This window comes from Talpa occidentalis, unplaced genomic scaffold (assembly GCF_014898055.3).
Source record: "Talpa occidentalis isolate TD23 unplaced genomic scaffold, MPIMG_talOcc4v2.1 talOcc4.9, whole genome shotgun sequence".
In the NCBI taxonomy this organism is placed as follows: domain Eukaryota; kingdom Metazoa; phylum Chordata; class Mammalia; order Eulipotyphla; family Talpidae; genus Talpa; species Talpa occidentalis.
In genome coordinates, this window is record NW_023605305.1 from 15,619,321 (window position 1) to 15,746,101 (window position 126,781).

Consider the following 126,781-nt stretch of genomic DNA (forward strand, 5'->3'; position numbering starts at 1 on the left):
TTCCCAGTCTGCTCACTGGTGGCCTCTCCCCAGAGACAGGTGTGGTCACGAGTGGCACTGTGAGGCCCTGAGGGGTGGGCACTTTTGCACTGCCCAGCAGGTGTCACCAGATCCCCTCCAGGAGCCTGGACAGCCCCCGCCAGGGGTTGCTGGTTCTCTATAGTTGGCACCAGGGCCAGCACATACCTTGGTTGGCCAAGTTTGGGGGGCGGGAATGTGCTTCCCTAAGGGCAGCAGCCTCATCTGGGTCTGTGATGAGTGGGCCTGAACACCCACTCATGGGGCCCTTCCCACCTGTACCCCCCTCTCCTCTCTGTCAGCATCGGGGCCTTCGTGAAGACCTGGCTGCCGTTCGTCCTCCTCCTGGGTGTCATCCTAACCGTCAGCCTGGTCTTTAACCTGCGGTGATGGCAGCCCCAGCCCCAAACTCACCAGCCTCCTGAGGAGGCAGCTGCCACCACTTTGGTTCCAGAATTTTTCTTCTCATCGCAAAGGCAGGGATGGACCCGCTGGCTTTGACGCAGAGGCTGTGGCTCAGTGGGTTAGCGTGAGAACTGAAGCTGAGGACGAGCGGGGGGCGGGGTGTTTCCTCGCTGTGTCTCCCAGTTACTCAGAACTCCTCGTCTCCCCCTGCCCCAGGCTCGTGACCCCGCCTTTGAGTCACCCTCTTTGTTCATTTGTTCATCTTTTGGGAAAGCCTTGGCTTCCCTCTGCAGAGCTGCTGCTGCCACCGCCTCCTGCCGCGGCCCAGGGCCCAGTGCGGGAGAGGCCGTTTTTAGATCCAGCGAGGGCCCTCGCTGGATTTGGAGCCCGCCTCCTGCTGCGGGCTGCGGCCCGGTGCGTGGGGACAGGGGGCGTCTCCATAACCCCAACTGCCCTGGGCTTCCTCACTCGCCTCTCAAAGGGTCCACTGGGGCTGGAGGCCCCCCCTTCAGAGGTTTTCCGGGAGCCGCGCTGGGGTAGTTGGTGCCCCGTCTCCTTGGTGTCCAGCCCAGGCATCCCCTCTTCCCACTCTTCCGGGGCCCATGGCCCACCTGCACTTGGGGGCCTGGGCGCCCCGCGCCAGGCTGGAGAGATGAGGGGTGCTGATGTGTCCAGAGTGGCCCCCTGTCTGCCAGAGCGTGTGGGGCCTTGCCCTGGGGATGGCACCCTTGGGCTCAGGATGTGGGGACTTCAGCTGGCACCACCAAACAGCCAGAGGGAGCTGCTTCCTCCCACCTCTCACACCCCCTTTCTCCAGGTTGTGGAAGGCTGGCTGCCCTCCCCACTGTCCCACATTCCTCTGCGCAGGGCGTCCAGGGCAGGACAATAAAGAGTTTTGACATCAGACCGTGCCTGGTCCTTCTTTTCTCCCTTCCACACCCCCTTGCCCTTCGGCTCGTATCTTCTGACGTCCCGGAGTATCTCTACCTCCTGGGCCCCTGGTGAAAGGCCTGGTTGCTGGCAGGAGTTGGATCCTCCTCTGGGATGGAAGCTGATAGGGACGCCAGCGCCCCTCAAATAAATCCTGCCCTGGCCCAGGCTGTGGGAGTTCCTCATCTGCCACCCTCCCCAGGCAGGTGTGTATCGAAACCCTCCCGCATGCCATCGGGAAGAACTTTGCAGTAGGATTGGGAGTTGCGCCTAGGCCTCCGGGAGCCCTGGACCTGTCCCCTCCACCAGGGTAGCAGCTTCCCCATATACGGGGATCACCCCCGTCCCTGGCCCCTGTCAGATCCGAAGTCATGTGGCCAAGTTTCTCAAGCTGACATCCCCCCGCCCCCCACACCTACGCTGGCTTCCCGCCTGTTGGAATCGCAGCCTGCCTTCCCCAAGCCCAGCTTAGAAGTCATTCCTAGGGGCTCCCTGGTGGCACAAGGCGTTAAGCATAACACTATGAAGCTGTCCACAGCCTCTGCAGCATGAGTTCGATCCCCCAGCCAGGCAGGGAGCTGCCCACATGGTGCAGCAGACCTCTCCTGTCTCACCCGCTGCTCCCCTCAGCAGTGGATTTCAGTAGATCCGCTGGTTCTGTTCCTCACTCTGTCTCTGGTGAATCCTCTCACCCCATTCCCCCATACCTCTGGCCTGTACCCCAGTTCTTGTATGCATAAATCTTTAAAAATAAAAAAATAGGGCCTCCCTGGTGGTGCAGGGGTTAAAGTCAGTGCTATCAAGCTATTGCCAGCCACTACAGCACAAGTTCGATCCCCACCCAGGGAGCAGCACACATGGCGCAGCAGAACCCTCCTGACTCACCTGCTGCTCCCCTCAGCAGTGTATTTCAGTCAATCCGCCTTTCTGTTCCCCGCTCTGTCTCTGGTGAATCCTCTAACCCCCGCACCTCTGGCTACACCCCAGCTCTTGTGTGCATAAATAAATAAATCTTAAAAAAAAGAAGAAAAAAATAAAAGCGAGTCCAGAAAAGTAGCTGTTCTAAGTACAGGAGACACGCGGAGGAGACTTGCGAGTTGGAAGCATAGACAGAGGAGTTTGATGCCTTCCAGGAGGAGGCTGCCGAGAGCCCCAGGGCTGAGAAACAGCCCTGGGAGGAGCCAGGGCAGGACGGTGGGAGGGGGTGAGGATGCCGCTGCAGGCTACTCGACAGGAGGTGGCACCACAGTGATCCCCCCCCCCCCACACACACACACACACACGTGCTCGGTAGACACTGCTTGGGCAGATGCACACGCTTGTTCAGTCAGCGCCTCCGGGGGTCTCACCCAATGGTAGTGAAACCACCTGTGAGGGATGTTTACGCCCATTTAGCAGATGCGGAAACAGAACCTCAGAAAATCAGATTCACGTGTAAAAAATAAACGGGGGCACTGGCCCTTGGGCTGGGGGAGGGGCTTCAGGTGGGCGAAGGGAGTTAGTGTTCATTCAGGAAGCAGTTTAGACAGGGAGGGGGTGGGCTTTCCTTGCCCACCTCCTCTCCTGGGGGGCTACAAGCTATGGCTGCAGGTGGGTGTAGGGTAAGGTAAAAGGTATCAGGCTTTTCTGCCCTCCGGCCATCAGGAGAGATGATGGATCCTTGTCCTGAATGCATGCCTGACCGCGGACACCTGGAGGAGGGTGTGGGCGGAGGTAGATGGGATTCACCTGGGCTGAGACTGGGCTTTTAAGGCGGCGTCACGGGGACGCCAGCAGCAGCAGAAGCCGAGAGAGAAGCCGAGAAGCAGCAGAAGCAGAGAAGGCCAGAGAGCCCAGAGAGAGTGAAGACTTGCTGGGGGCTGGGAGGCCTGCCAGCCTCCCAGCCCCCCAGCACCCCTGCCTGCTGTGTACTGGGTTAATCCCAATAAAAAGACCTGCAAAGAGCTACTAAGGACTCTGATTCCTCCTTTACCCAGTCTGCATGAGATCAGAAAACCTGCTCAGTGTTCTTTCCTGACCCCTTACAGTGGGTCAGGACGGTCAGTTGAATGAAGCAGACCTGGGGGGGCTCCAGAGCCTTGGGGTGGCCTCATTCATGGTGCCCAAGCACGTGTAATCTAAACATAGGGCCCAAACCCCTCAGGGCAGCGCAGAATCTGGGAGCAAAGGGGGCACCAAGGCCTCCCTGTGGGCAGAGGAAAAGCACCGGAGCCTCACTTTGTCCCTGGAAGAGTCTAGGCTTCCTCAAACACCTGGGGGTCCCCCAGGTGGCAGAGGAGACAGACAGCAGCTCTGCTGTGACCTGCACTTTCCAGGGGAGGCGGTGGGCGTGCAAATGGACTGTGCTGGAGAAGGGACAGTCAGTTACTGCTCTGTGCCAGCCTGTGCCAGGCCCCGTGTCCCTTACATTGTCCGCTGCTGCTGCTATCTGTGCACAGTCTGCACAGGGGGAAACTGCAGCTCCGGGAGGCTAGACCCACCAGAGGCCATACAGGGCGGAGCAGGACCCCCTCTGGCGGTTTGCCCTCAGCAGGCACCCTTTCCGGTCGGTCCCAGCACTCATAGAAAGGTGTCTGACTTTGTTTTCAGAGCAGGTTCCTATCAGCTCCTCGCCAGGCTGGGTGGGGCTGCCACCCCCCCTACAGATGAGGCAGCCAAGACCCTGAGGTGCGCCCCTCTGTTACAGAGCATCCGGTAAGTCTGCAGAGGAGCCTGGGCCACGCCCCCACATCGCCCACCTGCGGCATCTACTTGGGGTCTTGGGAAGGTCAAGGCAGGGGCGAGGCTCTCCGGAGCCGGGAGTCCAGGCCCGGTTTTGCATCAGGCCCTGCTGAGAAGGTGTTTCCTCCTCCTCCTCCTCCTCCCCCCGACCCGGCTGCTGCTCCCTCTGGGGCGCTGGTTGAGTGAGCCTCGCCCCTTCACTGCTCTCCTGGTTCCTGAACCTTGGCTGCCTGGAAGCGGGGACCGCCCTGTGAAGGTGTTCCCTCCATACTGGACCCCTACAGGTAACACGCTGGGGCGACGGTCCCACGCCCGGGTCCCCGGGGCCAACACTGCCACCTGGTATCTTGGGACTTTGGGGTGGAGGACACGGGAGTGTGTCCAGGACCAGAACAGCCAGACAGATGGACAGGCCCTTAGATTGACCAGCCGGTCGGCCCACAGCACTGAAACAGCGGCAAGAACCAGCACTAGATTCTGTCTCCGGAAAGACAGGGGCCTGGCCTTAGGGAGGGGGTTCGGTGGGAACCCCGGGCTCAGATGGCCACAGCTCTGCCCAGGCAGACCTGTAGGGCCAGGGCAGGGTCTGCTATGCAGAAGCCCCCCCACCCCACTCACACACACATCTGGTGGCCCAGGCACCAGCGCAGACGCCACAGCGTACAGCCCAGCCACACACCGCCCGGGAGGAAACACACAGGGCATGACGCTGTCACCCAGAAAGTCACCGAACACACAGTCCCCGGGAGCATAGCACTGCCATGACGCATGCACACAAGCAGTGACATTGCATTGACACCCACAAAACACCCAGGCCGGGGTCCCACACAAACACGGTGCAAACCCAGCCTCACTCTCCGGCTCCGTCAAGGCCGGCTACACCCGCCGGCAGAGCCCAGACTGTTCACAACACCCAGCACCCTGAACGCGGTAGATGTTCAGGAAATACTGTTGAGTCAACCACACAGGCATTCACATGTGGGTCCCTGATTCCGACGTGCAGGAACCCCACCCCCACCCTGGCTCTGGGGTGAGGGGGCAGCTGGGGGACAGGGTTCACTGAGGCCTGGACACTGACTCAGCTGGGAGGGCACCACACAGGCGGCGGGACAAGCCAGGGCCTGCCCGCCAAGCCCTCTTCCCATCCTGGCCACCTGATGCCCTGGATGGGGTAGGGAGAGGCTGCCTAGCAGGCTTAGGCCCTGCCTGCTCTGCCCAAGGCCCGCTGGGGCCCCCTGCCACGTCTACACGCCCCTCAAGCCAGGAAAATGTTTTCCTTCTGGCGTCACCTGTGGTACCTGAGCTGCGTTGCAGCACTTGGCCAGCTGGCACCTGGGGCTGGGAAGGAGGACCCCTTCACTGGAGCACAGGGGCCCAGGGGCTCTGGGAAGAGGGCAGGGCTGGCAGCAGGGGCATCCCTGGGCTGGAGGCCTCAGTGGGAGTGAATGTAGTGGTTACTTGGGGGGGGGGTGTGTGGGAGGAAGTTGGGGTGTGGGCTGAGGAGGAGGTTGCCTCAGACAGGAAGACCAAATGGGCCAGGGCAGGGTGAAGGTGAAGGGTGGAGGGAGGGGAGCAGGTTGGGAGGTTCCTGGGAGGGGGAGTGAGCAGATGCCTGTGTGCGCCTGCACTGTGTGTGTGTGTGTGCGTGCATGCATTCACCGTGTGTGTGCACATGCACGCCTGCATTCAGTTGTTCAAACTTTTACCAACCATCTGTTGTGTGCAAAGTACTCCCGCCCTCAGGTGCTACCATCAGGCGGGAGGCAGACACTGTGCGTGTGTGGATGTCTGATGGCGTGTGTCTCAGATCATGTCTCTGTCCTGACACTTACCCTTGAACAGGTGAACCCCACCTGTGCAGGTAACTCTCGGCATGCACGTGCCTGTGTGCAGGCTTAAGGCTCTGTTAGGTCTGGGCCAGGGCCGGGGTCTGTGACTACACAGGCTGGCTCTTCGCGGGGGAGGGGATGTGCGTGGGCCTGTCTCTACCACTCTCCACGTGCGTGTGTGGCTGGTGCCCGTCTTTCTGGGGGTAGGTGTGTCCGTGTGTGTCAGTGCATGTGGGGTGTCTGCACACGTCTCAAGGATGTCCTTGGTGTGTTTGCAGGCCAGGCATGCATATGTCCGTGGATGCATATGTCCTCCACCTTGACCTCAGCCCTCCTGAGGAGGTGCCGCCCCTCACCCCATTTTGAGCAGAAAATGGCAGTCAGCCAGGATGTGCCCTGTACTTGGGCAGGACTTGACCTGACCCTTATCTGCCTCCAGGGAGCCACGTGTGCCCAGCCGGGGCACTGCCCCAGCTGATGCCCCAGAGGTGCCACATATCTCAAGAGGGGCTCTGTGCCCTGCCCTGCCTCCTCATGGCACATGAGTCAGAGCCTGAGGCCGATGGGCTGTTGGACCTCAGCTTCCTGACAGAGGAGGAGCAGGAGGCCATTGCTGAAGTCTTGATGCGAGATGCCCACCTGCGCCAGCTGGAGGAGGGGCGGGTCAGGTGAGGCAGGGCAGGGGAGCCCAGGAAGAAGGGGTCTCAGCACTGGGAGGCTTGGCTGGTTTCCACATTGCCAAAGTGTGGCCTGCCAGGTGTCTGGGCAGCTATTAACTTCGCCCGTTGGTCCCCTCTGCCCTTGGTCAGCTCGCCCATCTCTTCCAGGGTGGCTGCACCAGCTCCCTTGCCAGCCTCCCTGCCTCCAGGCTTGCCCCATCCAGCCTACCTGGTGGCACATTTGAGGCCCCCTAGATCTGGCTTTCATACCCCCTGCTGAGACCTCCTGTTCAGCACCTCGCCTCAGGCACAGCACTCCTGTCTCCTCTTCCAGCAGTAACCCCCGACACACACATGCACAGAGTGCCCGCCACAGCCCCGGGGGCTCGGGTCCCCGAGCACACCCTTCACTTCTGTGCTGTTCCTCTCCCTGGAAAAACACAGTGGCAGAGGAGCATGGCAGAGGACTCACAAGTGTGTTTGGAAACAGATGTGTCCCAGCTATGGAAGCTCAGGGGACTCCCCTGCCCTCCCTGGCACCCCTCTCATCTGTAAAGTGGGGCTACAGAGCACCACCTCGTAAAATGAGGGAGAATGGGCAGAAATCATTTAATGAATAATTGTCCTTCTCTCCCCGGAGAACCCCAGTTCATCCTTTAAGAAGCAATACAAATGTCACCTTCCCTGGGTGATCCTCCTGGATTCCCACTGGCAAAGCTGGCGCTTCTCACTTCTGTGGTGTCTCCTACCTCACTGTAACGTGCACATCTATTCTGGACTCAGTCTCCCCACCAAACTGAGCTCCTCCTGAGCAGGGATCAAGTATGATTTGCAGTTGTGTCCCTGCTCCCAGGTACAGGGCCAGGCACAGAATGGGTGGCAGGAATGTTGGCGGGGTGAGTGGTGACAGCCACACCATCCCCCATCCTCCAGCAAGCTCCGGGCCTCGCTGGCAGACCCTGGACAGCTGAAGATCCTGACGGGGGACTGGTTCCAGGAAGCCCGCTCCCAGAGGCACCACCCTGCCCACCTTGGCTCTGACCTTGTCCGAGCCTCCATCCGCAGGAAGAAGACTTTCCGGGGTGAGAGGAGATCCCCAGGGAGGGGCAGGCCTTGCGCAGCGAAGGGCACAGGGTCAGGGCTCTATGGAAAGACATCCAGCTGTGCCCAGTACTGGGCGTCTGGCTGGTCACCAGCCCTCTGTGAGCTACAGGAGCTCGGCAGTCATCTCCAAGAAAGGAGAACAGGGGTTCACAGAACTTCTCACCTGGGCAGGTCAGGTTCTGGGCGGTGACAGGAAAGCTGAGGCTCCAGGGAAGAGGGATGAAGAGGAGGAGCTGGGGCCCAGGTAAGAGGTGTGGCAGGGAGGGGGGATGCCTACCAGCTCCTGGGGCCCATCCCCTGCATCACCTCTTCCTTCTCTAGACTCCGCATCAACCAGGCACCCCAAGAGAGGCTCCGCAAGGCTGAGGTGAGTTGTGAGTGACTGAGTGAGGTGATGAAGGCCATGGTGCCCCTGGAGTAGAGGTGAGGTGGACTGAGGAGAAAGCCCCCACTGGAGATCAGGAGGCCCTGGTCTGCGTCTCTGTTACCCTCTTCTGTGAGAGAGGGATCTGGACCAGCCTCGAGGGAATCTCTGAATCCTCTCTTAGGAGTGGAGGCCGACGCGGGTACTGCAGAGCCCCACTGGTGGGAGTCGGGGGAAGCATGAAGGGGTGTGAAGTACAGGCCCAACTGGTCCTGCAACTGGCCGCAGGCCAGTCCCTAGGGCTGTGCTCAGTCTGAAGCTGGGCTAGCTGGAGTCCTGACCTCTGGCCTTGTCCTGACCTTTCCCTTCTTCCTCGCTAGTCCCCACTGTGCAGCTACCCCCTGCTTCTTTCAGGGACTGGATTCCCCTTCACCCTATGTCCCGCCAAAGGCTTCAGGTCATGAGGAGGAATCCCAGGCCTGGGAAGGTGAGAGGAAGGGTGTGTGTTGGGGGGCAGGAAAGGTTGTGGGGGTCAGAGACAGCTCTGAGTGACTCCAGCTCCCCAGGTGCAACCACTTTCTCTCTCTTGCGGTGGGGGGAGGTGTGGTGAGGTTGGGGGTGGCCTCCGCGGGCGACCGGGGCCTGAACTTGCAGGTCACAGCGGTTGCCGGCTCGTTCCTCCCAACTGGCCCACGGCCGGGCCGGAGAGGGGCTCGCTCAGCCGCTGTGCCCTGTCCCAGCCCCCAGCCCTGGGCGCGCGCCGGTCAGTGCGGCCGCCGCGGAGGAGGCGGACCCGGAGCCGGAGCCGCCGTCCCGGGGACTGAAGGAACCGCGGCCCGCGCCGGCCCAGGTGGGTGGCGGCGGCCCGTGGCTGCTCTCAAGACCCGGAGCGGATCTGCAGCGCGGAGCGTCCCGGCGCCAGGCTGTGAGCCGTCGGGACCCCGCGCCGTCGGGCGCCCCGGCGCTCCGCCCTCCCCAGACCCAGACGGAGCCCAAGATGCTGGAGAACGGGGAGCAGGCCCCGGAGCCCAGCCCCTCGCTCGACCGCATGCTCAGCAGCAGCTCCTCGCTGTCCAGCCTCAACTCCTCCACGGTGAGGGGCTGGGGGCAGGGGGAGAGGTGGACGCGCCTCCTCCCGGTACCCCAACGCGTTGCCCCGCCGATGCCCCCCTCGCCCCAGAACCCGACACTCAAGTCCCCGGGCCAGCCACCTCGCTGGGACGGCCGTCAGCCCTTCACCTCGCGTCACCCCCGCTCTCCGCCCCGAGCCCGCCGCGCTCCCCCGGCCCCGACGTGAGCCCGGCGCGCGCGCCCTGACCTCCCGCCCCCCGCCCCCGCCCGCAGCTGAGCGGCAGCCAGACGAGCCTGGCGGAGGCGGGCGCCCTGCAGGTGCGCGGCTCGGTGCTGTTCGCGCTGCACTACGAGGCGCGCACCACGGAGCTGCGCGTGCACGTGATCCAGTGCTGGGGCCTGGCGGCCGCGCGGCGCCACCGCTCCAACCCGTGAGTGCGCCCGGGCCCGCAGGGGGCGCGCAGCGGGGCCGCCGCTCCCGTCTCGGGGCCCGCGCCGCGGCCCTCGGCACGCGCGGGGCCGGGCGAGCTGCCTGCGGGCGCGGGGCCGGCCCGGAAGCGCTTCGGCGCGGCGGCTGGGGAAGCCCCTGCGCCGGGCCCCGCTCACCTCCGGTTCTCGCCCCAGATACGTCAAGATCTACCTCCTCCCGGACAAGCTGAGCAAGCGCAAGACGGCCGTGAGGAGACGCGACCTGTACCCGGTCTTCAACGAGACTATCCGGGTGAGGCGGCGACGTCGGGGCGGCCCCCTTCCCGCGCCCCCTGCGGCCCCGGCGCCGCCCTCCGTGCCGCGGGGCCCTCCCGTGACCGCGAGCCCCAGTGTGTTTTGTGGCGGGCAGGGCGCCAGTCCGGAGCCCCGGGAATGCCCTTCGGGGCTCCCCAGGGTTGCGTCCCGCGAGGAGCATGGAAGGGAGAAGCCCATGTCGTGACTCCCGCAGCGCAGCAGCGGGGCCGCCGGCCCCGCCCCACTAAGGCGCCCCACTAAGGCGCCCCTCCTGTCCCCAGTACTACGTGCCGCAGGCCGAGCTGCAGGACCGCGTCCTGAGCCTGTCCGTGTGGCACCGTGAGAGCCTGGGCCGCAACGTCTTTCTGGGCGAAGTCGAGGTGCCCCTGGACACCTGGGACTGGGACTCGCCGGAGGCCTGTCTCCCCCTGCAGCCCCGGGTGAGGCCGAGCGCCCGCGCGGGACCCGCCGCTGCCCCGGGGGCTCCCCCAGCCTCCCTCACGCCCCGCCTCCCGCGGCCCCCCACCTGCGGCCCTAGGCGAAGCCTATGGCGGGGGCGCGCAGATCCCACCACCACCGGCGCCCACTTTCTTTTGGGGCCCCGCCCCCCGCTAGCCACGCCCCCTCGGTGTCTGGAGACTCCCCTGACGCGCGGCTCTCGCAGGTGCCGCCTGCTCCCGACGACCTTCCCAGCCGCGGGCTGCTGTCTCTGTCCCTCAAGTACGTCCCTGCCGGCTCTGAGGGTGAGTGACCGGCCCTAAGACGCCAAACTGGACCGGCCCGGGAGGTGGTTTAGCGGGAGGGGTGTGTGTGTGTATTGGGGGGCGGGGCGGGGGGGGCGGGGGGAGAGGTTTCGCCCGGCCGGAGATGCTGAGCGGAGCCTCCTCGCAGGCGCAGGTCAGCCGGAGAGCGGGGAGCTGCACTTCTGGGTGAAGGAAGCTCAGGACCTCGTGCCGCTGCACTCGGGAACCATGGATGCCTTCATACAGTGGTGAGGCCTGCGGTGGCGCTCCCCGCCTCCCACAGACCTCTTCTAACCAGATACTCTGGGCCCCAGAGCAGGGGGGAGGGGACGTCTTGACCACAGGGCTGGAGTCAGGAAAGTTGTGGACCCCCTTACAGAGCGGCGTTTCACACTGGCGTCACGGGACTTGCTGGGGAGCTGAGGCTTTGACCTCAGAGGTGGCAGGGGACCTTCCATGAGGACCTGGAAAGCCTGGCTGTGGGGCTTGGCCCTGAGCTTGCAGTTCAGTGGTTTTCAAAGTGAGCCTCCAGGCTCCCCACCCTCAGAGTGATGTGGAAGTAGGCAAGTCAGGTTCTGAGTTTGCAATCTTGATTCAACCAGAGACACTATTTCTTTTAGGTCTTGTGCCTTGCAGAGAGGGGTCTGAGGCATTAAGAAGTTTGGAAACTATTCAGGAAGGCAACAGAGAGCCAGGGTAGATCACTGAGCAGACTGCACTTCAGAGACATTACTCTGGGATCCTGTGACTAGGAGCTGAGACCTTGCAAGGCAGGAGGCCTGAGAGGAGGCAGGAGCAGAGGTCCCAGGGTAGCCAGGCTTTGAGGCCAGGACTCAGGCAGCAGGACCTGGGCCAGTGAGGGAGGGTGGATGGGGCTGTGAGATTGGTTGGTTGTGGGAAGTGTGAGGAGGTGATCTCTTGATGCCAGCCCCACCCCTGCCCCCCAGCTCGGTGCTCCCTGATGACAGCCGGGCCAGCCGCCAACGGACAAGAGTGGTGCGACGCAGCCTCAACCCCATGTTCAACCACACCATGGTTTACGATGGCTTAGGGCCCACTGATCTGCGCCAGGCCTGTGCCGAGCTCTCCCTCTGGGACCAGGGGCCCCTGGCCAGCCGCCAGCTGGGGGGCACACGCCTCAGCCTGGGCACTGGTGAGTGGGGCAGAGGTGAGGGGGAGCCACTGCTGGGAAGCAGGGGTTCAGTGTGCGACCTTGGGTACTGCTCTGGCATTTCCTGATCTATAGCATCCACTGAGAACTGGGGATTACAGTGCAGAATCTGGGGTATCCAGTGTCATTATGCCCTCAACCCCTGTCCCCCACATCCAGGCAGCAGCTATGGGCTCCAGGTGCCCTGGATGGATTCCACGCCTGAAGAGAAGCAGCTGTGGCAGACACTCCTGGAGCGACCATGTGAGTGGGTGGATGGCCTTCTGCCTCTCAGAACCAACCTGGTCCCCAGGACATAGCTGCCCTACAAGCCCTTCTGAACGCCTCTCTCCAGACCCCCATCTCAGGGCCTGCCCTTGGCTAAAGTCAATAAAATCTATTTTAAGGGCAATAGGGGCTGATGTCTGCTGGGGTGGGGGCTGGGGGCAGGAGGCAGCAAGGACATAAAGCAGGCCAGGTGAAGGAACTTTAGACTCAGTCATAAAGACCCTAGAGGGCTATTCCAGCATCCCCAAGAAGTGTACAAGGCCCAAGTGTACAAAAAAATGTTCTGTTTAGTAGTCTATGCCTGGGGCATCTCTGTGGTTGGTTCCCCCCACTGGGGCTAGGCCTGGGCTCTACCCTTCCCCCACCCGCCTCAAGTTGCCCTGGGTCAGCTGTGTCAGAAGCTGTTCGTGTGTTCTCCACTCCTCCATCCGTGGGTTGCCTTCATTCGGCCTCTTGGAAGCTAGGCGTCACTGGCATGGATCCTGCTCGCTGTGTCAAGATGGCTCTCCAGATGCGGCACACCATCCCACCCCTGGGGGTAGCAGGCTCAGTGTAGCTTAGCCAGAAGGTGGTGCTGGGCTCTCTCCAGTACCCACGGTATGCCTGATGCCCCCCTCTGTACCCCAAGGGGCACTGGTCTCCCTAGTTTCCAGAGAGGAACCTAGGCTGGCTTGTAACTGGGGGTGTGGGTGGGGGTCACAGTCTGGCAGTCATGAGACCATTGGCCTAGCTATTCCCTGGAAGGCTCTGGACATACCTGATGCGGGTATAGATGAGGTCGTCTCGAGAGGCACAGGTCAGTAGGATTTTCAGGGTGAAACGATGATTCAGCAGCTGATGGAGGACAAAAAGCCATGGGCAGAAACAGGGAGAGAGAAAATAAGAGAAAGATGAGGTACCAGCTCTGTTCTACCAACATGCCAGAGCAGATCACCCCTTTTCTGTGCCTGTTTTCTGCACAATGGGAGGGGCACAATATGTGCTTTCCAGTACTGAGATGCTCTGCCTCAGTAGGAACAAGAAGAGCTGAAAGACAGGCAGAGATGGGGCCTTTGGTTGGTGGGGGTCACAGAAGGCCAGTACTCGCCCCCTCACCGTCTGGATGGTGCCTGGGTCCACATTCAGTTCCTGTAGCCACCGCACCAGGTCCTGGTCCCCTTCCAGAGCAGCTGTCAAGGAGAGGTCAGGTGGTGAATGCAGGGGTGCTTCCTGTAGGAAGCCGCCTCACAGCCAACTATGTTCTCCAGCCAGCTCAGGCTCACCTGGGGACTCTGAAGCCAGGGCCCAGGGCCTGGCCTCCCCGGCCACCCGCTGCAGAGCTTGCTGCAACAGGGCCTGGCACTCTCGTTCCTTCTGCGCCAGGACTTCCCGAAGCCTGTTGGGGTAGGAGTGAAGTGGGTGGGGAGTAGGAGTCAAGTTCTTGGGGAGCTATGGGCAAGTCCCAGAGGCTTTACCTATCAGTCTCCGCTCTTAAGAGTCCCAGCTGCACCATCAGAGGTGGGGGGCCCTGCTCTGTTCCCCCAAGGAGCGTGTTCAGCAGGACCGAGGCCTCCTGTTGCTTGGGCTGGGACTCCGCTTCTCCACTTGACTCCTCTGACCTCGGTGGGCCTGCCTCCTTCACCTCTGCCGATCCGAGTGGGGCCAAGTCAAGCAGGGCGATTAGGCCCATTTGGGAACCCCAGAGGCAGGCCTGGGGGTGGTCCTTGGGGGTGGGCCTCAGACCGGTGGGGCAGGTCAGGTCTGGTCACACCCCCTCCAGCCCCGCCCCACACTGGTAGCTCTGCTTCCACCGACCACGCCCTCTGCCCGTTCGCCACGCCCCCAAGAGTTACACCCTGGCCGGCAGGTGGGCTCTCCTGGCCTACCTGGACCCAGCACCGCCAGGGCTGCGCGCACCGCTCGGCTGAGCAACGAGTCCAGCACAAACATCCAGTGTGGGCGGATCTGGCGCCTGCGGAGGATTTGCTTCACCTGGAGAGGGAGGCAGGAGGCTGCTGAGTCTCTAATAGAGGTGGGGCTGAGCAGGAGAGGCCTAGAAAGTCTTGTGCCAGAGGCGAGTAGGCTGGACGGGCCTGGGGGACAAGGGAGGCGCTGGGAAATTAGCGCTGAGGAGATGGTCCTTCCCTGGTGGCTCCAGTGTCACGGGCAAGACATGGAATCTTGCAACCTCAAGCCTTTGCACATTCCCAGGCACCGGGAGCTTCCTGCCTCTCCCTGGGCAGCCCCAGCTGCGAGCAGGCCTCCTCACCGCATTCGGGAACGCGAAGAGCGGGGCCTGCAGGAGCTCGGGCCCAAGGCCCTGGCTCTGCAGTTGCCCTTGCAGCCCTCGCAGCTCCTGGGCCAGCTGCCGGCGGTTGGGAGAGTGGATGTGCGCCCCGAGGCAGCGCAGTAGCTGTTCCACATGATTCCGGCTCAAACAGGGACCCTGAGAAGCAAGAGACGGCTTGTCGGCGGGCGTCCGCACCGGAGTCCGGAGGGATGCGGGATGCTCGCGGAGGGGGTAGGGGACCGGCCGGCCCTTGGCAGGCGTCCTGCTCGAGCTCGGCCACCAGGGGGCGCTGGGGCGGGCCGCCCACCTGTTCCTGCTCCCGGCGCAGATTCTCCGCCAGCGCGCGCAGCTCCTGCTCCAGCACCGCCGCCAGCATGGCCCGGCGCTTGCTCTCTTGGTGCAGCAGGCTCAGCCCCGAAGTCTCCTCGGGAGAAGTGGGCTCCTCAGCCCCGGGCTCCTCAGGGACCCTGGTGGGGTGGGGCGCAGATGATGGAGAGTGGGCAGCAGCACCTCGCCCCAGGGTTTGCACCCCGCTCCTTTACTTTATGCCTGTCTAAAGCGATAAAAGGGGTGACCCTGCGCGAAGAAGGCACAGCAAGTACGAGCAGCGGGGGCAGGCACCAAGTGCTTCCTTGCAAGTGGGCGACGTGCCCAGGCCCTCAAGGAGGGCTTTTTCTAGAGGAAGTAAAATGGCAAAGCGAGAGGAAGCAAACCCACCCCAGGACCCGGGGCTCTCACCGGAGCTGGCTGGCGCCTCCATAACTGAGGCAGCGCTTCGGGGGACTGGGTGGGTGCTGAGAGGGTGCCTGAGGGCGTGGGAATGTCTGGGACTGGGTGGTTGAGTCAGCTGAAGGAGTGGGGCTGGCTGAAGGGGCATCTGAAGGAGGGACAAGACTGTCAGCCTGGGCCCCTCAGTCCTCTCACCTCCACAGCTCCACACCCCCGCGGGCTCCCTTCTCCCAAGTGGTACCTGAGGGTCTTGGAACATGTCGAGGGGAGCTGGGGCTGCAGCTCCTCTTCCCAGGCTGCAGGAAGGGGTCCCCCAGCAGTGCTTGAGCACTGGCTCGGAGGTGGGGCTCTGGCTCAAAAGTTCGGAGGAGGAAAGCTTGGGCCTCTGCTGACAGAGAACTGGGCACTGGAGGGTGCACCTTGTACATGCCCACCTGTGACAGGGGCCGAGGAAGGTAAAGAAGGGTGAGGTTTAGTGTTCAGGGCCCGGTATGTGCCCCCCACAGTTCATGGGCCCCAGAGGGGTCTCACCTGAAACATGGCAGCCTGCGGATTCCCGAGCTCGTGGAAGGGCGGGCGGCCTGTGGCCATCTCGATGACAGTGCAGCCCAAGGACCAGATGTCAGCCGCCTTCCCATACCCCCTTGGTCCCTGGTCAATGATTTCTGGGGCCATATACTGTAGGGTTCCTAGGACAGCAACAGTAGCAATAACGCTTTGTCACTGTGTGGGTGGGGAGCACCCTCCTCTCTGGCCACCTGCACCCGCCCTGAACTCCATCCTCCAAAAAAGATTTTATCATCATCCTGGTCGTTAAACATCTCTCCTGAGATTCCTCACTCATCACCCACACCCTGGCATCACCGCCCACAGCACTGCTGTGTCATCACTCTGATCTCAGGTACCCGCTGTGGCCCACATCAACACCCCTGTGCTCCGTTTCAGGCACTAAATTCAACTTCATCAGCCATCCTAGCTCCATTCTAGATTCCATCACTCTCCCCGGCTCAGTCACTTGCCCTGGACACCATTCCCAGGAAGGTGCCAAGAGTTCTGCTCCCTGTCAGCCGGCCCACTCACCTCCCCCAAATCCTATTACCTGTGAAGGTTTCGGTGCAGGGGGTGATGCCTGCCAGCCGCTTGGAGGTGCCAAAATCCGAAATCTTGAGCAGCCCACTGAAGGTGTTGATCAGCACGTTGTCCCCCTGAGTGGACATTGTGCTCAGTGGACACCAGGCCAGGAACCGCTCCACGGACTACCCTTGCTTAGGAAGGGTGACCACATCTCGAACCTTCGAGCCAGCTGTCTTGGGAATCCTGGCCTGACCGTGCCTCTAACACCTTCCTCCCCCTACCATCCCATTATGCCCTTTTAGGAGCTGGTATCTAGCTTGGCTTCAGATCTGAACTTCTCTCGGGAATCTTCCTGAGAATCTCCCCACCCTTCGCGAGGGGTCTGCCCACTTAGTCTAAACTGCCAGCCTGCACCTGGGCCGAGTCTCCTCCTGCCGCCCCCAGCAGGCTTACCTTGATGTCCCGGTGAACGATGCGGTTTTCATGCAGATAGCTGAGTCCCTGCAGAATCTGGCGGGTGTAGAAGCTGATGGTGCTCTCGTTGTCCTGCAGGGGGCCCCACACTGACCGCAGCAAGGAGGACAGACTCCCTGGGCAGACGGGGCAGCGTTCGTTATTGGCACCCTCTTACTCGTCACAGCTCTCCCATCAAGGCCCAGACACACCCATGGCCTAGACACCTTCATCCAGCACTGTCTCAGCTAAATCTGGCCTACACCACCCACACAAACACTAGGCTTCATTTCCCCCCAGGGTGCCCCACCCCTCCCTGGCCGTTCCCACGCCACCAGGGACAGGTACCTCCAGGCACTTCCTCCATGAAGATCTTGAGGTAGCCGTCCTGACTGGCCGAGCCCAGGTAGCGCACGATGTTCTTGTGGCGCAGGCGTTTGTGCAGGGCGATCTCTTCGTGCAGGGGCTGAGAGACCCTGGGGACGCGTCGGGGGAGGAGCTGGTCAGATTTGGGCGGAGAGGTTTCCCCAAGTCCTGCACCAGCGCCCCCGGGATTGGCCCCACTCCCAGCCCCTCCGCGACCTCATTACCCGCCCTCAGGCCCCTGGGCAGCGCCGCCTGCCCGACCGGTCCCTGCGGTTCTGCGCACAGGCCTGGGTTCACTGGGGTCGAACCCCCCAGTCTGCAAGCTGCCAGCTCAGGGCCGAGGCTCCTACCCACGACCCCCTCCCAGGGCTCAGTCGCGGCCCCGCCCACCTGAGCCCCGGCCCCGCACCTGCTGTCGCGCTCCGGGATCTCCTTGATGGCGATGCGCACCCGCGTGTGCCGGTCGCGGCCCGCGTAGACCACGCCGTACGTGCCCTTGCCCAGCACCAGCCTCTCACCCGTCTCCGTGTACTCGTAATCAAACTGCAGGGGCCAGGGGAGGGGGTTCAGCGGAGCCCTCGGCCCCGCCCCTTCCCGGGGCTCTCGGCCCCACCTGCTCACCTCCAGCACCTCCCGCACGCCCTCTGCCTCCTCGGCCGGCACCGCGGAATCGGGGTTCGTCACCAAGGCCTGGATCAGGCCGCAGAACCTGAGGGTAGGCGAGGTCAGTCGGAGGGACAGGCACCTGGGGGGAAACTGTCCCCTCCCACGCCCGGAGGGAGCCCTGGGAGCACCCCACCGAGGGCGCCCTCACCACTGGCAGTGAGCCACGCTGGGGAAGCACAGCTGGACGTCCTGGGCCGGGGGCAGCGCGTAGAGGAAGCAGCAGCGCTCGTCCAGCTTGGAGGCGCTGGGGAGGCATGAAAAACCTAAATGACTGTCAGACAAGTAGGGCCCCCCGCCCCCAGGTCTCCCTCTCACCTGACCCCGCAGATGGAGGTAACTGGTAAGGTCCAGCTGGAGGGAACATCCTGTGAGAAGAAAGAGGGTCTGGGTGGGGCGTGGGGGCTGGGAGAGAGAGTTCTGGGCTCCAGGGACTTGACAGAAGCGCACAGCTGTGAGCTGGAGAACCCAGCAGCCCCTCACCTGGCTCTCAGGCTCCATCAGGCTTAGAGTCACTGCTCTCACCAGCTCTGGACCCTGAACCTCAAGTCTGGCGGGCAGCAGCATCTTGTTCATCTCCAGGACCAGCACCTGCAGAAGCCAGGGGAGAGGACGGGTCAGAAGAGGCCTGCCACCTTCCAGGTCGCCCACCCCCACGGGCCTCACCAAGCACTGGTCCCCTTGGGGACAGGATGTCTTGAGTGGCTGGCAGGACTGTAGCAAGAAGTGGAGCCAGAAGAAGGCACGGCGTGTGGGCCCCTCAGGGGGCTCGGGGGTGGGCCTGAAGTGCTGATAGAGCAGGAAGGTTTCCATCACTGATACCAGGTACCTGCAGGCACAGCCTTGTCCTCAACTCAGCCCAGGCGCCAGCTGGCATGTGGGGTGGTGTGGGCGTAGCCCGCACAGGGCGTTGGGGGCCACGGGCACTGGCCTGGAAGGGGCCAAGTCAGTGGCTCAGGGCTTGGGCTAGAGTGCCCGTGAACACAGGTGTGGGGGCTGTCAGCCCTGGCCAGGTCAGACTGCGGAGGGGCCACCTACCATATGGGGGCATTGAGCTTATACAGTTGCTCGGCAGCCAGTGCCACCTGGGCCAGGTCATTGGCGAGGATTTGAGCTCCCAGGTAGAAGCCTACATCCCAGTAATACTGCATCTTCTCCACACAGCCTTTCCGGGCCAGCAAGCAGCCCAGCTTCATGCCTGCGGGAGAGGGCGTGGCCCCAGTGAGCGTGGGTGCGGGCTGGGCAAAACCTTCATGTGCGCAGGAACACAGATGCGGGCATAACCCTAGCTGGGGCAGGATCCCAGGTAGGAGTAGGAACCTGGGCACAGGTGAGGGTTTGGAACAAGCGTATCTGGAATTCAGTGTGTGAGGAACACAGGTCGTGTCAGCTTGGGCCCAGGAGAGGTGTGAGGACCAGGTGGGGGTTCAGGCACAGCAGGTCCAAAAGAGGGTGAGGCCAGTCCCAGCTCTAGTCCGGCGTTCTCTCTCTGCCTCTCCCACCGGCCACTGAGTCCCTACTGGTGGGGGTCAGGGGCGCAGGATGGGGACCCACCTATGAGCCGGAGCTCCTCAGAGTCCTCAAAGCGCTGGCCTGCGGCGAGGAGCAGCACAGCTGCGTTGATGCCCGAGTGCAGGCTGGGCTCGACGTCAAAAGCTTTGCGATACCTGCAGTGGGGTATCTTGCGATACCTGCCCCATTCTCTGTCCACTAACTCAGCCCACCGCCCACTCGCTCATGCCTCTCACCAGTGATAGGCCTGCTCCCGGTGCCCGGTGTCCTGGAAGCCGGAGCTGAAGAACATGTCCTTGTAGACCCGGCCACACATGCAGTAGAGGTCGGGCGCCACCACGCCCTCCAGCTGCACCAGCGGCAGCAGCACCGCCAGGGCCTTCTCCCGGTCCCCAGGCTGGTTCCTCCTAGGGGAAGGGGAACATGGGCTGGGGGGCCGCAGGGCCCTGGCCCACTCTTCAGAACAGTCGAGACCCTTCCCAGGACTGACAGCGATGAACCCCAAATAGCAGGGACATTAGTCAGCCCTGACCTCTCTTGAGGCAGTGAACCCAGATGGAAGTGATTCCTCGCCGCTGTGACTGACCTTGACAGCTGTGGCCACTCCAGGGCCAGCGCCCACCCCACCCCCCAGTCAGCAATAACAGGACGGGGCCCTCTGACATCAGAGTGGCCAGCAAACCCCCAGACAGCAGCCACTGTAGAGAGCAACGACCTCACATCGCAGAGACCCACGCCCCCCTGGGGCTGTCACCCACCGGTTGAGGGCGAAGGTGTAGTGGAAGCAGACGTTGTGCTGCTCCGCCACATCGTAGGTAGGCAGGGCCTGCAGCGTCTCCACCAGCTCGATGATGGCCGAGTAGTCCTGCATAAGGGAACGTCAGGCCCTGGGTCCCATCAGCTCCCCCAGACCCTGAGCAAAACCTTCCCTGGGATCCCCTCCCACCCCAACACCCCACCTTCCCCATCCTCACATGGAGAGCCCCCTGTGCCCCAGCCTCCCTCCTGTCCTGGGAGACAGTGACACCACCGTCCTCTGCTACAAACGAGGGCATTGAGGTTCCAAGTGGCAGGTAATTTGCTCAGAGCGGCCCCGAAGGAGTGACGCGGGGATCTGCCGCCGGCTCCTCACACCTGCACGTCTCGGTAGGACAGCAGCAGGTTCATGATGATGTCGGGGCTCAGCAGCTCCACACTGTCCAGTCTCCGCTGCAGACGAGCCAGTTCCTGCCGCAGCTGCTGCCCGCTGAACCGCTCTCGCGCCTGCCGGATGTTCTGCCGAATGGTCTCCCGGAAGTAGCCACTGAGGCCCGCCGCCGAGAAGGGAGGGAGAGAGATTGGTGGGGCCTATTCCTCAGCCCCAGCCCTCTGCCCCCTCACCAACCTCCTGTGCTCCCTCTCTGCGGCCCCTATTACCAAGAGTCCGTGGGCGTGGCCTCCAGCAGGCGCACCAGCCGGCCCACCAGGGGCGTGAGCAGGGCCTCGGTGCCCACCCCGGCCTGCACTAGCCCGTCAGCCAGGCCACGCAGGAGGCCCACATCACCACACAGCACCCGACCAGTGGCTGTCACCACATAGGGGATCAGCGTGTAGCTGCCAATGCAATCCTGGTGGGAGGGAGGCAAGAATCAGTAGAGGTCAGAGGTCAGCATCAGGTTAGAGGGGGATGGTGAGAGGGTCAGAGGTCAGCATCAGTGGGGACTGGAGTCAAAGGGGAGCATGAAGGGAGACAATAGGGAACAGAAGGTCACAGGCTGTCAGGAGGCATTAGGGAGGTCAGAGGTGACTGAGAAGCCAGAAAAGGGACTGGAGGTCAGAGGTCACAGTGGAGGGTGAAGGGCACATTGGAGTGAGGGATAGATTCAGCTCACCGAGTTCTTCTGGAAAACATCCTCCTGCAGGGGACAGACAGTCAGATACTCCATCCCACCAGCCCACTTCAGCCCACTCCAGCCATGTGCGTGCCCCACCAGGCCCCCCGGCCACCTACCCGCAGGGCCTGCAGGTCAGGCAGGTCAGCCTGGGAGCAGAGGAGCACGTTGTTGGTCATGCTGAAGCTCTCACGCACGCCCAAGTGGTAGAACAGGGAGGGCTGGGCCAGGGAGTTGCTCACCTCCAGCACCACCACATCTGCGGGCACATGTGTGGGACTGAGCCCCGAAGCCCAGCTCTCAGCCGGAGGGCCCGGGACCCATCCTGCACTCCCTGCCTTCCTGGGGGACTCCCGCAGGGTCCAATTTTGTTCTGGACCTCAGTTTCCTCCTTTTAGGGTCCCTCTGACGCTCAGAGGTACTGCTGCCTGCGGTGCTGCGGGAGGAGTTGAGCCACAGGCTGGGACACTCACCCCACTGTTCAGAGCCGGGGTGCTCTGGGTAAGGGGTGGCTGTGCGCCAGCCCAGAGCCATGCCAGGCCACCTGAGGGGCAGGAGTTGTGCAAACACAGACGTCCCCTTCCCTGGGCTGCGCACCAGCACTTTGTGTGTGTGTGTGTGTGTGTGTGTGTGTGTGTAAAGTTTACCGTGTCTGACTGCATCTGTGTGTGTGTGTCCCCCAGGGCCCGCGTGAGTCAACACGTGAGCCTGCCTTGCTGCGTGTGCTCGTCAGGGCAGCCTTCATTTTCAGGCCGCTCTTTTCCCTACCACTGGCAAGTTCGGTTCCTGGACTCAGAAGAACGAATTAGTGTCGGGGGCGGGGCGTCCGGGGAGGCGACTGGGAGTTTGGGCCCCGCCCCGACGACCCTGCCGCGCCCCCAGCCCCGCCCACCCGCTCGGAACTACGGGGCCTCGTTTCCCTAAATTCCCTCGCCCCGAATCCAGTGCCGTTGCTTCCCCTTCTGCCTCGCCAGCCCGGTCTCGGAGGTGGTCAGCAGAGCCCCTGGACCTCAGTCCCCCAGGAGCGCCCTCCTGGCACCGCGCGAGATCATCCAGAGACCGAGCTCCCCAGCCCCTCTCCAGAGACCTGCCGGCCGCGCCCCAATCCCAGCCGAGCGCCCCGCAGCCCCGAGCCCCGGGGCGGGACCTAGAGCCGCTCAATCCCAGCCCGAGCCCGGCGGCACCGGACCCCCCAAATTCCACTTTCATCACGGCCTCGCCTCCAGCGCCTCAGCTTTACTTTCCCTCCCGCCCCCACCCGCGCACTTCTGGGGTCTCCCCGCGCCGCCCCGCCCCGCCGGCCGGCTCACCCGCGTTGTAGAAGGAGTCCAGCGCCGCCGTGTCCCCCAGCGCCAGGGTGCCGAAGGGCAGGCTGCGCAGCTGCGGCCGCGCTCGCGGCCCGGAGAGCTGCGCGCAGGCCTCGCGCAGGCAGCGCAGGGGCAGCGGCTCCGCCTCGGCCCCCGCCTCGGGGTCCAGCCCGGGCGGCGGCTCGCGGGTCAGCACGTAGACCACCCTGAGCGGCCGGCCCCGCGCGCAGCCCCGGCCCGGGGGCGCCGCGTGCGCCCGGCCCCGACTCAGCGCTTCCGCCAGCGGGTCCTGCCAGCAGCTCCCCGCGCACTGCGGGGCTCCGGACCGCGGGCACGGCCCGGCCATGCGGGGGCGCTCGGGCCTCAGGCGCCCGCTCCCGGGCACCCGGGGCGGGGCGGGAGCCAGGGATCTCGGAGGCGGGGGTCGGTGGGGCTCGGGCGTCTCCTGGGGATGCGGAGCTCTGGAGTCCGGACGCAGGTCCCGTTCCGGGGATCTGGAGTCCAGGGCGAAGTCAGAACCCCGAATATCGGAAATCGGGGATGGGGTCCCGCGTTTCTGGAGCATCCATGACCCGCGGTTCAGTCACGTGAGGGATCCGGGATTCGGCCCCACGGCTCCCCGGAGTCCGCAGGAGGCCGCCCCGTCGCAGGCTCCTGTCTGCACTTGTAAGCCGCGCCCAGCCTTTCCCGGCTGGCTGGGAAAGCTCCACCCTCGGCCCTGGGCAGCACCACTCCCCAGCGGCCCGGGGCGCGCCCTCTGCCCTCCCTCCTCTGCGCCAGAACCTCCGAGCCCGGCGGCTTCCGGAACAGCCTGTGCCCCTGGGCAGGCAACCACCGTGGGCTGCTCTGAGCGGGCGCCGCTGAGGTGCGTGCCCAGGCCTGGGCCGGGGGAGACGTGCGAAGCGCAGGCCCTGTCCCGCGGGGGTCTGTGGAATGAATGAAGGAAGAGGGCTTGCTCCCCAGGGGCGTCCTGGGCACAGAAGGGCAGGAATGGGGGGCCTGCCCTCTGCCTGCCAGGAGCTGCCAACTCGCTCGCGGGGGAGTTGGGGCGCCTGCCCTTCTGTCAGAGGGCCTACCTTCCCAGCATCCAATCTACTGTGGAGCCCTGCTTACCCTTGACCTCCACCACAGCTTCCCGGCTCCAAATCCCCAAGAATCCTTGACCTTTGAGTGTGATGAACGAGGCAGCAAGCTAGTGTAACCTCAGTCGACTCTGAAATCAGGAACTGGGGGCTTAGATAGACTGAGTAACTTCAAGATCGCTCAGCTACATGACAGAGCAGGATGCAAACCCAGAACTACCTGTCAGACTGCAGGTGTCAGACTCTTAACTATTTATTGCTCTTGCATCTTTCTAAAATGAGACTCCGGCAAATTAACTGCTTGGTTAAAGCGAGCTCAGTAGCAGCCCTTTCACAGCCCTGTTGCCCCATGGAAGAAGATGTACCTCCCCTGCTTTGACCCTGAGTTCAAACAGCTGGGAAGGGGAGAGGCAAGAAGCAGCAGAGACTGAGACCTTGCTCACAAGCAGAGCCCGGGGAGGCAATCGCACAATTTAGGCACCGCGACAGAGAGAGTGAGAAAGCTGTGCAACTCTCATCAAAAAGCCATCCACTTGGGCCTCCCTGGTGGTGCAAGGGGTTAAGACGCAACCTATGAAGCTATCCACAGCCACTGCAGCATGAGTTCGATCCCTGGCCAGGGAGCTACCCACATGGCACAGCAGACCCCATCTGGCTTGCCCGCTGCTCCCCTCAGCAGTGTATTTCGGTCAGTCTGCCTGTTCTGTTCCCCACTCTGTCTTGGTGAATCCTCTCACCTCCACACCTCTGGCCTGTACCCCAGCTCTTGTATGCATAAATAAATCTTAAAAAAAAAAAACCAACCAAAAAACAAAAACACCATCCACTCACAGAACCAGAGGACCTTGTCAGAGGATGCGTGGCTCCCCTTCCAAGTCCTCTACTAAGTGCTCCTCTGGCCTTGCCTGCATACCTCAGAGGCGGAAACCTCACTGCCTCATGAGGCCCCCCCTTTCCATCTTCAGGACTAGAGACAGGTCTTCCTGGACTGGAGCTGGTCTTGGTCTGCCCTCTTGAGCTTCTCCCAGTAATTACCTTGCAAGCCAGGTAAGGGTTAAAACGACTTTTTCTTTGTGTGTGTGTTTAACTTTTTTGTCTTGTTTTTAAAATTTTCTTTTTAAATGTGGAGTGAGCAGAGACAACAATGGGGAAGGGTAACTGGGGGGTTCAGAAGCTTGCCCAGAAGAGATAAGGGTGCTTATCAGAGGGTGCCCGAGGGAAGCATCCTGAGAACCCTGCAGTAAGTGTGGCCCCGGCTGCGGCCTGAGGCCCCGTCGATGCCATGCTTGCAGGCAGCAGCCCCGACTCCACATCGAGCCTGTTGAGATTGGACTGATAACAGGCCTTGTGCCACCAGCTGCGCAGCGGCTGTAGCTCATATCATGGGCAGTGTCTTTGGTGGCAAAGGGGTTCTCCCATTGTGGAAGCGCAGAATCCCCTGGCAAGGAAAGGATGGGGGGCACCCTGGTGGCGGGTGCCATGCCCAGCAGCCTTGAAGAGATGAGCTCATAGGGGCCTGAGAGCAACTGTGAGGTGCATGTTACCAGGCCCCATGAGAAACAGCATGGCAGGGCCAGGGGATTTGGCCACAGTCCCCTTGACTAAGGTCCCCTAGTCACAATGGTGACTCCAAAGCCACTTGTCTTTCTCCTGCCTTGTCCCCTCCCAGAAGCCCCAGCTTGCCTCTACTCCTCTGCCTCCTCCCAGATCCATCAGCAGCTTCAGCAGTTCTGCCAGTGAGGGCTGGGGAGGACGTCCCGATGCCCGGGCAGGAAGGGGGTTGCCTGAGGCACCTTCTCATAACCACTTCCCTCTTTCAGGTCTCTCCTCAACAGTCATTATTTCTCTGAGAAAAAGAAAACCCTTGCCTGGTTCCTCCTCTGGAGCAGATCATGCTCACATCATCAGGCCCCTCCTAGCCTCTTGCCCATTTACAGGGGAGGAAACTGAGGCTCTGACATGGAAGGGACCTGCCCAAGGTCACAGAGTAAATGACAGATCTGGATTTTTTTTTTTAAGATTTATTTATGCACAAGAACTGGGGTACAGGCCAGAGTTAGGGGGGGGGGTGAGAGGATTCACCAGAGACAGAGTGGGCAACAGAACAGGTGGACTGACTGAAATACACTGCTGAGGGGAGCAGCATGCTAGACAGGAGAGGTCTGCTGCACCATGTGGGTAGCTCCCTGGCTGGGGATCAAAATCCTGCTGTAGTGACTGTGGCTAGGCTAGCTTCATAGGTTGCGTCTTAACCCCTTGTGCCACCAGGGAGGACCCAGAGCAGGATTTAAACTCAGGATTCTTGGGCCTTCCTGGTGGTGCAGGGGTTAAGACACAACCTATGAAGCAATCTGCAGCCACTGCAGCATGAGTTTGATTCCCTGCCAGCCAGGGAGCTACCCACATGGCACAGCAGACCTCTCCTGACTCGCCCACTTCTCCCCTCAGCAGTATATTTCGTCAGTCTGCCTGTTCTGTTCCCCGCTTTGTCTCTGGTGAATCCTCTCACCCACAATTCTGGCCTGTACCCCAGCTCTTATATGCATAAATAAATAAAATTTTTTAAAGATTTATTTATTTATTTATACATGCACTGGGTACAGTCAGAAGCGCGGGAGGGTGAGAGAATTCACCAGAGCCAGAGAAGGGAACAGAACAGGTAGAGTGACGAAAGTCACTGCTGAGGGGAGCAGTGGGTGCGGCAGGAAAGGTCTGTCGCGCCATGTGGGACCCTCGCCGGTGGCCGGGGATCGAACCAGCGCTGCAGAGGCTGCGGGCAGCTTCGCAGCCCAGCGCTCAACCACTGCGCCACCAGGGGAGGCCCATAAATAAATAAATCTTAAAAAAAAAAAAAAAAAAAAAAAAACCTCAGGATTCTTTGCCTCCAGAGCCCAAATTCTTCATTCCTGAGCCACCGTGTCTCAAGATTGCTATTTCGCAGATGAGGAAACTGAGGCCCACAGAAGGGAATGACGTGCCCTGTCATTCATGGAGGCCACAGAGTGCTGGAAAAGGAGCCAGGGAGGTGGCTCCCTACTCCAGGACCCACCTCAGGCTCACTCACCTGCAGTGCCCCCTAAGAATTTGGCTAGCACCAGCTGGGAGCAATCTGCCTCCCCAAGGAGGTGGACGGTCTCATAGTGGGCAAAGGTGCGGTTGCCACTGAAGTCCACCAGCTCCACCCACAGCTGCCAGGTACCTGGGTGGGGGGAGAGGAAGGACCAACCCTCAGAGTCCCCAGCGGGGACACAGCATGCCAGGGGACTGCCCCTCAGGTTCCCTGGAGGTTGCAAGAACTTACCCTGGAGAGAAGCTGGTGCAAATTTTCATCCCCCAGCCAGAATTCTGTCTCCTGTCTCCCAAAACCTGCCTTGTAGGAGGACCACAAGTGGAAGAAATCTATGGAGCCACCCTGTCGCCTCTGGAAGACCTAGGGAGGCAGATAAGGCCAGCCAACCTGCCCCTGTTCCAGGCTGGGTGTGGGGCTAGGAGAAGCAGGGGGTGGTGGCAGCTGAGAGTGGGTGCATTGTGAGGGATGGGGGTCCCCCCTCTTTGCCTTGAGAGCCTGATGGTAACTATGAACGCAAGTGAGATTTGCCTGTGATATGTCACTGAACTACATTCCCTTATTAAGTTTCACTGACATTCAACTTCACACCAAAACCTTGCAATCCCGGGGAGACTGAAATTACAGAAACGTCGTCCCCATCCTGGGATTCACATTCAAAATAAATTGCTTTGATTTATTATGATAAGAACTGAGATATCAGAACAGAGAGGTCAGCTCCACAGGCCCAAGCTGGACTCTCAGACACACCCTGATGTCACCCGGACCCCCTACTTCCTCCTTCAGCCAAGTAATCCCCAGCCCCTGTAGAACTTCTCCCCTAAATATCTTTCAGTCTAAGTGCCTCTACTCTATTGCCCACTGCCTTCTCCTGCCCCTGCTGTCCTCCTGTGTCCGTAATGGCCCCCATCCCCACTGCAATGCGCTTCCACAGGGGAGCTTGCGTCTTCTTTTGAACACACAGTCTTATCCCTCCTCTGCCTAAAACTCTTCCTTGGCTCCCAGTCACCCACCATGTTCCCGTCAGTCATTCAGCGCCCTTTGTAGACATCCTAATCCAGGTTTGACCCACACCAGTGGACCTCAGGACCACATACCTGCTCTCAGCTCATTCCCATTGACACCCCCTCCCACAGTCCCTCTTGTACTCCCCGCCTCCATGCCTTGGTCTTTCTGTACCTTTTCTGTCTAGAGACCTTCTACACAGCCTTCAAGGCCTTTGCAAGTAGCACCTCCTCTGTGAAGCCTGCTGGCGCTTCTTCAGGCCCTCTGGGAGCGCAGCCAATGCTGGTGAGCGATTATGCTAAGGAATGCTTCTTGGCTCCAGAAGGCCCTGGCTCCCCCTAAGGGCCAAGGGGAAGAAGTAGGCCTGGCCTGCAAGTCCCTTCCTGACACTCAGTAGTCTGCTGCCTCCAACCCCCCCCCCCCCCCCCCCCCCCCCCCCGTGGTTTCCATGTCACAAAAGACTGGGAGGACCCTGACCTGGGGTAGGCACAAGTGGTTTCAGAGGCTCAAGGTAGCACCCTGGCTCAGCAGCTCCTGGCAGCGCCTGGGGACTGGGAGGTAAACTGAGGTGGGCCCTAAATTACTCCTCAACCCAGTGTGGAACCCCAGGAGACCTCAGCTCCTCTGGGCCCCTCAAGAGGGCTGGGCCATGCCAGGTGATTCACCGCCTGATTCCAAGTTCCACCTGATTCCAAGTTCCAGCTCCTGCGGAAGCTGCCTCACCCTCCTGGCACTGGAGCCTGGTCCCTGGGTCTCCAGCCCAGGGAAAGATGGAGTGTTGGCGCTAAGATCTGCATATCCCCAGAGCAAGGTCCATGAACCACCTGAAGGGAGGGTGTCCAGGTCTCCCACTAAACCCTCCCCACTCCTTCCAGCCTCCAGCCCACTATGGGGAGGCCACAGTAGCTGACAGCAAGCAGATCCCCCTCCCACCCAGAAGCAAATGCCAGGGAAGGAACGGAGCCTCTAATGCTACACACTCACCAGGATCTCCCTTGGGGCCCATCTTGCTGGGTGGCCCAAGGGGCCCTGAAATCTCAGAGGCAGAGATGCCCGAGTCCCCACCCAAGCCCACTGCCAAAAAGCACAGAGGGATTTGGAACCAGAAGTGAAATCCCAGAGTACCCTTTCCTGGCTTTTCGGCCATGGGCAGATGACTAGACTCTCTGAGTCTCACATTCCCCCTCAGCAAAATGGGAGGGACAGGGGCCTCCCTGATACACAGGGGTTAAGACGCAGCACTAAGAAGCTATCTGGAGCCACTGCAGCATGAGTTCAATCCCCGGCCAGGGAGCTACCCACATGGCACAGCAGACCCTGTCTGGCTTGCCCGCTGCTCCCCTCAGCAGTGTATTACAGTCTGCCTGTTGTGTTCCCCACTCTGTCTCTGGTAAATGCTCTCACCCCCTGCACATCTGGCCAGTACCCCAGTTCTCGTATGCATAAATAAAATCTAAAAAAAAAAATGGGAGGGATGCCACCAACCCTGGCCTCCCAGCATCCAGGTCTGCCCTGCGTCGGGCGGGGCTGCCCGTGTGACTGGCTGTATCAGCAGCTGTTTCCTGGGCCTGCCAGGGGCCCGTTGAGGGATCTGAGGTCGGGCGTGAAGTCATTTTGCTAAGGGTGCTGAGGGTCCAGCCCGGAACCTGCATAGTAGGCATCTTACCCCTTTGTCATGGCCCCTCAGCTCAGACAGTAACTGCAGCATCCCCAGGCTCCCCGGCTCCTCTCGCCTTGAGGAGCTGGAGCTCCCTTCTCCCCAGGACTTCCTGGGCTCCAGGACAACTGGGAAGGAGGACAACTTTGCTGGCTTCCAGTTCCCTGGGTTCTGCGGGGAGTCACTGGGCCAGGTGGGCACAGGGTGGGCATGGAAGACTGGGCATATCTCTCGCAGAGGCCTCTGCAATCCTCTCTCCATCTCCCAGAGTCTAGCTTGCCTCTGGGGCTGGCAAGGTTTGGTGCCGTCATTTGCATGTATTTGCATACATTTACAGCCGAGCCCAGATGATCAGGCCTGCCCCCTGCTCCCAGAGGCTAGTGAGCCTGGGTGGGAGAAGAACACCCGGGGAGGGGCTGGAGAGGGGGGTCAGTAGAGAGGACACCCTAGACCACTACCTGGGCAGCTGGGTTACTCCGGGGTCCACAGGCAGTTAGGCGCCCCCGGCAAGAGGAGCAGGAGGGAGCGTGCAGTCCACAGTTGGTCCATCTTGCTGGCACCCCCGAGGGAGGATGCCAGTTTGTAAAGGGGCCAGGCTGGAAGGACAAGGAACAAGTCTTCCTCCTATTGTCCCTTCCCAAGCACACCTCACCCAGTCTGCAGCCAGCAAGAGGTGGGAGCATTTCCTCCCTCAACCCCCAACAAAATGGGCATTATCTTTGCCCTGCCCAACCAATATGGAGTCAATCTCTGATTCTGGCCCTCAGGCTCCCCCGCCATCTGCATTCACATAGGGTCTTTCTGCCTTTGAACCTTGGCTCATTCTGTGCCTTCCATCTGGAATGTCCTCTTCCTCGCTACCTTGACCTCCACCTGTCCACAAAGGTCTGGCCCTAATGCCATCACTAGGAATCCTTCCCTGCATGAAGTCAACAGCATGAAGTGATCACTACCACCACCTGCACCCAGGTCATGTGGCTGCGGCTTGGATATTGCTTCCCCTCCTCACACAGGCCTGCTCACAGTTACTAATGGACCTGGGTTACAAACCCGCAGCAAAGCAAGTACTTCCATATGGCTTGAAAGGATGAACAGACAAGGAGAAACTGAGGCCCAGACGAGACATGACATATGCATTCTTGACACCATGAATAGAAACAGAGATTTTGCCAAAGTCCTATGCCCCCTGCCAGGAAGAAGCACTCTTAGCAAAGTGCTTCACGCCCAACCTCAAATTCCTCAGTGAGCCCCCAGCAGAGCCCAGGATAGAGCTGCCAGTCACACGGGCAACCAGGCAGACCTGGAAGCTGGGAGGCCAGCGAGGGGGCAGCAGCCATGGTCCAGATGTGAGGTCTAAACTGGAGAGGGACTTCAGTGATAGGGGAGGAAGTGGGGGGCTCATTCACTTGTTTGTTGTGTCATTCATTCATTCATTCACTCACTCAGTCAGACCCTCCTGTGGAGCTCTTCTGTGCCAGGTCCAGCGCTTGTGGGGTTGGGGAGTACTGGGCACGAGAGGGTACCGGGGAAGGTAGAGACGAGTTTGCCAAACAGATCTGTGAGATGGGCAGTTCCAGTTTAGGAAATGTCCTCCCCAAGCTCTCCCACAAGAGATCAGCAGATAAACCTGTTTATCATGACACTGTTATGACAATTAACACCAAAAAGACCTAAGTGTGGGGGCCTCTGTAGTGGCGCAGGGGGTTAGATGCAGCCTATGAAGCTGCCCACAGCCACTGCAGCACAAGATCGATCTCCTGGCTGGGAGCTACCCACATGGTGCAGCAGACCTCTCCTGTCTCACCCGCTGCTCCCCTCAGCAGTGGATTTCAGGAGATCTGCCTGTTCTGCTCTCCACTCTGTCTCTGGTGAATCCTCTCGCCCCTGACACCTTTGGCCTGCACCCCAGTTCTTGTATGCATAAATAAATCTTTCAAAAAAAAGGTCTAAGTGGACATTGACAGGATTCAGCAAATAAATCCTTACCATCGGGACAAGCCATGGGGCAAATCTGATCTGTAACGAAAGGGACCAAGTTGCAGAACTCTACACAGATATGTGGAGATAGATCATGCTCCCATTCTATATTCTACAAAACTAAGTGTGTATGTGTGTGTTGTAAATTCCCAGAAAAAGGTCTGAATCATAGTGTTCACCCAAGTCATTTCTGGGCCAGAAATAGGTCCAGAGGGAAGAGTGACTCCTCTCTTTACAAAGACTTTTGCACAGTCCTTTTTTTTCTTACACTCACTGCTTTTGAAAAAAAAAATAATCCCATAAAGAAATTTCCTTAACGGAGTGGAAAGCCAGCAGGAGGTGGGGGCATTTCCTCCCTTGGCCCCAGAGGGAACAGGCATTATTCCTGCCAGCACTTAAGTGCCAGTTGGAGGAGCCAGGAGAGGTGGTCCAGGCCGGAGAAACTGCAGTATAAAGGCTTGAAGAAGAGAGAGGCAGGCTGGGTGACAAGATTAGATCCAAATAGCTGGGAGGGTATTCTAGGGGGAGGAAACCATCTGAGAGGATGGGGTGCTTTGATGAAAGTGAGTGTGGACAGGGAGGGTGCCTTGCGTAGGAGGTGAGCCCCTGTGAGGTCGAGTGGCTGGAGCTCCCTGTGGACCACAAGGCCCTTCAGAGCCCTTGCAGCTGGAGCAGAGAGCCTGCAGGGAGGCGGGGGCTGGGGAGGAAGAGGCGCAGATGGCAGGATGCACAGCTGGAAGGGTGGACAGGGTACTGGGGAAGGAAGCAGAGGGCACCTGCACTTGAACTGTCCTCCCACAACCCACTGATATGGATCTAGCTGTTACCAATCCCCCCACCCCCACCCACCTTACAGGACACTGGGGCCCATGGCTGTGCGATGACTTGCTCCAGTTGATGGAGCAGCTGGGCTCCAGCAACTGACTCTCAGCCACCTCCATTCCCCGCCAGCTTCCTAGCCCTTCAGGTCACGGGACTAAACATGGACTCTCAGTCACATGCCTGTTTTCCAGCAAGTGCCCCAGCAATGGGTAGAAGATGTTATTAGTCGGGAAGACGTCTGTGCCAGGGATGGGGTGTGGGTGTGAGGTGGGTGTGGGTGGGCCTTCCTGAGGGCCCGGGGGTGGGGAGGGGGTTGGAGGAAGGCCAGAAACAGTGTTTGAGGGTCCAAGAGGCCTCTCCATCTTGGCTCTGGGGCCAAGAGCCAACTTTAGGAGCCAAGTGGCCTGCAGATGCCTCTGCAGGGCAGTTCTGAGTCAGAAAAGCTTGGATTCTAATCCCAGCCCTGCCGGGTCCCACCACATGACCTGACCAAGGGCGATGACCTTTCTGAGTCTGCGTCCCTTGGCCCTCCTCAGGAAAGAGGTGGAGGGGGGTCGGCCATTTCAAAGCAAAGTTCAAGGCTGAAGTCCCCTGAAGAAGAGGACAGTAGCCGCCCCGCCCCACACTCAACCCCACCCCACAAAGCCCAAGACAAGGGACATAAAGCGCAGTGCTGGAAAGAGCTCCTTTATTTGGGGGGAGTGCCCAGGCCAGTGGGTGGGAAGAGCGGGAACAGCGCCCAGTGCTGCAGGGAGTCCTGCAGGGATGGTGGGGAGCCTAGAGGTGGTTGAGGGATGTGCTCAGCTGCGGGTACCAGGCCCAGGACGGGAGGGGATGTCAGGCACGGGGTGCTGAAACTGCTAGGTGCCCACGGGGGCCAAAAATTGGTGGCCAAAGGTTTTCCCACCTCCCATGCCCACAAGGGAGCCAAGAGGGCAGCCTCTTCATCCTCCTTCCCCTCAGTGTGGAATCCAGGCCCAAGGGGGGTCAGATTCTGCAGAGGCCAGACAAAGAGGGTACTCAGGGTAGCGGCCCCACTCAGGCAGGCCAAGAACCCCAGAGAGCAGGTGCAGCTGGAAGAGCAAACACTTAACAGAGGCTGTGGCGACCCTCCCCACAGCACACACAGCACACGGGGGCTCAGAGCAGCTCCCCTTCCCAGAGGAAAACCAAGTTGCACACGTGGCCCAGGCTCCTGCCCATGGCCCACAGCAGCAGGCCAGAGGCTTGCCTGGGCTGTCACCTACTGGGTCTCCTCCCTGCCGGCAGCATGAGGAGACAAAGACAGGTGGGCTCAGTGGGGTTCCCAGACACCATGCCCAGCCTGAGTCCTGGCCCCAGCCCACACCTAGCAGAGAATCCCGTAACGACAGCAGGGAGAAGGGGTGTGGTCACATGTGGGGTACCGGGTGAGAGTCACTGCCCCTTGGGAAGACAAGGCCCTGCACTAGTGGGGACCCACAGGGCTGGGGGAGGAAAGCGGGGCCGCTGGCGGGCCAGGTACTCACAGTGTCTGGTAGGTGCTGTCCTTGGCCTTGAGGAAGCGCAGCATAAAGAAGGCCACTGCCTGCAGGCTCAGCACCAGCACCACACCCCCAATGAAGCTGGCCCCATCAAAACCAGGGCTGTGGGCTTCAGGAACTAGGGGGCCCCCTGCAGGGGAGAGGTAGGGAAAGGTCAGAGCAGCAGTCGCTGAGGGCCCCTGTCCCCAGCCTCACTCCAAGGACCAGCACAAGTCAACCTGCTCCCCCAGTTCTCACTGTAGGAGCCTCGAACAGTGGGTCCAGGTCAGCGCCAAACTTATGGGCACTTGGGAAGTGCCTGGTGCAGAGACTAGAAGGGGCCTTGGCTCCTGAGTTGCTCTGGGACTTAAGGCCTCTCAAACCCTCTTCTCTGGGCCTCCTGACCACGCGGACCAGTTGATGATTGAGCTCCCTCCCAGCCCCCCGGTCCCACACTGGCCCAATAGGTTGAGGAGAGACCCAGACTCAGGCATCATACCCCCTTAGCTCAGTGTCCCTTTCAGCCTTGGGTGATATGTGTCAGAAGGGTAAACTGGGCCCTGAGGGCACCAGACTGTCCAAAGTCAGCTTACAGAACAGAGCCAGGCTCACAGTGCCCCATCCCCTGCCCAGCCTCAGGACCCACAATTACTAGGCTGTGCCTGGTGGCTCCCAGCTGAGCCAAGTTAGCCATCAACTCCCACCAGGGATTCAATTTCAGGTCCTGGGCCAGGTGCCCAGGGTGAGCAGGGCTGCCGGTGCACGATCTTTCTGGGGCAGAGGACAGGGGCCCAGCCGGGTGCTGGCTCCATGGCCCAGAAGGTGCAGGTTGTGTAAGGGGGTCTGAATACATGAGGGCAAAGGTGATCCCAGCTGCCGCTCAGGGAGTCCCAGAGATCACTGGGGAAGAGAAGCAGACAGGGGAAGAATGAGCCGCACAAGCCTGATCTGGGCTGAGCCGGGGAGCTGAGCCATCAATAATTCAGCCCTCGAGATCACGTTTCTGGCTTTAATTAACCAAGAGCCTCTTCAGCCATCCCTGCCAAGCCTGTGACCTCCAGTCCTGAGGGGCAGTGGGAGCCAGGGGGCAGGGTTCCTGCCTCTGCTCTGCTGGGAACCAGTTCTGTGACACCCCCCCCCCACCCCCGGGCCTGGAGGCTGCAGCAGGTCTTCACTGAGGACGGTTCATTGGCAACCTGAGCCACACGCCCTCAAGCACCCAAGGTGGGCCCTGAGGGTCACCCTGAGTTTCTAGAACTGGTGTTGGCGAGAAGGGATGGGGACTCTTTCTTGAGAGCCTTCTATGCGTCAGGCACCAGACTAAACACTGTAGACGCACTTGTAAAACCCTCACAGCAACTCCGTCTGGTGTGCTCTGTCCCATCTTGTGGATGTGGAAACAACCAGATGAGACTGTGTGCTCAGAGGGAGAAGTCACAGGGCTGAGGTCACAGAACATGCCAGTGCCTGAGCCCAAATCTGCCTTCCCTGCACCTTGGGTGCTCCCACCTATTCCTCTAGGGTACACTTACCAGTTGTGACTGTCTTGGGTTCATGTGTGGGGTGGTGGTGGGCAGCTGAAAAGAAAGAAAGAGAATCTATAACAGTTCTCCTACCCCCGACTCCCACTGAGACCCAGCCCAGGCCAACAGTGGGACTTCTGGGGTCCAGGTCAGGTCAGGCCCCCATCCAAGGTCATCCGACATTCTCTTAAGCCTTAGTTCACACTGTTCCTTCCATCAAATGTGCCCTCTCAACATCTACCTTCAGAGTTATTGCTGGTACCACCTCCTCCAGGAAGCCCTCCCCTCATTCCCTTCAGAACTTAAAAGCCTCACTACACTTCATTTATTTATTTATTTTTTAAGATTTATTTATTTATTTATACAAGCACTGGGTACAGCCAGAAGCGCGGGAGGGTGAGAGAATTCACCAGAGCCAGAGCGGGGAGCAGAGCAGGCAGAAGGACCGAGGTACACTGCTGAGGGGAGCAGCAGGCGGCAGGAGAGGTCTGCGTGCCATGTGGGACCCTCCTCCGGTGGCCGGGGAGCAGCTGGGGATTGAACCAGCGCTGCAGAGGCTGCGGGCAGCTTCGCAACCCAGCGCTCAACTGCTGCGCCACCGGGGAGGCCCTACACTTTATTTTTTTAAAGATCTATTTATTTATGCATATAAGAGCGAGGGTACAGGCCAGAGGGGAGCAGCAGGCAACTCAGGAGAGGTCTGCCTCACCCTGGGGGTTCCTCCCTGGCTGCCGGGGGATCGAACTCATGCTGCAGAGTCTGTGGACTGCTTCATAGTGTAGTGCTTAACCCCTTGCGCCACCAGGGAGACCCCCCCGCACTACACTTTAAATGAAAAGAGCTAAATCCCCTATCTGCATCCACGGCCAGTCTCGGAGCCCCAGGCTGTAACAATTTACAGTTGAGGAAACCAGCCGGCGAGGGGAAGGGAGTTCTCACTGAGCTAAAGGCAGAACTGAAACTGGACGCTGGTGTTTGCGGGCAGTCTGCTGTCTGAGAAAGGCTGGTTCCTTCGTTGGGGCCAGGCTCTGCCTGGGGACACCACAGACCCCTCCCTTTGACTTGGCATAGGCCAATTGGAGCCCCCTTACCTGGACAGGACTCTGAGTGGTTGTAGACAGAGCAACCTTCCTTGGCCACCTCAGCCTGGGTCACACAGTGTCCTGGTGGGAGAAGGTGCAGAAGAGAGGTTTGGAGAAGAGGGGCAAAGGCCCTGGGGTTCAGAACAGGAGGCCCTCAACTTGGGGAGGGCTCAACCCCATACCTGGTTCATCTGGCTGACATTGCTCCCACACACAGCCAGTGAGATTGCGTGCTCTGTCCCCCTCCACACAATGCTCACAGAGTTTCAGATGTTTGCAGGCCCCTTGGACAGCTGGCCAGATGTTCATGCGGAGCAGGGCTCCCCGCCCAAAGCCTCGGGCTCCTTTACCTGGGAGTGGGGAGGGAGGAACTCCTTAAATTTGAGCTGCAGCCCCCTTCCCACTACTGTAGCTCTCAACTCTCTGCACACATACTCACCTGCACACCCTAAGCCCCGCTTCGTACCTGGAGTTCCCCACAGTTACATGCACCCGGCAACCCCCACATTCACCCAGAGCCCCCTCCCTTTGCACACACCGGGAGTTTCCAGAAACATCTGAAGCCGCCTCCACTGACACACCTGAAGCCCCCTAATGTCCCCCACCTGGAGCCTCTCTACCTACAAAGAGCTCCACACACAGCGAGAGCGCCCTTCCACCCAGCCCGGGAGCCCTGGAGCCCTGGAGCCCTGGAGCCCGGCACACGTCTGGGAAGTCCCCTCGCGCCCCGCAAGCCCGGGCTGCTCCCGGCGGGGGCCGCGTGAAGGGCCGGCTCCCCCAGCCCGCGCCCGCGCCCCGGACCGAACCCCGGCGCCGCGTTACCAGCCGCCGCGAGCTGGGCGCACAGGAGGAGGCAACAGCAGCCGCCGCAGAGCGCAGCCCACAGGGCGCGGGGTCCCGGCGCGGCCATGGGCGCGGGGGTCCGCGGGGAGCGGCGCGGCGCGTCCCTCCAGGACTCGGCTACGACCCGGTGTGGGGAGCGGGACCGGGGCAACCCGGGCGGGGCCTATTGGGCGTGGCCATCTCGGGGTGGGGCCAGTGGGCGGGGCCAGTGGGCGCGGCCAGGTGGGGACTGAGTTCGACAGTCTGGGGCGGGGCTGGGACAAAAAAGGGTGGGGTCGGGGCTGGCCCCACGCTAGTCCCTCGATGCTCCCACCGCAGCTTCACAGCCAGCCGTGCTGAGTGGCGGGCTGTGACCTGCGTCTCAGGTGAGGAGACAGGCCCAGGAGAGGTGAGCGACTAGTCGGAGGTCTAGAGTTAGCGGCAACATCTGGATTTGCAGCGAGGTCACTTTCCTGCTCACACAGGTGGGGCCTTGGCGAGCGCAGGTCTGCAGGGACGGCTCCAGCTGGCCCCTCGATGCTGAATTCCCGACCCAGCTTCAGCGTTCCCTCTGCACCTCTCCTTCCACCTTGCCCCTCTTTTACCCCCTCAGCCCACCGGTCTGACGCGGCACACCCTCTGGCCACGTGACCAGCCTCGCTGTTCTAGGAAGCCTTTCTGCTGCCTTCCCCTAGGTCCACGCCAGCCCAGCCACAGACTCCTGGTTCTTCTCCTTCCTCTGCAGCCACCTCTCGGGTTCCTTAAGGGACACCCCCTCTTCCTCTTTTCCCTCCCCTGTGCCTCCTGTACCCTCTTCTTACCCCCTCTTCATCAGTGGTGGCCCAATTCAGTCCTGAGTCCTATTTCTCGCTCTACTGGGTCATCTCGGCCATTCCTCTGCCCTCAGTTCCCATTTGAAAGCCAGTAAGTCTCCAATCTCCATCTCCAGCCTAGTGCGCCCTTCCCAACTGCCACACCTGTACCTAATAATACATAGTCAACAACCACAGGCTCCTGACTAGTAGCAGAATGTTCATTCTACTAAGAATTTTTATTTACAGCTACTCACCCAATAATGCTCACAACTGCCCTGCAGGTGTGAGTTTTATTATTTCCAATTTGGATGCTTCAGAAGTAAAATCGGGCCTACCTGGTGGAGCAGGGGTTAAAGACAGCGCTATTAGGTTATCACCAGCCACTGCAGCATGAGTTCCATGCCCAGCCGGCCAGGAAGCTGCCCACATGGGGCAGCAGACCGCTCCAGTCTCGCCTGCCGCTCCCCTCAGCAGTGTATTTCAGTAGATCCACCTGTTCTGCTCCCCACTCTGTCTCACCCCACACACCTCTGGCCTGCACCCCAGTTCTTGCATGCATAAATAAATTTTTAAAATCTTATTTAAAAAGTTATAATGCAATGTTACTTCAATAAAAAGTGAAGTCTCACCTGGAAGTGAGTGCTCACGGCCATCTGGTGGCCACCCGGGGGAACTGCAAGTATTTTTAGCTGGGGTCACACTTCCATTCTCTTCTGGGGAAGGGTGACATCTAGTCATGGATGGAAGCCACCCTGGACCTGGTACAGCTAGACCGTCTTCACATCCCGGCTCTACCATTTACTGTGTGATTTGGACAAGCTCTTCAGCTTCTCTGGGATTTACTTGTGAAAAGGCATGCAAGGTGGTTGTAAATGCTGAGCTCTGATGTGCCCCTGGCAGGTGGGAAGACCTGAAGAGAGGCCGGGTAGGGTAGAATTGCACAAGGAGGTGGGGACAGGGGCATGAGGTGGACAGGTGAGGAAGGGCTGCCCCTTTCTCTACACAAAAAGTCTCTAGGGAAGAGACCTGGCTGGCAGTGATGACCTCAACTGCCCCGCTGGGAAGGGGCAGCTTGGGAGCATAAGAAAGAGTGCCACGTGAAAACCCAAGCCTCATTTGAGTTTCCTGGGTCTTTGGGGTTTCTTAGGGTTAAAAACACCATCGTGTTCTTCTCCTCCCTGGTTCCCGGCAGGCAGACCTCCACCAGGAACAACACAGTGACTGTGGCTCGGGAAGTTCTGGCCAACGAACCCCCTCAGCAGAGACAGTGTCTGTCAGGAAAGGAAATAGTACCAAGAGAAATTTGGAGAAAGCTAGTCAAAATGTACAAGTCCACCTCAGATAGCGCCCCTTATACTTGGATTCAGAACCTGGTTTGGTGGTAGCAGGACAACTGCCTTGGGCATGATCCATGATTCCTTGCAAGAGACGACCTGCATGAGAAGAAAAAGATCTCAAGAAAACAGTGAATGGAATGCAAAGGATGAAGACAGTTCCAGGGATGGCAAAGGCTGACATTGGTGCAGTAAAGAGAGGGAGGAGAGATGAGGCAGTGATGAGGGGATTAACAAGCTATGAAGGAAAAGCTAACCCTGCTGCTCTCCACCACAGAAGACAGTCCATACATCCTTTCCACGCCTGACTCAGCAGCCTCAGCCCTTTCTGAGACCAGCGAGACATTTGCTGGCACACAACTCTGATGAGGGAGACCGTGGACACCTGAGTCCTGGGGGCTGGTGCCCCATATCCTCTCTCTGACACCCCCACCTTCCTTGACTCACACTGATCACCGCTCCCTGCTTCCCTTCTCTCTCTAGATGCTGCTTTTTAGTCATCCAATCAACAAATATTTGTAGAACACCTGCTACATGTCAGGTGCTGTTCTCCCGCAAGGAGTGGGCAGTTGGTACACCACGGTGTTCTAGTAGGGTTGACATGGAGTAAAACACCCTACTGATGTTCTAGTAGGATTGACATAGAGTAAAATAACTATATATATGATTTCAGGAGTGCTAAGTGCTCTGAAAGCTAATCAATCAAGGGAATGGGGGAGACAGTGGTGGGCAGACGAGAGCTCATCTGGGATGGAGGTTGGGGAGATCTGCTTTGGAAGAAGTGATGTGGGTACTGAGACCTGAACTAAATGAAAGATTTCAGGTAGAGGGAACAGTCAGTGCAGTATGGGATTCCCTGGGGCTCCTCCTCACCCTCTGCTCCCACCCCTAAGTAACAGCACCTGCCCTAGAACCTCAGTTACCACCTGCACACCTACCCTCCCACGTGGCCTCCTCCTGCCACATACACTATTGGCACCAACACAACCAGTGCTTCCTACTGTGCTGAGCCCCCCAAGAATCCTATGAAGATATAATAATATATCCTTATAGATGAGAAAACAGGTATAAAGAACTTTAAAAACTCACCCAAAGTCACACTGCTAAGAAATGGAATTTGGATTTGAATCCAGTTTACCCTTCTGACCACCTCCACCCACCAGGCACCCCAAAGTCACCACAGCCAACCTGAAGTACATCATCTTCCCTAGCCCCACCCCTCTCCTCTTCCCATGTACCCTGCCGCTGGCTGTCACCTCATCCCCCTGCCCCACACTGATGGGGAGCTGTGTGGTGGAGAGAAGTCAAGTTGGTAGGGTCCAGGACCTGGACCCCTCTGGTTTCCTCAACTCCTAATCTAATCCTCCACATTCCCCCCCATCCCACAGGCCTGGACAATTCCAGTAAGGATCTAAGTTAGAATCAGAAGGAGCAGCAGCCATATCCCTCCCCCAGGGCCTGCCATATCGGTCACTTTTGGAGATGCAGGCAAGGGCTTGGGGGCTGGGGGTTTCCCCGACTAAGGGTAAGCAGGGTTGGGAAGGAGGGAGCTCTTTCTTCATGCCCTGGCTTGCCAGCATGCCTGAGATGGGAGGTTGAGAGGGGCCTGCCTTGGGGACTCAGCTGCCAGGTTCTCTGCCTCCAAGTCCTTCCCGGCTCCCCATCTCCTGCTGCTTCGGGGAAGTGCCCCCCCACAGCACTCTGCTGGCTTTCCAGATCCTTGAATAAATAATTCAGATTTTGAAATCTTGCCAGGTCCACCCCTCCTGCGCTGTGAGGGCGCTATTGGGCCGACACGAGTGACGTCACCAGGCTCCTTATCCCAGCCCCATTATCACGAGCACCTGCCCTGGCAGCATCTTACCTGCCTGGTCACTGCCGGTCCGACCTTCCACCCTGTCCCACTCACTTTGGGACCCACTTGCCACAGTCATGTGGTGCCTTCATTCGAACACCCCGCAGGCCTCAGCACTATGCACTTAGCCTTGTCACCTCAGTACTTCACTCAGCCCTGCGACAGGGTGACCTGAAGTGCCATCACCTAGGCATCCCAGCTTCCCTTGCCACCGTGGGGCTCCTGAACCCCACCACACCACAGAGTCCCCCTGACATCGCTAGGGTTGCGGTGGTGGCGTCCCTCTCTACTTCAGTGTCCCGCAGCCATCAACCCCCAAGATCCTGTCACTGTGCTCACACCGTCACTGCCGCCCACCTCCCTTCTCCCTCGCGCTCCTGTTACCGTCACCCCAGGGCCCCGTCACGCTCACCAGGGACCCCTATTCAGCCCCGCCGCTAGGTCTCCATCACCTGGATTCCACTAGCCTGGCGGCCACCCAAGAGTCCCGGCCCCGCAGCCTGTCGGCTCCCCTTTCCGCTCCCCCCTCCTCCACAGCGTCCCCGAGATTTCAAGGCTCTCCCACCGGCGCCCCGGAAACCCCCCTCGCCCCCCCACCCCGCCTTCAGAGGGCGCCGCGTCAAGGACAGCGCCGGAGGCCGGGAGGGGCGGGGCCACCGCCACGGCCGCTTTTTATGAATGGGGGAGCGGGCGGCGCGAGGCCTCATTACACGCCGCGCAGCGCGCGGTGCGCCCCAGCGCGGCGCGCCCATTGGCCGACGGGCCGCTGACGTCACTGAACCGGGGCCGGGGGCGGGGCGGGGCGGGGTGACTCACGCCGCTGCTCCCGCGGCCGCGGGGGCTTCTCGGGGTCCGCGCACACGCTGCGCCGTCCGGACCCGAGCGGAGCCTCCCCGCGGCCCGGCCGCGCCCCGTCCCGAGAGGTGAGTAACGGGGCTCGCGGCGGCCGCCGGTGCCCGCAAGGACACGCAGGATGCTGGGGCCCCGGGCCCGCGGGGAAGCTCCCGGCCGCTGGCCGAGGTCGGAGGTCGAGACCCCGAGCCCAGTTCGGACGAGCAGACGGGACCCAAGTGTCCGGGTGCCGCCGCGGGTGCCGGGCAGGGGAAGCGCTCCCGAGGGCCGCGGCCCTGGGGGCGCTGACTGCGGGCCTCCGAGGGTGGGCCGGCAGGAGGCGCCCCGGGCAGCGCCCCGGGCGTCCGAGCAGGTGTCTGCCCAGCCCGGGACTTCCGGGCAGAGGCGGAGTCAGGCCCAGGAGCCAGGTGTCCCGGCAGAAGGGGGAGTCTGACTCAGGGGTCCAGCGGCGTCTGTGCCAGAGACCCAGATGTCCAGGCGGAAAGCGGGGTCTGTCGGGGGACAGAAGTCTGGGCGGTGTGTGCTGGCTGGGGAGGGTGTCGCGGGGAAGAGCCGAATGCCCAGGTGTGGTTAGGAGGGCGGGTGGGGGCCGGCGCAAGCCTCACGCGCTTGCCTTGGGGGCGGAGCCTGGGGCTGGCAAGCTGAGAGTCGTGAGGGGTCTGGGAAGCCTTAGAAACTGAGCGTCATCCTCCCCGATGAGGGAGGGAGCAGAGCTGCCCGTAGCCTTGAGATGTTTCCCTCCCCCAGTCCAGGGCCTCTCCCGGCATCTCCTGGGTCCTGTGGGCCCTCATCCCCTCGTCGTTGTCCTTCATCTGGCCCTCCTCTGTCACTCAGGGGAGAAAGGAGCCTGCAGACCCATGGAGTTGGAAGGAAGAGTGACACACTCAGGAAATGGGTCCCCAGAAAAGACCCTATTGGTCTGGGGGCATGAGAGAGAACAAAGGTCTCCTGGAAGGGCCCTGGGACATGAATGGCAGGGACAAGGCTTTGGGACCCATCCAGGTGTCCTGAGAAGAGACTCCCACCTTGTATCCTGAGGGGCACCTCACCCCCACTCCAGACCCCTCTCCCCAGCACCCGGCCCCATCAGCTTCTCACAGGGCCTTTCTCCTACAGGTACCATGACGTGGGGTGCAGGCAGTCCCCTGGCCTGGCTCTCGGCTGGCCCAGGCAACGTGAACGTGAGCAGCGTGGGCTCAGCGGAGGGGCCCACAGGCCCGGCCGAACCACTGCCCTCACCCAGGGCCTGGGACGTGGTGCTGTGCATCTCAGGCACCCTCGTGTCCTGTGAGAATGCGCTGGTGGTAGCCATCATCGTGGGCACTCCTGCCTTCCGTGCCCCCATGTTCCTGCTGGTGGGCAGCCTGGCTGTTGCAGACCTGCTGGCAGGCCTGGGCCTGGTCCTACACTTTGCTGCTGTCTTCTGCATTGGCTCGGCTGAGATGAGCTTGGTGCTGGTTGGTGTGCTGGCAACGGCCTTCACTGCCAGCATCGGCAGCCTGCTGGCCATCACTGTCGATCGCTACCTTTCTCTGTACAATGCCCTCACCTACTACTCAGAGACGACAGTGACACGGACCTATGTGATGCTGGCCCTAGTTTGGGGGGGCGCGCTGGGCCTGGGGCTGCTGCCCGTGCTGGCCTGGAACTGCCTGGATGCCCCAGCCATGTGTGGCGTGGTTTATCCACTCTCCAAGAACCATCTGGTGGTCCTGGCCATTGCCTTCTTCATGGTGTTTGGCATCATGCTGCAGCTCTATGCCCAGATCTGCCGCATCGTCTGCCGCCATGCCCAGCAGATTGCCCTCCAGCGGCACCTGCTGCCTGCCTCCCACTACGTGGCCACCCGCAAGGGCATCGCCACACTGGCCGTGGTGCTTGGCGCCTTTGCCGCCTGCTGGCTTCCCTTCACTGTCTACTGCCTGCTGGGTGATGCCCACTCCCCGCCCCTCTATACCTATCTCACCCTGCTCCCTGCCACCTACAACTCCATGATCAATCCCGTCATCTACGCCTTCCGCAACCAGGACGTGCAGAAGGTGCTGTGGGCTGTCTGCTGCTGCTGTTCCTCTTCCAAGATCCACTTCCGATCCCGTTCCCCCAGTGATGTCTAGTTACATCTTGACCTTTCAGCCCTGATCCTATGGAATTCCAGAATGTTAGGTTCTCCAGGGCTTTGTTCCAACCCTCCAGCTCCACACCCCAAGACCCAGCTGGCTCTGGAGTTCTAGGACATTGGGTGTTTCACAGGATACTGTTCAGATCCCTGCAGGGCCCAGCTGGCTCTGTGGTTCTAGAATGTTCAGGTGGTCAGGGTTCCACTCAGAAATGCCCCACAGCCCAGCTGGCCCGGAGTTCCAGAAAGCTGCTGGGCGTTCCACAGTGCCATTCCAAGTCCCTGACCTTCCCTCCCCCTTGACCTTGACCATGTCACTTTACTTTTATGTTTCAAATCTAATGAATCAGAAAGGTTAGTCACTTAGTTGCCTCGATAGGAGAAAGATTGGTCTGTTTATATGTGCACATACAGAGAGAGTTTCTATTTATGGTTTATTTATTTATCTATTTATTTATTTATGGGTGGTAAGGGGAAAAAAGAGACCCACACCTTAAAATCCAGGCCATACCAGGGTATCCCCAGTCCCCACACCCCCATTTCTGACCTCAGTTCCTAGAGGGGGGAAAGGGAGAAAGAGAAACCATGTATTTTGTTATTATTTTTGCTTATTTTTTAATCAAAGAGATCATAGGAACCAGAGCCTTCTCCCAGGCCCGCCCTCCCTCGGGTTTGCAGGGGGAACACACCAGCCTCTGGTTTTTTATTTTTTTAAGAAGCCATCACCTGAGCAACCGAGAATTCCTCTGTGCTGGGGGCCTGCTGCTCTCTGGTGGCCATTTGGGGGAACTGCAGCCCGGTCAAGCAGCCGGGACCAAGACAAGCAACCCCAATTCCACTCTAGCCAGGCATCCAGGGCCACAGCCATGGCCTGGGGGTCAGGCCTCACCCTGCAGTGCCCTAGAGGACGCAGGGTGCGAGCCAACACCTGGCCCCCTCTGCCAACCTGGGTGTGGCCCCCAGTGCATTCCCTATTCCTGCCCCCGACCAGCCCTCAATAAAAAATGATTTTGTGATAAATATGTTTCTGTGCGTGTGTGTGGATAGACTGGGCCCTGGTGAGGTGTGACCAAGGAGAAGCTCTGCCTAGACAAGCCTCTCAGGCCTCCCAGATGAGCAAAGCCAATAAGTGGGGTACTCAGAGCATTCTGGTCCACGAGCCCATTGTACAGATAAGGAAACCAAGGTCCCAAGAGGAAGAGCCAGTTGCTCAGACTCACACAGTGTACCAGGATGGACCCAGGTCTTTCTCCGTTTCCCTGGCCAGGGCTCTTTGGCCTGCTGTTCAAGAGCCCTTCCCAACAATGGCCACTGGAATCCAAGGGGAGAGGGCATGCCACCCGCAGCTGGGCAGAGCCACACGCAGCTCCAGTGCAGGCACAAAAGGGGTAGACCCCAGCGCTTAGGCGGAGCCTCAAGGCCGCATTTCACCGGCGGCAGAGCACCTCATCGGGCGGTCTATTGCTCTCCTCATTTTACCAAAGGGGAAAATGAGGTTCAGAGTAATGGGCCTTCATTCATTCATTCATTCATTCATTCACTGCTGTCCTTGTGACTAGCTGAAGTTCTAGCCAGGGAGACAATCAAAAAGAGATAAGCTAAAAATACAGCCATGCCAAAGAGTGTTAAGTCCCCAGAAAAATAAAGTAGGAGCGGGGCCTGGGGGCGGAGTGTGTCATCTTTAAACGAGGGCGCCCACAAAAGGCCCGAGTGAGAGGAGGCATTTGATTTGCCTAAAGGCACACAGAAAGGAGTCGAGCTGAGGTTTGAAAGCAGGTCCATTTGACTCCAATCATCCGTTTCTTTTCTGGGTGAGGGAGTGGGTTTCTGAACAGTCCCCAAACAGCAGGCAAGGATACTGGGACAGGAGGGAGGGACCCCAGGATGGGGGAAAATGGGGTTTCCAGCTGCCCCTGGGGCCTTTGGGAGGGGCAGTGTAGGGAAAGGACCTCCACGCTGCTTCCCACAGGCTCCCCGGAAGCACCTCCAAGGTCCAGAAGGAGCAGTCAGGTGCCCATCCTGCCTGGGCAGGGCTTGGCTATTACCTCCATACCCGGCTGCAGGCTCCGCAGGCCCAGGTGGCATCTGGGAAGCGCCCCTTGCTGTGGGAGCTCCTGGTCTTGGCTGTGCTTGTGTGGTGGGTCTGACGCATTTCTGAGAGTCTGCACCGGGGTCTCCACCCTGGGCCCTGAGTTTACCCTGGGGGCACCGAATCTGCTGGGGTGGAGGCTGTGTGCGCGGTGGGGCTGGCTGGTTTCTCTCGCCCCCTGGGATTCACAGGTACAGTTCAGGGCCACCTTGTCCTCCTCCCTGGAGGCTTTGCTCCAGGAAGCCTCCTTGGCTGAACCTTCCTGTGGCTGTGAAAATGTGGTTCAGACAACACACCTTGCCACACTTGCTCCAAACAAACGTTCATGGAGAAATCTTGCCTTTCCCTTTAGAATGGGATCCCTGAAGGCTTCTGCCCTCCCAGTGTGGGTGCTCGAGGGATGGGACAAGTCTGCCCCCTCAGCCTGAAGCCTCCAGTCTCAGCCTCAGACGCATCTGATGCTCAGCTTGGGGCTGCTTAGCACTGCAGGCCAGTGTGTGTGTGTGTGTGTGTGTGTGTGTGTGTGTGTGTGTGTGTGTGTGTGCGCGCGCGCGCACACGTGCTTAGTTGGGGGGTCGACAAACCTTTTAGTCTCTGCCTTCTCCAGATTTCCAACCCCCATGCCTGATCCCACTCAGCTACAGAGGCCCCGGAGGGCCAGCCTGGCAGTGGGGCTCCCTGGATTGGGGGAGGGAGGGGCAAGAGCCCTGTTTTCCTGCTGGGGTGGGCTCTGGGGTGGGGGTGGGGCCTTCCCTCCTCCCCTTCTCCCAGGTCCTGTGTGAGGGAGGGGCAGCCCGGAGTGCTGAGCCCCCGCCGGGGCCATGACCGCCTCTCCCTGCAATAAGTGAGGAGACAGCAGCTATTAATATAAGATGAGTTCACGGGCTCACAGCTTCCGCAGGCTGGAAAACAGGCTCCCCGGGCCGGGGGCTGCGGCAAGGCTCGTCTGTCAGATTCTCTCCTGGAGCTGGAGGCCGCCAGCCCCGCATCCCCTCCTGTGGGCACAGGGGCACACCTAGACACAGACATGTGGGCACACATAGACACACGTGAGGGTGCAGGCACCGGGCTGTTCAGAAAATACAAGCACATACATCCAGACATGCCTGTCTACCCAGAGGGATCTGCACACACACTTGTGCATGTGGATATGTCCTTGCACGCATGTACAGAGACCATGAGAATCCCACGCACAGGTCTGCCTGCAGGAGCATGAATTAAATGCATGTGCATGCACCTGCACACATGTGCACACACAGATACACTCCCCTTTGTAAGCCCTTGTGCATGGGACACGCTTGCATACCCAAGCTCATTTGCTACCATTGCACACCCACATAGACAGACACCAAAGTGCACACGTGTATACAGATGTAACCACAGCACATCAGGGACTTGAATGCACATGCGAACCCTTTTGCACACAGTATAGACACAGGCACACAGGCCCCCATGCCTGTCAGCGCTCAGCAATCATGAATTCACAGGCAGACTTGGCTTCCAGCACCAAGAGACCAGCTCAGTCTCCCCCAGCCTCATGACAGGCAGCTCATCCTCCTGCCAACCCCAATGCCTGCCTTAGGCTTCCCGCCCCCTGGGGGTCCCCAGATCCCTGATTAACCCCCTCGCTAATTGGCCACCAGCCCCTTGACTTTGCTGCAGGCCTTCTCTGGAGCTGGGAGCGAGAGGCTGCAAATTGGCCAAGCAGGATTGGTCTGGGGAATAGTTGGGGGGGCAGTAGGGGTGCAGTGAGCCCAGTTTGGCTGGAGCCAGCCAGGGCACCCCCCATTCCAGGGCTAGGGGGAACACTGGCATCATACTCCATTGTGAGGGCACCCCTACAGTGTGTGTGCATTGTCACATGCAGCCATCCCTGCACGCACACTGACATTCTCTCTAGCTGTGTACACAGACATGTTCCACCCCTTTCCACTCAAATGAACATTTGCACATACACATGTACACTCTTGAGCAAGCCCTGTGAACATGCCAGCAGAATCCTCATGTGCCTAAATCCACCTGCCACGTGTGCAGAGACCGTTTGTATGTGTATATCCAAACATACCTTGTTTAACCACACAAATGCAGCCCCACGCACACAGACTTGCAAATACACACTTACGTGTAAAGCATGCCTCCGAACGCACTAAGTATAAGTGTAGGCAGGCCAGACACACATCCACATGTGTGAGTGCATGGCTGTGGGGCCCAGCGAGGTAGCACTACTCACCTGCGTATACTTACCTTGACGGACAGCTGCCACAGGCGACTGAGGACCCACTTTCGCTGCTTCTGGTGTGCATAAGGGAGGCCAGGGTTTTTACTGCCTGCTGGTGGAGGTGGGGAGTGGTGGAACCCACCAAGCTCCGAGTTGCCTTTTCCCAGCCTCCATGCTAAGACCTAAGCCTCCTCTGGCTTACCCTTAACCTTCAGGATGCCCTGGCAGAAAGGCAGAGTTTCTGGCTTTAGCTGCCATGCTCCCTGTCTCCTTGGCTCTGGGCCCTAGTCCACAGGGAGCTCTACTCTCTTGTAGGTTGCCTGGGGCATTGGAAATAAGGTTTCTATCTCATGCCTGCTGTTCACTTGCTGTGTGACTTTGGGCAAGTTGCTGGGCCTCTCTGTACCACTCCTCAGTTGGTACCCTCCAGAACTGGTTGGAGAAGGCCACGGGGTCCAGTTTACTTAGGCACACGTCTAAGAGAGGTGTTAGTTCCCAGCATGGTGAGGCTCCGAGAGGAGGCGCCACATACATCATCGAGGTCAGCTTAGCACAGAGTAGCTCTGGAAGCCGAGAGCCAGAGAGGGAGCAGCAAGGTGGGAGCTGGGAGACCTCTGACTCCTCAGCCAGGAGCTGCTCCTCTTTAAATCTGTGCATGCACAGTCCCCAGGTAAGGGCGGCGCCTGCCTGCTGAGCTGGGAGGGCGTTTATGCAGGCCCTGGCACTGCAGCACTGACAGTTCCATTCTGAGACTCCTTTGCATGTGAAGTTTATTCTTTTTGCATGTCCCCAAGTTTCAGAAGCCCCTCTAGACACCCACAATTCGGAGGCCTGAGGGGAAGTCCATGGAGAGCGCCTGAAACTATTCCTAGTCTCGTGACCTAGGAGGAAACTTGCTGAGAGCCACCCCCATCCCCCAACCCCCACCTGCAGCAGAAACGGTGCCAGGTTGCCCTGGCCACCGGGTGGCCAGGAGGGGGCAGTGAGGAACTGGCGGAGCAGCGAGAAGGGAGGGGTGGCTCCTGAGGACCTCGGGTGAGGTTTGCCTGCAATTGTGTGTGTTCCTGTAACTGAGTGCTGATCTGTGTCCTTGTTTGCACAACGGCAGGTGCAGCGTGTACACATGTCCCTGGGCCTGGCTGCCCGTGTGCCCCCTCATGCGATAGGGGTCTCTGCATGATACGTCTTGCGTGTGCATAAAACATGTATCTGAACGCTGCATGTGCAAGTACTGGGCAGGGTGTGTCTGTGGGAAGCCCCAGCACTTACCTAGAGAGCCCACTGCTTCCCCGGGCAGCTGAGGGTACTGGTAGCTCCAGCTCTCAGGGTCTAGGCTAGCTGGGCACTCAGTCCAGCTTATCTGATTTCAAAGCAAGAGCAAAAATAATCATCACCTGTTATTGCACCTGTAAAACTGGGCACCAGGGGGTGGGGTAGACAAGAGCAGGAAACACCGGCCCTGGGACTCTAAAGACGATTTCAAATGGAGACACTCTGAAAGCTGTTTAAATTCGCATGGTGGACAGAGCACAAGCTCTGGCCTGAGACCCCCGTTGGAACCCTGGCTGTGCTCCTGGCCAGCGGTGTGATCGTAGGCAACCTGTTCTCGCAGGTTAAGGCAGGGGGACCCTCGCCTCGTGGGAGTTCCATGAAGTGCATGTCCACAGTCTTGGGCAGGCACCAGACATGCAGCAAAGGCTTTCTCAGGATTAGCCCAGAGAGGTGCAGTGACTTGCACAGGGTCACAGCTCCCAGGTGGCGGAGCCAGAATTAAGTTGGGGCCTCCAGCGCCCTTCCCCAAACCGCATTCCTTCCCTCCAATTCCCCAGCAAGGGCGGCTCCCGACACCATTTTGTCTTCTCCCAGGGCGGGCGTCTGGCTGCCTGTCAGTCACCAGCCTCGGGAAGCCAAGTGCTGACTAAACACAGCCCCGAGCAGGAGGGTGGAGCGAGGGGCTCCGCCGGGCGAGCCGGCTCCACGCCCCCTCCCCTGCACCCCCACCTCCAGCGATGAGCTCAGAGCGGCTGGCGCAGCAGTTGCTGACAATTCAAAACTTCTGCCCCCTCTCCTGGGACGCCAGTGGGTGACTCTCTCTGAACAGCAGGCGTGACCAGAGGAGTCACCAAGTCCGCTCCCGCCCCTCTCCTGGGGCCACCCCACTGTGTCTGCTGGGCGGAACTGGGTGTCTGCTCATAAATTACCCCCAGGGACAGTTACCCGCAGCAGCTGTGCTCGCAACAACCGTTGCTTCCTGGGTAGGTCATTTTTTTGGGTCAGAACATAAACCCAGGCCCCCCCCCCCCCCCCCCCGCCGCCTTCCCAGGCAGGAGAGGGGCTGTGCTGCGGCCTAAACCTTTTATCGGATTCCATTGTAAATCGTTCTATTTAAGGTAAGTTGCTTGGGTCTGAGAGGCAGACAAGATGCCGGCCAGATGTGGGGAGGCAGCATCAGCATGCAGCCTGTGTGCCTCTCCCGCCTGATGCTTGCAGCCGCCAACAGCTTGTCTCCCTCCTCCCCCCCAGCACACCCCCACCCCAGTCATCCCAGGGAGCTTGGGGATCTGGGCCTCTAGGTCCCCCAACTTCTCCTTCTAAACCAAATTGGTTTCCGGCGTCATGCACACCTCCAGCGCGGTGCACTAACCAGCCCCAGAGGCCTCCTGCCCTTGGCGCCCACCCACCCACCCGGGGCCTCTCTGGAGCTCTGGCCACCACCTGTGGCTCCCAATGTGGCCCCTCTAAGCACCTCTCCCATTAAACACACACACACTAGAGGCGGCTGAGTGTCTATAAAGACTTTATCAAATTATTTAAAATGTTGGCATTTTCGTGGTTGAATGTATACACAGTTTCATGGAATTTTCAGGTCACCTGGGTGCACATGTGCGGCACACACCTGAAACTGGTGGGGAAGCACATGACATTAGGCTTGGAGTCACAGGGCTTTAAAACCCGATTTCCTTCTAAGGACTGGGGAGGAGTCAGATGGAGAGGAAAGGGTCACTTCAGGGGGGTCAGGGAACCCCACTGCTCAGATCTCGAAGTGAAGCTCCTTTCCAGTCCTCAGGAGAAAGGGCTGCATTTTCAGACTGTACCCCACCACGAATATGCCCAATCCCTAAAATCGTGATGTGGCCAACACATCCAAGAATCCACTGGAATAGGTCCTTATAAATATATTTATATCAGAGAAAACAAGGCACTTCGGGGGCATTACGGCTTACTCTCCTATATGTACATCTCTAGACAGAAAGTAAAAATTGGTTAGTTTCTCAAGTGAGTTAACTGAGTAAAGTCAATACAGAAACAAAATTGTTCCCTAGCCCTCACGGAGGCAAAGACGGAGTCTCATCTCTGGGTGACACCTGGGCCCAGGGCAGCTGGACCCCAGCAGAGCTCAAAGCCTGGTGTCCCCAGGGAAGCCTGACATCTCTCCTGAGCAAAAGCCTCTGGCCATGGGGCACAGCCCCCCTCCTCAGACCCTGAGGTCAGGGGAGGGGGGCTGTGGTGGGAGCAGGCCAAGAGCAGAGCTGGGACACGGTGGGAATGCTTAAGCAGGGTCACCAAAGCCACAGAGACCTCAATCTGTCCAAGCTGGCGCTGCAGTCGGAGGATCGGCGCCACGGGAAGAGATTTCACATTAGCCCTGACAACACCGCCTCGGCTCTGCGGTGACATTGGCCAGGGTCATTTCTGAGGGCGCTAGAGCTTCCGTTGGAGGCAAGCTGGAGCTTGGGCCAGCTGCTCTGGGCCTCGGAGGGCTCTCTGAGCCTGCCTCCTCCCCGAGGCTGCTCCTTTGGAATGTACTCATCTCAGAACCGCGGCAAAGCCACAAGTCACTTCTGACACTGCCGACTGGAAGCTGGGTCCCTGGGCCACAGGAATGGGGGCAGGTCTCCGGGGCTGGGCAGGCCAGGAAGGGAGGTGGCTCCTGGCTCCAGGGCCTAAAAGTCCTCAGGAGCCACTGTTCCACACTCTTACTGGCCTCAGCCCAGTTTAAATAATCACTAAACTTTGCATTCTACAATTACAGGATTCCAAAAACACACAATTACCTGCATAGGGTCCTTTATCATCTTAAAGGGCTCTGAGTTTAAAGAAGCATTTTTTTTTTTGGTGCACATATGCGTAAGTTGAGCCCAGAGGGCCTCTCGGCTGACTGGGTCCCCAGCCCCCCAAGCTGAGGAGGCTTCGCAAGGCCGGCTGCTACAAAGCGCAGAGCTTGGCTGCATAGATTTTAATGAGAGCGTCAGGCAGAGCTGTGCTGTTGCTCTCCGGGACTTGCAGATCATTACCAAACCAGCTGTAGGATGAGAACACAGCACATCGAAACCCTAGGAGGTCACTGAGCTAATGATCTAATCCTACCTTCTGCAGGCAGCGCCCCTCCCCACCTCCTCCTGCCCCCAGCCCTTTCCACTGCGGACTCTGTCCATTCCAGAAGCCGGGCCAACACCGCCCCCTTCAAGGTCAGAGCAGTATGATAGCAATGGTGCTGGCTCCCCCTTTTCCGGAAAGGAGGGGGTGGGGGGTACTTTAGTGAAAGCCATTAGGCCCAAACCCTAGCCTGGCCAGGCCCCAGGATTCCTATTTGGGAGAACCACGCCCTCTGCCTGCCTCTCCAGCCACCACTGGGCTGCAGCTGGGGGCATCTCCGGCAGCCATTTTGGGGTTCTGAAGAAAGTATATCTTCAGCTTCTTCAAAGTGTGGGGTGGAAAGCAAGGCGGGCGCACAGTCTGGTATGCTCAGCGCTGGAGCCTGGTGCCAACCCTGTGCCAGAGACACCTGATCTGGGGAGAGGAGGGCAGGCTCTGGAGCAGCCCCAGCAGGAGGGCATGCTGGCACCCACAGGCTCAGTCCCCAAGCCTGAGTTCAAGGAAAAAAGGCGGGGGGGGGGGGGGGGGTGTTCAGTCAGGGCACAGCGGCAATACCCGTGATTACACTCTCCTCAAGCCGGAGGGGTTTATGAGGGCTTTGGCAATTACTACAACCATTTGCTGTGCAGGGTAGAGACAGATCCTGTTTCTCTTTGTTTCAGGGCTCTGAAAGCCAGAGAAGGCAGGAGAAGCCAGTTACAGCAGAAGAGGCTACACAATAGTTAGGGCAGCAGAGAAGAAACCCTACTGTTGGCCAAAGCTGACCAGATTTTTCCTGAATAATAGCACCTGTGTATTAGCTCTGGGGAAGGGGAGGGCGCAACGGAGGGAACATCACTGTGTGCAGTGAGGGGAGCTGGAAATAAGACCCAGAGTCTCTCTGCCTTTCAGCCCTCCTCATGGCTGCCAGGCCCCCCCAGGCGGCTACCTGAGGCAGCTGCCAGCCTGAGGGACTGAAGTTTCTACAGTTGGCAGAACCTATGCTTAAATTGGGGAAATAAAATAGGGAGGAGTTATGGAGGAATTGAAAACAGCACCTGTCAAAGCTGCCGACCCCCTTCCTTCTCTCACTACCTCTGGTCCCCAGAAGGGCAGCTCCCAAGGCCCCATGGTTGGTGATAGGAAAGGGGAGCAAATAATTACAGGGAAGGGTCTGAGCAACACCGAAACAGGCTATGAGCCCTCCTGCTGCAACCTCGACCTGTGGAGAAGGGCTGGAGGAGCACAGAAGCAAGGCTGCTCAAACAAGACTCCAGCAGGGGCCCACTATTTGGTCCCAGAAAGCAGAGGCGACTTGGAATCAGCAACTTTGGGCTCTAGCTCTGTCACCATCCAACTGTGACCTGGAGCAAGTCCCTGCCCATCTCTGGGCTCTGGCATCACAGGGGCAGGACACAAGGCATTCCACCATTCTCCCAGTCTTGCCGTTCAAGTCTCTATGCCCAGAGCCCTGTGCGCCAGGGCTGGTTTGGTTGTGGGTGTTAGAGGTCAGAACTGGGCTGTGGCGCCCGGAGGCACTTGGTGGGCGAGGGGCATTTAAGGGGTAGCTGAACACCACGCTCAGGAGAGGGTATCTGGGGCGTAGCAACCACCTCAGCCTTCAGAAAGCCTTAATTTCTGGGCAGAGGGGGTGAAGCTTTCTTTGGGGGCTTGATGGCTCCTGGAACAAAGGGCATCCAAACACAGATACTGCTTAGCAAATGGTAGCCTCCCCTGGCCATCAGGGCAGAAGGGCGCAGCAGTCTGGCTGCTGGGCATACAGTCTGCGCTGCCCTCAGTGCACGGGAAAGGGGCCAGCTCTGTCCACGCAGGCTTTAGGACATGAAAATGGCTGGCATTATTTGAAGTAGCCAAGGGCAAGGATTTTGGAAGAAGACCACAGAGGAAAATGGGTCCTTGGGGAAGGCACCAACTCCAATTTAAACCCAATCAAAAGGATCTGCTTTGGGGTTTCCCCCTCTCTTCAATATGCAACAGTCACTTGAAGGGAAGAGAGAACACTGCAGCTACTACACCTCTGGAGCCCCACAGGGCCTGACTCTGGGGAGACGGGAAATACATGTGATTTGGAGGAAGCACTTGGACAGATCTTTGGTTGCTTCAGGGAAGGTTTTGGCCCCTTGAAATTCTTTTTTCCCCTCCCCTCTTCCCCCATGGGACTGTTAGGGTAGGCATCAAAGAAGGCAGGTAGGAAAGCAACAAAAAGGAGGTGGGCAGCGGGCAGGAAGAATTAATCCGACCAGTCGTCCTCATCAAACTCAGAGGAGTCATCTTCCGAGTCGCTGTACTCGACAGCAATGCGTCGTGACAAGATGGTGGCCACATCATTGCCCACGACATCCCGTTTTTCTTGTTCCCGCTGTTCCTCCACCCTGCGCAGCTGAAAGCCTGGTGGGAGAAGAGAGAAAAGGGTTAAGAAGGTGGGTCCTCATTCTTAGAATCCACCCAGGCTGAGGAGGGGAGACTGGCCACTGTTGGGGTGTGTATGGGGAGGTCAGAGAAAAAGGAGCATGCTCTGTGAGAACCAAGAGGGGAAGGGGAAACAAAAGATGAGGTTTCCTGAAATGGAGGGCCCTGTGTGTCTGAAAGGAAGGCTGCGCCTGCCCCAGTTTCCACACTCCTGGGCCGCGGAGGGTGGCACTGCTCACGAGGCTGGGTGAGAAGGGGCCACCACAGCCCAGCGAGGGGGCACTTGGTCTGCTCGATCCATCCGTACCGGCAGCCCAGTGCTCTCATTCGTGTCGAGAGACTCCTTCAGTGCCTTGAGGACCACGAACAAAAGAAACCACTCTAACCCCTTGGGTCCAGACTCAGAAAAAAGAATGCATGCTCCCTGAGGGTGAAATGATCATGAGGAAGGGAAGGCAGGAAGGGTGCACGGAGAGGAGGGCACGAGAGGCACGGAAGTGTTGCACAGAAGTAACCAAGTAGCCGAGTGCCATTAAGGAAGCACCTCTGAGGACAGTGGCTTGTGTTTCTCTCTGGGACACAGAACCCATTTAGAACCTGATGAAAAATGAAGATGTTTCCCCAGAGGAAAAAAAATGGCAGCAAACACACAAATCCTAAATCCAGGTTTCAAAGATCCCAGGTTAAGAATCCTTTACTTTGAACTACTGGAGGGTTTTCCTTACAGGAGGAATACAGGGGAACCAAATAAGGAATCGGAAAAAAATAATAATAAATAAAACAAGCAGGAAATTATAAATCAGAGACATTCTGCAGGGGAAGGGGAGGGAGAGGGATCAAAACAGTGCAGGAAGAGCACAAGGGACTGTGGTATGTTCACTAGTGAATTCGTGGTGGGATTTTAAGAGGCTACACATGAGAGGAGAAATCAAACATACAAAAATGAATGATGATGCAAAAAAACCCAAATATATATATATATATATATATATATATAAATAAATAAAAGAATCCTTTACTTTAACCAGGGTGGAAAGAAATGTAAAATCTTGTTTCGGGAGTGAAGCCTTTCCTTAAGCTTACACCCACGCCCCAACCCCCAGCTCCAGTCAGTCATCCCAGCTGCAGTGAAACCAGGTCCTGGACCCGCCACTGGGATTTACCTTGACGAATGGCTGAAAGCAAGTCGCTGCGGGCATCACTCACAGGAGGCAAGGAGGACTTGGGCTTGGTGGCATCCGGAAGTGGAGGGGGTGGGGCAGCAGGTTGGTCATCCGCACCACCGAAAGGGGGAGGAGGGGGGCCTGGAGGGGGAGGGGGAGGGGGAGGGGGAGGTGCTCCTCCCATTGACTGGGTCAGGGGAGGTGGTGGCAGGGTCGGGTAGTCAGCTGCTGGTGGGGGGGGAGGTGGGGGAGGGGCAGCAAAATCAGGGTGAGGTGGGAAAGACGGGGGTGAAGGTGGTGGTGGGGTCCCTGGAGACCCAAATCCGCCGGGTGGAGGAGGTGGTGGAACACCCATCATCGGAGGCGGAGGAGGAGGGGCAGGTGGTGGAGCAAACCCAGGTTTGGGGCCTGGTGGAGAGGTCAGAGGAGGAGCTGGTGGTGGATGACTTGGGCTGACCACACTGGATCTTTTGAGTCCAACCAAGCCAGACCCTCTTTGGTTGTCTCCTGCGTAGCTAAAAGGACAAAGAAAAACAACAGTCACTCTCAGGCTACCAGCATCCACCTATAGTCAGGCTTATCTCTAAACCTAGGGTCCATTTTGGTTGACTTATCATTTTACTTTGGCTCCAATAGAAAGAAAATCCTGGCAAAGATCAGAGCAGGCCAATAATAAAATGGGCAGCCTTGTAAGGTAACGAGCCTCCCATCAGCAGAGGTGTGTAAAGAGACACGGAGAAAAACTACCCGGAAGAAGTGAATTTGGCATCCTTCTATCAGGTAAGGGCTGGCCACGATCATTTCTTAGGTCCCCCTCACAGCTTACAGCTATCCAAGGGAAGGGCCCTGCCTGGACCCTCTCTGGAGAGGAATGGTCAGTTTAAGGTCAGCATGAAGAATGCACACAAAGAAGTGGAATAAAAAATTCAACCACATCCAGCCACCGTGCTCTGTACCTCGGGCTATTAACATTCACCAGATCTTGCTGAGGGCAGGAAATCCTCACAAGCCAAGCCAACCAAACCTGAGCAGGGTACAGAATTAGGTGAATGCACTTTCAATGTTCATGTGGAAAAACTTGAGAAAGAATGAGGGCCTGAGGGTCAGAAGAGACAGGAAATGAATGTGCCATCGGACTTGACCCAGGATGAGAGGAGATTAAGGTGCACCTCTCCTGGGTGAGGCAAGCTCGGCTGTGGCTGTAAGGTCTCAGGCCATGTGTGAAGCTGAAGGGCTTCTTGTTCCACCTCTGTATCAGCCCTGCACTAATAACTACTCCTTAGAAAAGCATCCATCTTGGAATTTTCCACAGACCTTCAAACCTTAGCTGCAGCTGACAAGACAACCAGCAGGAAGTGATTTGGGAGGCAGAAGGAGATCTGGGATTTCAAGAGCCAAGAAGAATGGGGTTGGGGGGATGAGGGGGAATTACAGCACTGCTTTAAGTCTCCATTGGAGGGGTCCTCAATATACCCGCTCTGATTAAACAGTGCCGAAGGAGGACAGTGTACCTTTCAGACTCTCAGATGTCAGGCATCAGAGAGGGAAAAAAAATAACTGTGAGGAAACACTGAAATCCAAACAATCCTCAGGCTTCTTTGAGCCCTTACTTGCTAACTCTTCCCCTTGCTAACTCTGCTAGGGACACTGACAAATATCAAAATGGACAGATTCTAAGTCTCTTCCTTATTTCCCCCTTGTTTTATGTTTTCTGGAGATTCTCTCCAGCAGTGAAATGAATCAGAAGCAATAGGAGAGAAAGGTGACTGTCTGCTAGGCTCTTAGACAGTGGGCAAGGTGTCTGCTACATATTTTGCGGGCAGCAGATTATACCACTTCATTTCATACTGAGTTAAAGTTACAGGGGGAAAAAAAGTGAGAAGTTGGAGCCTTCTATTTATAAACACAGGCTCTGAGTTCAAGTGGATGTGCTTTCCAATTATGGCTCTGCCTCCTACTGGCTGTGTGACTTTCCATGATTTCCCTAACCTCTCTGTGCCTCATTGTTTATGCATCTGCAAAATGGGTACTGATTCCAAGAGGGTTCTTCTGGGGATTAAGTTAACATATGCAGTCTCTGGCATAATGCCTGGCACTTTGCAAATACTTGATAAATGTTAATTATTTCCATTATCTTGACAGACTTGTCTGATGCTATTTTAGTGGTCCTGGCCTGCATTTGGAATTCTTATTTTGTTCTAGAGTGTTTAACTTCCCAGAACAGACATATACCACCATTTACCTGAATTCTGCTGGAGGGGGAGGCAAGCTGTCCTCAGAGAAGGAAGGAGAAGGTGGAGAAGTGGAGTCTGACTGTGGTGGTGGTGGGTAACTGCTTGCATCCACGTTTTCAACAGAGCCAATACTGCCATTCTGGTAGGTGGGCGGATACCTGACAATAAACCCAATGCCAAAACTGTGAATTAAAAAGCCCAAGTGGTATGCTCTTGCTTTTCTTAAGAGACCCGACAAAAAATGCATTAGGAGAAGGTCTCCCCGGTGGCGCAGTGGTTGAACGCTGGGTTGCGAAGCTGCTTTCAGCCTCTGCAGTGCCAGTTCAATCCCCGGCTGCTCCCCGGACACTGGAGGAGGGCCCGCTGCTCCCCTCAGCCGTGTACTTCAGTCCTTCTGCCTGCTCTGCTCCCTGCTCTGGCTCTGGTGAATTCTCTCATCCTCCCGTGATTCTGACTGTACCCAGTGCTTGTATAAATAAATAAATAAATCTTTAAAAAAAAAAAAAAGAAAAAGAAAAAGAAACATCAATAGTTATCTTTAAAAAAAAAAAATACATTAGGAGAAATAAAATAAGTATACCCCCCCCATATACTTTGTTATACCAAAATTTTATTTTAGGACTAAATATATTCTAAATATCACTTAGACATTTCTGTTGGGCTGTTGCAGAAATGGGATTCAACCCAGGTTATCAAAATCATGCAATTCCTTTTCCAGTGTTGGCCTTGTCAAACCCAGCCGTTCTTTTAAATTCTCTCCCAAATGTTTGGTGCAACCCATACCCAAATCCCACAGTCTGTCTTGTGGCAAAGGGCAAAGCCAAGCCCCAAGGCTAGTGAGCTGCAAACACGTGACTGGCACACAGTCTGGTTTCGAGGCTGGCAAGCCTCTGGAGTGCTCAAAGGCCAAGGAGGCATTTGATTGCAAAACGAAGCTGAGGACAAATGCAAGCTGCTATGTGGTAGTTGGACATGGTCTGTCTGCCAGGGCTCTTATCAAACAAAATGAGCTGCCGGTTAAAGTAGGGTGCTAGGGCTTGCCTCACGAAGACCTGTCCCCCAGAGCACTGGGTCCTGGGTGAATTTGCTCTGGGTGAACAACAAATAAGCACAAATAGACCAAACATCAGGCAGCAAAACATATCCTGTTTTGCTCTACCTCCCCCTGCTTTCTACCATTGTTGGGTTCGAAAGACAGACAAACCCCAGCAAGAAAAGAGTTGGCGGGAACTAACTGAATCAAATGACGCTGTGCTGCAGAAGATCACCCAGGCCTAGAACCTGTAGGCTCAGCACATCTCTTTACAGGTTCACCAACAAACATCACATAGACCAGACATACAGACCCTAAACTCTTGGACAACAGGAAATTGTGAGGCTGAGTCCTTATTTTCACCCCCACTCTTAAAAACAAACACATGGCAGCTGGTACCCTGCACATGCAAGCTCCTGGCCTATGCAGATGGCCTGTCTGAACAGGATGAGACCACAGAACAAAATGGCCCCTTTTACCAAAAGGTGAAGGTAACGAAGGTACCCTGAGGACTGATCCCTGCAGAGAGAAAGGTTCATTTTTCCTCTCACCATCCTCATCACTCTTTTTTTTTTTTTTTTAAAAGAGGCATGTATTTTTATTTATGTATTTATTTATTTATTTGTTTGTTTATACATGCATTGGGTACAGTCAGAAGCGCGGGAGGGTGAGAGAATTCACCAGAGCCAGAGCGGGGAGCAGAGCAGGCAGAAGGACCGAAGTACACTGCTGAGGGGAGCAGCGGGCGGCAGGAGAGGTCTGCGCGCCATATGGGACCCTCCTGTGGTGGTCGGGGAGCAGCCGGGGATCGAACCAGCACCGCAGAGGCCGCGGGCAGCTTCGCAACCCAGCGCTCAACCGCTGCGCCACCGGGGAGGCCCATCCTCATCACTCTTTAAAACAAATCTCTTAATCCAGGAAGAACAAGTGTCAAGATTTTTAAAAGTCGATTTTCATGGTAGAGTTATTCCTAAATGCAAGAAGAATTCAACTTTTTCCTTTTATTATTCCTAGACACCCTGCATGGGCTGGCATGGTTCTCTGACAGCCAGGATGCAATGTATTTAGGGGAGAAACCAGGGTGACGTTCATGCCAAGCAGTTATAGTGACTTGGCTTTGAATGTCACATAGGTTGGACACTAGGATAAGCATCAAACCAAGCTTTAAAACCATTTTTTCCCTTTTAAACTCCAGTGTGATCTGGTGTTGGGAAGCGGGGTCAGACTGACACCCACTATTTCTCCACGGAGATATATAGCCTCGATCCTGGCCGAGCGACCTTTCCCACACTGTGTCTGAGCTCCGCGCTCGGTCCCCAGCCAGCCTCTCTCCCAAGATGGACAAAGGCAGACTGAAAAGTTGCTCCGGTGATGTGCACAAACACCCCGCCTGCTCCCCCACCCCCCCGCGCCCCTGAAACGCCCAGCTCGCAGGCATGACCTTCAGATGAAGGCTCGAGAGGCAGGGCTCCCAAGGCCGCTTCTCTTCCCTTCCTGTCTTTCCTCCAAGGCCCCAGATAGACCCGGGTCTGGCACGGGAAGGGCACTAGAAGCCACGGGCTTTCCTCTCCAGACCAGCCACCTCGTTTAAACTGCTGAGTCTCTTGATTTATTTAGCAAATTTTAATCACCAGATGGATGCACTTTAAAGAAGCTGATTAATAGTGGTATTGATCTAACTCACACAGCCAGACTTCAGGGGTGTGAAAGGTGTCACACCAGAGCTGTCAGACTACTGCCCTCAGGGCCCCCACCTCTTCAAAGAATGCTACCAATAGTGCAAAAGCATCACCTACCCAGAGGGCCCCAGCTTTTCTTTGGATTCCACAAATTCTTGTCCCATCTTCATTTTCTCCCACTCTTCCTTCCGTGTCTTGATTTTACGTGGGTTTACATTCCGATTTGGATTATCTTTCTTTTCTTTCTATAATGAAAAGAAACAGAAAAGCCTTAGTAAAACATTTTTCAAAGTTCTTCATTAAAATTCCATTCACCCTCATGGACACACACCCAAGAGATAATCTGTCTAGACAATATAAAACAAGTACAGAAATTATAGAATTACGGAGTTTGGAGTGACCTAGAGATTATTTAACACAAACCACCTCCCAGGCCCAAACACATTTGCTCAATCCCACTCCAACACCTCTAGCAATAGGAAACCACTACCTTCTTGAGTAGTTTATTCATGTTTCTGAGCAGCTCTAATTGTTAGAAAGTTAGTAAACAGCTGTTTGTTATTTACTCTGCCACAAAGGTCAGTCAAGAGAGATGAGAAGTAATGACAGCTATAGATATCTGGGACAGATATAAGGAAATAGTTAAAAAACAAAACAACCAAGGAAAAACTCTTTCGCCTGTGCAGCTGCACTAGCCCCTGGCACTCTCTTGGGCCTCCCGGCAGCCATGCTAATGGGATTGTGAGGTTGCAACTGGTAGGTCATACGCTTACACACACACACATCACTGGGAGTCTAAGGGGAGTGGAGCATCTCCTAAATGCAGGCCTATGCCCCCACTCCTGCCCCGCCCAGCCAGGAGTGAAGGTGTTAAACTGCTCCTGTTGCAAATCAAACACCATAGAGCCTTGTGCTGATCTCTGAGAAATGAGCTGCAAAACTGGCGGGGAAGGGACTAGCCTAGCTTGAGTGTCCAGCAGAGTCAGGTGCAAATTGCAAGAGAAATAAATGGTGAATAGAAAAGTCAATTTCTAAAACTCAGCCTGAATACACTCAATTGTTAATAGCGCTGGGGGGAACAAACACATTTTTGGTGTGATTTATACTTTCATCTTGGTTGTGCTTGGAGTGGACACATTTTTTTTAAGAGTTTCACCTGGCATCCAAGCAAGCAGCCACTCGGAATGATTACTTCACATAAGACTGGCTTCCTTTTTATCCCCCCTCCACAATCGTGCCTACTGATGTGTAGAACAGAGGCCCCTTTCCCCTCACCCTATGCTTTCTCTTCTCTTTCATGATATCCTTGGTGTCCTGCAGCATCTTCTCCTTCCAAAGATCAAAGAAGTACGAAGGGTCTGTGTAGAATTTGAGTGCCTCTTTCCCATCGTCCCTAGGACAGAAATGAAGACAAGTAGCTGTCAGTAGACAGATGAGCTCCCAACCAAATCCAATATTCCAAACACCTACCAGTTAGCAGTTTTTGCACTGAGGAATCAAAAAGTCATTCAAATCGATTGCATATTTCCTCTCCCATACCAGAGTTCCAATGCCCCTGAATGGCATCTCTTCACATAACTGGTTATTTTTAGAACCTTAGCCTTACTTACAATTCCTGGTAGAGGAATTTACATGGTTAAGGCAAGAAAAGGCTATAGCAATGGGGATTCTGGTAATTTCTAATGATCTGCATGGCCACTGATATCTATCTCCATGAAGATATCTTTATATCCTGGAATGTCGGAGAGGACTTCTATCCCTGGTTCCCCTGCCCCGCACCAATCCCCAAGGGCTATCTAGGAACCATTAGTGACTTCCCACCCACCTGAAACCTGTGCACCTTTTGTGCATGTGTGTATAGATACATACATGAATGTGTTTGTGTGCATCTGTTATTCCTCTGCAAATGTACATAACCACAGCGTTCCACTTTCTTGTTCCCTTCTAGAATAGCTCAGCAAGCCCCCCAACCACAGGGGGGCGCCAGTGAGAACAAATGGTCAGCTGTTTTATGACCACAAGATTTAATTATCATCTCTTAGTAGTTATGACAGAAGTACAGAGTGAGTACCGAGTGTCAATATGAGGGTTATCTGCCAGACTTGATCCTGGTGGGAATCCTGCTCTTTGCATGGCTAGCTCTCTCTCCCTTACATATATTTAAGGGTGGACATTTATTTTAATACGATTCTAAACTAAAAAGAATCAGAAGGCAGGGCCTCCCCGGCGGTGCAGTGGTTGAGCGCTGGGTTGCGAAGCTGCCTGTAGCCTCTGCAGTGCCAGTTTGATCCCCGGCCGCAGGGCGAGGGTCCCACATGGCGCGCAGACCTCTCCTGCCACCTGCTGCTCCCCTCGGCAGTGTACTTCATCAGTCTGCCTGCTCTGCTCTCCCCTCTGGCTCTGGTGAATTCTCTCACCCTCCTGAGCTTCTGACTGTACCCAGTGCTTGTATATATAAATAAATAAATCTTAAAAAAAAAAAAATCAGAAGGCAATTCTATGTCCTGGCTTCTCATCATATCACAACATATAGAAAGCATTTTCAAATCAAACACTAATGATTTTTATATTAAATCTTGTCCTGAGTTAGCTACATCACCACTCATTTCTGTTAGGCCAAATCCAGATAACTAAGAGGTGATGTTAATTCTGATACTGCACGTTAAGAAAAAAAAAATACCATTAACTGTAAAATAAGCTTGTCCTATTATTGTGTGTTTACTCTATCCTACCACATAAACTCTATCATACTTTTTCAATCCTATCAGGTGCGTACTTGCTTCCTGCCCCAAACTGCTCTGCCCAGGTCCAACAAAACAATGGAAGCTCCAGAGTCAACACTTTGTCTCACTATCCTAGCTAACCTTTCTTTACAAGTCAAGGGCAAACATAATTTCACACAGTAATAATATAGGAAAGATGCCATGTGCTTTCTGTGTGAGAAGCTACCTTGCACCTATCCCAGGCTCCCCGAGTCAGGCCGGTGTCCCTGAATTTTACAAACACACACTCTACTTTGCAGTGGACCTGTGTCTCACAGAAAATGTCTGCCTCCAGCTCTCCGTAATTACTTTCTACCTGTTCTAAAGATATTTATGGATGAGAGCAAGACAAATATTCGCTGTCTGCCCCTCCCAGTGGTTTTTGCAGTATAACACTGCCAGACCACTTAGAGGGGAGGGGTTTTAACTCGTCTATAAGGCTACCTTCTTTTTCAAGTCCAGCCACAGCAGAAAGGATGTTCAAAACAAAGTGAATGACATTCATTTGGAAGAATGCCAATTACTCCTTAAGCCTTAGAAGGACCCTCAGGGCCCAGAGCAGCCAGTCCACCAGGCTGGCCCTGCTAACACGCCCAAACATCTGGTAATCTGGTGGTTTCCGAGTAAGTGGGAGCCTTGCTAGAATGTTGCCCCTGGGATGCATGCTATTGGACTGCCTTATAACAAAGTCCTTTTGGTTCTATAATAACTAAATTCCTTGGATGGAATCCAAGATGGACCTGGCTTATACCAAATTAAACTCTACACCATGCAAGGCTAGAACAAACTTTCAATACATATTATATTCATGATGAATTTCATAAGCCAAACAATAATAAGTGACAACTGTATATGGTAAACGTTAGCGTCCACTAATACAAAAAACTCTGGGGCAGGTAGTAAGCTTTTTGATAGAACGCTCTGTAAACAACATCTTTACACAAAAACAAAATCTAGTATTTTTAGCCACAGGCTGAAAAAGAGAGAAGCTAGTCAGGTTACCTGTAAGGGGTAAGATTGTTGAGAGGTGGAGGAGTATCACAGGTGTTATATGTTTCCAAGACAGGTACTGGGAGAGAGTTTCTGTCAAAAAGCTTTTGGTCTTGAATGGTAGAGCTTTTGAAGGCCTTTCGGGTGTTGATTCCTTGTAGTGACACTGAGAGAAGATGGAAGGCATTAGAAAATGGACGACAGGCTATTTGAGCAAACACTGAGTCACACCAGTCAGAAAGGCCTCAGCTGCTGCATTTCTTGGCTGCGGCTGTCTGCAGCCAGGTTTTTTTTCTCCCCCTCTGGGGAAGCCCCACAAGGCTGTCAGCAGCCCAGCCTTTTCACGACTGAACAAAATGAGGCAACACAAAGGTTTACTATGTGGCCAGATCTAGCAGGCCTCTCCTTAGGAGGAATGAATCTTCCAAGTACTTTTATGGTAGCAAAAAATGATTGGGAGAGAGGGAATTTGAGAAAGAGAGAATTGGGGGAATGGGAGAACGGGAGTGCGTGGGGGTGTGGTAGAGCTAAAATGGTTTCTTTACACCGCACCGGCTGTGTCATTTCAAGCAGAACTCCATAGGTCTCTGTGATTTCTCCCCTCACTTTTTTATAAATCAGGGAAAAAAATCTAAGAAACTGCTCAGCAGAGCCTGCAAATGCTGAGCTCAGCTTCCTTACCTTCTTCTTCCTTGGGATCCAGCTGAGTGACTTTCACTTGTAGGCGGTCAACCCTCTCTGCAAGCGAGCTTACCCGAGAGGCAAAGGTATTTGCCTGAGTAAAGAGCTCTCCAAAAATGTCCTCTGCAAATTTACCTGAAAGAGCAAAGAAACCAAGTCACTAGTGCATAAAAGTGACATAAATGATCAGAAAAACCAGCTAATATAGATCGTGTGCCTCACCCCCAAACACACCCACCCACCCTGCAATGGCCTGGGACACAGGCAGATGGCTAGCTCCTTGAGACAGACATGCATGCCACAGCCCAGGCAGTTGATACATGTCCTACAGCTAGTAGAGTCTTCTTAGCAAACAGAACATTCATGAAACTCAAAGCAGGATGAATAAGATCAAAAAGTGTAATACAAAAAATTTAATCCTGGAAGAGCAGACAATGTGTGCACACACTTGCCTCTAGTCCTTAGCCTCTTATTGCTCTCTTAAAGAGTTTTGTGAAATGGTAGCAGAAAACAGGTTGGGAGTTAGAAAGACCTTCTAGGTGCTTACAATTAACATGAAAATGAAGGAATTACATCCTCAATGGAGTCCTGAAAGCATATGAATAGCCAGTGAGTTGTGGTATCTTTGGGGCCTTGAACTTATCAATAAATCACAGTATAGACTTATGTAACTTCTTCTAAGGGGTGAAAAGGTTATTTTATGTTTTATAACCTACAACTTTCAAAGTCTTTGCTCTAGGTTACAATCCTTCAAATCTACATCTCGGGGAACAGTGAAAAGCTGAAACTTTCAAGCCCTCCCTGAAAAACAACATGCCAGTGGTCTCGTTCCACAATGTCTTGTTTTTCAGAAAAAGAAAAAGAGTTCCTACTTTCAACCCTGGAATGCAAGGAGAATTTGCAGCCAAAGAGACATAACAGCAATTTGACACTACCTCCATATTGTCATTCCAAGCCACAAAGCACATTCTTGCTAGGAATGAAAAGTGGTGCATACAAAAAAATGTGCCATTTGAGTTTCCTACTTTCAAGGTGAAGTAGGCATAAGTGACTGTACCTAACTGAAAGATCATTTCTTTGAGAACTATTTAAAGTAGGCTCCGATCTTTAGCTTCTAAACTACATTTATGCTTAGTCTACACTTGAGAAGAAAAAAAATTAGTCCCAAAGGCCAAAACTGCACCTTCACCATGAACTGCAACTTACCTTCCCAGTGTAACCCAGAGAGTAAGGGTACAATCAATCAGCTGCATATTTTGAATTACTGGTAAATTTAGTCAACAAGGAGTTTCTAATCAAGGAAAGAGCAAGCCTTTGCATACTGAACGGTTCTGGGATCTAAACAACCATGGCAAATTCCTGGACTCAAAGGACTCAAATCATTTAATGAGCTGCATTTCTAGTCTGCAGGTTGAGGATCCTATCTGACCCCTGTTCCTAATACGGCTAAGTTCCCATAAAAACCATACTGTAGCATGTGTATCTAGGCAATGGAAACTTGTGATTGGAAGGCTAAAGCAAGAAAACATGCAACATTATGTGTGGAAAATAAATCAGGCTCAAATCTATCTGTTAACCCTCTAGCTGTTGTGGAGGAAAAGAAAACCCCCAATTAACTTACCCTTGGTTACCTACAGAGTACCTAGGATTTCCTGCTATTCAGTAAAGGCAGAGGTGATAGTGGGAGTGGAGGCCTGGGTGGGGCACAGAAGTTTTCAAGAAAGAATCTTACAAAGAACCCCAGCACATGAAAATGGTGACTCTGAGCATGCTATGTGAAGAGGGAGTGAGGTGGTGTGAAGACCCCCTCCTATTACATCATGACAGGAGCCAGGCGCACCAAGAACTACAAGAGGACACGTGGGGGAAGAAGCAGTGGACACCCAGTGAGAAAATCTGGATTTAAAAGTCTCAGTTCTTTCTATCTGCACTTCTGTACTCTTCAGTAAATCACAACCTCATAGTCTTTCCTTATTTATAAAATGGGAATCACTGTATCTACCTCAACACATTATCACAGGATTAAATGAACTAGTAACATTAAGTTGTTACAATAAGATCCTTAGGTTGCTCAACCACGAGATGACTTTTTTTTTAAAGATTAATTAATTAATTAATTAATACAAGCACTGGGTACAGGCAGAAGCGCGGGAGGGTGAGAGAATTCACCAGAGTCAGAGCGGGGAGCAGAGCAGGCAGAAGGACCGAAGTACACTGCTGAGGGGAGCAGCGGGCGGCAGGAGAGGTCTGCGCGCCATGTGGGACCCTCCTCCAGTGGCTGGGGAGTAGCCGGGGATCGAACCAGCACTGCAGAGGCTGCCGGCAGCTTCGCAATCCAGCACTCAACCGCTGCGCCACCGGGGAGGCCCCACGAGATGACTTTTAAGAGTTAGTATATCCTAAGTTTTACGCTTAAATATAATTACAGTCAGTATAGCCTCTACTTTTTGAGTACTAAAAACTATTCCAATCTCTGAAAACAGAAGCGCGATACTTACAGAGGAGAAAACCTAAGTGTCTTGCTCTGTTAAATTTCACTCACTCACATTGTCAAGATGGACCCCCTATCACATCAGGACATTCATAATAGATAGCACATTTTGCAAAAGATTCCAGAAGCAGTCTTCAAGTTTTGTTGTTGTTATTGTTTCTCCCCTTAGCAGAAGTCTTCAAACAAAATCTTGTGAGGAAGTGGAACAGGTAAAACTGCTTTTTAAAATGTGAAGCTGGAGCCTCCCTGGTGGCGCAAGGGGTTAAGATGCAACATATGAAGCTATCCGCAGCCACTGCGCAGCAGGAGTTCGATCCCTGACCAGTCAGGGAGCAACCCACATGGTGCAGCAGACCTCTCCTGCCTTGCCCGCTGCTCCCCTCAGCAGTGTCTTTCAGTCAATCTGCCTGTTCTGTTCCCCACTCTGTCTCTGGTGAATCCTCTCACCCCCTGCATCTCTGGCCTGCACCCCAGCTCTTGTGTGCATAAATAAATCTTAAAAAAAAAAAATTAAAATGTGAAGCTGCTCTTGTTGAAGTCTAATGGGGAGTCATGGAGCCCCCCGCCCCCGCCCGCAGTGGTGTGGCCACACTGTACTCAGAAAACCCACTATCCTCATAAGTCATAGCATGACTTCTTAATGACCCAAGTGGAGGGATTCCATCCTCCTGGGTGTTCAAGACACTGAGCTGCTGGCTATGACTATACCTCCTGAGATATGGCAACCTAATAGGTGAAGTGCCAGTCTCACTGTACTGAGGGAAAACAAGACTTCTGGATATGCAATCATGGAATAATCCTGCTGTGGAATTTTTAGTTTTGTGCTTTCTTCATTCCATAATCAGACTATCCCTATCACAGGATTAAATTATCAGAGGAACACTTCTGGCTAGAGTGCAATGCACATGAGTTCAAGGACATGAGCTCAAAGCACATGTGAGCCCATTCTTGCACCCCTCTCTGCTAGATGAACTCTGAAGTCATTTTCAAGGTCTAGTTCAAACGTAACCTCTCCTATGAAGCCTTCCTGATTCTCTTATCTCCAGCTGTGCTCCCACTCCTCATAGACCATGTCCCTTTCTTTCCTGAATCCTCTGCACCAACATCATGAAATGGTAGAGAGATTACAGGTACAAATCATTCAACTTTTAATTTTATAAGAGATAAAGATAATTTTCAATATAATGTGATAGGTAATAGTGCAGACATACAATGGGAGTTCAGAGCAGTACTTAGTCCAACCTGGAGGACAGCCTTGAGCTGTGCCTTGAAGACCAGCTATAAGGATAACAAGGGTAGGGGGGAGAAGCCAGGGCACCACATGGAGGAAGGAGAGTGTGGTCTGTTTCAGAACAACTAAAATTGATAACTTATTTTCTCTTCTTTCCTTTCCCTCCTTTTTATTTAAAAAAAAAAATCTGGTAAAAAGATGATAAAATGTGAGGAAATGGACTTCAGAAAATTAGGTTGGAAAGGAAAGGAGATGGTGAAGTCTGAAATGCCAGACCAAGGAGTTTAGATGATCCCATAGTGAGGAACAGATGGAGGAGATTAATAGTTAAGATTTGTACTCTTACTTTAAAAACTTTTTTTTAAAAAAATATTTATTTACTTATTTATTTATGCAAGCACTGGGTACAGTCAGAAGCGTGGGAGGGTGAGAAAATTCACCAGAGCCAGAGCGGGGAGCAGAACAGGCAGACTGACGAAGTACACCGCTGAGGGGAGCAGCGGGTGCAGCAGGAGAGATCTACGCGCCATGTGGGACCCTCACCGGTGGCTGGGGATTGCACTGGCGCTGCAGAGGCTGCGAGCAGCTTCAGAGCCCAGCGCTCAACCGCTGCACCACCGGGGAGGCCCTAAAAACACTTCTTAAATGATAAAAACACAGACTGAAACATGCAAACAATTCAGAATTATGTAAGCAAAAAGTGAGACTTGCATTTTGGGCAGACCACTCTGGCAGGGGTATAGGTTTAAGATTTGTAAGATTTTTAGCTTTATACATTTAAGGGATTTGATCAAAGAGAAGGAAGCCAGAGGGAGGCTAGGTAAATCGTTTAGGTGAGAGTTAACATAGGTCTGAACTAGGGCTGCACTGGCAGAAACAGAGCATTGTGGGTAGAGCTGAGAAATTCTTAAGAAGCCTGATTTTAAATACTGACTTTGCCTTTTACTGGTTGCCACCTCTAGGCAAATTACCTTATTTTTCCGAGCCTTCATTTCTTCATCTGAATAATGGGAATACCACCACCTAGCCTCATAAGATTAAATGAGATCCTTTACGTCAAGATTCTATTAAAGCCTGGCAAAAAGTAGGCACTCAACAGCTAAGAGTTCCCTTCTCACCCTCTCCCTACTCTCCCTTTAAGATTTTTTTTTCCCCCTCTCTTCTGGTAGATTGTGAACTCCTAGAAGGCAGAGACCATTTCTTATTACCCCTGTATCCCATCAGCATCTGGCACATAAACTGTGTTCAATACATGTTTATTGGATGAATAAAGGGTCAGTTAACTCCACAATGTGAGAAAATCTTGTTTCTGCAGGCACAAGGTAACCCTGGCCCAGATCAGCTTCCTCAAGATAGGTGTGGCCTGATCACAAGTAGGGGAGTGAGCAATGGCGCCCATTAACACTACCCCAGAAAAACACCTGAGAGAGAGCATAACTCCTGCTGAGTGAGAATAAGAAGCATCATTAGCTAGATGTCCTTTGTCCTATGGAAAAGAGCCCGTGTGTGATTGACTTCCACCCATTTGGCCTTCTCAGGGTGATAGAAGCAGAAATGATGCTTTTAAGAAGCAGTGAGGCTCTCTGCAGCCTTCATGTGCTTCCTTGTCAGCTGCACTGCTGCTGCACTGCTGTCAATGTTCCTTTGTGTAAGACAGGCACTGGCAGGGTTTCATTTCTTCGTGACGCCCCATTCAGGTTTCCCTAAGCCCTGGATCAACTGTGATGGCCTCTGAGCTAGGTGAAGGCTTAGGAATCTCAGACCCCATACATCATCTGGGCACAGAGCTCCGTCTCCTCAGGCCTCCAGTTTAAAGGCAGGGCCTATTACTATCTGGGGGAATGAATGCTTTCTTGATATTCCATTGCCTTCAGTAAGGGCAGTGATGCGATAGGAGGGGTGAGTGTCTGAAATAATTCACACCGAGATGCCTTTGCTAAGGAACATTGCTAAAATGGCATTTTGACGGAGGTTCTTATGGGAGCTGGAGTGGCACTAGACAAATGCAAAGTCTATCCAAGCATCTGCCCTTCCCATACCTCGGCTTCGAGCAAACAAAGTCAGCTTGATTCAGAATGAAATCCAAACCACATGCATGTACCCCACCCAAGGCAGTCTCATTCATCCATGCCAATTAAAAAAAAAATTACAGTTGAGCTGGCTTTCCCCCAGCTTCAAAACAGACTGGGCTAACCCCCATCTTCCTCCTTGAGAAGAATGAGTCCAGCTACAATTTGTGTCACTGTATGTTCACACAGCTTGTAAAACTCCCAATACCCCAGAGACTGCAGAAGTAATTTGTACCCTGAACTTGGACCTGGGGGCTTGCAGCACAATTAAATGTGTACCAGGGTAGACAAGTCAACCAGAATCTCTCTGAATGCACGTTTGCTTTACTCCTCTTTGGGAAGAAAAGGAGGGGATGATGTCGGGTTGATAAAGACTACTGGCACATTTAAGGATTCAACAAAGTCAGGCTACATGGAACAGCTCATGCAATTACAGGCACATTCCCCAACCCAGGATACCGCTCTGTGAACCTCCCACTTTACACACAGAGAATTCTGCTCTGTCATTCCATCTGCAGTTTCTGCTGCAGCCCTTCCTGCCACCCTTCCTACAGATTTCTTTTGAAGCAGGTGGAGGGGGAGGTGGAGGGAACCTGGAGGGTGGTGGTAGATGAAGAAAAGGTTGAGGGGAAGAATCTGTACGGAAAAGGCGCCTCTCTTTGGGGAGGGGGGTGGGATACATTTTCGCATTACCTAGGGAAGGCAGATGGGGGAGAAATAGGAACACGGGAAGAGAAGGAAACTAAATAAAGAGCACCAACGACCCCTGAGGGCAAAGCACAGGCTCTCTGAGGCACTCACTCAGGCTGCCCAGCTGTCGGATGACATTTGCCAGGGTGATGTTGGTCATGCATTCCAGCTCGCTTCTAACGCTAGGCAACGTCTGACGGCACAGGTGCCTTGGCTCGATGTTCCTCGTTACTAACGGCATGGTGGACCTGCTTCAGGCAATGTTCTGAATGATGAAAAACAACCTAAAAAAGAAATAACAGGAAAGTATTACTCAACCACAAATTCCAGGCACACTGGGGCTGTGAGAGTCTCTTTTCCTTTTGTCTTGCTCTGATCTGAAACAGCTTTAAAAAAATCTCTCCCCCTATCTTTTTTAAGCCCCCTCCCCCTCTCCCTTTTAAGATTTGCTATTAGAAGGTTTGCTGGGTAAGTTCAGAAATTCAGAAATGGTGTCTGCTGAGGTACACAGGCAGCATGAAAACCTAAAAACCTTAAAATAATAACCATGCTCCACCAATAAGTGTCTCCAGAGACAAGGTCGGAAAACTGCCCATTCAGCAGGTCCTGGAGTGCAGATCCTATCCTTGGGTTGTCCATAACTAGGACAGATCTGATTCCAGATGATCAATTATAAGGATCAAAGAAGAGCTTCTGTCATCTGATAATCTCCACAATGAAATTAAGTTGCCAATAGTGATTCCATTGATCTACATCAGGACATACATTTTCTAGTTCTTCTTTGATGGATGACTGTTAATGTACAACTAAGTACTAGCTGCCAGTGTCTATTAACACCACTAAAGTTTAGTCTGTAAATTGACAGAATGAAAGAATATCAAGGAAAAATTTACATGTTCAATGTCAAATATGATGCCAAGCAAACTGTGCAATAAGATTCCCTGGTCCTTTCTCTTCTACTCAAAACAGCTCCCTTTCTCTCACCCATCCGGTTCAGTACACCTGGGCCAAAAGGCTCTTGAGACAGCAGGAAGTGTCTGGAGCAGATCCGGAAACCTTCCAGTTAAGGTTTCTTGTCCTGTCCCTGGAGCTCCTTTCCATAGGAAATCCCCCAGCACTTCAGGTTCATGCTGAGCTATTGTTTTAGAGTTAGATCACCAAATTCCTAGCTTGACAGGGATAGGAGGGTTTAGTCTGAACAGAATGGATGTGACTACAGGCCAAGGCACTCTGGACTGGTCCAGTGTACGTATCTTGTGAAAATAAAGAAATCTAAAAGTCTAATGGCTTTTGTGCTAGGGAAAATGGCAAATTTGCTTCAAATGAAAGGGTAAAGCATAAAAGTAACTTACCCAAGTACCCAATATTGCAAACTCATACACACACACACACACACACACACACACACACGTATAAGCAAAACAGAGGTTTACTTACATCAAATATTAAAACACCAGCTCATCACCAAAAAAAGTTGATTGTGACTACAAATGATTAAACTACCCTAAACATCATAGATGTTAAAAGTGAACCAACATACTGTCTGACCAAAAGAAAAAAAAGCCCTTCAGGCTCAAAGGGGGAGCAGAACCCTTTGGAACAGACTGCTCCTTGTTATGGACATTCTGATCTGCTAAGAGTAAAAATAAAACAGGAAGCCAGCAGCTTGGGGAACAAGATTTCCTGTCACCAACAGCAACAGCCCAAGAACCAAGAGAATCAGCTGTTTGCTCATAACTTCGAATCTCCCTTTAACAGTCATTGTGTGGCAGTTGTGCCTATCTTTGGGGTGCAGAGGTGTTTCCTGAATATTTGTCTACTGTCTAAGGAAATAATTTTCATTCCATTCCTCTGCTAAGTTCCCCTCTGACTCAACAGGTTTTTAAACCAAATTCTGGACTTTCCTTTCCAGTCCAACTCTTCTCTTTTTCTTAGTGTTAAAGGGTATCAGGTACTAAGATGGGATCTTTAGTAACACACAATGAAAAGTTGTTTTTGTTTTTTTTTTAATTTATTTATTTATGCATACAAGGACTGGGGTACAGGCCAGAGGTGTAGAGGGTGAGAGGATTCACCAGAGACAGAGTGGGTAACAGAACAGGCAGATTGACTGAAATACACTGCTGAGGGGAGCAGCAGGAGAGACAGGAGAGGTCTGCTGCGCCATGTGGGTTGCTCCCTGGCCGGGGATCGACCTTGTGCTGCAGCAGCTGTGAATAGCTTCGTACATTGTGTCTTAACCCCTTGCACTACCAGGGAGGCCCCCCCCACAATGCAAAGAATTTAGAAGATAAAAGGAGGCAGGATGAGTGCAAGAACCTCATAGAGCTTTGTATATCACCTTTTGGATGCCCTTATAAGACTTCTAAAAATTTCAAATTTTTCTGGAAGAATCAGAAATTCATGGGTGCAATCAGAGATGACTGAAAACAGTCATGGTGACACCCTCCATTAGTAAGCATTTCAGTTGTTCTAGCTTCTCAGAGTAGATAACGGAGCCAGATCACCTTGAAATTCTGTGTTCAGGGCTTCCCTGGTACCACAGGGGTTCAGTCTCAGCACAATGAAGCTATTGGTAGCTGCAGCACAAGTTCGATCCCCAGCTGGGGAGCTAATCCACATGGTGCAGCAGACCTCCCCTGACTCGCCCGCTGCTCCCCTCAGCAGGGTATTTCAGTCAGTCTGCCTGTTCTGCTCCCCACTCTGTCTCTGGTGAATCCTCTCACCCCCCCACACCTCTGGCCTGTACCCCAGCTCTTGTATGCATAAATAAATAAATCTTAAAAGAAAAAAAGAGAAATTCTGTGTCAAAGTGTCCAGGTAGGGCCTCCCCGGTGGCACAGCGGATTGAGTGCAGCGCTTTGAAGCTGTCTGCAGCCACCGCAGCACCGGTTCGATTCTCGGGAGAATCCCACACGGCGAGGCAGACCTCTCCTGTCTCACCCGCTGCTTTGGTCCGTCTGCCTGTTCCACTCCCCGCTCTGTCTCTGGTGAATCTTCTCACCCTCCCACGACTCTGGTCTGTACCCCAGCTCTTGTATAAATAAAAAAATAGATAAATCTTAAAAAAAAAAAGAAAGTGTCCAGGTGTCCTGCTGCTCTCTATGGACTTCAGATGGCAAGGTAAATGTCAGATACAGGGAGAGGGAGGTAACTTCTAACATCTTGGTACTTTAGCACTTATGCTTTCCTTGGGTAAGCAGAAACAAATGGAGTCATCTCTATAACCTGAGTGTTTACCTGGAACCAAATTTTCAAGAGCAAGATGGCTTTTTCTTGACAAAAAAGCAAGCTCCCAAAACCAGCTAGACAGTACTCAAGAAAAAACAGTATGTCAATATCCATCAAGACAAAACAATTAGAAAAGTAAATCTGCTACTGAAAAAAAAGTCAATTAGTTCCAGAGCCACCAAAGACATACACGATTCCATTATATGGAATTACCTGCATCACTGCTCATTTTTCTTCTGAGTAATCAAGGTTAGATGTATTCTGCATAAGTATGGAACTATGTAGCTCTGACCCACAATAGTAATTTGACCAAGAACAAAAAAAAGCCTAAGTTCTGATGAAGATAAACTGAGAAAGGGGCAAAGAGGTCCAGGTTCAGGCTGCAGAGTGACTTGGGCTAGTACCCTGACTCTGATAACTTGCGAGCTCAGCTGTGTGAGCATGCCAGTTTTCCAGGAGACATAAAATAATATAACATATATAAAATGTCCACTCCAGGACTAAAAAAAGTAGTCCTTTGTAGTTCTACAAACTCTAGGCGAAACTTCCAACAGAGTTGATTTTTTTCATTGATAAATAATTTAAAACATTTTATGGATATATTATCTAGAACACAATATTTACATATATTTAAAGCTGAAACCTTGATGGGTTTTTTCCTGGAGGTAGCTCCCAGCCACATTATCTGGACCTTCTGAACAACATACATCCTCTCTCTATTTCATACTGGGTTTCTTATCTGAACCATAGAACAAAGAACATGATTAGTGATTATTTTCTCAATTTTCCTGAAGTCTGTACATATAACTAGCACCATTCCAGATGCACTGTAGAAAGTTAATACATTATATACAATGGCTGCCTAATGGCATCAGGGTTTAACTCCCTCTTAGAAATCCAACTGAGAGGCTTCCCTAATCATCAGCAGTCATTTAGTGGAAAATCTGAAGCACTGGGTGTTGAGGAACCACTCAATTAAGGAAGTGACATGGTCAAATTTGCATTTTAGACTAATAATTCTACCAGAAGCAAGAAGTTATATTTGGGCAGGATAAAGCTGGAGGTAAGAACACCAGTTGGGAAACTCTTCACAGGCTAAGACGGAGACAACAGAAACGGAGAGCCCATCACAGCAAGAGCAAATATGAACTGAGAACGCAGACAGATTACAGGGGTGAGTCCAGTCCTTCAGCCCTATTTGCTGCTCTCTTGATAGTTTTGTAAGTTATATTCAAAATGATAAAATGTGTTTTTCTTTATTAAGACTATCAAATGAGCTAAATCCCAGTGCCAGTGCCAGAAATTAGGAGAAAGTGAAGAAATAAACGAAAGTAGAGGTTCTCAGCTGAAAACGTATTTTTAGATACACGAGAAAGTAGAATGCACCGTCTTCATAAAATCACCACAGTTCTTTTTCAGTCATACTTTGTTCTTTCAGGTCCTTCAAACAATAAGACTCCACAAGTGTGTATAGTGAAGTTATGGAATATTTACGTACTGCATTTATTCAGTGTACAGTCAGAAGACGACTTTGACATCTACCCTATACTTTGAATTCCACAACTCTGATCCTAATAGCCTGGGGCAGGATTGGGTTGAGGGGAGAGTAGGGATTAGGAGGGTGGAAGAAGGCAATAAGGGAAGGCTGTGCACAAGGAGGATGGCACATCTGTACCCACACTCTGATTCTGTTCTTTCCAGGACAGAAGACCGTTCATTCTGGCAATGATGTTTACTACTAGCTGTTTACTATGAATTAATAAACAATGCTTCATTTAGAGTCCTGGTCACTGGTAAACCTGCAGATTTTTACAGTCATATCCAAAAGTAAGTATATCTGCGTTACAGCAATAACCATAACAACAGAATGCTTCTCAAGTTAGTTCCTCTTTGAAACAAACCCCCAAAATGTTGATCAGCAGTAGCAGGGGATGAGAACATATGGGGATGTTGTATGTGTGGCAATTAGGACTTCTGCTTTCACTTCACCATTTCCCACTGTTCTATAGTTAACAGCACTTTGGATGGGGGCATATGAGAAGTGCTTTACTTTGTAGACCAGTTTCCTCTTTTAAGATATTAACTTCTTTTTTTTTTTTTTTAAAGATTTATTCATTTATGCATACAAGAACTGGGGCATAGGCCAGAGGTGCGGGGAGGGTGAGAGGATTCACCAGAGACAGAGTGGGGGAACAGAACAGGCGGATTTACTTAAATATACTGCTAAGGGGAGCAGCGGGCGAGTCAGGAGAGGTCTGCTGTGTCATGTGGGTAGCTCCCTGGCTGCCCAGGGATCGAACTCATGCTGCAGTGGCTGCGGACAGCTGCATAGGTTGCATCTTAACCCCTTGCGCCACCAGGGAGGCCCTTAAGATATTAACTTCTTTATGTGAAAGAATATGCATTCCACAAAGAATATGCATTCAGTTTCAACTGGAAAGTCAAATAATCATTTGACTTCAAAATGACAGACAACATACAGGCTTATTGAAATCTAGGTCATCTACTAAAATGTTTAAAGAAGTATGGATTTACTATCTTCATCACTGCCATGCAACAACCACAAGTAGGAATACCTCACTATAGACTAAGGAGCCACCCACTTCCTGTTGAAATACAGGATGGGTCTGAACTTATGAATATACTCAGACTCTCTCTAAATAGAAGGAATTATTGACAAATCAGTTTACTTCACTAATGTCCAAAAGAGCTAGCAAGACAGAAATGGAGTTCCTAGTGAAGACAGTAAAAGTCGCTGACTGGGGGAGAACCAAGAAAGAAGGCATAATTGTTATCTAAAACCAGAAGAAAATGTCTAATTTCATAAAGGAATGACACAAGCTATGGACTGATATTCAATAAAATATGGCTTCTTCTTGACCTGATTTGGTTTTGGGAAAGCAGACTAAATGCTGCTATTTTACTCCTGGAGCACACCAGACATCCCTCCAGGACCATTCATGCCTGTTAATTCCGTAATTTTTCAGTATCTTGGGGGGGGGGGGTGGGGGGTAGTACTACCTTTTGTTCTTATCTTTCTTACTCTCCAAACTCTAATCATATCTTTGCTCTTAAAGCTAAAATTGAGGGATCAATTTTACCTTCAAAATCAGTTTCTTATAGTGTCAACTATTCTATAGGAAACTACCTCGTAAATGGTCAAAATTAGCTTTTTCATAGGAAAAAGCTGTCCAATTTTTTAAAAAATTTAATAAAGTCTTCTTTTTCAAAATGTATAGTTGGTGGGACCTATTCATGCATCTTCACCAGAAGCTGGAGTATCTCCACCCTTGGTGTTGCTGGTGGAAATGATTTGTGCTCTGTGGTACGTCCTACATTAGGGAGCCCCCGAAGGGTTGCCCTGGCCACCACGAACCACGAATCTTCAGCCTCAGACACAACAGCTGGGATTAGGAGCACATAGTTGGGAACTTCCTTACCGAGGTTGTCACATGTGGTTCTGCCAAACAAGACCAGGTTATTGAGCTGGTCCTGAACTTTACCTTGGACCACTGCTGCTTTTTGGCCTTGCCCCCAGAGTTCACTGGGTCTTTGTCTTTCCAGCAACTTTTTCCCTATCATCCTTGGGTGGCACTGCAAAGCTTGGAGAGCAGCAGCTTCCACGGCAGCCTCACTAAGATGTCAGACTGAAACTAAGATTTTGTTTGCAAGGTATTCTGAGTGCCAAAGAAAAGACTTATCTACATAAAATATTTCTTTTATCTACAATTTGCCCACATTCTCTGTTACGGACACACTTAAAATTATACAAGGTCTACAATGTTATCATTGATGACTTTTAAGTCACAGGCACCGAGTTCATTTTACTTTTCCAACTGAATGCCAAGTTCTAGCAATACCCAATTCATCAAAATGGAATAGTTTGGAATATTCCAAATACTCCATCTAAAAGGGCCTGCTTTTACGCAGAATGGATAAATATAAATTGGAAATTATTTTACTGAGAAATAAAGAACACTAATCCCTAATATTTGTAAGTACTCCAAGATCAGATTTCTTTTAGTTACAGTCACCAATTGAGCATTAAATTCACATAGGAGTTTAACATGAAAAACACTGAGGTTGTTCTGAAAACAAACACCAACACACAAAACAATGACAATCAAAGTAATAAACCTCAACAAAAATGTTCACAAAATTACCAGACATGTCATTAATTCACAGAAGCTCAGAACATTTAAAATGTTCTTCATTTTAAAGAGCTTTCTTTTTTATTTATAGCCAATGACAGAAGAAAGTAATCTCCAGTTGATGGTGGCCCAAAATCTGAGATAAGACAGACACAAAATGCACTCCTCTCTAAGTGGGCTTGAGTACCTGGGCTTGAGTACCTGGCAGGAAGGCAGCCCCAGCATATGTTAACATACAGGAACACACAGATGTTTTTTATGGAAGGGTGTCTAATACCACTCTACAGCCTTACTTGTGGGTAAAGAGGTGGGGACAGGCTGTAATCTTTTTTTTTTTTTTTTTCTGATTCCTGCAAGTAGCAGTGAGTACTGAACTAGATTATATACAAGGGGCTGGAGAAGCCACTGGTGGAGTAGATACAGAGACAGGTTTGAAAATGAGGGAGGAAAGAGATCATCAGAGCTGGATCACACATCAGGCACCAACTAAGCCTCATTTCATCCTGCTAGACGTCTAACCATTCATTTAAATCTCCATGATGCCTCACTTTGTATTTCAAATTTCTCTCTGCAGTAACTGCTCCCTTTCTGGGATGGAAAGGCCAAAAAAGAAACTGACTTTACACAATTGAGAAAGGCCGGGCGGGGGGGGGGGGGGGGGCAGGGGATGGGGTGTGTGTGGAGATGCAGAGCAACAACAAAAAAGGAAATTCAGCAAAATGTTTCGCTGACAGCTCTAGGATAATATACAAACACACTGTGTGGTCATGGAATAGGCAGAAGCAGCTGTCCTGGATGTGACTGTTAATACTCCAACCTAGGCAAGGAGAGACCTAGCAATCACAACTACATCTGACCACCAGGGAGTACAGTTATAGAACAAACTGCCATGCAATTCCATATCAACTATCCTATTCTGCCAGAATAACAAGAATTCATTCCTGAAAAAGTGTCACACACTCATCTGTCACCAAGAGCCAAGCAGCTAGCAACTAAGAGTCAGCAGCAAAGGGCAGCTGTACATCCACTTCCTCTCACAAGGTCTAGTCACACTCAAAACATGCAATTTATAAGGAAAAGTCCTTGAGCAGAGGGGACAGTAAGCACCCATTCTTTCTTTCTACTCTCAGTTTACTGGACATTTACCAAAGCCCAGTGCCACTGTGATAAGCAGTGGCACAGAACAGCAAGAGAATGGACATTACCAAAGAGAAAGGAAAGGATTTCAATCCACTATTGTGAACATTTAGCTTCGGGACCTTGACAAGCAGTCAAATTTCTGTTTCTTTATCTATTAAATGAGTGTAATGACTCCTAGTTTGTAAGGTTGTTGTGGGGGAAAAATGAAATAGTTCAAGTATAAAATGCTTAACACAGCACCTAGCACAGAACAGATAATTACAATTATAGTAGTAGAGATTGCAGTAGCAACAATAGTTGCAGCAGCAGTAGCAGTAGTAGAAGAAGTACTATTTTACATCTATGTAGCACTAAACTGTGTGCCAGGCACTGTTCTAAATGTTTCACATGTGGTTCTCTTAACCATTAAACAACACTATTAACAAGGTTCAGGATGTATTAATAGTAAACTACTAATTGTAGTACCCTTACCAATCAATGAATATTTCTCAAGTAGACATAAAGAAATATTTAAATCTCTCCCTGACTCCAAGAGCTAATAATTTGAGACAGAAAAAGTCACAGTTAATAATATAGCAAATAAATAGAAGTTCAATTATTGAATGAATGATACAGTCAATGATGACAACAGAAAGGATGAAAAAGAATTGAAGGGACTGTATATACTTTCTGGACTAAAGATCTGAAAGAATAAAGAGGGGAAGGTTTTCCAGTTCGGAGTAAAACAAGCAGAAGTCTTGAACTCTATCACTAAGAATTTATGGAAAAGTCACAATTCCAAAAGGCTCTTGCTGCATATTTCATCAAATCTAAGATGCCACTGATTGTCAGATACATTATGATTCAAGATATATTAAAATGTGGGGGAAATGTATATTGCAGAATCAATGAAATATAGTATTTCTTTTTTATAGTATTAGATGATCTTTAAAAGTTCTTTCCAACCTTAAAATGCTATGATTATGTAACTCAGACAAGAGATTATTCAAATTTTACCAAACCATCAACAGCATCAGACCAAAGACAATAAAAGTGAGAGAGGTTGGAACAATACTCCACTATTTATTTGTAAGGCTAAAATATATACCTCCTAATTAGTATGTTCGTGTTTTCATTTATGCACTTGAACAAAGTTATAAAAGCTGCTTTAATATCCTTGTGTGCTAATTCCATTATTTCTATCATTTCTGAGGTTTTACATACTGAGTTTTCCCCTACTTACGGACCATACTTTCATGAAGATCTGGTAACTTTTGATTGGATGGTAGACAATGGGATTTTACAACACTGAGTATCTAGCATTGCTGTCTTCCTTTCCAGAGTGTTGGGCTGTGTTCTGACATCCGGTTCAGTCCTATACCTGAAGCTGGTTTTGAAACTATGTTAGGGTGGGTACAGAGTAGCCTTTACTCTTCTGATACTTGAGCCCCAGTACAAAGACGCTGCACTTCTGCAATCTTTACTTGCATGCTCTTGGTGAGCATCATGGGCTCTCCACTCTGGCTGGTAGGGAATCCAACACCTTTCTGTCCAGGGGTTTGATCCCAGGCATGTGTGTGGTCTGCAAAGATGCACAGGGACCTAGAAGAGATTTCCAGAGCAATTTTTCTGCATAACTCCTTCCTTTCCACAACAATCCACAGCTTCCAGCTGCCTCAGCCTTTCGTGAACTACAATCTCTGTCTTTTCAGTTCAGCAAGTCTAACGTGCCCTGCCTGGGATTCCCCCAACCTGCTCCATGGTAAGAATATACATCCAGACAGCCCCATGATCCTGTTTAAGTCAGGAATGATTTCCACTTCAGTTCTACCAGGCCTCCATCACAGAGTTATTGTAAAATTGTTCAGATTAGATTAATTTCAATTTATCTTCAAAAGGTTTTTAATATGGAATACCTTTAAAAGGAACAACAGAGAAAAAGTAAGTGTTCTAAAATGAAACAATAAAGCAAGGCAAATAACATGTGAATACACACATAATTTTTTGAATGATCACAACTGAGAATGGCAGAAATTTCTATTTTAAATACTATTCACACATAGGTTCTTAACACATTAAAATATCAATATGGCTTTGCAAATCTAGAGGCAAGTTTAGGGCATTTCTGGTGGCACAGGGGTTAAAGTCTCAGCGTTATCAAGCTATTGCCAGCCACTGCAGCATGAGTTCGATCCTGGCCACGGAGCTACCCACATGACACATCAGATCTCTCCTGTCTTGCCTGCTGCTCCCTCAGCAGTGTATTTCAGTAGATTTGCCTGTACTGTTCCCCACTTTGTCTCTGGTGAATCCTCTCATCCCCACAATCTCTGGCCTACACCCCAGTTCTTGTATGCATAAATAAATAATTCTTAAAAAAAAAAAAAAAAAAGAAAGAAAGGCAAGTTTATAGTCAAATGAATCAAGAATTTTCTGAGCCACTAGTTGTATCACCTTGGGCTGGTTAATCTCTTTGATTCTCATCTGTAAAATGGGGGGAAAAGAATGGTCCCAAGGATAAAATGAAGTAAGCCTCCAGAGGGGTGTTTAGTATCCAGTAGGCACTAAAGTAACTCTCATTATTACAAATTCAAAGGAATGCTAAATATGTTTGGAATCACCTCATACGGGTGATGAAATAATCTAAGGAGAACAGGTCAAATGAAACAGCACTGAGCATTATATAAAGGGCTCTCCTAATTGGTCCTCTTATCTTTAGTCTCAGTGGAGGCCTGGTAGTAGGTGGGTCTCTATCTCCTGAGACAGGCTCTCTAGGAGTATGGAGACATGCTAAGAAAGGAATGGATGGTCTCTGCTTATCTTATGCCAATTTTAGGGATTAAGACATAGGGTATCAGTCTTCCAAATTACAGTCAAGAGTCAATTCAGTATTTTTACTTAATTTACTTTGAAAGCAAAATAGTCTCAAAGGGACTATTATTTAGATTGTGGTATTTCTTAAAAACAAAACCAAACCCTTTCATCTTAAAGTCCCAAGGCAAATGTCACCACTTCTAAGAAGCCTTCCTTGACTCTTCTAGACTAAAGTCATTTCTCCCTCTCCAAAAGTGCCAAAGAAGCAAGCCAAACTTCTTTTATGGCAGTCACTACACTGTATTTTTTTTTTAAAGATTTATTTATTTATGCATACGAGAACTGTGCTACAGGCCAGAGGTGTGCAGGTGAGAGGATTCACCAGAGACAGAGCAGGGAGCAGAACAGGTGGATCTACTGAAATACACTGCTGAGGGGAGCAGCAGGCGAGTCAGGAGAGGTCTGCTGCGCCATGTGGGTAGCTCCCTGGCCAGGGATTGAACTCGTGCTACAGTGGCTGCGGATAGCTTCATAGGTTGTGTCTTAACCCCTTGCGCCACCAGGGAGGCCCTACACTGTATTTTGTAGTGCAGATTTTTGCAGTGTACAATTCTTTCAATACAGGAACGGAAAAATAAAATATCTTAAAAAAAAAAAAGATTTATTTATTTATTTATACAAGCACTGGGTATAGTCAGAAGCGCAGGAGGGTGAGAGAATTCACCAGAGCCAGAGTGGGGAGCAGAACAGGCAGACAGATGGAGGACACTGCTGAGGGGAGCAGCTGGCACGACAGGAGAGGTGTGCGCCATGTGGGACCCTTGCCTGTGGCCGGGGATTGAACCGGCACTGCAAAGGCTGCAGGCAGCTTCACAGCCCACCACTCAACCGCTGCACCACCGGGGAGGCCCAAAAATAAAATATCTTTCAACCTAACAGAAGTAGTAGCAGCAGTAGTAACTATCTGGAGCTAAGGGTGAGATTCTTAAAAGTTCTCTGTATCCTATAGTGTCTGCTCAATAAATATTTGGATTTCTAAAATGTGCCAGGCATTTACTCACGTTTTCTTATATCTTTATATAGAGATATAGAGATATATCTATATATCTTTAATAATATACAGATATAGATATCTCTATATATCCTAATAATATATATCTTTAATAATATATATCTTTAATAATATATATCCTTCATCCGCAAAACACTTCTGCAAGGTAAGTAGTAGCATTCTGGGATTCTCTGATGAGAAAACTAAAGCTGGAATAGTTCTGAAACTTTATCAAAGTCACAGTCAGTTTTTAAACCCAGTCCTGTGCCCAAAGTTTATGCTGTCCCCATGACAATGCAATGATGCTTCACAAAACACCCAAACCAAGAAATTAGACAAATACACCCATATTTCTCATTTTCATATACAAAGTATACCAAACCCCAGACTAGTTTCTTCTCTCTCGAAAAAAGGCTACATGCTAACACAGGAAAGTCTTCTTGCCTTATTTACCCTAGAATTGAAATAGTGCTAATGAGGATAACACACTGCTTTCTCCCTCTCTACACCCAATTTTAGCCAGCTGCTCAGGGGCTTCACATCTTTCACTTTAAACAACATAAACACTGGCTCATTTAAAGTGCCAGCCTCAGATAACATGTTCAGATGCTACTGCTTTTCAAATAAACTCCTGTTTTCAAACAGCTAGGCATTTGGGGTTCCATCACTTCTGACGGGTTACTTTTATCTACAGGGTCCCTGAGAATCACTTTTTCTCTGTGTGCTGTTCAGCTCATCAAACCCTGTCACTGGGGATTTTTTTTTAAAGCACCCAATCTTTCATCCTTTTTTACAATGGACCAAAACACATTCCTATGGGTAATTCCTCAACTCTATATGTATATTTTGAAATAATCTTCTGACACTTTTTCTAAAAAGCACGGTTGTTTTTCCCTTTTAGCCCAAGTAAAGATAATTACATCAGAAGTAAGTTTTCCCCCATTTCTTTCTGCATATGGGGAATACTGAAAAGATAAGTCTTTTTTAATTATTAAATGTAAATAGCTCATTAAATATAATCCAATTACCTTAATTGTAAAAGGAAGTAATTACAATATGTACATGTATTCTTGCCTAGTAGATTTAATATCTTAAATTAATCTTTTCGGCATTAATATTTTAAATTAACCTTTGACATTAGGAAAATACAAGAAACTGATGTCTCACATATACATATGCAAAGCTTTACTTTATGGACCTTTGTTGTGATTACACCCACAAACAAATTTAGTGGGTACAGCCAACTCTCCCTTAGAAGGGGTAATTAAACACCACCTGCCCTAACTGAACTGGTATTTCTTGTCTGCCATAAATCATGTTAAAGGATCTGCTTTAAATTCTAATGCCTTCATGGGACAAAAAGTCAAGAGATGAATTCTGTGGCATTCCAATCATCACTAAAGCTTTACTTAGACAATTCCAATCCAAAATTCATTAGAAGTATGTCTTTGGTACAGTAACCTAAATTTTCCATGACTGTATTTCTATTCTATTACTACCAATCACAGTTCCCTGAGACCACCCGCAAGCAGTGTTGGTCTCGGATTTCTAGCTCCTCAGCTGCTATTATGACGTTTTCCCTCAGCAAACATCTGATTTTTTTGATTTTTACTCTTTCTTGGTGACCAAGGGCAAATAAATTGTATAGTTAAATCACTATGAACTGCTTTAAAAATGGGTTATGCCATGGTCTGTACAATAAGGAACTTCTACTAAAAAGGAGGGAAAAGGCGTACACAGATGAAGAATTAAGAAGACTAAGCTTTCTTTTTCTACCTCCTACCAAAATATATCAGTGTTGCTTAAAAATGTTTTAAGATATGAACATGTATTTAGAAAAATTAATAACTTTTTCTAAATTTTAGGAATAGCAAGAATTCATGTGTTGTACAGGTAACAACTGGCCACGTTGTACAGTACTTCCCCCCCAAAGAAGGAAAGTCCTACTTAAAGTACTAAGAAGCATCATGTGCTTTCAGCAATTTTCAAGTATTTCACTGAATAGATTTTTCCACACAGACCCTGGATTAATGAGCTAAAGGTACAGCTCTGCCTCACAGATATCATCCCCCAAAACAAACAGAGGAGGTTGACTGTCACTAACTCTTTTGGTCATTCCAACTGCAGCCATGCTGAGCACTTGTTCACCACATAAGGTTGGTTTCTGCTGTCATCAGTCTAGCTATGGAAAGAGACCTATGGTCTGAAAGGATAGTGATATGGGTCACTATTAGTTCCCATATCCCAAACACTATAGTGGATTTTGAACAGCCACCAAAGGTCAGCAGAAGGAGTGGAGACTGATATCTTCCAGATTATCACGGTTCTCCAGAAGGTCAGTGCCATTAAAAGACAACAAGTAATTTAACAGGTAAAACTAAGCCCCTTTCAAGATTTAAATGATTCAAGTTTGGCCTTGATAACACAGGTATTTTTGTACAAAATATATCTTATTAGGCCAACCCCTGAAAGTTAAAAAGGTGTCTTTAAATGCCTGCTGACCTAAAATTGCCATGTTTCATCCTTTTAAAGGATTGATTTTCCGAAGAAGGACAATAAGATGCCAAATTCTGTTCAATGGAGATCAGAACACTATTTGGTGAATCTATCCTGCACCTGTGGAAGCAAAAGAATAAGACTGGCTCACATATCCAGAGGGAGGATAGTATTTATGTGGGCTCTCCCTATGACCTCTTTGGCAGCAAATGTAAGAAAGTCCTTTTTTGAGACTAAGGGGCGGGCCCAGGACTTTGAACTACCCATTCAAGTAGGGTTACAATTCCCCTCCTCCATAATTAAGTTCCCTTTCCCACTCTCCGATGCATGCATGAATTGTAGTGACATTGACATGGGGGTCTGACACTAGTCTTTGAAGGTCATTTAAAGTCTCCTCCTTCCAAGCTGCCTTAAAAGCAATGCATCATCCATCCCACAATGCCTGCGTGTGGGGTTTGACTAGATGGTACTCAAAGCAGAGTCACCTAAAGCATAAAAAGAAAGAGAGCTCCAAAATTCAGTTATCATAAAAAAGAACAAATCAAAGAAATAAAACACAGTTGCTCAAGAGAACACAGTAAGAGAAACACTAAATATCTTAACACTGGACAAATAAATGCACTTCTACTGATAATCTCTTTCATTTAGGAAAACAAAAGATCATTCACAATATGGTCCCTTTGTATCTCCAATCTTCATCTCCTGTGCCATCTTCACATGCACACACTCTTCCCCTGCAGTCCCACAGACCTTCCATGGTCCCCCATTGCACAGTGTTCTCTGCTGTCTCCATATTTTGCTCAAATCTTACCATCCACAACTCCCGCCAAATCTTCCAAGACTGAGTCCAAGTGAAATATCTTTGACATGCCTTGCCCCAAAGGAGGTTGGTGCCTTCCCAATCCCCACTCTTTAAATTTCCCTAACACCCTGTGCATGCCTACCCCATTACCCTGCATTCCGATGACTGATTTTCTTACTTGTTTTTCCACTAGGCTATGACTTTTCAGAGGCAAGTGACCCATCATCTCTAATTCTAGTACCTACCACCAAGCTAGTCACAGAGAGAATGTCAACAAATATTTAACAAATGAATGAAGCCACAGCAGTGACTCTTGAGCACTTCAAGAAGGTGAGGATGGGTGAGTATCTGGAACTCCCCCAGTCTTAGAGCACTGCTTCCCAAGGGAAGAGAAACCAATCTGAATAGTCCAAGATCAACAACTGTTTTAGAATTAAGATTCAAGGTAGCTCAGCAGATCTTAAGAGAGATCTACACACATTTTCCAAGTGCTAGGAAATGATTGGGGATCCAATCTGATACAAAGCACACTGAGATATTTAAAAATTAAAAACTAACATGAGCTTCCTGCCATCTCCGTTATTCATGCACCTTAAAGCTCTCACTGTCTAACGTAAAGAGAGAAAAATGATAAAGCTATCAGCCAAAGGAGACAAATTTCCAAAAAAGCTAAGGAAGGTCAGAATAGGGTAAGTCATGAAAATTAGCACATGTCCAAGGCTTGAAAGAAATCCAGGCTGTCATTAAAATCTCCAGGCACTTGGCCTAAAATGTTAATAAGTCTGAACCTTTCTTTTCCCTCCCAAATTAGCTTTTTACTTTCCTCCCCTCACTACTTTACCCGCTTCTTGCCTATTTTCCTTTCCTTGTTTCTTTCCCTCGCTCCTTTCCTTTATAAATATGAATAGAGCTAGTGAGAATCTAGAAACAAATGACAACTTTAAACTATATGTGGGATTTGTATAAAGTGATACTCAATTATTTGTTCATTCATTCATTTATTTACTCATTCAATGAAACTTATGCACTCAACTCTGTGCCGCACACTGGGGACTCAACACTACTGCTGCAAAGTTTAAAAGCTGCTGAAGGAGATAAATAAATAAAGGGAACAATAGTACTCTGTGAAAAGTGTAACCAAAAATATTAAGTTCAAGGTGTTATGGAGGTATCCTTGGGCTGGGGGTCAAGGAAGTCAGTTAAGAAATGGAGTCTGCAAGGACCAATAAGATTAGTTAAGAGGAGCAGGTTCAGGTGGAGGAAGCTGTGTGTGCAGAGGCAAACAGTGTTCCAGGATCAGCAAATAGCTTGGTATGGCTGAAGTGCAGGAAGTCATGAGTGATGAAGCTAATAAGGCAGACAGAAGCCGAGGCACAGAGAGCCCTGTATGCTGCACTACAGCACTTGGAGTGTGCTAAAGGCTATTGGGAACTATTTAAGATAGAGGCCAGAGAGTGACATGATTGGATTTGCATTTAGAAAGCTCTCTCTGGCAGCAGCTGGAGAACATACTACATAAAAGGGTGAAAGACTGAGGCAGAAGTCAAAGAAGCACTTCTAATTGATCAAGAGAATCTACATAAAGGGAGAGCTACAATATAAGATGATAGAAAGTGCTCTATACTTGGCTTGAAATCAGGTTGTCACTGATAAGCTTGCTCTGTTAAACAATTAAATTACTTTCTATGTACCTCAGTTTTACATTCTTAAAAATGTGTTTATGTGTGCAAGCAGAACTAAGGGGAAACTAGACCAAATCAGGTATCATGAATCCTCCCTCAGTTCTTTAGTATCTATACTTTTGGGGTTTTTAAAAAATATTTATTTATGCATACAAGAACTGGGGTGTAGGCCAGAGGTGTGGAGGGTGAGAGGATTCACCAGAGACAGAGTGGGGAGCAGAACAGGAAGATCTACTGAAATACACTGCTGAGGGGAGCAGAAGGAGAGGCAGGAGAGGACTGCTGTGCCATGTGGGTCAGCTCCCTGGCTTGGGGGTGGGAGTGGGATGGGGGGGGGGGATCAAATCCATGCCACAGTGGCTGATCATACATAGCTTGATTGTACTGAGACTTTAACCCCCGTGCCACCAGGGAGGCCCTATGTTTTACTTTTCTTTCTTTCCTTTTTTTAAAAAATTTTATTTATTTATTTATTTTAAAGATTTATTTATTTATTTTATACAAGAGCCGGGAAACAGACCAGATGCGCGGGAGGGTGAGAGGATTCACCAGAGACAGAGTGGGGAACAGAACAGGCAGACTGACGACATACACTGCTGAGGGGAGCAGCGGGCGCGACAGGAGGGATCAAAGGAGCACTGCAGAGGCTGCGGACAGCTTCACAGCGTGGCACTCAACTGCCTGTGCCACCAGGGGAGGCCCCATTTTACTTTTCTAAAGTACTAAGATTAAGCCCCTTCTCTGAAAGCCCCTTCTCTGAAATGGCTGGAAATCATTCAGTATGCTGCCCTCCAAAAATTAACCAGAAGACTGGTGTCTTACAGCACCAAAAGGTAAAACTGTATAACCAAATCTCAGCCACCTGAACCTGCTCCCTCCACCTGAACCTGCTCCTCTTAACTGACACAGAGGCAGACATGAAATTTCTCATCTAGAAGGTAAGACAGGGATTTTAGGATTAAGGAAAGTCAGAGGGATGATCACAACAAATATGTGCTATTTAAAACCTTTTACATTTGCTATCAACATACTTTTTTGGTCTCTTATCTGGCCACACTATTCCAATACTATACACTCCAACTATAGCTCACCTCAGAGGGCCTGTACACTTATTATGCCTCTGTGATTTCTCTCTAGACATTGCCCAATTCCTGGTATACCCATCTTTTTTCGTTTTTTTCCCCTGCTTCTTGAAATTTATTAATCCTTCCCTACCCAATGCAAACGTAATGCTTCCATGAAGCCACCATCATTTCCCTGCTTCCCACAAAGAATTAATCAGGCCCTCTGTTTCAATAGCACGCTGTTATTTCTCTATTATAGCATCCACACCTTATTACAGTTGCAACAAGGACAGACAGTGAGCTCTCTGAGGGAAGGTACTATCTTTCAAGCCCTATGGTATTGAGCTATCCTTCTGTCACCCATCAAGCCTTCATAAAATATTGGGTAAGAGGACAGAAAGAGGAACAGAATCTGTTGAGGAAAAAAAATTCTAAACAACGGAAAGGTCCTTTCTAACTCTTGCTAAGAAGTTGAAAAAAAAAAAAAAACAGGAGGGCCTCCTCCCCTGGTGGCACAGCAGTTGAGCGCTGGGCTGCGAGGCTGCCCGCAGCGTCTGCAGCGCTGGTTCATTCCCCGGCCGCTGGCGAGGGTACCACAAAAAAAACAAAAACAAACAAACAAAAAAAAACCCTACAGGAAAAAAGCAAGGAAGGAGAAAGGGAGAAGGGGCTAATAAAAAAACAAAATGTGACAGGACCTCCCTGGTGGTGCAAAGGGTTAAGCACCATACTATGAAGTAATCCGCAGCCTCTGCAGCATGAGTTTGATCCCCAGCCGGCCAGGGAGCTACCCACATGGTGCAGCAGACCTCTCCTGTCTCGCCCGCTGGTCCCCTCAGCAGTGTATTTCAGTCAGTCTGCCTGTTCTGTTCCCCACTCTGTCTCTGGTGAATCCTTTCACCACCACACCCGCCCCTCCCCCAATATCTCTGGTCTGTACCCCAGCTCTTGACTGCATAAATAAATCTTCAAAAATAAATAGATAGAGAAATAAATAAATAAAATGCGACAATTAGGTCCTCTTAATAGGGACCCAAGTCAAGAAGGCCAGGAATTGAAAATGTAAACCAGTAATCTTTGTAAGGGGGCACAAGAGCATGGAAAAATAGAATTTATAAATGATTCTAAAACCTTAAGTTGTATCTTGAAGTTCCCGTGGATATTATCTGGGCAGGGTGTTTTCTGTTGGAAAAGTTATTTAACGAAACCTTAACGTATTTAATAATTGAAGGTTTTCTGTTTTTTCTTGTCATCTTGATAAATTATCTTTCACTAGAAGTTTGTCCATTTTTTCTAAATTTTCAAATAAATTGACATAGTATTCCTTAAACTAATGAACAAAAATTATTGTTATTAGGACAAAATGACTAGTGGTAAGGAATAATGGCAGAGAGAAGGATCTAAGACAGAAAGAACGGAGATTCCACAATTCCACTGTGTCTGTGTTCCTAAAGCACAGGCTTCTATCACAGTGGCTTGCAAATCATGTTCTCAAAAGCATTTGTTGGTATAATTTTTCATAACAAATAAAAAATATAAAGTTGATAATTCAAGTCAATTGTTATTTTGTTATTTTAATAGCTGCTTTTAATGCTTGGTTGACAACTGCAGTTGCCTTCAAAATAAAGATCTTTTAAAATTAAGTAAAAATTGATTTCAGAGGCCAGTCTCACTGAAGTTAGATGTAAAAAATTAATTAATTAAAAAGAAGGATAGCAAGTCATTTAAATATAGCAATTCACTGAATTTAAAGAAAAATCAGCAGGAATAAGAAATTTAACAGAGCCCCCCTGGTGGCGCAAGGGGTTAAGCACCACACTATGAAGCAATCTGCAGCCTCTGCAGCACAAGTTCAATCCCCAGGCCGGCCAGGGAGAAACCCACATGGCGAAGCAGACCTCTCCTGTCTCGCCTGCTGCTCCCCTCAGCAGTGTATTTCAGTCAGTCTCTGTTCTGTTCCCCACTCTGTCTCTGGTGAATCCTCTCACCCCGCCCCCCATCTCTGGCCTGTGCCCCAGCTCTTGTATGCATAAATAAATAAATCTTAAAAAAAAAAATTCTTAAAAAAAAAAATTTAACAGCTTTGAACTATAAAATACACATTAAAAACAAAATGTAATTATTAAGACTTGTTACTATAAAGCACATTTCATTATGTAAGGCAAAAAGTCATTTTTTTTTTAAAGATTTATTTATATATCAAGAGCTGAGGTACAGGCCAGAGATGCAGGGGGGTGAGAAGATTCACCAGAGACAGAGTGGGGAGCAGAACAGGCAGACTGAATGAAATACACTGCTGAGGGGAGCAGCGGGCGAGACAGGAGAGTTCTGTCCCGCCATGTGGGTTTCTCCCTGGCGGGCCGGGAATTGAACTCGTGCTGCAGTGGCTGCGGATTGCTTCATAGGTTGCGTCTTAGTACCAAATGGTCTGAGTTCAAATCTCAGTCCTTGCTCCATAAATTCTTTAGCTCAGAAAATGTTTTTGTTGTTTCTTTTTATTTTGAAATAACTTCAAACTTTGCGAAAATGCGCCAAGAATAGTACAAACAACTCCCCTATGTCCTTCACCTAGGTTTACAATTAATACTTTGCTGTATTTATCTATCTTTCTCTCTCAACTCTCCACCTCCTGCCCCCCCCATTTCTAAATTTTATTAGTTTTTTTTAACCATTTCATAATTGGTTGGAGACATGGCAGCCCTCTCTCTAAATACTCCAGAGTTGTCTCTTAAGGACAAACTGTAGAATAAATATATCATATTAGGGAATTTAACAATGATACAATATCATTATCTAACACAGAGTTTGTATCTAAATTCTACCAGCTGCCCTAGTGATAACTATAGCAATATTCCCCTCAATCCAGGGTCCTAATTCAAAATTGTGGAGGATTTTTTTTTTTAAAGATTCATTTATTTATGCATATAAGAGCTGGGGTATAGGCCAGAGGTGTGGGGATGAGAGGATTCACCAGAGACAGAGTGGGGAGCAGAACAGACAGATGGACTGAAATACACTGCTGAGAGGAGCAGAGGGCGAGACAGGAGAGGTCTGCTGCACCATGTGGGTTGCTCCCTGGCCGGCCGGGGATCAAACTCATGATGCAGAGGCTTCGAATTGCTTCATAGTGCGGTGCTTAACCCCTTGCACCACCAGGGATGCCCTAGACACTACACTTTTTGAAAATCTTCATAAAATATATTGTGCACATCCATTATTTTTAGACAAAATATACTAAATTTAATTTAACCTTTTTTCAGTAACTCAGGGTCTTCCCATCAGCAGTGGCACTATGATATGTGCTACCAGAGGCTCCTGAGGTGTGAGGGCTGTATGTCACTGTAGTAAGATTGTAAAGTTCTGAACAGTTATCTTGAATCTCCTTCTGCTGTCATGTTTCTGACCACTAGTATGCATTAGTGCACCAAGCCTGTATTATTCTTTTTTTTTATAAAAGATCTATTTATTTTTATACAAGAATTGGGGTACAGGCCAGAGATGGGGGGGTGGTGAGAGGATTCACCAGAGACAGAGCAGGGAACAGAACAGGCAGACAGACCGAAGTACACTGCTGAGGGGAGCAGTGGGCGAGACAGGAGAGTTCTGTCCCGCCATGTGGGTTTCTCCCTCGCGGGCCGGGAATCGAACTCCTGCTGCAGTGGCTGCGGATTGCTTCATAGGTTGCATCTTAACCCCTGCGCCACCAAGGAGGCCCCAAGCCTATATTATTCTAATAATGCTTATGCTGATACAAAGTTTCTAGTTAAAAAAGCACTTTCATATCATCTCATTAATTTAATAAATATCTACTATGTCATTTGATTAATTGGCTAATTTGAATCACAAGAAGTCAGCATGGTAAAAAACATGTATTACTACTCCCAATTTTAACTACTCATTACAGATGAATAAATTAAGGCTTCAAGAGGTCAAGTGACTTACTCTGGGACACAAAGCCAATAGGCAAGTCAGCCCTCACACACCTCTGGACCCTGTCCCTTAATATACACAATTATCTCTGAGTGAGGCCCCAGGGTAATGCTACTTTTGAGGTAAAGTGAACAAGCATTCATAAAGCTGCCATACATAAGCACTTTTAGCTTACTTCTGGTTGGAGGAAACTGCCAGATGTGTGAATTCCTGATGCTCTTCTTCTGCATATTCTCAAATATTCTTTCTAAAATTCTCCGAACTTTAAGCCAACACTTTATTAATATGCTACACCTTTGAAACTAGAGACACCTGAGCTAAAGTTTACCTCTGCACTCTAATAAAGAAAAAACTGGCAAAGAAAACAGTGTAAATAAGATTGCAAGGAGAAATGTTTAATGAGCTGTTTTTATGCTTTTCAGGAGCCTAATTTACATACAATTAAAGTTAAATTGCACACCATTCTCAGCTATTCATTAAACCAGGTACAAGGACCTCTACCTAACAAAATAACCTGGTAACACTATTAGCCTAGTTTCAGCTACTATATGATTAAAACAGCTACACGTTAAAAAAAAAAAATACAGTACTCTCACTAGGATATACCCCGATTAGCCCAAATTAATGAGGTTTGATTGCACCTCCAATGATGACTCACAAAAATTGTCTTCTCCTGATGGCTTAAGAGTAGAAGCTCAAATGCAGTTAATCACCTGTCTTAGAAACTAGGTACAGGAAGCAGAACAAAAATGACACTGTCAGAACTAAGAGCCAAAAGGTTGGGGTTCTAGACCAGATTATGCTGCTAAATCTGTGACCTTGGTGAAGTCACTGTACTTCTCTAACCTTCACTTTCCTATTTACAAAATGAAGGTGAAAATAATGTGGTTTCATTAAAAGTCAGTTCTCTGAACAAGGGGTAAGAAATGTACATCTAATTATACCAGAAATCAAAGTACACTATCAAAGACCACTGCAATTACGACAAAAGGAGTCAGGTGCCAAATTAAAGAGGCTCCCTCTAGTCCTAGATGAACAATCTGAACATGAAAAAGAGTAACGACAGTGGATTAAAACATACCAAATCTGGTAAAACCTAAATTCATAATGATGTTTGAAAAAAATAACACAACTCACTGATTCACTCTGGAGTATGTCAGGGAATCAACTTATTTTGAAAAGCCATAAATGAAAGGATAAAAAGAATGAATCAGTATTTATCCTACTTTTCCTACACAAATCAAACCTCAGAGTAACCAAAGAGCTGATAAGGGAAAGTGTTTTCTTTTTTGAGGTATTCCAGCTAACAAATCAAAGAATGATATTATCAGAGTAACATTTCGTAAACATCTAATGAAATTAAGGATCTAGGTAATCATTATCTATGACCACTTACAACACGAGAGACATCAGATGGAAAAATACACTTCCATACAGTAATGAAACTGCTGCCAAAACAGGAACGTGGTCAGGTCAAGTCTCCAGAGCTGTGGGGTCCAATAGACAGTCACTATTCAGTTACTGAGCACTTGAAATGTTGCTTGTATGAATGAGTATTTGCTGTAAGTGAAACATGCACGCCAAATCACAAAGATTTAGCATAAAAAGAAGTATCTCATTAATAATAATAGTTTGCAACTATTAGATTAATAAAATACAAATGAATTTCAACTGTTCCTTCTTACCTTTTTAATGTGCCTACTACAAAATTTAAATTTTATTTGAAGCGTGAATATTTCTTTTTTTTAAATATTTTATTTTAGGGCCTCCCCGGTGGCGCAGCGGTTGAGCGCTGGGTTGCGAAGCTGCCTGCAGCCTTTGCAGTGTCTGTTTGATCCCCGGCCGCTCCCCGGCCACCAGAGGAGGGTCCCACATGGCACACAGACCCCTTCTGCCGCCCGCTGCTCCCCTCAGCAGTGTACTTTGGTCCTTCTGCCTGCTCCTCTCCCTGCTCTGGCTCTGGTGAATTCTCTCACCCTCCCGCACTTCTGACTGTACCCAGTGCTTGTATAAATAAATAAATAAATCTTTAAAAAAAAAAAAAAAAGAGAGAGATTCAAGAGTCATATAAACCAAATCAATGTATGAAACATTTTTGGAACCTGATTTGAATGAGCCAAGCATTTAGAAAGAAAGGGGGACAAGGATGAAGCGAGAGAAAAGTAATCGTGGAAATCTGAACATTAACTGGATAGCTGATGATTTACTGTGTTTATTTTTTTTTAAAAGATTTATTTATGCATACAAGAGCTGGAGTACAGGCCAGAGGTGTGGGGGGTGAGAGGATACACCAGAGACAGAGTGGGGAGCAGAACAGGCAGATTGACGGAAGTACACTGCTGAGGGAGCAGCAGGTGAGACAGGAAAGGTCTGCTGCACTATGTGGGTTGCTCCCTGGCCAGCCGGGGATCAAACTCGTGCTGCAGAGGCCGCGGACAGCTTCACAGCTTGTGCCACCAGGGAGGTCCTGTGTTTATGTTTTATAAAAGTATTTATCTTTTATCTTTTAGAGGTACATACTGAAATTATTTACCAAAAAATGATATGATGCTGGAATTTGTTTCCAAAGAATCCAATACGGGTTGAGAACCAGGTGATAGTACAGATGAAACAAGATTGACCATGAGTCAATAATTGTTGAAGATGAGTGGTGGGTTTATAGGAATTCATTATATCACCCTCTCTATATCTGTGTATGTTTGAAATTTCCTATATATTTTTTAAGGAGAAAAATTTATCCAAAGGATATTTCCAACTCTTGAATCTACAAAAATCTATGCAAACAGATCACGGGGTTGATTAATAACTCAAGAGTTCATTAAACCTAGTATTCTGCCACCAGGAACGTTATCCACAATATTTCACTCAACAAGTACTTATTGAGTAATTACTAAGTTCGAAGGCCTAGCATTCTGGGACTCCCTGGTGGTGGAGGGGTTAAAGTCTCAGAGCTATCAAGCTATCACCAGCCACTGCAGCATAAGTTCCATCCTGGCCAGGGAGCTAACCCACATAGTGCAGCAGACCTCTCCTATATCACCTGCTGCTCCCCTCAGCAGTGTATTTCAGTAGATCCACCTGTTCTGCTCCCCATTCCGTCTCTGGTGAACCCTCTCACCCCCGCACCTCTGGCCTGCACCCTAGTTTTTGTATACATAAATACATTTTTTTTTAAAGCCAAAGGCCTAGTAGCATTCTAACAGAGATACAAGAATGGTTTCTGTTTAAGGAACTTAGTCATAGAAGAGATGAGAAAAGTACACAAATCCAAAAAAGGTAAAAAGTAATGAAGTTATGGTTTATTCCTTGCTAGATAAGCCACAGAAGGTATCATAGAACAGTGTCATATAATAGGACATTAAAAATGGGCAGGATTTGGACATGCAGAAACAAGAAATACTACATCTGAGGTAGACAGTGTAAGCAGAAGCACATATATAAAATCCATCCTTAAACCAAAAAAATTGTCTCCTAAGCAAGGAGGCAACAAGCTATGCCAATCTAACCCTTGGTTCCCCAAAGCAAACAGTTCATGAAAAGTTGGTGATGCAGGGCCTCCCTGGTGGTGCAAGGGGTTAAGCACCGCACTATGAAGCAATCCGCAACCTCTGCAGCACAAGTTCGATCCCCAGCCGGCCAGAGAGAAACTCACATGGCGAAGCAGACCTCTCCTGTCTCGCCCGCTGCTCCCCTTAGCAGTGTATTTCAGTCAGTCTGCCTGTTCTGTTCCCACTCTGTCTCTGGTGAATCCTCTCACCCCCTGCATCTCTGGCCTGTACCCCAGCTCTTGTATGCATAAATAAAGAAATCTAAAAAAAAGAAAAAGAAAAGAAAAGTTGGTGATGCAGAAGGGATATCCAGGTGAAGTGATCCAGCAGGAATTCTGAGTCTGGGGTGCAGAGGTAGAAATACAGATTGGAGAGCTACTACGAGTTGAAGGACTCACACTTTTTTATTCCAAAACTTACAACAGAGTCACAGTAATGAAGACTGTGTGGTGGGCCTCCCCGGTGGCGCAGTGGTTGAACACTGGGTTGCGAAGCTGCCCGCAGCCTCTGCAGGGCCGGTTCGATCCCCGGCTGCTCCCCGGCCACCGGAGGAGGGTCCCACATGGCGCGCAGACCTCTCCTGCCACCTCTCCACCCGCTGCTCCCCTCAGCAGTGTACTTCGGTCCTTCTGCCTGCTCTGCTCCCCACTCTGGCTCTGGTGAATTCTCTCACCCTCCCGCGCTTCTGACTGTACCCAGTGCTTGTATAAATAAATAAATAAATCTTTAAAAAAAAAAAAAAAGACTGTGTGGTATTGACTTAAGAAATTTTGATTATAGAACAGAATGAAGAATCCAGAAATAAACCCAAGTATGTATTGTCAACTGGTAGCTGAAAAGGATGCAAGAAAATTCAATGTAGAAAGAACTGTCTTAACGGTGCTGGGATAACTGGATAACCACACACAAAAGAATTAAATCGGACCTCTGAACACCATACACAGGGCCTCCCCGGTAGCGCAGCGGTTGAGCGCTGGGCTGCGAAGCTGCCTGCAGCCTCTGCTGCGCAGGTTCGATCGCCAGCCGCTGGCGAGGGTCCCACATGGCGCGCAGACCTCTCCTGCCGTGCCCACTGCTCCCCTCAGCAGTGTCCTCCGTCTGCCTGCCTGCTCTGCTCCCCACTCTGACTCTGGTGAATTCTCTCACCTTCCCACACTTCTGACTGTACCCAGCGCTTGTATAAATAAATAAATAAATCTCTCTTTTTTTAATTTATTTATTTATACAAGCGCTGGGTACAGTCAGAAGCGCAGGAGGGTGAGAGAATTCACCAGAGCCAGAGCAGGGAACAGAACAGGCAGACTGACGAAATACACTGCTGAGGGGAGCAGCGGACAGGGCAGGAGAGGTCTGTCGCGCCATGTGGGACCCTCGCCAGGGCCAGCTTCGCAGCCCAGTGCTCAACCGCTGCTCCACCAGAGGAGGCCCAATAAATAAATAAATCATAAAAAATAAATAAAATAAACACCATACACAAAAACTAACTCAAATGGTCAACATCTAAATATAAGATCTGAAAGTATAAACTCTTAGACGAAAACCTCAGTGTAAACCTTCTCAATCTTACATTAGGCAATAGTTCTTGGATATGACATCTAAAAGCACAAGGAACCAAAGAAAGAAATTAATTGGATGTCATAAGAAAAATTTTAATGTGCTTTAAATGGCAAGATCAAGAAAGTGAAAAGATGACCCACAATAGAAATAGGAGAACATATTTGTATATCTGATAAGGGACATGTAACCAGAATATATAAAGAATAATTACAACTCAATAAAAGAATTAACCCAATGTAACAATGCACAAACCATTTAAATATACATTCTCCAAAGAAGATATAAAAATAGCTACCAAACACATGAAAAAAGTTCAACATCATTAGTTATTAGGAAAATGCAGGGCCTCCCTGGTGGCACAAGGGGTTAAGATGCAACCTATGAAGCTGTCCGTAGCCTCTACAGCACAAGTTTGATCCCCCAGCTGGCCCTGGAGCAACCCACATGGCGCAGCAGACCTCTCCTGACTTGTCCACTGCTCCCCTCAGCAGTGTATTTCGGTCAATGTGCTTGTTCTGCTCCCCACGCTGGCTCTGGTGAATCCTCTCATCCCCACACCTCTGACCTGTACCCCAGCTCTTGTATGCATAAATAAATAAATCTTAAAAAAAAAAAAAAAAGAAAATATATGTCAAAACACAAGATTATCACTTCTCACCATAGTAAAAAAGATGATTAAGGAATGTCGATGAAGAGGGCCTCCCTGATGGCGCAGGCAGTTGAGTACAGCTCTGTGAAGCTGTCTCTGCAGTGCTGGCTCAATCCCCCAGCGGTGGAACAACCCACATTGTGTGGGAGATCTCTCCTGCCTTACCCGCTGCTCCCCTCAGCAGTGTATTTCAGTCAGTCTGCCTGTACTGTTCCCTGTTCTGTCTCTGGTGAGTTCCTCTCACCCTCCCACACATCTGGCCTGTACCTTGGCTTTTGTATAAATAAATAAATCTTTAAAAATTTATTTCTTGGGCCTGCCCAGTGGCGCAGCGGTTGAGCGCTGGGTTGTGAGGCTGCCCACAGCCTCTGCAGCACTGATTCGATCCCCAGCTGCTCCCCGGACACCGGAGGAGGGTGCCACATGGCGCACAGATCTCTCCTGCCGCCCGCTGCTCCCCTCAGCAGTGTACCTCTGTCCTTCTGCCTGCTCTGCTCCCCTCTCTGGCTCTGGTGAATTCTGTCACCCTCCCGTGCTTCTGACTGTACCCAGTGCTTGTATAAATAAATAAATAAATCTTAAAAAAAAAAATAAAAGGAAGGAAATCCAAATGCCTTTAAAAAAATTATTTATTTATAAATAAATATTCACCAGAGCCAGAGAATTAACCAGAGCCAGAGTGGGGAACAGAATAGGCAGACCAACGAAATACACTGCTGAGGAGAGCAGCGGGCAGCAGGAGAGGTCTGTGCGCCATGTGGCACCCTCACCGGCGTGGCCCTAAATAAATAAATCTTTAAAAAAAAAAAATATTGGTGAAGATGTGGAAAAATTGGAACCATAGATTGCTGGTAGAAATGTAAAATGGTAGGTAAAACACTACAAGACATACATTGCAATAACATCTTTAAAGACTCATCACCCAAAGCAAAGATAGTCAAGGAAAAGATAAACACCTGGGATTACATCAAACTTAAAAGCTTCTGTACAGCAAGAGACATTAACCAAAACAGAGACACCCCACCGATTGGGAAAAAATCTTTGTACTCCATTCAACTGATAAGGGACTAATCACAAAGATATACAAAGAACTCACTTGACTCAACAAAAACAAAGTAAACAATTCAGTCAAGAAATGGGCAGAAGACGGGCCTCCCCGGTGGCGCAGCGGTTGAGCACTGGGTTGCGAAGCTGCCCGCAGCCTCTGCAGCACCAGTTCGATCCCCAGCAGCTCCCCGGCCACCGGAGGAGGGTCCCACATGGCGCGCAGACCTCTCCTGCCACCTCTCCACCCGCTGCTCCCCTCAGCAGTGTACTTCGGTCCTTCTGCCTGCTCTGCTCCCTGCTCTGGCTCTGGTGAATTCTCTCACCCTCCCGCGCTTCTGACTGTACCCAGTGCTTGTATAAATAAATAAATAAATCTTTAAAAAAAAGAAAGAAAGAAATGGGCAGAACTTAAAAGACATTTCTCCAAAGAGGAAATGCAAATGGCCAACAGGCATATGAAAAAAATGTTCAACATCCCTTACAACCAGGGAAATACAAATCAAAACCACAATGAGATACCACTTTACACCAGTGAGAATGGCACATATCAAAAAAACAAGCAACAACAAATGTTGGCGAGGATGTGGTGAAAAAGGAACTCTCCTGCATTGCTGGTGGGAGTGCAAACTTGTCCAACCACTATGGAAAGCTGTCTGGAGGTTCCTCAGTCTACTAAAAATGAAGCTACCATACAACCTGGCAATTCCAGGGATTCTAGGGATCTACCCAAAGGACACAAAAACATTGATTCAAAAGGCCACCTGTACCCCTATGTTGACTGCAGCACTATTTACAATAAGTAAAACCTGGAAACAACCCAAATGCCCAAAAATAGATGACTGGATCAAGATGTGGTATATATACACAATGGAATATTATTCAGCAATCAAAAAAAGATAAACTCATGCCATCCGCAGCAACATGGATGGAGCTAGAAGGAATTACGCTCAGTGAAATAAGCCAGAAGGAAAAAGAAAAATATCAGATGGTTTCATTTACAGCAGAAACATAGGGGAACCAAATAAGACATCAGCGTAAAAAAAAATAATAACAGTACAAAACACAACAAAGCAAAAACAGACGATTATAAACCAGACATGCTGCAGGGGAGGAGGTGGGAGAGGCATCAGAGGGAGGGAGGGAGGAGCACAGGGGACTGAGGTGATGGTGCACAGGTGCACTGGGGAAGGAAACTCCACGGGGACTACACCTGAGGGGGTGATGGGGAGCAAATATTGTTTAAAAATGAACAATGATGTAAAAAAATTTTTTTAATAATTAAAAAAAATGTTAAATGGGGCAGTTACTTTGGATAAGTGTGCAAGTTCCTCAACATAGAGTTATATGACCCAGCAAATCCACCCATAGATTTATACTCAAAAGAACTAAAAATAGGTCACACAAAAAACCCTATATGTGAATATTTACAGCACCATTATTCATAATAGTCAAAAGTTGTAACAAGTCAAATGTTCATCAACACATAGATAAATGTGGCACATCCATACACTAGAATATAATTCACACAGTAAAAGGAATGGAACACTAATACATGCTACAATGTGAATAAACCTTGAAAACATTACACTATGTGAGAAGAAAGGGTCACAAAAGTATATATATTATATGACTGAATTTAAGGAAATGTCTAGAATGGACAAATCCATACAGATAAAGTAGATTAGGGGTTGCCTAAGGCTGGGGGGAGGAAGAAATGAGGAATATAAAAATGTTCTGAAATCAGATAGTGGTAATAGCTATACAACCTTGGGAGTAATCTTAAAAAACACTGAACTAGGGGTCTCCCTGGTGGCGCAGGGGTTAAAGTCTCAGCCCTAGTCTCAGTACTATCAAGCTATGGCCAGTCACTGTGGCATGAGTTTGATCCCCGGTGAGGGAGCTAACACACATGGCACAGCAGACTTCTCCTGTCTCCCCCACTGCTCCCCTCAGTAGTGTATTTTAGTAGATCCGCCTGTTCTGCTTCCCACTTTGTCTCTGGTGAATCCTCTCACATACACCCACACACCTCTGGCCTACATCCCAGCTCTTGTATGCATAAATAAAATAAATCTTTTTTAAAAATATGTATATATGACTTGTCATATGCTAATAATATCTCATTAAACATACTGTAAAATTTTTTAACAAGCGCTATTACTAATTCAAGTATTTTCATTGCTAGAGTTCTAAGACATAATTTTAAATAAAAATTACACTACTATTATTAACGGTAACTATGTGAGACAATGTATGTGTTAGTTGGTTTGGCTGTGGTAATCATTTCACAATGTATACATATAGCAAGTTATTTTGTACATTTTAAGTATATAAGATTTTAGCCAATTATTCCTCAATAAACTGGAAAATAAAGCAGGAACCTTGCCTCTCACAGTCACTAAGTTGTATTCGTTTACAGAGCACATAGTAGGTACTCACTGAATTTGCTAAATATCAAACTAATAACCCAGTACTGGGCATTACCCTATTGTTTAACACATAATATAACAAAGTCTTAAAGAGAATCTACTATTAGCAAGTTTCAGGTAACACTTATACACAAATGAAGAGAAAGGACATACGGTATAGTGAGAAATAGAATTAAAAACAACAAAAAGCTCTTTCAGGCTACTGAAAACAGTAAATAAGTATGATTTAGAAGACTATCTCTCCCACACCTTGAGAACTCATTTAGAAATGTGTACATCTAAAGGGGCCTCCGTGGTGGCACAAGGGGTTAAGACACAACCTATGGGGCTCACCGCAGCCACTGCAGCACAAGTTCGATTCCCGGCCAGGGAGGTGGCCCACATGGCGCAGCAGACCTCTCCTGACTCGCCCTCTGCTCCCCTCAGCAGTGTATTTCAGTTGATCTGCCTGTTCTCCTGTTCCCACTCTGTCTCTGGTGAATCCTCTCACCACCCCCCCAAGACTCTGGCCTGTACCCCAGTTCTTGTATGTATAAATAAATCTTTAAAAAAAAAAAAAGAAATGTGGGCCTGCCCTGGTGGCGCAGCGGTTGAGCGCTGGGCTGCGAGGCTGCCTGCAGCCTCTGCAGTGCTGGTTTGTTCCCCGGCTGCTGGCGAGGGTCCCACACACAAAAAAAAAGAAAGAAAGAAAGAAATGTATACATCTAAAGATGCATAAACAAAGGGGGTTCCCCAGAGACTGATGCTGAAACCTATCAAAAGTAACTTTTTAAAAATTATCTAAGAAAAAACTAGTGAAATCATCCCAGCTTGCAGAAGACTCTATAGCAGTAGCTAGAATATCGCTGTACAAAGTGTCAAGAAATGTTGAAAACAGCTTTCATGTAGACAAAAATAAGGTAATGCAGTAATGGAAAAGTAGTCCAAACTGTAATTATCAGATGATGAGGTCTAAAGCTACCTGTTACAAGGAAAAGGTTTCAGAGTCCCTGGACTATACCCTGAATACAGCTACAAAAAGACAACAAAATGCTGACTATAATTGTGAAAGCTTTGGAAACACAGAACACATTATCCTACCCTTGTACAAACCAAAGTGTATCTGTACTGAGAATAGAATGTGCAGTTGTGGTCATCACAGCACCAAAAAAATAGATGGAGGAGGCCTAGAAGGTCTCTAGAAAGACCAAAAGACAGAGGGGCTTTTATGTGCATACAGATTTTTTTAAATATAGCTATAGATAAATAAAGGTAACTTTAATAGGAAACAAGAGGGTGTGAAATTGTAAACAGAGACTACTGCATCAAATCTTAGAAGTTAAAAAGCAGTTAAAAGTCTACAGAAACAATAAAGTATATTTTTAAAAATTAAGTACAGGTTTTAGAATCAGAAAGACGAAAATTTTAGGTCAAAAAACAAAGACGAGAAAGAGAGGGAGAGAGGCTGAGAGAGAAAGGTTTTATATTTTGGTCTCAGAAGCTTAGCTGAGTGACCATGACGGAATTTCTTTGAGCCTTACTTTTCTTACTGGTAAATAAGAACTCATGTGAAGAACTGCTTTAAGGATGGAGCTATACACATTGCCTGGAACACCATAAACACTTACTACCCAGTAGCCACTGATTTATTTAGCCCAATAAAAAGTAATACTTTTCTATTCTATCCAGTATATAAAGTAATAAAACTGATGAGGAGTATAGTATGTAAGAATAAAATAATCCAAAAAATATCTATTTAAATAATCTATTAAAAATAAAGTCAATATTTCCATAGGAAAGTCCTCAGAAAAATCATGAATTTTGGACAACACAGCACTAAATTTTGAAGTTGGAATTTTCATTCCTTTCCCACAAGCAGAGTAATTCTGGGCTAGATAAATGATGGATCCAACCAAATATGCCATTTTTTAATTTATAACAACTGTTAACATTTATTGAGCACTGGACTAAGTAAAGATATCATTCAATCCTTCTAAACCCTTTGAAATCTTTTTTATATTTTACAGAAAAATTAAGAGAGGTCCCTAAGCAGGTTCCCATTTTACAGATAAAAAAACTGAGACTAGGTGACTGCCCAAGGCTACACAGAGAGTTAGTAAAAAAGAAGCCTACATCTAAACCCAGGTGGACTGACTCTAGAATCTACTCTTGTATCTACAAAACTATACTGCTTCCTATTCTGAAACACAAAAAGAAATATCAGGCATTTGGTATGAAGAATGAGGTGCATGATGAAGGAGTGTACAGTAAGTATTCAAAAATGTTGCCTGATGAGACCAAGGGAGCTACCCACATGGTGCAGTAGACCTCTCCTGTCTCTCCCGCTGCTCCCCTCAGCAGTAGATTTCAGTAGATCCGCCTGTTCTGCTCCCCACTCTGTCTCTGGTGAATCCTTTCATTCCTCCCTCCACCCCTCTCCAGCACTTCTGGTCTACATCCAGTTCTTCTATGCAAAATAAATAAAAATCTTACAATAATGGAATAATTATTTTTTAAAAAAGATCTTGAAAGTTCTCATTTCGAGAAAAAAAACAAAACATGTTTTGTAACTGTATATGGGGACAGATATTAACTAAACTTAATGTGATCATTTCATATTATATACTAATGTCAGAATTATTGCACTATACACCTGAAACTAATGTTACATGTCAACTATACCTCAATTTAAAAAAAGGGGGGAAGTCTAAAAATTCCTCAATTATGGTCCCAGTTAAGGTAAACAAAGAACAGAAAAAGAGGAAAATATGTCAACATGCTCACTGGTGGAATTATGAATGCTTCTTATTTTCTGCTTCATATTTTTTTAATTGGGCAATTTTTTTTTTTTTTTACAAAGAGTACTCATTATTTTCATAATTGGAAAAAGGCAGAGATAAAAATAAATCTGAGGAAACTTTCACTCTTTATTCACTTCTGATTGTGTAATTTGTTACAATAGCATGTACTACTTTTAGAATTTCAAAGAGATTTTAAAAACAAATAAATCTTGAATATTAGAAAAGGGAAGTAAAGTACATGCAAATACCAAAACAAAAAAACAGATGTGATGTAAGAATAAGCAAATTAAGTTGCAGTTTGTTTGCGCAAACTTTAGATAAGCATCAAAACTTGGGTTCAAATTCATCAATGTGGACCAGTCTCAAAAACTTTGTTGACCAGAAGAATTTAGCTGCAAAAGAGTGCATATTGCAGGAGTCAAGAACAGGCAAAATTAATATGTGGGAACAGAAATCAGAGGTGGTTGCCTATAAGACAGCGGGGGATTGACAGGAAGGGATGTGAGGGAATTTTGAAGAATTATGGAAATATTCTCTCTTGATTGGAGTGTTGTCTATACATGAGTTTACATTTGTCAAAATTCACCTAATTATATAATTGCATTTCTAGGCCACTTCACTGTATATGAGTTTTATCTTCAAAAAAAAATCTCAAAAAAAGGGGGGGCCTCCCTGGTGGCGCAAGGGGTTAAGCACCACACTGTAAAGCAATCCTCAGCCCCTGCAGCATGAGTTCGATCCCCAGCAGGCCAGGGAGCAACCCACATGGCACAGCAGACCTCTCCTGGCACACCCGCTGCTCCCCTCAGCAGTGTACTTAGGTCAATCTGCCTGTTCTGTTCCCCACTCTGTCTCTGGTGAATCCTCTCACCCACCCATCCCACCCCCCGCACCTCTCTGGCCTGTACCCTAGCTCTTGCATGCATAAATAAATAAAATCTTAAATAAAAAATATAAAAGACAGGGTTCGATCTCAAATCTGCTACGTATTAGATGAGTGACCTTAAGGATGATACTCAACCACCCAGAGCCATATCAAGTGCTGGGAAATGACTGCAATGCCATATATCAAAGCAGGAGCACTGTGGTATGCAAATTATCACTCAACGAATGTTAAAAGAGCTTTAAAAGTAAAGGAAGGCAACACTGGTCTTATATTCTAGTAATTCCACAGATGGCTTTGGTTATCAGGAATACTATTCTTTAAAGACTATCAGTATTCTATTATTACATACAAAAGGGAAATTCATATACAGTTCTCAATTGTGAATGAAAGGAAATATCTACAGGCATGAGCTAACACCTCCTTCTACACAGTTCAATACAATTTCTCAAGATAAGATTTGAGAGAAAGCTTTTGAGACTGAGTACTTACTAGAACAAAGGTTTAATGGGGGTGCGGGGGAGAGAGATCTCCATTCTAAATACTTGAGAGTAAAAATATTGTCCCGGTCACTTTACTATGTCAATTACCAAGTTTAAATGTCACCTTAAGCCATATCACATATATGTAAGTTTGTACATATGCATTCAAACATACATATTCACTCAAACTGGAAATGAATTGATCCACTTCTTCCCCAAAGGGCTTCTAGAGTCTAAAAATAAGAAACTTAATTCTATTCAACTAGAAACAGTTTTATAACTAAGAGTATGTCTCAGACTTCCCCATATTTTACCAGGAAAGAAAAACAGCTTGAAAAGTAATATCACAAAGTTTAATAGCCTCTCCTATCAATCTCAAACTGTTTTTCTTTACTGGCATATAAAATCATGAAGAGCAAATTCTTCTAAGATACTTCTATATGTGAACATTATTTCCTCCGTAAGCATTCAACAATTCTTGCTTCTATTCTTCTCTTTTCTAATTCAATTCTGTTTGGCTTCTAATTTAAGAAGTGTTTTTCATTTGCATAAATGGTAACTATTCTGAGATACCATTCATAACTATACATTCAAATTCTCTAGAGTACCATTCATAACTTCAAGTGAACGGGAAAAAAACACTCATTCAACTTCACTTTAGTGGTGACTAAGACATGAGAATGATTATAATGTTTTGCTGGGGAGAGTTGACCAAGTGCCCAAATGTTACTAACTTGTTATTATTTTATGAACTTCCACAAGACCAAGGACCATTGCCTTCACCAATCTACCTATCACAAAACATACTGAGCTTAGGAAAAAATGCTCATTAGATAAATGTGATTTTTAGAGCTATAAAGTATCCATTCAGGGACATCAAAAGATATATCTTAGCAAAATAAAATAAAAACATTTAAGAAGAGAGAAAAGAAAACATCTTAGCCATGCAGCTCAAAACTTAGCAAGGAGAATTCTGACAAGTCCTATTACGTTCTCTATGAATATAATCTGGTTAGTCTTTAGGTTTAAACTTTTCACTATGAGCTTTTCTGAGAGTGTCTTTTATGTAAGGTAGTAATATTCCACCAGCTCTTTATGCCATCTAATCAGTAGTAGAAATTGAATTTACATAATGAGTATAATGAGCATAAATAATTCAGCTATCTGAACTGCTCTAATATTTTTTTAAAGATTTATTTATTTATTTGTTTGTTTGTTTATACAAGCACTGGGTACAGTCAGAGGTGCGGGAGGGTGAGAGAATTCACCAGAGCCAGAGCAGGGAGCAGAGCAGGCAGAAGGACCGAAGTACACTGCTGAGGGGAGCAGCGGGCAGCAGGAGAGGTCTGCGCGCCATGCGGGACCCTCCTCCGGTGGCCGGGGAGCGGCCGGGGAGCAGCCAGGGATCAAACCAGTGCTGCAGAGGCTGCGGGCAGCTTCGCAACCCAGCGCTCAACCACTGCGCCACCAGGGAGGCCCTGCTCTAATATTTTTAAACCAAATAAAAAATTTGAACAGAATAAAAATGGGGCTATTTTACAATTGTCACTTGTTGATATCCCCCATTTTTGCCTTGTTATGCAAAAGTCAAAAACAAAGACTGTATAACCAGAAAGAAGGAATAAAAGAATGTACATCTAAGGACATCTATATTCATTTCCCTCCATAACTCCACCACCCCTACCTCTAATTCTCAACAGGATGCAATTTTGCCCCCCAGGGGACACCTGACAATATCTGGAGACACTTTTTCGATGTCAAAACCAGTGAAGGGGGTTCTCTCTGGTGGTGCAAGAAGTTAAGACACAACCTATGAAGCTATCCACAGCCACTGTAGCACGAGTTCGATCCCTGGCCAGGGAGCAGCCCACATGGCGCAGCAGACCTCTCCTGACTTGCCCGCTGCTCCCCTCAGCAGTGTCCTTCAGTCAGTCTGCCTGTTCTGTTTCCCACTCTGTCTCTGGTGAATCCTCTCACCCTCCACACCTCTGGCCTGTACCCCAGTTCTTGTATAAATAAATAAATCGTAAAAAAAAAAACAACTAGTGAGGGGATGGTGCTACTGAGTAGTGGGTAAAAGCCAGGGATGCTGTCAATTATCTTACAATGCACAAGATGGCCCTCCACAGTCCAGATTTATCCAGATCCAAAATACCAATAGTGCCAAGGTTAAGAAACCCTATCCAAGGCTCAAGAAAGACCTACTTCTCAGAAGACACTCAAAAAATGTTTGCTGGTCTGAACTGAAAAGGAAAGACCATGACCTCCAAGAATGAAGCAGAAGAAAAAGACCATAATTTTTTTTAAAAAGATTTATTTTATTTATTTATACCAGAACAGGGAGGGTGAGAGGATTTATTTATACAAGAGGCGCGGGAGGGTGAGAGGATTCACCAGAGACAGAGCGGGGAACAGAACAGGCAGACTGATGAAATACGCTGCTGAGGGGAGCAGTGGGTGCAACAGGAGAGGTCTGCAGTGCCATGTGGGACCCTTGTGGCCAGCCGGGATCAAACCAGTGCTGCAGAGGCTGTGGACAGCTTCACAGCAGGGCACTCAACCCACTGCGCCATCAGGGGAGGCCCAAAAGACCATAGTTTAAGCAAAAGCCTTTTTGTGTAGTGATCACTAGTCTTACAAAAATGAACAATACACTCCTGACCTTAAGGAGCTTACAGTCAAGAAGGGAAGAAAAGTAGTTGTAATTTGTCTGATAGTATATTTGACAATCTGATAAGTACTACAACAAAGGAGAAAACATACAAGGGAATCACTCAACTTTCCCAAGGAGGCTTCACAGAATAAATGACATCTTAGCTCACTTCTAATGGATGAATAGGAAGCACCTTATGTCATTCATTTCTTCAGTCACCTTATGTCATTCTTATGTCACCTTATGTCATTCATTTCTTCAGTCAACAAAAAGATATGGAACACTTTGGCCTCCCTGGTGGCGCAGGGATTAAGTCTCAGCATCTGCTGCAGCCTGAGTTCAATCCCCTACCAGGGAGCTAAACCACAAGCCACAGCAGACCTCTCCTGTCTCACCTGCTGCTCCCCTCAGCAGTGTAGTTCAGTAGATCTGCCTGTTCTGCTCCCCATTCTGTCTCTGGTTAATCCTCTCACCACCACCCCCACCTCTGGCCTATACCCCAGTTCTTCTATGCATAAATAAATCTTTTCTTTATAAAAGCTATGTAATATCTATTATGTTCTATGTATTGTGCCATGTGTTGGAGACCCAGTCAAATTACAATTTTCCATTTCTTCCCATGCCATTACTTCCCTTACCAGCAGCCCACCTTCCTCACCCAATCCCTCAAGAATTCTTTTTTTTTTTTTAAAGATTTATTTATTTTTATTTATATAAGCACTGGGTACAGTCAGAAGTGCGGGAGGGTGAGAGAATTCACCATAAGCCAGAGCCGGGAGCAGAGCAGGCAGAAGGACCGAAGTACACTGCTGAGGGGAGCAGCGGGTGGCAGGAGAGGTCTGTGTGCCATGTGGGACCCTCCTCCAGAGGCTGGGGAGCAGCCGGGGATCAAACTGGAGCTGCAGGGGCTGCGGGCAGCTTCGCAACCCAGCACTCAACTGCTGTGCCGCCGGGGAGGCCCTAGATGTGAATTATTTTTTAATGGTAAATTCTGATGCAAGATAAAGTCAGATGCCCTGGTCTTTAAGCATTAAAGAATACAAAATAAGGGTAAATACAGTTTCTGACTTGCAGAACTTATCCATAGTAACAACAGAGTGACTTGGAAAAGGATGTTAGTCCACTAATTTAGTTAGTTAGTCCACTATCCTTTTGCAATATTATCAGTACTAATAATAGAAACAGGTAGTCTGGATTCCCAAGTCGAATTAAACACCACTCTACCTGTAACTCCTGATATCCTTTTATCAGACAAAGAAAGTACCATCTAAAGAACTATGAAAATACCCCAAGCAGGAAGATGAACTCAGGGCCACAAATCAGGTTATATGCTATCCTGAAGGCCACAATCTTTCAAATTAATGTTGTCATGGGAATTCTTTCAAAGAGAAGAAATAATTATTTATCCTCCAACACCAGTCCTTCTCACTCTATAGCTGAAGTGTCTGAGAAAAGAGTAGACTGAGTTTTTTTAAATTTTGAGCCTGGAGATACTTGGTACCTTGAAGAAATCACACATATTCATAAGGCTGATAAAGTGAAGTTTCTTATGTAGCATACACTTAAAGTAAAAAAACTCTAAATTAAAGATATCTTGGGCCTCCCCGGTGGCGCAGTGGTTGAGCGCTGGGTTGCGAAGCTGCCCGCGGCCTCTGCAGCGCCGGTTCGATCCCCGGCTGCTCCCCGGCTGCTCCCCGGCCACCAGAGGAGGGTCCCACATGGCGCCCAGACCTCTCCTGCCACCCGCTGCTCCCCTCAGCAGTGTACTTCGGTCCTTCTGCCTGCTCTGCTCCCCGCTCTGACTCTGGTGAATTCTCTCACTCTCCCGCGCTTCTGACTATACCCAGTGCATGTATAAACAAAAACAAACAAACAAACAAACAAATAAATAAATAAATAAATAAAACATGCCTCTATAAAAAAAAAAAAAAAGATATCTTAACAAACTCCATACCAAAATGTGCAAATTGTGGAGACTTTGTAAATTTAAAAATAAAAAATGTATGCCCCAAATCCTATGCAGCAGTGATGACCTCATACTAAAGACCACCATGAAAGGAGTATCAGCTTTATATTCTACAAACTTCAATCTATAGATCCTCATCTGATTACTCTTACTCTTAATTATATGGGGGGAAAGGGGCACATTTCTCTTAATTGTTATACAAAAAATTGATAAGCGCAAGACCCTATAAATTATTATTATGGTTAAAAAAAAAGGTATAGAGGGGTAGAATGTCATTCTAGCATCTAAAACAAAGATAAGTGACATTATTTAAAAACTTTAGTACTTAAGAAACAATGCACATTGGACACATCTTAATTAGAATAAGATTGTTAGATGAAAGAAACAAAAAATAGGATGTCTTTTATGTTTTGGGGGACTCAGAGCTTTAAAATTAGCTTGTAATATTTTTCCTTGTAATTGTTCTTGTCATCATGTAAGTTTTTTCCACAGAGATCCACAACCCCGTAACTTCAATTCCAAAATCCAAAAGGCTGTGAAAAATAAGTTTTTCATTATTTATTTGGAGGCAAAGCCTGACATGAGATGACATGAGGTTATTTATAGTATTTATTTATCCCAGTTGGTGTGACTATTCCAGCGTTTTCCTACAGAAATAATGTGTTTGATTACGAGACGTTCCCCAGAGAGGGGGATACCCCTCCCTGGAATGTTACATAACACAGAGTACATGTACCATATTCCTTTTCTAAAATCCAAAAACTTCTAAATTCAAAACACATCTGGCCCCAAGAAAATTTTTTTTCTTGGTCCCAAGGTACTACTGACTGGTATACTAATTAAGACTATATCTTATAGAGAAAATAAAACTAATACTGAGAATGGAGGTAAATGAAGGTAAATCTTCACATGCAATAAATTCAGTGTCTTACAACTATTCATACATACACAATCCTGGAAAGTAAAGCATTTAAAAAAAACTTTAACAAATGTCAAAAACCAAATACACTACTAAAGACTTTTCAAGTGATGGTGATATTCGCACCATCTAATATCTAGATCTCTTTGGTTGAAATACACTAATTTAAATAACATTTAGGATAGACCCAAAGACTGTCATTGGTAATTAGGTTGAGAAAAAGGATCATTCACTGATAATGTTCTCAGTCAAGTTTTTTTTAAAGAATTTACCTCAGAGGATTTAAGATTTACAATTATTTCATTTTAGAATACACCTTCTGAACATTTAACAAATTGACCTTTTTCTGTGAAAGCTGAGCATCTGACAGGGGTAATCTGAAAGATATTTGAAGGGGAAGAAGAGTTTCACAGTCCTTTCCTTCCTTCCTCCTTCAGTTGCTACTTTTCTGGTTTTAGAATTTCAAACAAAGAAATACATATTGGCTCCACTGCTAAGAAACGCCCTCTTTCTCAGCAACTTCCTCTTCCAATTTTCTTCCCTACCATTGACATATGAGAACAATACCCACTCCCGGTCCTACCATTTTGATTAACCAAAAGCTCTAAGGCTTGGAAAAATTAAGGGCTTCAATTGATAGTTCCTAACTACTTCCCACTTAGGTCCACAATCTTCACTCTGATCAGAGAAGTCAGATAACAGGGAGCACAAAGAAACATTATACTTAATCAGAGGCAGGCTATTGAACCTTTCACCCCTGAAATTCAAAGAAATTTGAACTAACAAATGGGAAGGATCTCCCATCCCAAGAAAATGGGGCTTTCTTAGAGAGGAGAAAAAGTTACTGGGTTGGCACCAATACCTGGTGAACTTTCTACATGCTACCCAGCCAGGATCCCAACTGAATTCTCTGACACATTAAAAATGACTTTTTACAATTTAGATGGTCCTTTCCAACTCACAGAGTGAACAAAGGGGGCGGGGAGGACGTATTAACCATCCAGAGTTCAAGCCTGTCCCCAAGCCATAGGTCATATCAAGTGTCTGGGACCAGACCTCTTCTTCCTGTGTGACCAAGCAAACTTCTTTTCGGCGAGCAGTGACTTCCCCATGCCTCTTGATTCTCAGAGGGAACACCTTAATTTTGGTAAGCAATGCGCCTTACTGTGTAACCTTGGGCAAATTACTTAACTCTTTTGAAACTTAGTTTTATTTGTAAATTCCCAAAATGGCTGTAAAAACAAAATATGAATATAAGCCTAACCAAAGTCTGGCACATAGTAGGATCACCATAAATGTCTTCCCTTTTCCTAACTCTCATGAATTCTTCTGGGCCTAAATTTCAATCACACCACCAAGAAGTTCCAAGAATTCCTGACTCTTCTTTGATTCTTTGGAGAACTGCATAAAACTTGCCCATCTCAGAAGCTCTAGGAGTCCTGGAGGACCAAGACAAACCGACTCCACCCCATAGTGGTCGGGGGTCCATCCAGAATCCTCCTGAGAGAGCCCCTATGGCCAACTCTCCTTACTTAGCAGACCACCCTCTACACGCGCGAGCGCGCGCGCACACACACGTGAGTGACTGTTCCCTCTCTCCTTCCCTCTCCTCTCCCAGGCTCAGCAACTTAGCAGGCTGGGTGGCTCAAAGGGCATCTTAAATCCTCATGGCTCAGAGATGGAAACTGAGGCTCCACCCCTGGAAGAACTTGCTGAAGATCTCAGATAACATCTGGGCTCCAATTCTTGTCGTCTGCCTGCAAAGCCTTCCTCTTGCAAATGGGGAAACTGAGGCCCGGTGAGGGAAGTGACTTGCCCAAGGTCACACAGCAAGTTGGTGGCGGGGCCCGATCAGGTTGGGGCACTTTTGCAGCCTCACAAACTCGAGGCCCCTCAAGTGTGTGTGGGGGGGATCGCCAGAACACCCCCGCCCCCCACATACGAACGCACGCCCGGGAAGGAGATTGTAGAGTAAGTCGCCACCCTGTGCAGACCACTAGCCCGGCCTCTGCACCTCCGCGGCAGGAGGCTCGGTACCCACTCCCCTGAGTCCAGTGCGGCCCGGGAGCGGCAGCCCGGCTCGGCCCGGCGCCTCCCGGCGGGGCCCGCCCGCGAGGACTTGTTGCTCACCTGGTCTCGCGCGGCCACCCTCAGAGACAGAGGGGCCGACCGGCCGCCCTTCTCCACACGGGGTCTGTTCCCGAGGGCCGCGTCGCGCGCCGCCACACAACCTGACCCCCCTCAGCGCGCTACGCCCCCAGCCGCGCTCGCCCGGCCCGCGTCCGCCATTACGCGATTCCCCGCCCTGGGACGCAGCCACACCCCGCCAGAGGCCCTGATTGGCTCTCTGCCCCACCCGCCTGGGGCTTCCGAGCATCCCATTGGCCTAAGTGAAATGCCAGTTAAGTAACTACGCAAAAGACGTACTGAAAGGTCCCGTCCCGGGAGCTCCACCCGAGCTACTTCCGCAATCGGAGTAAACAGCGGGGGGCAAACCAAGTGAAATGGGGGTGAAGATTGAACTAAATCAGTTCCTAAACTCGAGATCGGAAAATCCCACCGAAGAAAGTGTGAAAATCCGTACAAAGTATATTGAAGGACAGATTCTTTTTTTAGAGTTGGAAGAGTCAATATTTTTGATGAGAAGAAAGGGCCAAGCCCATGAACTTTCTGCAGACACCCCTCAAATTGCAAGATACGTTTGTCCCTTCCCTCCTGGTCTCTGGCCTGGCCGAAAGTAGGGTGGGGCGAGTGAGTCACAGGCGCCTTCCCTGTCACTAAGGGATCCATCCGGGGCGATGCCTAGTTTCCTGGGGCTGGGTGCTAGTTCTGAAAGGTCACCCTGGGGTGACTGGGGCCTCATTTAGTCCCCACCTGACTCTGCATCTTCAGACAAGTGCCTGAGTTTACCAGAGTCTCAATTTATCCTTCTGCAAAATAGGAGCAATCATGTCTGCATCAAGCCCTGAAGTGTTTGTTGAAGGTTCATGCCTGACTTGGTCTAAGTGCCTCTGGTGATAAGGGGCTGCAGTTGGTTATCAATTTGACAAATTCACAATAAGAATACCGCATTTAATTCTGTAGAGCAACTCTATAAGGCGGATACTGTCCACATTTGAGAAGAGAAAACTGAGCCTCGGTTACTTACCCTGGGAATTTGAAACAATCCATATGTATCTTGTGGTTAACATTCCTGTATTTCTCCCTGCCAGTACTAAGAAAGACTTCTCTCCCTCATCCCCTTAGTATCCCAGGTAGAGTTGTGGGTGCCAGGTTAGTTTCCCATTTCTGTGGTCACTATAGGCTTAGGAACAAAACACACACACACACACACACAACTATTGTTAATCACCAAGGTTGGGGAGGGAGGAAGGTGACCCTAGGGGTGAGCCTGATCTATTTTCTCCAACACAGGCTGCTGTGAGGCCATTTTTGGGTCCTCAGCCAGTAGCCTCCATGTCAGGACTTAAATCCAAGTCTCTTTACCCTGAGAATAGGGCTCTTTTCACTGCGGGATTGTTTTTCCAGAAGAACTGCCTTGCTTTTAATTCCTAGTCCTTTTCCCTCTCTGGAAGAGACGCTCCCAAGAAGGAAGTGGGAGGAAAAGTAGCCGAAGATGTAAGGACAAAGACCACCAAATGATTGGTACTAGGGTTGACTGAGTCAGTAACCTCTAGGCTCAAATTGGGACAAACAGTCTGACAACCACTGACTAATTAAACCCTGACTGTGACCATTGGGGCCTGAGAGGCAACAGGTGCTGTGCAGAAGTCCATGGTTTGGGGGTCAGATTAACCTATGATTAAATCCTACCTCCACCGCTTTCTAGGTCTTTGAGGGGTGCCTTCTCTAAAATGGGAACAATAGGGCAGTTGTAAGGATTCAGTAAGCTAGTTAATTGTGAAATTAATGAGTCATGTATGTAAGGTACCTGCTAGCTATTTATTCATTCATGGATCATCCATTCAATAAAGAGTTAAGCATTACCCCTGTAGCAGACAGCCTGCAGTGGTGTAGCTACTGTGGTGAGCAAGATAGACTCAGAAGACCCTCATGGGGCTTAGAGTTTGGTGAGGAAGAAAATAGTTAAACAAAGGTCAGACAAATCAAAATACAGTTAGAAACTGTGATAAGGAACAAGAAAGCAAAGTACAATGTGTTTATGAGAGTGAATGTCAGGGAAGGGAGTGGAGTCTTCCTGAAGAGGTGATCATGTCTGCAGTGAGTTGGTGAACAGGGCTAACTAGGCAGTGGGTGATTGGAGAAGTGTTGCAGGTCAAGAGAAAGGGTGAGGAAGTGTCTGGGCAGATGGGGATAGTGACAGGAGGGATGGCAGAGTGGAAGCACAGGGCCTGAACAAATGCGGTATTACAGGAGGGGGAAGCTCGCTTTGAAAGTGGGGCTGTTCTCCACGGTCTCTGTACTTTTCTGATAGTCCCTAAAGGAATGAGTTTTTGAGGCCAACCCATCTGGGTTTGAATCTTGCCACTTCATACTGTGTGATCTTGAGCAGTCACACCTGTCCGTGCCTCAGCTACACTTTCTGAGAAATGGGAATAATGATAGAGAGTCTTAGGTGGGAGGCAAGGCCTCAATGCAGAAATGTGTATATAGCATTCCAGCACATAGAAGACACTCAATAACAGTTTCTGGTCCACACAGCATGGAGGGAGATCAGCATGAAGCAGGGGATCCAGCAGATGCATTTGGAAGAGAGCCAATACAAGTGTCTGTGTGCTGAGTGAGATGTCAACTAACCTTAATTGTCACAGAAGACTTTGAAGCCAGGCAATCCTGGGTTCAAATCACTTCCTAGATGACCTTGCCTCTCTGAGGCTGTTTCCTTATCCATAATATAGGGACCATAATTGTTTCTATGTCCCAGAGCTGCAAAGATTAAATGAGATAATAACTATGACGTATTTAGCACAGGGATTGGCACAGAGTAAGCCTTGTTGAATATTAACTCTAATAATAACAATTATTATTGATATCAGCAATTACTACCTATACTAGAATTTAAAATTCTGAAGCTTGGGCCTCCCCTGGTGGCGCAGGCGATCTAGTGCTGCGCTGTGAAGCTGTCCGCAATCTCTGCAGTGCAGGTTCAATCCCGGCTGGCCAGCGTCCCACATGGCTCGATAGACCTCTCCTGTGTCGCCCGCTGCCCCCCTCAGCAGTGTATTTCGTCAGTCTGCCTGTTCTGTTCCCCGCTCTGTCTCTGGTGAATCCTCTCACCCTCCCACGCATCTGGCCTGTACCCCAGTTCTTGTATAAATAAATAAATAAATCTTTTAAAAAATAAAATAAAATAAAATTCTGAAGCTTTGCCTAAAGGTTGTCTGGACACAGAAAGTTGCTTCGGGAGGGAGTGGTGCTGCGCATTTTAATAGTAATATTAATAAGCACTAACACTAAGCACTTACTATGTGCCAACTGTGTGCAAAGTGCCCCACCTGCATTAACTTATAAATCTTCCTAGTAGTCCTACAAGTTATATTCTATTATTATCATCATTTTTACAAATGAGATAAAGAAAGCACAGAGAGGTTAAGTAACTTCACCAAGGTTACCCAGAAACAGCATAGCTACAATGCAAACCCGAGCTTGGAAATTCACAAACTTGCTTCTCAAGAGAGACAAGCCCATCCTCTCCTCCCCAAGAAGTCAGTTTAGCTATGGAATTACTACTTACAGCAAGTCCCCATGTTTCACAGGCCGTACCCAAGCCCCAGTTCCTTTCCCACCAATTCCCCTGCCCGTTCCCCATCCCCTGGGTGTGATAAAAGCAGGGAACAGAATCTCTTCCTCTGTAAGAGAAAGCAGGAAAATATTTAGAATCACCAGAAGTGGGTCTGAGTCCCAATTTTGCCACTTTAGGGGTCTCTGAAGGCCCCTCCAAGCCTCAGTTTCCTTACCTATGAAATAGGGATGATGACAGTTCTGCCTACAGGGTTGCTGTGCGGAGCAGGAAAAGTAAGGCCTGCAAAAACTGAAAAGTGAGGTCAGCACAAGAGGGCCTCTCACTGTTGCTATGGGGATGATAAGCACTCAGGGAAGAAGTCTAAACCAGTAGAGCAGACAAAGCTGTCATGGGGGTTCGATGGTCCACCTTTTTTTTTTTTTTTTAAGAGGCACATGCAGGGAAGAAAGCCGGGAGGGTGAAACCAGAGCCAGAGCAGACAGGCAGAAGGACCGAAGGACACTGTCAGCCTGCAAGATGCTCCTGGGGATCCTCGAGGGGAGCCCAGGTCTGCACACCTTTTCCTCCGGTGGCTGGTGAGCAGCCGGGGATCGAACCGGCGCCGCAGAGGCCGCGGGCAGCTTCGCAACCCAGCGCTCAACCGCTGCGCCACCGGGGAGGCCCATCCAGGTCCACCTTTTATACCCTGTGTGACCTTGGGCAAGTTATATAACCTGACTGAGCCTCAGTTTTCTTGTCTATAAAATAGAGTGAATAATACTGATCATGTAGAACAGGAAAGAAAACGCAAGGATAGGATGCCTAAAAGGCCCCGAGCCAATGCATGGTACAGAGCTGGCAGAGCACAGTCTGCTAAGGATTTTAGAGGGAGGCACAAAGCAGAAGGTCCAAGAAGAAGCACCGTGACAAGAAGCACCGTGACCCGGCACATCACCCCTATCTGCGGTGAGGGTGTAGAGCACTGTGCTTAGAGTCCAGGTCTCAGCCACTCCCCTACCTCCTCTACCTCAGCTTTGGCTGGGTCCACTGCCTGTTCTCTCTCTCTCTCTTTCTCTCAGTTCTTCTCCACAGAGCAATCCCAGGGGGCCCTGAACCTCAGTTCCAGCCAAGCTTGCAGGCTTTCCCCGCCTCCACATCCTTAATCCACAGCCTTTGCATTTGCCATTCCTTCCACCTGGAATGCTCTCTCCTCCCGGAGCGCCTTTGATGGGGAAGACGGGGGTGCTGGAGGGAAAGGATCTGGAATGATGCTCCCCCACCTCCTCACTCCCCTCCCCTGCATCCCCCACTGCTGCATGCCTGACCTCCCCCTCCCAGCGTGGGGGGATGAGGCAGTGCTGGGAGGGGGAGGGAAAGGGGAGGGCTCCGTGAAGGGCCCTCTGTGGGGTTTTTCACCTGCTCAGAAGAGGCTGACGGAAATGAAAGCTCTAGAAAAAGCCTGCTGTTCTGCTCCTGAGGCCCCAGCTTGGTGAAGCCTCCCTGTCTTCCCACTGTGCCATCTACTCTTCCTCTCCTTCCTCCTGCAGGCAGGTTACCACAGTCAAAGATGGGTGGGCATTAGGCCAGAAAGCCCTGGGTTCAAATCCCATTTCTCCCACTTACCTACTGAGTGATCTCCAGCTGTTTAGCCTGCTTGCACCTCATTTCTTTGGAAAAAGACACAACAGGGGCCTCCCTGGTGGCGCAAGGGGTTAAGTCTCAGGGCTATGAAGCTATCCCCAGCCACTTCAGTCACAAGTTTGATCCCCCTGGCCAGGGAGCCAACCCAAATGGCGCAGCAGACCTCTCTCTTCTTGCCTGTCTCCCGCTGCTCCGCTCAGCAGTGTATTTCAGTCAGTCTGCCTGTTCTGCTCCCCACGCTGTCTCTGGTGAATCCTCTCAACGCCCTCCCCCCCACCTCTGGCCTGTACCCCAGCTCTTGTATGCATAAATAAAAAAAATTTTAAAAAAGACTCAACAATCCCTGGCTCCCAGGCTGCTGTGAGGCTTGAGATGTCCGTGAATGTGCCAGGCACAACCCAAGTGCTCAGCAGTGGAGATACAACTGTGATGGCAAACTCGCAGTGCCCTGTGGGTCTGGTACAGCTCCTAACACATTGCATATATCTGCTTAATTTCTGGCGAGGCAGATACCATTACTATCTCTATTTTACAGTGAGGAAACTGAGGGGACAGGTCAGTCAGTAAGAGGCAGAGCTTATAAGGCTAACCCCGGCTCTCCCCGCCTCCCAATGGCGTGCAGACAAGTGTACAATTCTCTCACCATCCCGCGCTTCACTGTAAGAGGCAGAGCTTAATCTCTGTTTTTTTTTTTTTTTAAGATTTATTTATTTATGCATATAAGAATTGGGGCACAGGCCAGAGGTGCAGGGTGTGAGAGGATTTACCAGAGAGAGTGGGAGCAGAACAGGCAGATTTACTGAAATACACTGCTGAGTGATGCAGCAGGCGAGACAGGAGAGGTCTGCTGTGTCATGTGGGTTTCTCCCTGGCCAGCTGGGGATAGAACTTGTGCCAATAACTTGATAGCGCTGTCTTTAACCCCCGCGCCACCAGGGAGGCTCTTAATCTCTGTTCGTGCCTACCACACCATTGTCTACTCAATGATAGTCGCTATGATTATTGTTATTATTTGTTTTTATCTGTTCTGTGTCCTCAGTAAGTACATGTTATTCTCTTTCCTCCTACCACACAATCCTTTCCTGAATTTTCCCTCCATTATGACATCTTCCAGTGTATTCATTTAACAAGCATCTACTACTGTTTGCTCTGGGCAGGTGTATGTACAGCAGTAGGGATCCAGGGGTCAATTCACCTAGTTGTTACCATCAAGTGGTACCCCAATCTGGTGAGGAAGAAGACACATAGATAAAATTGCAATGAAAGAGGGCCTCCCCGGTAGTGCAGCGGTTGAGCGCTGGGTTGCGAAGCTGCCCGCAGCCTCTGCAAAGCCGGTTCGATCCCCGGCCGCAGGGCAAGGGTCCCACATGGCGCGACAGACCTCTCCTACAGCCCGCTGCTCCCGTCAGCAGTGTACTTTGTCAGTCAGTCAGGCTGCTCTGCTCTGTTCTCTGCTCTGGCTCTGGTGGATTCTCTCACCCTCCCGCACATCTGACTGTACCCAGTGCTTGTATTAATAAATAAAAATAAAATCTTTTTTTTTTTTTAAAAAAAAAGAGGAGTCACCAATTTTAGCAGGAAACGTGAGCTCACAGAAATGAACTTAACTTGGGTACTAGGACAGGTTTAAAGAGGCAGGGTCACTTGAGTAGGGTCTTGAAGTGTGAGCAGGAGTTCCTCAGTTATAAAGTGGGAACAGGGTCTCCCTGGTAGCGCAGGTGGTTAAGATGCAACCTAGGGGCCTCCCCGGTGGCCCAGCGGTTGAGCGCTGGGTTGCAAAGCTGTCTGCAGCCTCTGCAGCGCCAGTTCGATCCCCGGCTGCTCCCCGGCCACCGGAGGAGGGTCCCACATGGCGCACAGACCTCTCCTGCCACCCGCTGCTCCCCTCAGCAGTGTACTTCGTCAGTCTGCCTGCTGTGCTCTCCCCTCTGGCTCTCCTGAATTCTCTCACCCTCCCGTGCCTCTGACTGTACCCAGGCTTGTATAAATAAACAAATAAATCTTAAAAAAAAAAAGATGCAACCTAGGTGGTTAAGAAGCAATCTGCAGGCTCTGCAGCACGAGTTCAATTCCCTGGCCCACCAGGGAGCGGCCCATATGGCGCAGCAGACCTCTCCTGACTCGCCCACGCCCGCTGCTCCCCTCAGCAGTGTATTTCAGTGAGTCTGCCTGTTCTGTTCCCCACTCTGTCTCTGGTGAATCCTCTCACCCCCCACACCTCTGGCCTGTACCCCAGCTCTTGTATGCATAAATAAATATTTAAAAAAAACAAAGTGGGAACATAGAATATGATGTGTAGTGCAGACCATGCAAAGGGGACTGAATAAATAAAAATGAGATAGTAACATGTCTGGAGGCAGTTTTATTCCCAACCCTATACTGGGCGCTGTGGGTAGACAGATAGAAAGATATTAAGTGGGCTCTCAGGGAGCTTACAGACTTGCGGGGAGGGGATAAAAAGCAATAAGTAAAGCAAAAATATTGGTATTAAAGAAAAATCCAGAGGGAATTAGGGACTGCTAATGAGAAAGCTAAAGATTTCAGGGGGTCAGTGAAGACTTCGTAAAGGAGAAGTTGATATTTAGACTGAGACTTAAAGATCAGAGCCATATTGTGTCACCCTAGCCTTACATAAATCCATAAAAACAGGGCCTCCCTGGTGGCACAAGGGATTAAGATGCAACCTATGAAGCTATCTGCAGCCACTGCAGCATGAGATTGATCCCTGGCCAGGGAGCTACCCACATGGCGCAGCAGACCTCTCCTGACTCACCTGCTGCTCCCTCAGCAGTGTATTTCATTCAGTCTGCCTGTTCTGTTCCCCACTCTGTCTCTGGTGAATCCTCTCACCCTCCACACCTCTGGTTTATACCCCAGCTCTTATATGTATAAATAAAAAAAATCTTTTTTAAAAAACCCATAAAAACAATACTAACAATAAAATAATAAGGAACTCCAATAAAGTTCTGTTTTTGCCTATGAATCTTGTTTCAATTTTTTTTAAATCATCAAATGTCCAATTTTGTATTTGTAAATAATATTTTTAGTGCCCCTGCTTTGCCGGTGCCCTAAAGACAGGCTTACTCTGCCATTGAGTAATCTGACAGGGTGAGAGGCCAGCCAGAGTCAGCCAGGTAAGAGGCAGAGAAGGGTGTGGCAAGAGGGAATTCCACATGCCCAGGCCCGGTGGTGAGAGAAAAGATGGCACACAGGTGGAAAGGAACTTCGAGAAGGATTGGTAAGTGGGAAGAGACTTGGACTAGAATCTGAGCATGCTGGGGAGGCACAGAACAGTTTCCACTGGGATGTGCCAAAGTCAAATGCCCCATTTGCAAGGTGATTGGATATTTCTAGAGGCCTATTTTGGTTTGAATTCATTCATTTGAGAAACACCACATATCTGTGTCTCAAGCACTGACCCAGGTGCGGGGGCTGCAACAAAGAATTAAGGGTTTTGCAGACAGCCAGGCAAGTCGGGGACATGGAGAGCCACTCCCACAGAGGTCTAAAGGGGTGAAAGCCAGGAGTGTGAACGTGTTATGACTTTCACAAAAGGAAAGCCAAACCCTGTGCCGCATCCTGAGGTAGGGAGATGGGAGATGGCCCTCAGGGAACTCGCAGTAAAGAGACCAGTGATTCATCAGACAGAAGAATAAAAGGATGAAAGCAGGAGAAGAAGAAATGGGTTAGGGGTGAAAAATCCTGATCTGGGAACTAGAAGGTGGCCAAGTGAGCAGAGAGGCAGAGGCCCCAGCCAACCCCTCAGCCCCCCATGCTTTCTCATGAGCCCCGCAACTTTGTCTCCTCTTGGCTCCAGAAGTCAGACCAAAGCCTGAAGGAGAACAGGCGGGTGAGGAGGGGGCGGGCGGGAGACAAGCCCAGGCCTCTCACCCCAGCAGGGCCTTCCTTCCCAGCAGCTGGAGCCAACCCGGCTGAGGAGCCAGAGGTTACAGGGAAGGATTAAGGAGTTGGTTGCTTTTTTACCCAAACTGTGGCTGCATTTCTAACCCCCCCCTTTTTTTTTTTAAAGAAAAATGTTCCTGTACACGCACCCGGAGGCTTTTGCAGGAGGCGGCTGTTGGAGAACCAGGAAAACAAGCCAAGAAACAAGAGAGAGGAAAAAGACCACGCCTCGCCTGGCAGATTCCTAATGGCCCAGGAGACCTGAGGCTTTACAGTGGGAGGCTGGTGGGGGCTGCCTCGGGTGGGAGGGAAGGGCAGGCCGAAGGACAGCCACTTGCTGGCCGGTGACCTTGGGCGGGATGCTGCCTGCTTCCCTCTGGTGAGAATGGGAAGGAGGGCGACAGGGGCAGGGCTGGCCAGCTGAGGTCACAGGAAGGCCCCTTCCAGCCTGAAACACGATCTCGGGATGTGGGGCCTGCCAACCTGCAGCGACCCTGGGCCAGCAGAGATGAAAGGCTGCCTGTCCCAGCTTCCGGACCCCCGAGGCCCCAGTGCCTCAAACTTGAAGGGCAGCAAAGCTGCTGCAGCTGGCTAGAACCGGTTGCTGGGCTCTCCACCCCACCTGATGTCATCCAACCCTCCCTTCCCTGTTTTGCAGAGGATACTCAGGCCCAGAGAGGGCTGGTGACCCGCTTGAGGTCACACAGCAAGTTGGAGGCTGAGCCAGGACTCACCACAGAGTCTTTGAACTCCAAGTGCAGGCCTCATTGCCTTTCCCAGAAACTTGGCTTCCCTGGGGGCTTACCCTGGGGAGTTGGAGAGACCAGGGGCTAGGGAGGACAGTTGGGAGCTGTGTCTGTTTGAAGTCACGACTTAATGTTGACTGAAGTGCTTTTTTTTTTTTTAAAGACAAAAAGAACGTTCCAGGCCCCTGCCATGAGCCTGGACTTGCTCTGCTGGCAGGGGAAGGAATGCAGCTCTGGCCGCCACAGCTGCTGGTGGCCAGCTGCGGCCTCAGAGCTTGCTGCTCCCGCCCCAGCAGGAAGAGGGACAAAGGCCTCTTCTCAGGCCTGTCCCCTCTAGCCCCTGCCTCAGTAGGGGCAGAGCATCCATCCAGGAGGCTTGGTCAGTGACCAGCTAAGTCGCTGTTCCTCTCTGGGCCTTAGTGCCCTTTCTGTTAAATGGGGGCAGAGTATTTGCCTGACCTACTTCTCAGCGCTGTTCCAAGAGGTAATATTTCAGTAGTACAGCCCTCTCAGCACCTCCTTCTGTCAGAGGGTCTGCCTACTCATCGGCCCCTCGGCCTCCAGTACCTGGCCCTCCTCATGCTTCCCTTGGCCAGCCCCAGCTCACCCAGCTCAGCTCAGCAGGACCATCACTCATTCTGGGAGGCCCTCCCTCACCTCCAGATTGTATTGCTCCTTCAGGGTATTTGTCACTGTTGTAATTAAATAATTAATTGTGTAATTGGATCTGTCTCCCCACTAAAATGTGAACTCTGTAATAATAACAGCAGAGACAGAATGCTTCCCCAGTGCCAGAGACTTTACATGTATTAACCCATTTTATTTCTGTGTGTTTCCCCTTCTTCTGGATAAGGAAACTGAGACAAGAGGTTCAGGAACTTACCTGAAGTCACAACATGTTAGAGGCTAAGGCTGAGCCGGGACTCCACACAAAGAAGCTGCGGAATCAGAATTCAAATCCAGACCCCAGGCAGTAACCATGACCCCACTGATGAGGCAGGTTTAGCCAGTTCCCTGCCTACCTCCAGCTCCGGAAGCGTCTGGCATGCAGTAGGTGCTCCTTGTGTGTTGGGCAAGTGAGTATAAATGAGTATTTGGGGAAGAATAAAGCATCTTTCAGGAGTGAGTTTTTTGGGTGCTGTGTGTGGAGGTGAAGCTGAGTCATGGTGTGATGCCCAATACGTTGTTAGCAATTGTTGGGCTTCCTTCTGGGGTACAGAGGTCGTCTTTGACTCCTTCCACTTCACTGTCAGAGGCAATCAATCCCCAGGTTCTGCTTGGTGTCTCTCCTCTGTATCCCAGGTTCTGCTTGGTGTCTCTCCTCTGTATCCCTTCTTCTCTGTTCCTCAACCCCCATCTTTTTCTTGGATTTTTGTAGCAATTCCTACACAGTCTTCTCTCTCTCTAGTTTCTTCTCCTTCAAAGTTCACCTCTAAAAACAAAAAGCTAATTGTGGGTGCCATCCCTCATTACCTTCTCCCTCACTAATGAACCTTCTGTAGCTCCCCATTGTTTCTGGATAAAGCCCATATTCTTCACCAAGATGTCTGCCACCCAACCCCTGCCTTCACCCTTCTAACCTCAACAACTGCCTCTGTCCTCTACAACTCCTTTGCCCAAGCCACACTTTGCAGTAGAAGTTAAAGGTGTGTAAGCAGACAGTTCTGGGTTCAAGTCTT

At 50.5% G+C, this 126,781-nt stretch overlaps 7 protein-coding genes across 8 annotated transcripts in view; 3 read left to right on the forward strand and 4 right to left on the reverse strand.

Moving 5' to 3' along the window:
* Positions 1–1,349, forward strand: part of TMEM222 (transmembrane protein 222) — a 10,757-nt gene extending 9,408 nt beyond the window's left edge. The window contains exon 6 of the mRNA XM_037499732.1: positions 321–1,349. Coding sequence (XP_037355629.1) covers positions 321–408 — 88 coding nt within the window. The 3' untranslated portion in view covers positions 409–1,349. The remainder of the gene's footprint in view (positions 1–320) is intronic.
* Positions 1,350–4,232: 2,883 nt separating this feature from the next.
* Positions 4,233–12,122, forward strand: SYTL1 (synaptotagmin like 1). Its single transcript, XM_037500260.2, has 15 exons — positions 4,233–4,358; positions 6,343–6,571; positions 7,496–7,644; positions 7,838–7,910; positions 7,988–8,033; positions 8,445–8,517; positions 8,771–8,880; positions 9,010–9,123; positions 9,375–9,532; positions 9,726–9,822; positions 10,106–10,264; positions 10,489–10,567; positions 10,716–10,815; positions 11,515–11,720; positions 11,898–12,122. Exons 2-15 carry the CDS (start codon positions 6,381–6,383, stop codon positions 12,035–12,037), a joined length of 1,695 nt encoding a protein of 564 aa, XP_037356157.1. The 5' UTR covers positions 4,233–4,358; positions 6,343–6,380; the 3' UTR covers positions 12,038–12,122.
* Positions 12,123–12,240: 118 nt separating this feature from the next.
* On the reverse strand, positions 12,241–22,595 carry MAP3K6 (mitogen-activated protein kinase kinase kinase 6). Its single transcript, XM_037500082.2, has 29 exons — positions 22,253–22,595; positions 21,062–21,201; positions 20,943–20,966; positions 20,488–20,678; positions 20,206–20,374; positions 19,830–19,936; positions 19,308–19,478; positions 19,114–19,226; positions 18,598–18,757; positions 18,226–18,388; positions 18,043–18,150; positions 17,878–17,927; positions 17,711–17,806; positions 17,518–17,605; positions 17,306–17,439; positions 16,879–17,006; positions 16,531–16,667; positions 16,103–16,208; positions 15,535–15,692; positions 15,245–15,437; positions 15,013–15,151; positions 14,582–14,741; positions 14,254–14,430; positions 13,871–13,976; positions 13,460–13,628; positions 13,268–13,380; positions 13,101–13,174; positions 12,763–12,839; positions 12,241–12,537 (listed from the first exon to the last, which is right to left on the reverse strand). The coding sequence occupies exons 1-29, from the start codon at positions 22,593–22,595 to the stop codon at positions 12,447–12,449; spliced, it is 3,885 nt and encodes a 1,294-aa protein (XP_037355979.1). The 3' UTR covers positions 12,241–12,446.
* A 1,690-nt stretch (positions 22,596–24,285) lies between these two features.
* On the reverse strand, positions 24,286–29,609 carry FCN3 (ficolin 3). The gene is given in 11 exon segments (XM_054691175.1): positions 24,286–24,649; positions 24,652–24,688; positions 26,392–26,530; positions 26,629–26,761; positions 27,703–27,741; positions 27,881–27,954; positions 28,127–28,156; positions 28,382–28,432; positions 29,137–29,178; positions 29,181–29,231; positions 29,519–29,609. Coding segments are annotated over 11 exon segments (804 nt in total). The 3' UTR covers positions 24,286–24,532.
* A 3,754-nt stretch (positions 29,610–33,363) lies between these two features.
* CD164L2 (CD164 molecule like 2) lies at positions 33,364–36,876 on the reverse strand. Its single transcript, XM_037499673.1, has 5 exons — positions 36,789–36,876; positions 36,149–36,316; positions 35,976–36,047; positions 34,894–34,938; positions 33,364–33,512 (listed from the first exon to the last, which is right to left on the reverse strand). The coding sequence occupies exons 1-5, from the start codon at positions 36,874–36,876 to the stop codon at positions 33,364–33,366; spliced, it is 522 nt and encodes a 173-aa protein (XP_037355570.1).
* A 5,806-nt stretch (positions 36,877–42,682) lies between these two features.
* GPR3 (G protein-coupled receptor 3) lies at positions 42,683–44,780 on the forward strand. The gene has a single exon (XM_037498996.2). It carries the CDS (start codon positions 42,766–42,768, stop codon positions 43,756–43,758), a length of 993 nt encoding a protein of 330 aa, XP_037354893.1. The 5' UTR covers positions 42,683–42,765; the 3' UTR covers positions 43,759–44,780.
* Positions 44,781–54,288: 9,508 nt separating this feature from the next.
* Positions 54,289–115,431, reverse strand: WASF2 (WASP family member 2). 2 transcript variants are annotated; one of them, XM_037501077.2, is made up of 9 exons: positions 115,260–115,431; positions 71,988–72,160; positions 65,396–65,530; positions 64,727–64,880; positions 62,238–62,355; positions 61,080–61,207; positions 58,259–58,408; positions 56,017–56,531; positions 54,289–54,832 (listed from the first exon to the last, which is right to left on the reverse strand). In XM_037501077.2, exons 2-9 carry the CDS (start codon positions 72,115–72,117, stop codon positions 54,675–54,677), a joined length of 1,488 nt encoding a protein of 495 aa, XP_037356974.1. In that variant the 5' UTR covers positions 72,118–72,160; positions 115,260–115,431; the 3' UTR covers positions 54,289–54,674. The 2 variants fall into 2 exon arrangements, with proteins under 2 accessions (XP_037356974.1, XP_054547774.1); XM_054691799.1 differs by lacking the exon at positions 115,260–115,431 and adding an exon at positions 95,613–95,927.
* Positions 115,432–126,781: the final 11,350 nt, after the last annotated feature.

Coding starts and splice junctions, on each gene's coding strand:
- SYTL1 (XM_037500260.2), top strand. CDS start 6,381: ATGCCCCAGAGGTGCCACATATCTCAAGAGGGGCTCTGTGCCCTGCCC. Junction 8,034..8,444: donor AGAGGCTCCGCAAGGCTGAG/GTGAGTTGTGAG, acceptor TGCTTCTTTCAG/GGACTGGATTCCCCTTCACC. Junction 8,881..9,009: donor CGCGGCCCGCGCCGGCCCAG/GTGGGTGGCGGC, acceptor CGCCCTCCCCAG/ACCCAGACGGAGCCCAAGAT.
- GPR3 (XM_037498996.2), top strand. CDS start 42,766: ATGACGTGGGGTGCAGGCAGTCCCCTGGCCTGGCTCTCGGCTGGCCCA.
- CD164L2 (XM_037499673.1), bottom strand. CDS start 36,876: ATGGCCGCGCCGGGACCCCGCGCCCTGTGGGCTGCGCTCTGCGGCGGC. Junction 36,048..36,148: donor ATGTCAGCCAGATGAACCAG/GTATGGGGTTGA, acceptor TTCTCCCACCAG/GACACTGTGTGACCCAGGCT. Junction 33,513..34,893: donor ACCCAAGACAGTCACAACTG/GTAAGTGTACCC, acceptor TCTCCCCTGCAG/GGGGCCCCCTAGTTCCTGAA.
- MAP3K6 (XM_037500082.2), bottom strand. CDS start 22,595: ATGGCCGGGCCGTGCCCGCGGTCCGGAGCCCCGCAGTGCGCGGGGAGC. Junction 16,668..16,878: donor CATGGAGGAAGTGCCTGGAG/GTACCTGTCCCT, acceptor CCGTCTGCCCAG/GGAGTCTGTCCTCCTTGCTG. Junction 15,438..15,534: donor CGCAGGCTGCCATGTTTCAG/GTGAGACCCCTC, acceptor CCCCTGTCACAG/GTGGGCATGTACAAGGTGCA.
- WASF2 (XM_037501077.2), bottom strand. CDS start 72,117: ATGCCGTTAGTAACGAGGAACATCGAGCCAAGGCACCTGTGCCGTCAG. Junction 65,531..71,987: donor CCGACAGCTGGGCAGCCTGA/GTGAGTGCCTCA, acceptor TTGCTCTTTCAG/GTAAATTTGCAGAGGACATT. Junction 64,881..65,395: donor GGATCCCAAGGAAGAAGAAG/GTAAGGAAGCTG, acceptor ATCTTCTCTCAG/TGTCACTACAAGGAATCAAC.